This window comes from Muntiacus reevesi, chromosome 3 (genome assembly GCF_963930625.1).
Source record: "Muntiacus reevesi chromosome 3, mMunRee1.1, whole genome shotgun sequence".
Taxonomy (NCBI): Eukaryota; Metazoa; Chordata; class Mammalia; order Artiodactyla; family Cervidae; genus Muntiacus; species Muntiacus reevesi.
Genome location: NC_089251.1, coordinates 4,260,988 through 4,362,626, shown reverse-complemented (window position 1 = coordinate 4,362,626; position 101,639 = coordinate 4,260,988). Strand labels below are relative to the sequence as shown.

Here is a 101,639-nt window from a genome sequence, read left to right as displayed (position 1 = left end):
GTCTGACTTTCCCTGGCCACCTGCTTACTTCCCAGCCGCCTCGGAAGATTCCCAGCCCATGGATCAGGTTCTTGCTGTCCCTACGGCCTCCCCCCTGCCCCGCCCAGCATCTGCAGTTACCCTCTGGCCGCAGCCGATCTTTCCAGACTGGGACGTTTAGCATAAAACTGTGTTCATTCCTCCTGCAAGTCCCCAGAGCAAAGCTCAGACGGAGTCTAACGAAACTTGCCCTTGCAGATGACAAGAGATACAACACGACCACAAGGGATATAAAATGTGTTTAGGGGCTCTCAGGGCCAAACACCAGGCCCTTCTGGCCTCCCGATCTGTCTCAGCTCCCAACCCCGAAGTGCCTTCTGTCAGTTCCCCGCGCCCCCTCGCCCTTACCATCCTCACCTTCTTTCTTAGTGACAAGCTCACTAGCTCAGTGGCTAAAAGAAAACATCCCTGGGGCACCTTGTGGCTGAGCGTGCTCACGTGACCCAGCTCTGGCCAATGGGCTACAAGCAAGGGTGATGGGCGGGGCCTCCGGAAAGAGTCTTCGAAGCCTGTTTGCCTTCCCTCCGCACCAAGCTTCAGTTGGCCAAGTATGGGGCCCTTGCTTGTCTCTCTGGCCCCCTCTCCCTGATGCTCAGTCAGCATGGTTTGGGGAGCCACCCGCTCAGGATGGTGGAGCCCAGAAGGTGGAGGTTGGTTTTCTGAGGACCTAGCAGAGCTGGGTGGCACCAGCCCTGGTTGCTCGCCTCTGCACTTAAAGTGTGAGAAAAAATAAACCTTGATGTGATCAGAAACACTGGTCTTCGGGTTTTCTGTCACAAGCGGACTTACCGGTTCCTAAGTTATTGGCCTTTCCCACTCAGCATCTGGGTCCCTGAGTCCAGAGGCAGAGACACTAAAATGCTCCCAGCCACAGCCCCCAAGTTCTAACACTGCCCACGTGGAAGGCAACAGGCCACAGCGGCTTTAGGCCCAGGAGTTCAGGGCCTCACTGTCTCAAGACCCTCTTTCCAGGACGGGACTCTCCTCCACCTTCAGATGAGCAGGGGGTGGGGGTGGGGGCTTGGGGAGGACGAAGGGGAAGGGGGAGCAGGCTGAGCAAATCCGCCTCTAGGGAAACGCCAGCTGCTGGCTGCAATTTGTAAGCAGTGGCTTGTCTTCCTCCTCCTCCTCCTCATGATGTTAACATAGGAGGGAACCACAATCATCACCCCTAAATACACACACACAGCCTTGGGTCCCTTGACAGAAGCAGAGCTTGAGACACGGGTTCGGAGCGTGGATTCATGGACGGGGTGCTGTTCAGAAGAGGGATGAGAGAATTCGGATGGGGGTGCGGAGGCCCAGTGAGGATGCCTGAGGCTACGCACCGAGAGTCTGAGCAGAAACCCCATCTTGAAGCAAGGGGCAGGCTCATGTCATGGGCTTCATGCTAGATTGGGGGCCCCAGTACAGAAGGTGGGCAGCTGTGTGTTGTATCAGGCATCACAGCATTGCAAGGGTGGTTCCCATAGACGGACTCTGGGCCAGGCATCAGCAGCTTCTACTGTAAACACACACACACACTCACACACACACTTTGGTGTCACCCTGGGCGTTCCTCAGGAATGGTCCTGAGGGGTCGGGGAGGAGGTGGGCAGAGCCCTGCCTGCCCTGACTCCTCTCATCAGGGCCAGTGGCGCTGTGGCAGCTCCCCTGGGACCAGTGTCTACACAAGCCAGGGCCCGGGAGGTGGAGCACGTGGTAAATCAGAGTGGCAGCCCTGGTCCCCCAGGACGCGGCCCAGGCCCTGACCCCGGCTGGAGGCTGGATGGAAAGTTGCCAGCGGCCATTTGGAAAACTCTTGACATCTTCCAGGCCGCGGGGAGAAGGAGAAAACAAGGTGAGCAGAGCCCGGAGTCACAGCCCGCCTCTTCAGCGGTGCTTCCTGGTCCCAGACCTCTTGTGTGGACATCTGGTTCTGAGTGGTCGAGAGGAGAAGGGTCCGCTTTCACAGCGTGCATGGTGAGAGCACGGTCCGCGGGCCCAGCCCGCGCGTCCTTAGGCTGCACCGTCACCAACTTCGCCCTGGGACAGGACTCGCAGCCGCAGCGCCGCCGACGTTGGCAGCAGTGCCGGCTTGGGGGGGGTGGGGGTGGGCAGCTGTGCTGGGCAGGTAGCATGTTTAGCAGCATCCTTGGCCTCGAGTCTCCAGGTGACAGTCGCTTTCCCTCCCACGTGGTGACGACCAAAAGTGCCTCCCGGCGTTGCAAATTGGGGGTGAAACTGTCACAGGTGGAGAAGGTTCTAGGCGGAGGGACTGGTCTACCCAGTTAACAGAGAGGGAAGTGGAGGCTCTGATTTGGGAGGTAACTTGCTAAGAAGCAGGGGCAGGAAGTGATTGAGGATGGCGAGAGTGTGAAGCCCAGGGTGGGGAGTGTCCACCCCGCAGGGCCTGCAGCTCTGGCCCAACCCCCTCCTCCGCCCTTGCAGCAGCTCCAGGGCAGAGCGAGGCGCCCTGGGGAGCCAGGTGTCACCCAAACGGCCTTGCTGTCAGGGGAAATGCCTTGCCGCTGCCACCACGTGCCCCCTCTAAATAAGCAGGCCTGCTGCGTCGGCACTTTTACAGTTATGAGGCGTTTATGGGCAGCTGGGGAGCAGTTGTGGGCATCTCCCTGCAGGCCTGGGCAGGCAGGGCTGAGAGGGGGCTCCCCCCACGCCTGAACCCCTGCCCCAGCCTGGCACCTCCAGTTAGGCCAGTCTCCCTCAGTGCTAAGGGAGCCCTGCACATCTCAGGCCAGATGAGCAAAGGGTAAAAACCCAGGCAGGAGAAGCTTGACTTGTTTTTGTTTTTTTTTATAAAACACAAATCACAACTTCAGGGAAGTTGGAAAAAACAGAAATGCTAGATAATAAGAATTTTTAAATTAAAATCACCCGCAATCTTCCATCCAAAACTAATAACCGTTAATATTTTCTGATGTGCGTGTCCAGTTCCTTTCCGTAAAACACTCCCCCGCCCCCACGCAGTTTGCCCAGCATTTGTTAAGACCGTGCTAAGCCCTGTGCTGAGGCTGAGGCGGACCCGTGAGATGAAGCTGAGAAGTGGACTCCGGGAATTAGAGCCATTTTACAGCTGAGAACACAGGCTCCACAAGTGTCTTGGTTGGAGATCTTGGGCATCAAAAGTCGACTGGGCAATTTAAGTTGAAAAGATGATTTGAAAGATCACAGGACCCACATGGGACTTCCCTGGCAGTCCAGTGGTTAAGACTCTGAGCTCCCAATGCAGGGGGCCCAGGATTCAATCCCTACTCAGGGAACTAGATCCCACATGCTTCAACTAAACATCCTGAATGCCGCAACTAAGACCTGGCTCAGTCAAATAAATTATTTTTTTAAAAAGGATATGCAAAATCCCACCCTGTTACTTTTTGCCCCTGCCAATGGCCCTCTTCCCCACCCACTGGCCCACCCATGGGTCCCCCCCCACACACACAGCAGGGTCTCCCAGGCTGTGCTCCCCAAGACACAGAGGAACCTTGCGGTCTTGCCAGGTTGGGCCAAGGCTGGAGGCCAGGTGGGTGCATCTGCATAGCCGCGCTGCTGACAACTTCCAGTCGGAGGACGCCTCCTTTGCTAATATTGCAGGTGAACCTGGGGACCTGGCCAGGAGCCGCTGAAAATGGGGCCCGAAGTCCCAGGAGATCCCAGAGCTGGGCCTGCAGCCGATACCCAAGGTGACGGGGACTGTCCTGCACTGTACATTTCATGGCTGATGTAGGGCCCACGCTTCCTTCCTTGAGTGGAGGGCAGGGGGCAGGGAGGGGCGTGTTTCCAAAGGCGGAAGGGATGGCACTGATGGGCTCTCAAGTCCCACGATGCTGGTTCAGTGCTGTCCTCTACTACCTGGATAAACTTGGACAAGTTACTCAGTCCCTCTCTGCCTCAGTCTCCTTATCTGTGAAATGGGGATGTGAAAAACAGCACCTGGTGGAGCAGGGGCTCGGACTTTGGGCTTTCTCTGATGAGGGTGTGGGTTCAACCCCTGGTTGGGGAACTAAGATCCCACCAGCTGCACCACAGGGCGAAAACCAAACTGAACGAACGACAAAACCTAGCACCTATATCATAGGGCTCTCATGAGGGTCACAGAAGCGCAGTGCCGGCCCAAATAAGTGACCAGTATGCGCTGTTGTTATCCATCTCTTCCCTCTTTCCCCCTGCCCCGAAAGCCTGCCACGGGGGTGCAGCGTCACATACATACACACACATAGAGCCAAACTGTAACCCTCCCCTTCTCGTGAGATCGCAGACCTCCTCCTTCTGCCAGGATCTATTTCTATCAGAGTCTGTCCTTCTGCCCTAAAGAAGTGCTGTCATTAACCAACCCCTCAGCTGTAAGGCCAAGTCGAGGAGTTACAACGATGCTAGGACGGGTTGGTCTCTAGATCCCGTAACTACCTGAGGGTAGACTGCTAGGTAAGGGGTATTCTAGTCGAGGCATTTCAGTTGCAAAGAATGGAACCCACACAGGCTGGCTCCTGTGATCAGGGGGTCACTGGTGGGATAAGGGGATTTGGGTGCAGGCCAAGGGCAGGACTCCAGCCAGGCCCCACTGGCAGGCTGTCCTCGCCACTCGGTTGCTGGGAAAGGGGGCACCTGACCGTGCTGTTGTTTGGAGCCCTGATATCACAGCCTCAAGCCAGAAGCACCCAGGGCCAGGCGTCCTGGAGGGCCTTCCAGTCCTGTGTCCCCGTGCGACACAGGTCTGGGTCCTGCCCGGGAAAGCTCCTCTGTGTGTGCATCAGAGTGGGATGGACAGACTCTGGTATGTTCCTAAAACAGAATACTATCCTCCACCCCGAAAGAGTAGACAACCGCCATAGCTATTTCAGAAATGTAAGGACGAGGGGAAGAAAACTCAGTCACGAGATAGCCATTGTATATATCACATCAAGTACAAAATTAAGTAAATATAATTTGGGGGTACATGCGCTGGAGCAGCAGCTGCGTGGTGCTGGAGAGACTTTGAGGACATACCCCACTTCCAAGGGCAAAGGAGAAGCCCCAGCCAAGACGGTAGGAGGGGCAAAGTCACATTTAGAATCAAACACCAGAGGCACTCAGAGGGCCCAAACAAACCCTGTGCCCACGAGGACCCAGAGACCCCACAGAGACTGAGACAGAACTGCGTTTGAGTGTCTCCTGAGGAGGTCCGGGTCAGCAGTGGCTGCTGCAGGGCCAGGGGCTCTGGGTGCAGCAGACCTGGGTGTGGCAGAAGCCCTCTTGGAGGAGGCCGCCATTAACCCCACCACAGAGCTGCCAGAACTTACACGGGTCTGGGAAACAGACTCTTGGAGGCACAAACAGAAACTTGTGTGCACCAGGACCCTGGAGAAAGGAGCAGCGACCCCACAAGAGACTGACCCAGACTTGCCCGGGAGCGTCCAGGAGCCTCTGGCGGAGGCGTGGGTCGGCGGTGGGCTGCTGCAGGGTCGGGGGCGCTGAGTGTGGCAGTGCGTGCACGGGACCTTTTGAAGGAGGTCGCCATTATCTTCATTACCTCCACCATAGTTTGGCCCCAGATAAATAACAGGGAGGGAACACAACTTCATCCATCAACAGAAAATTGGACTAAAGATTTACTGAGCATGGCCCCGCCCATCAGAACAAGACCCAGTCTCCCCCTCAGTCAGTCTCTCCCATCAGGAAGCTTCCATAAGCCTCTTATCCTTCTCCATCAGAGGGCAGACAGACTGAAAACCACAATCACAGAAAACTAACCAATCTGATCACATGGACCATAGCCTTGTCTAACTCAATGAAACGATGAGCCATGCCTTGTAGGGCCACCCAAGACGGACGGGTCATGGTGGAGAGTTCTGACAAAACGTGGTCTACTAGAGAAGGGAATGGCAAACCACTTCAGTATTCTTGCCTTGAGAACCCCATGAACTGGATGAAAAGGCAAAAATATAGGACCCTGAAAGATGAACTCCTCAGGTTGGTAGGTGCCCAATATGCTACTGGAGATCAGTGGAGAAATAACTCCAGAAAGAATGAAGAGACGGAGCCAAAGCAAAAACAACACCCAGCTGAGGATGTGACTGGTGACGGAGGTAAAGTCTGATGCTGTAAAGAACAACATTGCTTAGGAACCTGGAATGTTAGGTCCATGAATCAAGATAAATTGGAAATGGTCAAACAGGAGGTGGTAAGAGTGAACATTGACATTTTAGGAATCAGCGAACTAAAATAGACAGGAATGGGTGAATTTAACTCAGATGACCATTATATCTACTACTGTGGGCAAGAATCCCTTAGAAGACATGGAGTAGCTCTCATAGTCAACCAAAGAGTCCATAATGCAGTACTTGGTGCAATCTCAAAAATGAAAGAATTATCTCTGCTCGTTTCCAAGGCAAACCATTCAATATCACAGTAATCCAAGTCTATGCCCCGACCAGTAATGCTGAAGAAGCTGAAGGTGAATGGTTCTATGAAGACCTACAAGACCTTCTAGAACGAACACCCAAAAAAGATGTCCTTTTCATCATAGGGGACTGGAATGCAAAAGTAGGAAGTCAAGAGATACCTGGAGTAACAGACAAATTTGGCCTTGGAGTACAAAATGAAGCAGGGCAAAGGCTAATAGAGTTTTGCCAGGAGAACGCACTGGTCATAGCAAACACCCTCTTCCAACAACACAAGACTCTACACATGGACATCACCAGATTGTCAATATCAAAATCAGATGATATATTCTTTGCAGCCAAAGATGGAGAAGCTCCATACAGTCAGCAAAAACAAGACCAGGAGTTGACTGCGGCTCAGATCATGAACTCCTTATTGCCAAATCCAGACTTGAATTGAAGTAATAGGAAAAACCACTAGACCATGACCTAAACCAAATCCCTTATGATTATACAGTGAAAGTGAGAAATAGATCTGTGATCTATATACAGTGAATACAGTGAAAGTGAGATCAGATCTGACAGAGTGTCTGATGAACTATGGATGGGCATCGTGACATTGTACACGAGACAGGGATCATCCCCAAGGAAAAGAAATGCATAACAGCAAAATGGCTGAGGAGGCCTTACAAATAGCTGTGAAAAGAAGAGAAGCAAAAAGCAAAGGAGAGAAGGAAAGATATACCCATTTGAATGCAGAGTCCCAAAGAATAGCAAGGAGAGATAAGAAAATTTTCCTCAGTGATCAATGCAAAGAAATAAAGGAAAACAACAGAATGGGAAAGACTAGAGATATCTTCAAGAAAATTAGATACCAAAGGAACATTTCATACAAAGATGTGCTCAACAAAGGACAGAAATGGTATGGACCTAACAGAAGCAGACGATATTAAGAAAATGTGGCAACAACACACAGAAGAACTGTACAAAAAAGATCTTCATGACTCAGATAATCATGATAATGGTATGATCACTCACCTAGAGCCAGACATCCTGGAATGTGAAGCCAAGTGGGCCTTATGAAGCATCACTACAAACAAAGCTAGTGGAGGTGATGGAATTCCAGTTGAGCTATTTCAAATCCTGAAAGATGATGCTATGAAAGTGCTGCACTCAATATGTCAGCAAATATGGAAAACTCAGCAGTGACCACAAGATTGGAAAAGCTCAGTTTTCATTCCAATCCCAAAGAAAGGCAATGCCAAAGAATGTTCAAACTATCACACAACTGCACTCATCTCATACATGCTAGCAAAGTAATGCTCAAAATTCTCCAAGCCAGGCTTCAACAGTACGTTAACCACGTGAACTTCCAGATGCCCAAGCTGGTGTTATAAAAGGCTGAGGAACCAGAGATCAAATTGCCAACATCCTTTGGAATATCAAAAAAGAAAGAGAGTTCCAGAAAAACATCTATTTCTACTTTATTGACTATGCCAAAGCCTTTGACTGTGTGAATCACCACAAACTGTGGAATATTCTTCAAGTGATGGGAATACCAGACGGCCTGACCTGCCTCTTGAGAAATCTGTCTGCAGGTCAGTAAGCAACAGAACTGGACATGGAACAACAGACTGGTTCCAAATAGGAAAAGGAGTATGTCAAGGCTGTATATTTTCACCCTGATTATTTAACTTATATGCAGAGTACATCATGAGAAACGCTGGGCTGGAAGAAGCACAAGCTGGAAGCAAGATTGCCAGGAGAAATATCAATAACCTCAGATATGCAGATGACACCACCCTTATGGCAGAAAGTGAAGAAGAACTCAAGAGCCTCTTAATGAAAGTGAAAGAGGAGAGTGAAAAAGTTGGCTTAAAGCTCAATATTCAGAAAACTAAGATCCTGTCCCATCACTTCATGGCAAACAGATGGGGAAACAGTGATAGACTATTTTTTTGGGCTCCAATATCACTGCAGACGGTGACTGCAACCATGAAATTAAAAGACGCTTGCTCCTTGGAAGATAAGTTATGACCAACCTAGACAGCATATTAAAAAGCAGAGACATTACTTTGCCAACAAAGGTCTGTCTAGTCAAGGCTATGGTTTTTCCAGTAGTCATGTATGGATGTGAGAGTTGGACTAGAAAGAAAGCTGAGAGCAGAAGAATTGATGCTTTTCAACTGTGGTGTTGGAGAAGACTCTTGAGAGCCCCTTGGACTGCAAGGAGATCCAACCAGTCCATCCTAAAGGAAATCAATCCTGAATATTCACTGGAAGGACTGATGCTGAAACTGAACTCCAATACTTTGGCCACCTGATGGGAAGAACTGACTCATTTGAAAGATTGAAAGTAGGAGGAGAACGGGATGACAGAGGATGAGATGGTTGGATGGCATCACCGACTCAATGGACATGAGTTTGAGTAAGCTTTGGGAGTTGGTGATGGACAGGGAGGCCTGCTGTGCTGCAGTCCATGGGGTCGCAGAGTTGGACACAACTGAGCGACTGAACTGATAATGACAAAACTTTATGCAAACTACAGAATTCAGGATGATGTTTACAACTAGGTGGAAGGGGAGGCGGGAGGATGTCTGGAAGAAGCATGGAGTGACTTTCCCAGGTGTCAGCCGTGTCCTGCTTCCTGTGATGGGGCGGTACAGAGATGTTGATTTTGTCTTCCATTTTGCATTAGCCTCATATATGCTCTGATGTGTACAATTTATTTCACAAGAGTTTTGAGAGCCAGGTCTGTGCCAATCAGTGGTCTGACAATCACTGTGGACATACACTATCCCCAGGTCACAACTTCAGCTGCTTTGCAGCCCAACTTGCTTGGGATGCCAAACTGAAGTCATTCAGGAAGATAAAAACCATCCCATCTCCGCTGCGATCTAACTTTGGGAAAGCTGAAAACTAAAGGAGACAATGTAGTAAATTGAAACCATATTGCTAATGCTTTGTTTCAAATTATGTTACTTAGAGTGTATTTGATGGCTCAAGGGTTTTTAACATTTAAGAAAGTTTGGCATTTTCATCAGATTAGTTATTTCAAGTTGAAACCTACTGAATCGCTCAGTTTAGGATTAAACGGAAAAGTTTAAGACCGTTTTATTAAATGCACTTTTTAAAAGAACTTTAGACTCAGTGTTTGATTAGATTTACTAGATCGGTTTAAATACTGTTAGAAGAGGTGGCATTTGAAGGTTTAAAAAGAAAATCAGGCAACAGTTCTCAGAGCTTTCTGAGATGCTCTTCCTGGGTGGTTATCCTCAAATTTGCCTTGAATAAAATTTCTCAATTCTTTCTTTAAAAAAATTTAATTAAAAAAAACTAAACAGATTGAATTTGTAAGAGCAGCTTATAAAAATGCCTTTTTATGGCAGTAGCCTATAAAAAAGATCAGAGTCAACTCTTTCAGTTACTCACAGATACCAGGGGCGTGTGGTAAAGCAAGCGCTGGCAATACTTTGTCATTTTCTGGAGGACCAGGAGAGGCCCCAACCTCAGAGAAAACCCATCCCTCCGCCCAGAGGAGCCCGGATAAGATGTCCTGGGGGCCTGAGGAGTGACGTGTGTGGGGAGCCCCTGGTATTGTTTTTGAAATCTCTTTTCTCTTGCTGCTTCCCCGAGAGGGTGAGCTTCCCCCAGAGCAGAACTCTGTTACAGTGCAGGGGTCGACAATGCAGTCTGTATAGGGGACCTAAGAAAGTTAGTTTTAGGTTCATTTGTTGCTTTAATCATCTATTGAGAAGGGGATGACACAGGATGAGATGGCTGATGGCATCACCGACTCAATGGACATGAGTTTGGGCAAGCTCTGGGAGATGGTGCAGGACAGGGAAGCCTGGCGTGCTGCAGTCCATGGGGTCACAGAGAGTCGGACACGACTGACTGACTGAACAACAACGGTGTCATGAAACCCAAGGAACTATAAACCTAGGTAGAATCTTTGAGGACGTTCTCCACCAAGATGTGGGCAAAGGCGGGTGCCAACGGCGGGCTCCCTGCCCAGCTGTGTTGGGGTGATTCTGGGTCAGTGTCCGAGATGGGGGCAGTGGGGGTCTCTGAATGTGGAGCTGCAGCAGCTCAGAATCAGGAGACCCCTTGGCTGCTGGACCACCAGGGAAGTCCGCACTGTGCTCTTTTAGCCTCTTCTTCTCCGGGACACGCCAGGGTTTGGGATTTGGAATTTTAGAACTTATTAGTGAAAAAGAACTAACACCTGGATCATCATTTTCAGGCAAAGAACTTAAAGCCCACAGCAGGTCCTCGGGAGCTGCCCACAGTCAATGGCAGAGCTAAGGCAGACCCCTGCGTCGTTTCCCGTGACCACCTATTGCCTGCTCAGTCCCCTCCGCGGCCAGCTTGCTGGGCACTCCAGCTCAAACCTGACGCAGGCTTGCTCGGCTCTTCTGAGACTCCACAGGCAGCCTTCTAACTCCTCCTCTCTACGGCATCAGGACCCCCAACCCCTGACTGAGCTGTCCCCCACTGCGGTGCCCTTGGGAATCTCAACAAAAGGATGCCTGCCCAGATGGCTTCTGGGGGTGGGCCGCACCTCCTCCAGAGCCCCTGTAGGGGACGAGGTACTGAAGAAGGCAGACTGGACCCCGATGGGCCCCAGGGCTGTTCCCCTTTCCTCCTGACCCGAGGAGCCAGGCCTCAAGGCCTGCCCACTGCAATCACCTTGGAGTGAGTTCAACTTTTAAGGTTTTTTTTTTTAAAAAAAGGCAGCAAGTACTTTCTCCCAGACCCAAGAAATCAGCAATTCTAGGGGACAGCCCGGGAGAGGGAATTTTTAAAGTTCTCTGGGTGACTCCCAGGTGCACCTCCCAGGCTGAAAAGTACCAACAATTTGATTTGCAACATTGCTTGAGAACAAAGGCTACAGCATCCACAAGCAGAGCTGGCCCCAGCTGGAGGGAGGGAACAGAGACAGCTCCCGGCGGGTCAGGGAACCTCCACCTGTGGACGCCGTTTACGCAGTCTGACTCGGCAAACAGCTCCTGTCCAGTGGACAGGGTGACAAGAAGTCAGGGCCTCTGAGAGTTGCCGAGGGATCCTCTGTGTACAGAAACTGCCTTCATGGTACTACACAAACCTGTCAATTCTACTCAAGCTGAAGCTAAACTTTATTTCCTTTTTCATTTATTCCTCAAACAAGAAACGGTGAAACCCAGGAGGTGGCGGTGATGGCGTGTACATTGGTCAGGAGAGATTTTTAAAAAATCCCTGTGGCAGCTGCTGCAGGAACCAACCACATGGACAGAATGGCCAGCATGGAGCGCATGCCTCATCAGGTCTCCTGCAAGTTCACCTCACCCCACGACTCCCCCCGTGGTCGTCCCTCCACGCTCACGGGTGGTGGGTGCCCCCATCCCGGATGAGTGGGAGGCCCAGCGAGGCTGGCGGGGCCCACATCCCGGTGGAACTCAGCATGTCCAACTGTGCTCCCTGAAGCCACCGCTTTTGGAGAACGTGCTCTCCTTTGTAACCACCAGTGCCTACCCCCGGCCTGGCCATCTGCCTCCAGCCCCGCCACTGGGGCTCACGCAGCTCCTTCTGTGGGTCCCTGCTCATCTGCTCCACTCTCCCAAGCTCAGCCTGGAGGTGAGCGTGTGTTTCTGGACCAAATCTCAACATGTAACTGACACCACAGTTGGCCACACGCACCTCACTCACTACCTTATGGATAAGATTCCAAGAAGAGATGAGAAGCTAGGAGCACTGTGGGTGCAGACTAGATGAAAACATCAATCCAATGGCAGACTAAATGGATTATCTGGGAAGTTCCTTGAATCCTCATTCAATAACTCCTGACCCGCGTCAGTTTTCTTATTTCTGCTTTTAATTCTGCCATTTTCTCTTAATATTCAGGTCTTAACAGAGACAACAGGGCTATTGTTTGCCAAATCCTGGCTAGGAATTCAGAGCATAGAAAGAAAACTACAGCAAAGAAAACTATAAATCTGTACAACTGACTTTAGAAAACAGTTTAGTACAATTTTGTTATAAAACTCATTTACAGGAGGTTATTCACATGTACTTATCAAATTTGCTCCTGATAATACATGAAAACAGAACTAAATAAACCGTGCACAGTAATTTGAAGGCAAATCATATACAAAGAAACAAAACAAGATTTTAAGTAGAATATTTTCATGTTGAAAGAATTAAGACTGAAAGAAGACAGGGCACTTTCTTATAAAGCCACGGCAAGGACAAAACTAACAGCTGTTCTTCACTTGCGGATTAACTGCCCACCAACGACACTGCTGTGACAGCTACACCAACAAAGGCCACACGGGACACACCAAGTGCTGCGTGCAAACACGCAAGTACACCACCTGGAACCACAGTGCGTTCCCAGTGCAACGTCTGCTATGCCCGTTTCTGCTGGGAGAGGCTGTCGGGACACACGTGCTCATCAGCTTTTCTGATGTGCTCCTTCTCGCCTTCCCAGACTAGGTGGATGGCCAACCAACAGGGCGACATGACGTACGAGAACAGGCAACAAACCCTTCCTTAAATTCATGTCGTGTGAGCAGGGTGGGGAAAGCTCCTGGCCCAGCTGTGTCCGTCATACCTCTTCTATAAGCTAACACCACCGTCTAGACTCTCTAAACCGTGACCACTACAACTGTCTGCTAAATCAAGCATTCTACCAAGACAGGAGGAAAATAAACACAGTAACAATGAGCTTTCTTGCCAAAGGCCAGGCAGGAAGCTTACAAAGCCCCGGCCCCAAGTAGGGCTCGGCTCGCCTCCGTGACGGGGGAGCAGGGGCCGACTCTGGGGACAGAGCGCGTGCTTCCCAGGTGACAGGGAGTATCCATGCCCATCAGCAGAGGTCTAGACACCAGTGGGAGGGACAAAGGGAACAGAGAAGTAGAGTGTTTAAACCTATGGCAACCAAACACTCTTTAAAAGCTCTTAATAATCCACTTCAGTACAATTTCTGACGAATACAAAGCCCTTTCTGCTTAAAAAGCAGAAGAGCAAAGACACTTCAGAGGGTGCGCGTTCACACTCAGGGATGCGCTCTCTACCCCCAATTAGCGGGGCTGCTGCACCGCTACACGACCAACCAGGGCTTCAAATGCTGGTTGACTGTTAACACACGCTCGTGCCAGTGAGACTTCAGCACCACCGTGTGTGTGCAGGGAAAGCCAGGTTTTGAAATCAGGCAGCCCTGCCCACGTCCAAGTCTCCAGACCTCCGCCCACCACAGCCACTTCCTTTCGCAGAAGCACAAGCCCTCTAACCAGATGCCCCACAAGAGCGCTGCATCTGCATCCGTCACAGTGGTCCCCAGAGACGACACGAACTATGTCAACTCCCTCCTTGGTTCTGCACTCCCAGGTAGCTGCACTGCTCTTCCAGCCTGCTCTTTTTAAAGGATGTCTCTTTCCTGTCTAAAATAGTGTCTCAAGTCCCCAGGAACCCCTTGGGAAGATGCTGAACACCCAGTTTTCTGGGCTCAACCCAAGAAATGCATGCTTTCACACAAGCCACCGCGGCACTGATCTTGCACTTGGCAACCGCTGGATTTCTAACCCACGAGTTGCAGAAAACTCGTAAGATGCTGGGGGCATCTGAATGACATGTCAAGAACTATACTTTCATTTCATATTCTCCTAATTCAAGAAGAATGAGAATTTTAGTTGGAGAACTATGTGCTCACGACTAGAAGATGAAGTCCTCACAGAAATGCACTATGCTGTGTCAGGGTGCCTGGTCTACAAAGGTCATCAGTGAAACTTAACTAACTTAACTTTGTGCCTCCCACGTTTCCCCTAGAAGACTCTAGTTGCTTTTAAAAAACAGAACTAGAGACCTCTGACCCACCAGCACTAAACTCAGCTCCTTGCCAGACTACCTGGGCTGTTAAATATCTATTTTGCCATAACAATGGTTTAAAGGACCTGCCCTCCTCACACTTTTTTTTTTTTTTTTTTAAATATAAGGTTTGTTCTGTTGAAAATGATTAACATTTTAAGCAGGGGAAAGAAAAGCTATCTACCAGATTAAATTTTAAAAGGATTTTGTTATTTGCTATACAAATATACATTCCAACTTCTACAACCTCCTCTCCAGGCTGACCTCCTTTTCTACAAGAACAAGAGATCAACACTGCAAGCCTCCTACTTCAAAGACATAATTACTGATACACAAATGTCCTCTGAAAGCTTCTGCAACTGACAAAAAGGACCAAGAGGCCCACGTGTTGTGATACATTTTGTTTTCCAACAGCAACAAACTCCTTTAAGGAAAAAAACAGTCTTATGTGGACAAGCCTGTTAGCTGGTCATCAGAGGTCTGCAGCAATGGTTGTGGCTGACAGCCTCTGTTGTTCGGCTGTACTATAAAACCCGTCTCTTCTTCGAGCTGCTGTCCTCCTCCAGGCCCCTCTCGTCCCAGTCTGAGTTCCTCTTTGTGTGGGAGCTCGCCCACCACTCCTGATCCCCTTCACTCAAGGCCCTGGTCTCTCTCCTGTGGCCGAGCACCCCCTCTTCCTGGTCACACTTCTTTTTGCTTGTGGAAGTGTCAGTACTAGCAGTTGGAGAGTCGCACTGCATGTGAGGTGTGTGGTTGTTCAGGGTAACTCCCTGCTGCCCGATGGTGCACGGCTCCTGCGGACTCCCAGGGCAGCCTGGCGCTCCCGAAGGAGGCGCTGCTCCGGAATGCTGGGGGCTCAAGGGCTGCGGCTCCCTGAGGTTTATTCCTTGGGCATCAAAGGCCAAGACCATCCTCCGCAGCAGTCTTGGGTCCCGAAGCCAGTCCTGATTGGGTGGCCTTTCAGGATCCTTTGCAGCATCAGTGACTGTGGCTTCTTTGGAATCAGAAGGTGAGTGGTACAGGGAAGAAGCAAAAGATGTCTTACTGAGTTCACCATCTTGCTTGCTGCTGGGTAGGCCACCCTGGGGTCTGGATGCCTCTGGAGCAACAGTAGGAGGGTGAGTAAGGCTCCTTTGAAGCAGAGGTTTGAGCTTCAGGATCTTCATCGCATCGTGTCTGTAGTTCTTGTCGCAAGTCTTAATAATGGCTCCACGCTTCTGTGCATCTTGAATCAGGTGATACCAATGCCGATTTTCCTTCAAACAAAGAGAAACAAGAAAATTACACCCCAAAAAAACACTCATGTGCTTGGGAACAAATAGTAAGTATACCCTCGTCAACAGATTCCCAAGAATCCATTACTGATTATAGACAAAGCAGAAAGAAAAAATAAGATGAAATACAGAACGATAAAACACGCTGCTATAAAACAACACTCAGCACCACCTCTAAGAAAGAACTTCTACCATTTTGCCACTGTTACTCAAGCCATGTGGGTGAATTAGCTGTCATGCAATTCTGTCTGCTGTCAGTAACGTTCTGCAGCTATTTGAATTTCAGTTAATTAGAAGTTCACTTCCTCAGTCACAGCAGCCACACTTCAAGCTCTCTACTACCACACATGACTGGGGTTAGTGTCCTGGATGACGCAGACATAGGAGGGCTCCATCATCCCACTGAGTTTCCTCTGACACTGCCTGCCTCTGGGAAGACAGCAGGAAGGTTCAGTTTCAGAAAGTTCTAACTTTTGAGTGCATGTTGACTGTTCTACAAACAGGTCCATAGCTGTCACCAAATTCCCAAAGGCTTCCCAAACTCCAACAGGCTAAACCATCTTAATCCACTGAGATACTAAAGATATCATGAAACTTTCTGTCTCTTCTAGAAGAGCTTTAAGTTATGAAAAGCACATCTCAAGAAAGTGGAAAGAAAATCCAACTCAAGCATCTCTCCTCTCTTCCTTTTAGAGGAAGAGAGGCAATAAACTGCTTATTTACAATCATCAAAACTTGGGCTTCCTTAGAAGAGAGAGCATAGTGGAGGGAAAAACGATTAAGACTTTTTGACAAAGGAAAGAGAAGAAAAAGGATGGCTACCAAAGAGCCATACGTGACTTAAGTGACTGAGTAACAACCCTCCTGTGGGCTCCTGCACTATAGGTGGCTGGGGGTATCGAGTTAGTTAAAGTCGTTCAGTCGTGTCTGACTCTCTGCAATCCCATGGACTACACATACACAGTCCATGGCATTCTCCAGGACAGAATCCTGGAGTGGGTAGCCGTTTCCCTTCTCCAGGGGATCTTCCCAACCCAGGGATCGAACCCAGGTCTCCCACATTCCAGGAAGAATCTTTACCAGCTGAGTCACCAGGAAGTCAGAGTATTTATTTGCTGTGTGACCATGCTCAAGTTACTTGACCTCTCCGAGTCTGCTCCCTCAACTGGAAAGCATGAATGATTATTTTATTTAAACGACTCTGAAATGCACTCTGTTTTCACATTTTATCACTTCTGACTGTTGGGTGTCTTTGGGCCAGGTAGCACTCTCCATATATGCAATCCTGGAGAAATTCACAAGCTCTTGCCTTTTAGTCAAACCATTTTTAAAAAGAACAAGTCCTGGCTCTTGCCTGAAAATCCACAGACATCTTATATGACACAGTGGCAGCACTACCACTTGGAAAACAGGTGGCCTTGCTGTGATTTTTGCCGAGTCTGATGCACCTAAACATGGTGTTTAATCCAACACACAGAAACAGTTCTGAGAAGCAGCTATTAGTCCTCATTCCACTCCCATAAGGGCAACTGGGCTGAAAAACCAAAAAAAGGTGTCGGGTGAGAAGCCCAAGAAGAAACCTGCAAACTGGACTGGAAAGTCCAAATGACAGACTGGGGAGCTTTTTATCCTTGGTTCTCTCCGTCTCTAGCTTCCCAGAGTGGGACAACAGCGCTCTGCCAATGTGCATGTGGGTGACTCTGGAGGCTCAAAGAGATGCCCTTGGTGGGGGAGGGATGTGGGTCCGTTCTCTGCCAATCTATTTCTAAACCTCAGCTTTCAAACTTCAGTTTCCTACGTCCCCTCCTGGGGTTTTCCTGCCCTTCCACTCCACCCTTCCCAGTCACCATCACAATCCTCACCCATACCCAGGCTGACAACAGAGCCAGCTGGCAGGGGCAGATACAACCACTTGCATGTCACCTCTGGGGGCCCACGAAGGCTTCAGCAACCAGGGCACCTGAGACACACAGCTCTATAAACGTTTACTTTTCAGGCTGGAATATTATAAGAATTCAACTGTATAAAAATAATCACTGTTAGTATGTTCTTCAACTGATAATATATGAATTGTTAAACATTTTGATCCTTATGGTCACAGGAAAAAGAATTAAAAAAAAAAAATTTACATGTGTATGTATGGCTGGGTCCCTTTGTTGTTCACCTGACACTATCACAACATTGCTTGTTAATTGGCTATACTCCAGGACCAAAGAAAAAGTTAAAAAACCACCTTTATTTTGAGGTAACTATAGATTCACTATAGATTTGCTAAAGCCTTTAACTGTGTGGATCACAACAAACTGTGGGAAATAGAGATGGGACTACCAGATCACCTTACCTGTCTCCTGAGAAATCTATAGTAGGGCAAGAAGCAACAGTTAGAACTGGATATAGAACAAGAGACTGGCTCAAAATTCACAAAGGAGTGCGTTAAGGCTGTATACTGTTACCCTGCTTATATAACTTATATGGAGATTATATCACATGAAATGTCGGACTGGATGACTCACAAGCTGGAATCAAGATTGGCAGGAGAAATATCAACAGCCTCAGATATGTAGATGATATTACTCTAATGGCAGAAAGAGCCTCTTGAGGAGGGTGAAAGCGGAGAGTGAAAAGTGAAAGTCACTCAGTCGTGTCAGACTCTGCGACCCCATGGCCTACTGTATAGTCCATGGAATTCTCCAGGCCAGAATACTGGAGTGGGTGGCCTTTCTCTTCTCCAGGGGGTCTTCCCCACCCAGGGATCGAACCCAGTTCTCCCGAATTGCAGGTGGATTGTTTACCACCTGAGCCACAAGGAAAGCCCAAGAATACTGGAGTGGGTAGCCTATCCTTTCTCCAGGGGATCTTTCTGACCCTGGAATCGAACTGGGGTCTCCAGCATTGCAGGTGGATTCTTTACCAACTGAGTGATTAGAGAAGCCCAAAGAGTGAAAAGGCTGGCTTAAAACTTAACATTCAAAAATTAAGATCATGGTATCCAGTCCTACCACTTTATGGCAAACAGATGGGGAAAAAGTAGAAACAGTGACAGATGTTATTTTCTTGGATTCCAAAATCACTGCAGACAGTGACTGGAGTCATGAAATCAGAAGATGCTTGCACCTTGGAAGGAAAGCTATGACAAACCTGGACAGCATATAAAAAAGCAGAGACAACACTTTGCCGACAAAGGTCTGTACAGTCAAAGCTCTGGTTTTTCCAATAGTCATCTACGGATGTGAGAACTGAACCATAAAGAACTGATGCACCGAAGAATTGATGCTTTTGAACTGTGGTGTGGAGAAGACACTCGAGAGTCCCTTGGAATGCAAGGAGATCCAACCAGTCGATCCTAAAGGAAATCAACACTGAATATTCATTGGAAGGACTGATGCTGAGGCTGAAGCTCCAATATTTTGGTCACCTGATGTGAAAAGCCAACTCCTTGGAAAAGATTCGACTCATTAGAAAGACCCTGATGTTGGGAAAGATTGAGGGCAAGAGGAGAAGGGGGCGGCAGACGATGAAATGGGTTAGATAGCATCATTGACTCAATGGACGTGAGTTTGAGCAAACTCCCAGAGACAATGAAGGACAGGGAAGCCTTGGGTGCTGCAGTTCACTGGGTTACAAAGAGTTAGACATGACGGAGTGACTGAACAACAATAGATTTGTAGGCAGTTACCAAAAAAGTACAATCTTCACAGTTTTCCCAAATAGTTATGAAAAACAACTCTTTAAACGTTCAATTTATATTGTAAATTTTTTTGTGACAGAAAAGCCTAATAGTCATATTTACAGAGACTTTTAATTATGAAAATATATTCATTATCCCCACTGAACTGTACCCTAAACAGTACAGATGACAATTTTAAAGAGCAGAAAGAACAACACTGCTCTGTACCCCACTGGATACACTTAAAAGAGTGACATAATAGATTTATTTTCATTAGCCTTATTTTAAAATGTCAGTATTTACAAAATATTATAAACAAAATCTTTATCAATACTTCTGATAAAAGATTCTCAGTATCAACTTAAAATGGAGGATATGCAGCTTTTAAAAATTATTTCAAGGAGGTACCAAACAACGAAAGCTGCAGACCACAGACCTAGGCAAGAGCTGAAGGAGGAAGATTGTATTTGAACGCCCTCTGGTGGAACTAGCCGAAATAGGGGGAAATACTAAGTTGGCTTCCCTTGTGGCTCATCTGGTGAAGAATCCAGCTGCAATGCGGGAGACCTGGGTTCAAGCCCTGGGTTGGGAAAAGCCCCTGGAGAAGGGAACAGCTATCCACTCCAGTAATCTTACCTAGAGAATTCCATGGACTGTACAGTCCACAGAGTCGCAAAGAGTCAGATATGACTGAGTGACTTTCACTTCACTTCACTAAGTTGGCAGGAAAGTTATGACCAACCTAGACAGCATATTAAAAAGCAGAGACATTACTTTGCCAACAGAGGTCCTTCTCGTCAAGGCTATGGTTTTTCCAGTAGTCATGTATGGATGTGAGAGTTGGACTAGAAAGAAAGCTGAGCACTGAAGAATTGATGCTTTTTAACTGTGATGTTGGAGAAGACTCTTGAGAGTCCCTTGGACTGCAAGGAGATCCAAACAGTCCATCCTAAAGGAGATGAGTCCTGCGTGTTCATTGGAAGGGTTGATGTTGAAGCTGAAACTCCAATACTTTGGCTATCTGATGCGAGAGCTGACTCATTTGAAAAGACCCCGATGCTGGAAAAGATTGAGGGGAGGAGGAGAAAGGGACGACAGAGGATGAGATGGTTGGATGGCATCACCAATTCAATGGACATGAGTTTGAATAAGCTCCAAGAGCTGGTGATGGACAGGGAGGCCTGGCGTGATGCAATCCATGGGGTGGCAAAAAGTCGGACACGACTGAGAGACTGAACTGAACTAAGTTAGCACTTCTCCTAAGATAAACCAAAGACTGTTAAAATGAGAGAAACTGAGTTATTACCCCTAAATGAGACAAAGCAGCAAATACACATTTATCCAGCTGTAGCTCACCCAGCTAAGCTACACTGTCTGTGGACCACAAGGGGAACCTGGCCCTTCTGAAGGAGCATCTGCCCTGAGAGGACCCTGATAGCGCTCATCTCTCAAGGGAAGCAGGAAGTGGTGCAGCTCTGAGTGTCAGGACAGAAATGAAGATCCATACACACACCTGTGAACTCCCACTCTCTCTGGCATTAGGTTGAGCCAAGACCACATTAACTCAGAGTTTACTGAGGGCTGACCAAACCCATGATGTAGAAACAATTTCTTAAAGGTCATCTTGAGAGCACACTGTGACTACTGGGTCCTGGGCTAGGATAAGAAGAACGGTCTGGGTGTCTAAAAGCTCCCATGAAGAAGCTGCTGGGGAACTAACAAGGTGGGGGTGAAGGAGTAAGAGGAACACTATTGTTTGTGACCTCGAAATCATTTCCATTTTGATGAAACATAAAAACAAAACCTCAACCCAGTATGAGTAATAAGGAGCAACCCTTTTGAGATCCCTGGTCCTCTAGAATGTACCTACCACTAGGGTTCTCAAGTGTCCCAGGATAAAGAGGCTGTACTTGGCTCGTGTGATGGTGACATTCAATCTCTGCAAACTTGCCAGAAATCTAAGCAACAGAAGAAAAAAAAAACATTACTTCTTTGTACAGAATGACTCGGCAGTGTATCAGTGTACATGAAACAGGTGATATTTCAGACAGCTTTTCTTGGCTCCTTCTGCTTTAAAATCACAATGCTTTTGCACCCCTTCTCCCAACACAGGGGACCTGGCATAGGGCAATTCTCATCAAAAACAATAAACAAACGATATCTGGAGCTTTCCTTCAAAGTGATGCACTTATTTCCTATCATGACTTAGATATTAGAAATTTTAATGCTGTGATTTTTAAGTCTTAAAACATCCAAAAATATGACAGTACATCAATTATGACACATACTGTGGAGAGGAACATGCCCCTGCAAAATATACTGGATTCAATCATCTACTTCACTTTTATCAAGTGAAAAAAAACAGATTCACTAGGTGACATGGGTTAATACACAAGGAACTAAGAAAAGCAGACCTAACAGTGGATCAACTACACAACTTAAAAAAAAAACCTTCATTACATTATGTAATTTTTATATAATTGAGCAAGTGATGGTACTAACAGTGATTAAAAATAGATCTACTTCTGGATTATAAACAAAGCAAGAAATCAAGGATGACAGTTACCCACCCAATTGAGCCTTGTGTGGCACTTGCTCTGACACATGTGACAATGACACAGTCTTTCTGACGACCCTGGAAGGCATCCACGGTATCTACTTCTGCTGCCCTATTAATGAGAGAGAAACATATTTACTGAAAAAGTTATTAAAGTATGTCTATTCCCAGTAGAGAAGCCCTGTGCCCATTAGCCATCAGTCTCTAATCCCCTTCCCACCAGGCCCTGGCAACCACTAATCTACGTTTCATCTTCATGGACATCTCTACCCAGGACACAGCTAGCATGTAAATGAAGTTGTAGACTACATGACCTTCTGTGTCAGGTTTCTTTCACTTAGCACGATATTTTCCAAGGTTCATGTGTGTCACAAAATATACCACTACTTCATTCCTTCTATGAGTATTTGCTTGTACAAATACACAATTTACCCATATATAATTTTTGGAAGTCTGAGTTGTTTCTGCTTTCTGACTTCATGAATAATGTTGCTATGAACATTCCCCTGTACAAGCTTTCCTGTGAATATTTTCCCAACGCAGGTATGGATCTAGGAATGAAATTGCTGGTCATGTGGTACTTCTACATTTTATGAGGAACTGCCAAACTGTTTTCCACAATGATTTACCATTCTACCTTCTCACCAGCAATGTATTGTTTCAATTTCTCCACATCCTTGCCAAAATTTGTTAATGCCTTTTTTTTTTAATGATAGTCATCGTGGTGGCTATGAAATGGTTATCTAATTGTAGTTCTGATTTTCGTTTCCCTAATGATAAATAATGTGGAATACTTTTTAGTGTGCCTGCTGGATTTCTCTCTTTTGAAAAATGCTATCCACATCCTTTGCCCATTTAATAAATAAGACTGTCATTTAATTACCAAGTAGTATGAGTTCTTTATATTCTGGATATAACTCATCAGATAAATAATTTGCAAGTACTTTCTCCCATTCTGTGGGTTGTCTTTTCACTCTTTGATAGTATCATCTGAAACAAAAGCTTTTAATTTTTATGAAGACCAATTTAATTTTCCTCTGGTTACTTGTGCTTGGATATCACACCTAAGACTGTTGCCTAACCTGAGATCATATGAATTTATACTTTTGTTTCCTTATACATTTTATAATTTTGTCTCTGAAGACTCAGGGCTCTAATTTGAGTTAATTACTGTATACAGTGTGACAGGGGTCAAAATTCACTCTTTTGTTAGGAGGATACCTATACTTATTCCAGCACCATTTGTTGAAAAACTACTCTTTCCCCACTGAATGGTCTTGGCATCCTTCTTGAAAATCAACTGGCCACAAACATATGGATTTATCTCTGGAATCTCACTTCTATTAGTCTATATGTCTACCCTGATGACAGTACCACAATGTTGAGTTTTGCAGTAAATTCTGAAAAAGTGTGAGCTCCCCAACACTGTTCTGTCAAGTTGTTTGGAGAGTATCTTACACTTCCACATGAACTTTACAATAAGATTTTCCAAAACCGTAGTTTTAATTTTGATGGATAATGAATCTGTAGATATAGCGTGGGGAAAGGTGCCATCTTAATAAGTCTTCCAATCCATGAACATGGACTGTCTCCACTTGTTTTGGAGTTCTTCAACTTCTTTCAACAACATTTTGTACTCCTCAGTGTAGAAGCTTGTATTTCTTTGGTTATATTTATTCCTAAGTATTCTGTTCTTTATGATGCTACTGTAAATGGAATCTAAAAAAAAAATTTTTCAGATTTCTTGTGGCTGGAGAATACAACCGATTTCTGCATACTGATCTTGTATCCTACAACTCTGCTGAACTTGTTTATAAAGACTAGCAGTTTGCACAAATATTGCATTTCCTTTTCTTACTTAACTGCTCTGCACAGAATTTCTAATACAATGCTGCACAAGAGCAGTGAGAGCAGACACCCTATCCTTCCTGATCATATAGGGAAAGTTTTCATCTTAACATCAAGTATGGTTTTCGGACTATGGGTTTTTCATAGTTGCCTTTTATTAGCCTGAGGAAGTTCCCTTCTATTCCTAAATTTGTTGAGTATTTTTATCATGAAAGGTTGTTGTTGCACTCAAATGCTTTCTCCACATTTATTCAGAAGATCACAACCATGTGAGATTTCCCTTTAATAATGGTACAGAACACTATCATATGTTGAACCAACCTTGCATTTCTGAGATAAATTCCACTTGATCTTGGTCTATAATCCTCTTAATATGCTACTGAGCTCAGCTGCCATTATTTTGTTGAGAATTTTTGCACCCACACTCATAAAGGATATATTGGTCTGTAGTTCTCTTTTCTGGTGATGTCTCCATGGCTCTGGTATCAAGGTAATAGTGGCCCCATAAAATGAGTAGTCTTCCCTTCTATTTTTTGGAAGCATTTGCAAAAAGACTGGTGTTAATTCTTAACGTTTGATAGAATTCACCAGTGAAGCCTGGTCCTGGGTTTGTTCTCTTGTTGGTAAGTGTTTGATTACTAAATCTGTTTACATTTAATAAATCTGTCCAACGTTTCTGGTTTTTTCCTAGAGTCAATTTTGGTAGTTTGTGTATTTCAAGGTGCAGAAACTGTGGAGTTATTGGATTTCCAATATTTAATTTTTAATTTTACTGTTGAGGTAAAAGGAGACAAAGACATGATATCTTCATGATCTTTAGTGAAGGCACTAAAAGGTTTAAATAATTTTTTCTAAGTGAAAATGTGACTATGTATATCTCGGTACAATTAGAATTTAGATTAACAAGTCATCCAACGAAATGGAAAGACCTGGAGAGTTTCTCAGTCAATTTCACTGTCAAGTATAACGGTGAAGACCTTCAAAATGGCAGCAGGCACTCCGTCTACAGGTGCTACAAGCGTCCACACTCCCTTCTCAGCACAAGTCTATGGAGCCAGCGTCCTGGTCTCCTTGTTCTGCGTTACCAGGGTCTATGACCATACCCCAGGGGTTAAGTTTCATTTTCTTCTTTCCTTCCATCCCCTCTTTCTTTTTAATTAAACAGAAAAACTGAAAATAGCCGTAAAAACAGAGATGCCTCACCCTTTTCTATCAAACTCTTTGTCCAAATCCTTCTGAATCATCGTCTTCTGAGCCTTGTAATGGGTTATTATGCCAATGTTTCGGAAATTAATGTCCCTTCTTTTGTCTTTAATAAGTTTAATTAGTTCCATTACCAGTTTTATCTCTTGAACATTTACATATGAGCTAAGTAAGATGAAAAAAAAAATACAACACATCAAAACTAGTAGCAGTCCAACTGTTAAGTTCCACTTTGTTTTCTATTACAGTAAAGGGTAGATTCGTAGGCTTTATCTTTATTCAGTCAGCAGTGATTCAAAGAGGCTGTTATAATGACCATTAACACTGTACATATGAAAAAACAGAATAACAACTGCCCAGTGGAACATGAAGCTGTATGACAGAAAAGAGCTTGGAGTCAAAGGAGTTTAGACACCAGCTTCTTCATTTGTTAAAACAGGGATAGCCACAGTGAGAACAAAGGTATTTATAATAACGAAGACATGATTAATGAAGAGCTCCTATTACAGATTTATTATCTTCCCAACACTGAGAAAAGTGCTTCAGATATACCCCTTTTCTCATTCCCCACCACAGGCCACATAGACCATGCACTAGCATTCACAGACCACCCGATTCACACAATCCAATATGATCAAAGTATTGTCCACCCTCTGCCTCACACCTTAATTCAACTGTGTCTGTATTTCTCCTTCACAATATTTAACCCAACTGGAATAATCAATCACCACAGTAATGGCCTGGTTAATGTCTGCCTCGCATTAGACCACAATAGCCTTTCACTGGGGCCACGTCTATCTTACTCAGAAGTTCAGCACAGATCTACTTAAGTGTTAATCACATGTTAGGTAATATAATCCCCACTAATACAATTAAGAAAGAAAAACAGAAAGACTGAAATACATAAAGATATCAGTATTTTTTTATGATTAAAAAGATGAATTTATCAATCCAACTAAAAGAAAATGATTGTGCCCTGGCACTAGGCAGAGAGATTTGTATGAAAAGTATTTTGAACTTAAATATAAACAAAAACAATATAAAAATTCTGACACCATCAGTGAGGACTGAAATAAAGAACATACTCATTATCCCGTCTTTCCAAGCCATCTCCAACATCAAACACGAGGTAGGGTTGAAATGGCCAGTCAGATGAGCACCGACTAGTCTCTGTCCCTCTATAAAAGAGCAGCACCATTTAGAACACAAGTCAAGTTAGAAACTTTTTTTTAAATTGTTACTACCATTTTTCTGTGTGTATGTGGCAGGAGAGAGCTAGGGAAAGTAAGGGGACAAGAAGGACTCTTCTTTAAAAAATTAAAATTTCAGTACATTAAAATAATGTATTTTAGTGAAAGGTAGAAAGTGAATTTTATTTCTATTCTAGTGCTAGGGAGAATAATCTATGTATTTAAAATATAACAATTATGATTGGAAAATTACTCATACTACAGTACATGAAAAAAGCAAGGTATAAAATACTAGGTAAAGCATGGTATGATTCTTGTTTCCCAAAAAGAGAAAAACGAAAAAAAACAATGTGCATAGTACAAGGACTGAAAGTAGATATATTAAAAGGTTACTAGTGATTATTTCTGGGCAGTATAAATAGGGGGGTTGGTTTTTTTTCCCCCCCTTTTCATTTATCTGCATTTGCTACAATCAACATGACTTTTATAATTTAAATTATTAAGCCTTTATGTTTTTAATAACAAGACTTAAGAGCACTGTGAAACAGCTATTCTTCCTAAGTAGCCAAACCTACAAATAAAACAAGCTAACATGCAATGAAAAGAACCCACCTATTTGTTTTCAAGGTTCCGTCATAAACGTAACTAGAAGGGAAGAGACATATGTCTGGGTGCATCCTGTACTGGATGGTGAGCTGTAAGACGGGCAGCCTGCCAATCATGTTGTGCTCCACACTCTCCTCTAGGAGCTTGTGGAAGCGGGCCATCATCGACTGGTCATAGCCATAGTCCTGTGCCTTCTGAAAGGGGGAAGACAAAGCAATAATCTCTAAATGATTCATCTGTACTTTTTCATTATAAAAAAAATTACTGAGCTCTACAATGTACATAGCAAACGCACATCTAAAACGCACACAGCGTTACCAACAACCAAAGATTCAGAGAAAGAAAGGTGTTTCTGATTTCCATCTTTGAAAAGCCACAGAGCGTGACTACAAAAGCTGAGGCATATTCTCCTTATTCAGAAATCCCACATATTGTTGATGAATGATGTGATCTTGTTAATGATCACAACCATCACTATTTTGGTGCTAACAGAGGTCACCTGAAAGAACTGATGAGAAAAGCAGCAAAGAATTTTAACACAGATTTTAACCATTATTTCTGGGCCGCACTCCCACAAGCTTGAAAAAATGAATGTCACTGTAAACCAGCCTCTTAAAGACCAATTTCTTCATCCATCCATCCAGGCAACATGCACTAAGCGTCTAAAGCTTTGGGGTGCTGGGGGTCTAAGGTGAATAAGATCAAGCGTCATAGAACTTAACATTCTAATGGAGGAGACAGACAACTAAGTTGATTTCATAAATCCTACAAAGGGTTACAACAAACCTGCAACCTGAAACAGAGAGTTAATTGACAAATGAAGGAAAGAGTCTTCATGTAATCACAGTTGTGATATACTTGGGGTTTACTTTTCAATGTTAGTACCATGTCAAAATTTAGAAAGAATAGTGGAATCTTTATGAGTATGTTGCAGATATGAGCACTGAAGATGTATATGCAAAGTTTTAATAAACCTATTTCACAAACTATCAGAGTGGAGAAAGCAGACATTACTTCCTATTTGTATTATTTATGCAAGTGATTATATACCTATGCAATTTTAAATAGGTTTGTTAATTAAATAGAATAAAATATCCTTAGTGGACATTTGGCATTATCATCTATACCTCAAAAGTTTATCTATTCAAGTTAGCAAAAAAACCTCACTTACTTCACTCTAGGGAAGAAAGAAAATGGGATTTATAGGAGGTAACACATTTTTACTTACACACACAAAAAAAACTGAGTCCATTCTACCAAATGACAGAGATTTTCATGTTTTGACATGAATGTACATTCCTGATCTATTTATTGACTGGAAAAAAGGCAGTGTGACACAGACCGATCCTGCCACCGTTAAACAAGGTCAAAGTCGGCACACACAAATGTGTACATTCCCTGTAACTACCCAACCTTCTGAATTTAGTAACTTACTGTCTGTTACCCACCCACTAGAATGTCAGCTTTGTAAGGGCAGAGATTTTTGTCAGTTTTCAACACTGTCATAACCCTAGAACTTAAAACGGTGCCTGAATTAGGCTAGCACTCAATAAACACAGACTGGAAAAAAGGCAACTTTGCACACCCATGACCACAAACTGTTCAAATTACCCACTACACTATTCATAGTAATTATTCCTAGAAATAGGTGGTCAGAAAGGCATGTTGAGAAAATTAACTTTGTAATCATTTTCTGAAAATTTCTCAAAAAGCCTGTATTATTTTTACAACAGTAAGAAAAGCCCAAATAGATTCTTCTCATTTCCGCTGTTCTTAATCAATTACCAAAGCAGGCAGTAACGCTGAGGCCTATCAACAACCCCTTTTCGCTAACTACATGCTAAGGCCCTTCAAGAAGTGGTCAGTCAATTTCTGAAACGCTGTATTATTCACGTAACGGGGTGCAGAGCTGGCTCCTCCTAGCTCCCCATGAACCCCAGTGCAGCAGCTCTTCCCCGTGGACAAGGTTTTCAGTCCAGGTCAGGGGTGCTCCTAGCCTACCCCCTCACATGATCACGTAGGAGTGCTCAGACATCAAAGAACTGCACGATCATGTTGATGATTCCAAAGTCAAAAAACAGTAACAACAAAAAACAGCAACACGCTTTCACTCCATAACTGAACAGAAATGCTGTGAAAATGGTCTGTTCTCTGGGACTGTTCATGCAGCCACTACTCTGCACACATACTCTCTGTATCAGTAAAATGCTCAAATGTTATTAAGTCTCAAAACCTAGGTGGAGGCCTGTGCAAGATTACCGCAAACATCCTGCTCCTGGAAGTGCACGGCACAGTCTGGATCCTGACTGTGAGCAGTTCTAGTGAGTGTTCACACAACAGGGAAGAGTACACAGCTGTGCTGCTCATCTTCCCGCAAGAAGAGCCCAGTCTCTTTCCTTCCACCTTCCCTTTCAGAGCATGTGAGGAACATTATAGGATACAGAATCCTAATACTGTACACATTACTGTAAGAATAATTTATTTTCTTACTGTTTTCCTCAAAATTTGCATATACATAAACATAAATTAGGAGGTCAGGATTCTTTCCCTTGCTTTTAGAGCTTTTATCATGGGTTTGGTGGCTGTGTCATGAAAACAAATCAGCCCTCAGAAGAGCAGCACACTGCCTTTCTCAGAGGGAAAGGCCATTGCGCAAGGGTCACCCTGTGCCTCAGCTTCTGGTCTTCTGACACCCACATGCTCCTGTCACATGCACACAAGCTCATTATGAACAAAGAATATTTCTGGAGACTTTACTATGAAGGCTCTAAACAGTGGCTCTTCTCTTTCTTCAGCCACTCCCTATTTCTCCCTGCATGTAAGAGATGATGATCCAAGAAGGATGCCCACCCCACAAAACAAAACACCAAAAGACCCCTTCCACTTTAAAGCAACACAAATGTGAAAAAACATACCACGGAAATGACTGTGGGAGGGAGCTGCTTAGGGTCTCCTACCAGGACAAGCTTGTTGCAACGATGGATGAGAGGAGTAAGTGTTTCAACTTCACAGGACTGTCCAGCCTTGGTAAGAAAGTATAGAATGGAGACATAGTCATAGGTATCTCTGTTACTTTTTATCCACATACAGTCTAATTCATAATGAAAGTGTTAGCCATTCAGAAATATACACCTTCTCCTTCTGCACCAAATATAAAAAATAAACATTTTCTTTGGTTAGAAAACAATAAAAACATTCTTAACACTTGGAGGGGGGGAAAAAACCCCAAAACAACTCCCTCGCCCCAACACACATACATTTTGGAAGTCAGCCATCTTTCAGGTGCCACTGCCACTTGGGAAACAGCCATAAGCTAAGGGCCAAGTCCTGTCCCAGGTCTGTCTGTCTGTCTGCTCCCGCTGGACACGTGCCTGGCAGGGTTGTGTCTCTGTGTGTCACACGCCCACCCACCCACCTGCTCTCCTCCTCAGTAGGCCACTTCACATTTGCAACCCTCAAGCTTCACTTCAATTTGGCAACATTTCCTTCAATTATTTCATCATCTTTTCTATTCCTTCATTTTGGTGAATACTGCATCTTGGATCTCCTGGACAGGTTCTCTATCCTTCATTTTCCATCTCTTTTTGTCTTCTGGCTCTATATTCTGGCAAATAGTAGGTAAACCAATAAATACTTGCTCAATGAATGAACTAGGAATTAGGATGATATAAGCTGAAAATATGGCGCTCAGAGCTATTGGATTGCATTAAAAATGCTTCAAAAGGTAACCAGAGATATTCTAAGCAGGACCTAGACAATCCTTAGGATGATTTTGTTAAGATCAGGATCCCTAAGACTATAATTCCAATACTAGAAAAGCAGTTTTCATTCATCATGGTGGGTCATTAGCAGCATATTTCAACATACAGGCATACACACGTAAGAGCAGGTCAAAATCAGATACAAAAAGACCCCATGTCAACATCTTGGCAGCCACGCTTCACCGAGGACTCCCTCCTCACAGCACTAGGCAGAGCTGTGTGGCCAGCTGCCCACTGACCTCATCGACGATGACGCAGCTGAAGGGGACGCCCCCCTGCCCGCGGAAGGCCGCCTCGAGCAGCAAGCCGCCGCTGGTGCTCAGTGTGCAGCAGATGACGTGCGACTCCAGGATGATGATGCTCTGGGTCTTCTGTGGGCGTCCTTGAACCTGAGACAACGGAAGTTCATCAGTGCTCACTCGCATCTAATCAAGTCTTGACTACGACAGGGCTCTCTGTACTTCGTAATACCTCTGCCACTTCTGTGACAGGATAATGTTCAGTAAGTGTCAGGTGGGAACGTGCAATCTAGAAAACAGCAGCAACACGCAAGGTACTCAGAAGCCATCAGAGAGAACACTCTGCAGGGGAGTCTAACCTTGGAACATGATTTCAGCACGCTAAGAAAAATTTATTCAGGGTTTAATCTGGTCAAAGTAGATTTACAATTCTTACAGCCTGACATATGTGGGAAGGTATCGGAATAAGCAAAGATTAAATAATTCTACTGAACTGTGAAGCAATTATCTGAGTAAAACCAGGAACAAAACTAAGCCTGAACATACCCTTTTCTGTTAGTTTTAAGCATGCAACCTTATTCTTTCTAAGGGCCAGTACCAACAAAAACACCTGTGAAACTGATGAGCATTCTACTTCCACAGCAGTAACAACCACCTTGGTCCATGTCTACATAATGGAATAAACTGAGATGGAGACTGAGTCTCATCAAAGATTCAGGTAGCCCATTTCTGCTCCTGAAAAGCTGGAGCTGAGCATATGACAGGCTCATGCCTGAACTTGTTGACGCAGGTCTGTGAGAAGGCGACGGCAGCTGTGGCCTTCCTTCCAGTGCTCATGTGGTAACTGCCATATCCCTCTCCTTACAGCCAGCATCATGGTAAAACCACAAGTGCAATTAATTTAACCACCCACAGAACAATGTGATCAGTGGCAAAAACCATTAACACTGGTAAACAAAGACTTCATCTTGAACTATGGGAAGATTAATTTTGGGCTGAGTTTAAACTTTAATAGCTTTCCACATAATTTTTAATTGAAATAAACTGCTAGTGGAAATATGCATTAAATTCAACTATATTCATTTAGCCACACAGAGTTCAATAATATATTCAAGAGAAAAATCTCAGCTCAAAAATACAAATGCCATTACCGGCTGCTAGTACCCTCTCTCCCTTACCCCCAGTTCATTTCATTAGGCTGGCTCATTCTAGCTTCGACTCATCTAAATGTGAGTTGATATTTTTATACCCAAGGAATACTGGGGGGAAAGTTATACATGCTATAAAAGGGTTTTGTAATCAAAAACAAGTAAAACGAGCTTATGCTTTCAGCTAAAAATTGAGGGAAAAAAGGCACTTTTCTTGTGCCACATCCCAGCCACTGTTAGTCTACCTGAATTCAGACATGTAATTTTCTTTATTTTTAATGAAAACCCTACAAATTTAGTTTTATTAATTATTCATATGACAATTACCATAAATTTCTGGGTGGGAGAGTAGAACACTTGAGAGTTTTAGAAAAAACTATAAATGTACAAGCAATTACACCATTTTCTCTATTTTTATATATGCTTGAAATTTTTCATTATAAAAAATTTTTAATTTTATTTATCTACATTTTTGACCACACATGCAGCTTGAGGGATCTGAGTTCCCTGAAAAAGGGAACGGATTCACATCCTCTGCAATGGAAGTGCAGAGTCCTAACCACTGGACCGACAAGAATTCTCAAATTTTAAATGTAACTAAGAAAAGACCATAGGCTGTCTGAACCATTTCATAATTTTAAAAAAGAAGCGCCAGGAAAACGCTACAGATGAACTACTTACCTCTTTAATTTTAGAAGCAAGCTCCTGCCTTTCTTTGGAAACTCTGGCAATTTTTCCATCTAATTCTTGCCTCTGGAAAAAATTAAGACTGCTATCATTAAAGTAAGCATTTTTAAATGCTTTCCAATGAACTGCCTCACATTTCAAAAAGGAGAGCCAGTACTTTACCAATGAGAAACTGACTCACCCAGTGCTTCCCCCGCCAGCCTCTCTACACTCCTGTGCTTGAGTTCGGCTAGGCCACTCCAGGGCACTGCTGCCCTGACACTCACTGTGTTTGGCCAGGCGCCTGCTGCGACTTCAAACTGACACCAGCCCCTCACTCTTGCAAATGTCTTATGTAGCACCCAGAGTCACCAGCAAATGTTTGCTCTTGTGATCAATGGTTTCCATGGCCTTCCAGTACCTATATGCCTTATATGTTCCCTTGAGATAAGACTCTCTATGAAACTTACTAAAACCCTGCTCTTTCCATTCAAACTGCCCAATCCAGCCCTAGTCTGGAAATGTCAAAACATGCCAACCATGGACCCTGACAACAACAGGTGGCCCAGGGCCTGCTTCTGTCTCTGCTCTGCATGGACCTCCTGTGTGACCCCTCAAGGTAAGCTATGCACCTCCTCCAGGACCTCTGAGTAATCAATTTCTCTATTTCAACTTCTCCTGTGGTCTGTTTTTAAACCTCAGCTCATTATTCAGCAACCCAACAACTAGCACTCCACGGTCCATTTAGTAGGTGTTCATTAGATAAATTTTTCTTCTTTTTTTTGACCACACAGTGAAGCATGTGGGATCTCAGTTCCTCAGTCAGGGATTGAACCTGCACCCGCTGCAGAGGAAAGCTCAGATTCTTAACCACTGGATTGCCAGGGAAATCTGATAAATTCTTAATACTGTATTTAAGATGCAGATCTGTCCAAGGTATTGTAGGTTGGCTCTTCCTGTCTGCCTGGCAGGCCAACCCTTGGCACATCATTTACATGTTACCAACTGCTGCTGTCTTCAGGCTACAACAGTGGAGCTGAGTGGCTAAAAGAGATTCCACATAGGCCTGTAAAGTCTAAAATATTTACTATCTGGTCCTTTAAAAAAAAAAGTTCAACTCCTAATGTAAAGATACCATTTTTGTATACATCTTTTACACAAATGACATACTACTTCACAACAAAAGACTAGCATCAAATATTCAACTAGTTTATCTATGAGCTGTTATAAACACTTATCAAGACATGTCTAGATACCTGCGATTCCCTTCCACCTCGGCATAAAGCACGCTGGCGGGAAAGTTCATCAAGTTGACGATCGAGAAATTCCTTTCTTTTGTGCATCTCCTGAACATGAGACGGTAAGTCTTTTTCTTTAAAAAAAAATAAAAAGACAAAAGAATTGCTCATTCTAACAAATATACACATACGCACGCACAATGAGAAGGAAAACTAGCTTTCAAAACCAGACTATTTCTAGGGTCTCCAAATTACTTTTAATGCTCCAGCCAACTATACAACAAGAAAAAGAAATAAATTAGTATATACCTTTATTCCATACTTACTCATTCTGTGGTTAACTTGACTGTCCAAACTGAATCTTAGGACCTCATTATTAATAGACCTTTCTGGACCTAGACGTACTAAGTTTATATCTCCACAGTTTCCTGTTGATAAAAGTCACACAGAGATTAGTAAGAACACTGTCAATCTCTGTACATAATAACTGTTTTTTAGCAAAATATTAACAATCAGAGAAGGGAGCTAACAAGAACTATTAATCAACCAGACATCTGGAACTGTGCTAGAAGCTCCATATACATCCTTTTAGATAAGCTTCATAAAAACCCCTAAAAGGTAAGGACTTATTTCCACCTAATAAAAGCTACTGGGGTTGCACAAATAGTACATAGCAGAAATGAGATTCTGTTACACGAATGTTCCTCAAACTATGTTCTATTCAACAATCCATGGTAAAATTCATTTGGAAAATGGTAAACAGATTTCTTAACCACAGGATATTTCAAAGATGAAGATGTTTATCTTTTAATACATGTCTGAATTCCCCAAATGAAATTTTATGGGACCACCAATCAAATCCTTTTCTGTAGAATACTCAGAACCAAGGTTTTGAAACTCTGCTCCACGTCACAAGGCCACCTCAGGATCTAAGGGACAGAAGATGCTGGAAATTCTGGTAATTTCAAAAACTGTCAGCATCATTTAAATTGGTTTACTAACCACGTTTTTAATTCTAGGTTAGCACACTCAAGTATTATTTAGTCTAAAAATCTCCCACTGCTTCACTGAACTTAAATAACATCAACCAAGCGGTGTTTATTAGCACCTATCCCAACCTAACATGTCATGTACTTGTTTGCTGTCTCCTTCTACTGAATCCCAAGTCTCATAGAATCAGGTTTTGTTTTGGTCACTGCCTAGAATAGCAGCTGGCACACAGTACGTACAATAAACGTGCTGAATGAATAAATTAACAATTATACAGTTGTCTACATGTATCTGTATTCCTAGTTCAGCTCCTTCTTCTAAATATGAACCCATCTTCTCTGGCCAACATTTACTTGAAAGTTTCAAAACTGCTAAGTTGTATATCTGCCAGAAAGGTGATGAGATTTATACCCACTCTAAGCACCTCAAAATGCTCCAGAAATTAAAACAGACATCCCTTAAATTGCAGGGTGAGCTCAGAAGGATGTAAAAGAAATTCCTAGGGGCGAAAAACAGAGAAAGGTGAAAACCAGATATGAAAGTCCCTGAGATGCTGCGGCTTCCCTGGAGGGAGAAGGGTGAGAGCTGGTCGCTGTCCAGGTGCTGAGGTGTGGGTTAATTCACATACAACAAAACCCAAGGATTTAAAAATTAGCAAAACTCACGCAAATGCAGAAAACTTGAATAAATCAACAATTAAAAGACATTCAGCAGACAGAAACTTATCCATCTGTCAAAAAACAGACCAAAAAGAAAAAAAGAGAACAAACACCAAAACAATACTAAAAACAGATTAACTTTCAAGGAACAGATAATCTCTTACACAAAACATTGCAAATAAATGTCTGTATAAAATTCAGCACCCATTCATAAAAAAGCTAATGAAAAAGGAATTTCTTTAACCCAATAAAGGGTATATACCAAATCCCACAAACATATATATCACATGCAATGGAAAAAAAAAAAATATTGAAAAAGAAGGAAAAAAGTTCTCTTTGCTGACAGAAATGTCATTTTCTAGCAAAAAAAGTTAAAAATCCAACCTAGACCCGGCATTTGTCCCACCTTCATCCAGCCTTGTTATACTGTCAATAGACACCTGAAAAAGTGCTTATTACCCTTTCTCAGGAAAAGCAAAGTGAAAATAGCACCCGTGCCCACTGTTTGGGAACTGTTCTCAGTGTAGGATCTGACACAACCACTTTCTAGAAGAATCTGGCACTATCTAGAAGATGCACTAATCCTTCAACCCAGCGTTTTCACTTCTAGGTGTGTACATGCTAGACCAGTGCTGTTTTGAGGTACACTTCACACTGTACTGAAAGCAGCACACTCACATTTCACCAATAAAATAGGTTTCACAAAACACTACTCACCCTCCCTCACTACCTATGCTCTAATCTTTTCTGTTTCCTTCTGTTCTGTTCTATCTTATTTAAGTATGCTGGTTCTGACCTCCCTAAATTGACCTCACAATCCACTGACCGGCCACAAGCCACACTGTGAGAGAAGCACTGTCCTGGAAGGCCGCGTGCATGAAATTCGGGAGATGCACATAAGCCAGAACTGGCTTAGTTTTTGTCATGCAAAGCTCCCCAAACTAAACACTGAAAACAAAACAAATTAAAAGCCCACATAAGTATCATACCCATAGGATTCTTCTTGTCTTTACACTTTTCTTTGAATTCAAGGATAATTTTTTTCATAAGTTCATCAACAGCTGCATTGGAAGGTGCACATACGAGGACACGGTTTTGCTTGATTTTGGCATTGGAGTTTTCATCTGAATGCCCCCTCCTTTGGTTCTGCAATTTGCATCAAACAAAAAATCCTGATGACTTCTATTACACAAAGTTATAGTTCTTTTCTACTTTCACATATATTCAGAAGTTCCTATAATAAAAGTAAAAAGTAACTGCACCTTACACTGATAACTAAAAAATTACTGTGGAACAGGTTCCACCCCAATACAAAATAAAAGGTTTTAAAAAAAATTACTCAGGCATAAAATTTTATCATTAACTTTTCTGAGCCTTACCTTATTATCCACTTATTTTATTCAATACTCAATCCAACCAAAATGCAGCCCAGGGATAGAAATATCCAGGATGGTCTCCTGGTATCGGCTGTGACCACTAACAAAGCCAGAAGACTACCATGCTAGCTAGCCCTTAGGAGTAACTGCACACAAGACAGTGTTTTCTGCCTTTTTATTTCTTATAACCTTCTCCATCTCTGCTACCCCTTTATCTGATATGGTTCCACACAGTATCAAAAGATACTCTAAAGTGAAGGGAAAAAAGGCACTTTAGTACTTATTCACACATTAGTTAAACCTAGTGACGTGAAATGATATATTCAATTAAGAACACTGCTGCCCTCACAAACACTTCACCTCTGTCAGCAGGCGGTACAGGATGCCAACAATGGTTTTTGATTTTCCTGTTCCAGGTGGACCATGAATCAGACAGATCTTGGCAACTGATGAGGAGTGTTTCACCATGGCATATGCAGTTTCTATCGCTTTCTTCTGGTCTTCATTGAAATCTTTTAAGTAGGCAACCTATATGAAAGACATTTTAGTGAGAATGACTTCTTTCTGCGGAGGCTCAGGAAAGCAAGACAGTGGAAAAATCTGTGTGAACTGCTCCTGTGCTTCATCAAACAGAAGCTTCATGATCAGGCAAGACTCCAAAATGACCTTTAATCTAAAAAGCGTGTTCACTACTGGAAAGAGTCACTTGCAAGTGTCTACAGGCTTCAGTCCATCTATAAACAATATTTTATCTGTGATTCTCATAAAGATCACAAACTGTTCTGTACTCTTCTTTTTATTTATTCTCTGATTCTTCCCATTTTAGTCGATTCTCTCCCTAGACAGTAAAACCATTCCAAGACTTTCTTCCCTAACACAAGTGACAGAGGGGAAAGAGCATGGATCCTGGTTCAGCTCCGAGTCTACCCCTCGGTTTCACTCTCAAGCTGTGTCTCCAAACTCACCTCTCTGGACTTCAGCGTCCACCCATTTTTATATGAATCTAGGACCCCTCAGAAGGTGAGAATTGACTAAGAAAACACACATGGAAGCCCGAACACGAGGAAGGGGTTCAAATAACATTTCTTTCTCTTCACCTGCCTCTGTGTTAACTTCCTGGAACTTATACACAATTTTATAATGAGAAATATGAGTTCACACAATACAACAACTTCATCTTCATACTGGCAACAATACCAAAGCTCCACTGGTCATTCAAATGCAAAATTCATTCCATTAAACCTATTCCTACTTACTCCTGCATTTTAACCACCTAAGTTAATTAAGTAGGATGTTCACCCTAACATTTTAATGTTGTTCTTCAAGCATATTTTCAATTTCTTACTGCACTCTACCTTCTTCCTGAGGTAAGCTGACTAACACAAAGACATACTTGACAACATTAAAGAAAACTAGGCACTAAAAATGTCACTGGGCATACATTGTGACTAATAAGTCTTTGCTGGGGACAAAAGGAACATGATGCTTTAACATTGTGACATAAAATGTTCTGACTTTCCCTGTATCAAATGGTCACCACTCACAATTCTCTCAGATGTTGTAGTTAGTAAATCTTTTGTACAGAAGTCCATGGGGTTTGGATTCAGAATGGCTCTGGCCAGTTGGTTCCGACCACTCAGCAAAGACATGGCTTTCAACTTCCTTTGTGTAGTCACCAGAGAGCTGATTACAAAGCATTTCACGAGTTCATTTAAATTGACTGGTAAATTATCTTGAGTCTGGATGGAAACCGAACACTCAGTCTTCCCATTACGCACTGTTACCAAGACAGAGAAAAAGCAATTTTGGTTACCAGTGAATGCAAGGTGTCCAGTTAAAAAGGTTATTCAGAACAAAGAGTTTTGTAACATGTTTTCTACACATCATTCAAATAATTTACTCAGTGAAGGTAAATTACTATTTATCTACTGAATGGCTCCTACAACCAGGCAACATTCCAGTCCTTGAGAGGCTTATTTTTTAGGAGGAGGAGGCAGGTAATCAAACAAACATGCCAGGTGATGGTAAGTAGTATGAAGAATGCAGAGGAGGGGGATGAGGAATTGATGAGGGATGTAAGGGAGTATTATGCAGACAAGAGAGTCAGGGAAGTCCTTCCTGATAAGATGACATTTGGGCAGAGACTTAATACAATGAAGCCATGCTGATAACTGGAAAACTACGTTACAGGCAGAGAATCAGCAACCGCAAAGGCAGCAAGGTGCCTGGATTATTGAGGAACAGAGAGAAGGCTGGTGTGCCGGAAGGAAGAGAGCTCGGAAGCCTGAGAAAGTACTGGTGGTTACTCCTCACAGGGCTCTGCAGTAATGACTCTGAACCTGACTGTGAGTCAGGTCAAGGGCTACAGGACAGCTCTGTGGAGGGAAGGGACCTGCTCTAACGCCTACATTAAAAGAATCACTTATGGTGAATCAAGAATAAACTACAATGGGAAGCGCAAAAAGACCACTTAATCCAGGTGAATCCAGGTCAAAGTGAAAGTCCTGTAGGCCAGGATGCAGTGAGAGAGGAGGGGCCAGGATGGAGGGTACACTGCAAAGGATGGGCCAGTAACAGGACTTCCTGATGAATTGGAAGGAGCCTGTGAGGGAAAGACTCAAGCATGACTCTGAGGTCTGGGGCTGAGCAACTGGGAGAACGGAGGTACTGCATCCTGTGATGGGAAAAACTGAAGCAACAGTAAATCAAGTGTTTTGAAGTAGATTTTAAATATCTAATAATCTCCAAATGGAGATGGCAGAGTATTAGATACATGAAGAGCTCAGGGAAGGAGGCCACCTTTGAAACAGAACTCTGGCAAATGTAGCCACCTGTGGGAGTCAAAAGCACAAAGTTATGTATCCCCACAGCTCCTCTTCTACACGCATGCTACACAAAGAGCTGAGCTGTGCTCACAGGAGTAAACACAGCACACCAGTTACAACGCAACACATTGCTGAACTCCAACAACTTTGTTGCTGTCTATAAGATGTAACACAAAAAGGTGAACGAATAATGAAATCATATTCTCCTCACATAACAGACTTAAAAAAGCAGCAATGTCTAAAGGGCAGCTTGGCATATATAAAGAATGTGGACTTCGCAATCAAATAAAATTAGGTTTCAATTTTGAACCTACCATTTAATACTAAGGGTGACCTTGGGTAAGTTATTCCACATCCCGACCTCTGATTTCCCAATAAGCAGGGAACAATTAATTCTGCTTTGCAGGGCTCTGGGAACAGATAGTAAATGTGCACAGGAGGACAGGGCACACCGTGTGGCATAGTTGGTACTCCTTAAATTCAAGCTAACATTATTTCTGTTCTGCTCCCTTAGGGAGAGAAGCCCCTACAACACAATGGAGGAGTGATAGAAACAGTAAAGCCCTCAAGGTGCCTTACAGTTAAGTTACATCTTTGGTCTGTTCATTAATAATTAGCCAGAAAATCAAAGCCGGAATGTGATTTAACAAACAGATGGCTTGCAAACTGTCTGTTTTATAACAAACACTGACAGATGAAGAATTTACTAGAAGGAGAAGACGACATTACAAAAGAAAGCTTTCAAATCTAAAGTCTAAAGCAAGAAATACTGGGCCTTTTCCACCTGAGTCTAGAAAATCTAAAAGAGGTCTCAGAAAGGTAAATCATCAACCTCACAAACACAAGTCTGATAAATGTACACCAGCTAAATGTAAATACATGGCTGGTAAAGCCTAATCTAGAAGGAAATGAGAAGACAAGTTTCTGACAGACTTCTCTACAGAGTCTCACTAGGTACTCACTGACTGAAGTACGGCGGAATTTATGAACATAGCCACAATAATATTCACAGGCATCCTCCAGATGACTCCACTCTAAATCTTTCTTCTCCTCATTGGGTCTTTCAGGAACCAAAAACACCAAATCATTTTCCTTTGGATGAAGCTGTTTAGCTAGTTCACATTCCTCAAGGTAAACTGTAAAACAGTGAGAAGTCAACATTTATCCTAACAGAATAAATTTACATGAGATTAACTAAAGGGATGTTAAACCCTTGTACTATGAATTCAAGCAAGTAGAGAAAGCTGGTAGACTTTGTATACACTTCAAAAATGATGGTCTAAGCCAGTGGGCATTTTCAAATATTGATCACAAAGTATTATAAAGTTTTTCTTAAAAACTGCTACACCACCAAAATAGATGAAGTCATAATATTCAAAAGGAGCTAATAAATTTTCTTTCCTTGAAACTTACCTTAGTTTTTAATCAAAAAATTCTCATTTTTGTGCCCTACTTTCAAAATCCCCGGAGAAAACCTGGAAACAAATCCAAGTACACAGAAGCATTTTGAGCCTACTAGTGGCATTACAAACAAGGGGAAAGGACAGCAGTAAAATAAATGGGGCTGGGAAAACAGCAAGCTCTAATTAAAAAGTTTAGTACCAACTCTGCCAATTCTCAACAAACGTCAACATTTTTTTCCTCTAAAACTTACACAGGAATGCAAAGGGACAAGAATAGCCAATATACTCATAAGGCAAAACAAGCTAAGAGGACTTGTTTACTAAAACGTATTCTAAAGCTTAACTAATCAAGCAACGTGACATGGGCACTGAGGTAGGCAAATGATCCAATAGAGAAAGGCGTCCAGAAAACATCACTGCATTAAACAGCCACTAGATTTATGGCAAATATGGCACTACAGACCATGAAGAAAGGATGGTCTTTTCAATTAACAGTAGTGGGATAATTACATCTCCATTAGAGAAAAAAAAGAAACATGGCCCCTACATCTTACTTATGCACAAAATCAATTCCAGGTTGACAAAACAGTGAAGCCTCTAGAAAAGGGATTGGTAAACTTTCTGTAAAAATCCAGATTTTTCTTTGCAGGCCACATATGGAGTCTGCTGCATATTCATCATCACCATCTTTTTTTCAAAACCTTTAAAAAATATATAAAAACCTTACTCTAGGGCAATATAAAAACAGGATATGGGTAGATGTGCAAGTTGTTGTTTGCTGGCACCAGATCTAGATGTTAAGATAATATATTTATGACCTGCAGCAGGGAAAGGTTTCTTCAAGAGTCATAGAGCATTCCATAAAAAAATACACAAATGCATTTGTTATGTTAAAAATAAATTCTAAACAAGAATTTTAAAGACATCTCTACGAGTGTCATAATGCAAGCCAAAGTGGGAGAATGGTTTATATCCAAATTATACAAAGAACGCGATACAAATCAGTAAGAAAAAGACAACAGAAAATGAACAAGTCTTCTGGTTTCCCCAAAGAGGTTACTTAAGCATCTACTAAATATATGAAAAAGGTGCTCAAGCTCATTGATAGCAAAATAAAACCACAAATGGCCATCAGTAAGCACACACCGTAAGATACAAATGTGCTAGTATAAACATGAAACAATGTGACTCCCATACACTGGTGGGGGTGCATAATTTCTGTATAAACTGGCTTGGGATTATCTACTTCAATTGAACTCATACAATTCATTTCAGGAGACAAGACTACAAAAATGCCTTCACATGACACTACAGACACATGAATGACCACAGTGGCATTATTCATAAAATGCCATGCGTAAAAGAGTTACTAACATAGTAGGCCTGAGGCTTCTGTCCTTAGAAAGCTTACAAGTTGCCCCCTCCCCATTGGCATCTGAGAACTTGGATTTCCAGACAGTTCTCATTCACTGATGACAATGGTGCGCTGCATCTAACCTGTTTGACAAATTCTTTCTCTGTGGTTTATGTCAAATAACCACTTTGCTTCTGGAAAGTTATGAATCTGGAATAGGCAGAGGGTGTTGCAGGCACTGAGTCCCTCAGTTTCCCTGGTAGGTAATAGGTCCCACGTATTGTCACACCTCACTAGTGGGACAATTAAGTGCCTATTTGTGTGACTCCACTGGGAAAGGACTTTTGAAGGTTGCTCCTGATCTGCTTTAGACTTCACCCACGTGCTTAGTCCCCTTTGCTAATTTTGTTTTGTATCCTTTCACAATAAGAAGTCACAGCCATGAGCATGAATATAATTCCTGTGAGTCATCCTAGTGATCTCTGAACCTGGGTCCTGATACATAGACCAAAACTGATGGAAAAAATGCCCATTAATAGAAGCTCCCTGGTGGTCCAGTGGTTAGGACAAGCCGCATGGCTTGACCAAAAAATAAAATAACAATCTCCATCAATGTAAAACTGTGATGTAGTTATACACTGAAATACCACAGCAATGAAAACAAATACTGAAGATACACACAAAATTGATGAATGACACACATGTTAAATGAAAGAAGTCAGAAACAAGAGAAAAGACTATGTGATTCTATCATATAATCAAGATAAATGGCAGATAAATCAGTTACTTAAACATTAAAAAGAAATATAAAACTACTACAAGAAAATATGAAACTATTTAATTTCTAAAACCAAAATTTGAACAGTAAAGTTTACGAACATAAGAGGATTAAAAACTGCCTCAAAAACCAAATGTGAAACTAAACACAAATAATGAAATAATGAAATAATAAAAGTTATAACAAATGCATACGAATAAGAAGAAAACAAACTCCCTAACAGAAAAATGACAAATGGTATGCAGAGACAACTATGTGCCCCTTTTCTACCCCCAAGAATATAAAAGACCACTAAAGATTTGGGGACAAAATGTGTAACCTCAAATGAGATACAGTTTCCATGTAAAACTGGCGAAGTTGAAACTAGCAAATGAGGAGAGATACATTCTTACGTTCTTATGTTAGACTTAACAATGGAATTCTTTTTGGTAGACAGAGGCAATATGAATCAAAAGTCTTAAAATGCATACACTGTGATCCAGGCAAAAGGATTTATTCAGTTTAATAGTGAAAAACCATAAACAATATACATATCTAGCTAGAAATTGGTTAAACAGAACTATGGAACATGCTAACAATGGAATAATTACAAATACTGAAAAGACATTTACAACAGATTAAGTGAAAATAAGTCAAACGTAAGCTTCATGAAGGCAGAATTTTATGTTTTCATCCAAGCTACATATCTGGCATCTAGAATCACACACTATCAGGCAGTACACAGGCAATGAATATTTGCTGAGGTAAGTAAATGAAAAACAGCACACAACAGGCAAACTAACCCTACCCCTCACCTCCTCCCCACACTTCACACAGAAGCAGCAGCAAGTCTAGCAGTAATACATGCACTACTAATTATCCTCATTAAGTAAGACTTTAAACATATTCTACATAAGATTCAACTTAGGAAACCTATATCCCAGAAAATTCAAACAATTATCCTGTTCCCTCAAAAGAAATCTCTCCAATTATTACATGACACAGCCCAAGTTACTTGAGAAAGAACTTACCCACAAACTCCCAGTATTTTTTATAATCACCAGGAAATTTTCGTAAATGCAACTGATGGAATTTCTGTTTGTTTGGAGAGTTGATCCATTCCTGTGCCACCTTAGCAAAGCAAAAAAAAGCAAATTAAGAAGGCAAAAACATCTGAAAAATTTTACAAAGTAAGCAACAACAAAATCCAGAACCTAGAAATCCCAGGTGACAGAAATAGTAAAAAATTAACTTGGGACTTCTGGTCTCCAGCTTAGTATGTATGGAACTTAAAAATCACCAGTCCATCCTAACAAGTATAAAGAGACAAAAAGGTGGATACAGGCAATCAAGACTTACCAGAGCAGAAACTCTTAAGTAGAAACCTCCATGCCAGGAAGAAACCTGAACTGGATTTGACAAACTGTTGGAGGCTCAGTATAAACAACTCTGAATGCTTAAAAACTCTAGGGCGACCCAGTCATAAGGGATATACCACACTCTGCTGAGTTTCACATCTAGAAGCTCTCACAGGCCCCCACAGCAAATGTAAGAGAAAATTCCCTGTGTCCTTCGGTGGGGGAGGAGGAGTGGATATAGCAGTGTTGACGGTTGGGAATTGAAGAACCATTTAAAAATACATCAGAGTATTCTGACCTTGTAAAAAAACTTTCACTAGAGGATAATTGCTTTACAATGTTGTGATTTCTGCTGTATAACCACCTCAATCATCTATTAAATATATATCCCCTCCTTCTTCAGCCTCACTCCCACCTCCATTCTGACCTTCTTAACACGGCTTTGATCTATACAAAAACTATTTTATGAGAGCCAAACTTGCTGGATGACAACGGGTGAGATGGCTGGATGGCATCGCCAACCCAATGGACATCAGTCTGAGCAAGCTCCAGGAGTTGATGATGGCAGGGGAGCCTGGTGTGCTACAGTCCATGGGGGTCATAGAGTCGGAGACAACTAAGCAACTGAAGTGAACTTAAACTTGCTAGGCTTTTAACAGAGCCTAACCTACTTGGGGGAAGAAAACCTACTCCAGCCCATTCTAGTCATCCTGTCTCACCTGAGGAGGCAGGGAGAAACCAAGATGAATGAGTGTGAAAGCCAGAGGCAAAGGTTCACTAAAAGAGCGACACCTGGGCTTCCCTGGTGGCTTACAGGTAAAACAATCCAGCTGCCAATGCAGGAGACATGGGTTAGATCCTTGATCCCGGAAGATCCCATATGACAGGGAGCAACCAAGTGCTTGAGCCACAACTATTGAACCTGTGCTCTAGAGCTCAGGAATTCCAACACACCCTAGAACTTGTGCTCTGCAATAAGACAAGCCACTGCAATGAGAAGCCCTTGCACCACAACTAGAGAGCAGCGCCCACTTGCCACAACCAGAGAAAAGCCCAAGCAACAACGAAGACTCAGCACAGCCAAAAAATTAAAGACTGACAGCTTATCATAGGACTGTGGCAGGCTCTCCCTTCCCCCATACCTCAGTACTAATTACTAAAGGTCTATTTACTGCTCTTCTTTTTATTTAATAGATCAAATCCACCTTACAACAAAAAATAACTGCATTCTCAAACGCAAAAACACACAGTTTGAAGAGACTGAACAAGCATCAAAACTAGTCAGATATAGCAGGAGTATTGAAATTGTCAGACCAACAATTTTTCAAAAATAAAAAACTATTAATTTATATACTAACTTTAAAGGAAAAAGTAGCCCATAAACTAATAGGTGGATAAAGTAATGAATGAGATGTCAACTCTGAAAAAGATCCCAAAGGAAAAGCTAGAGATTAAAAACACTAACAGAAATGAAGAATGCCTCTGCTGGGCTCATTAGAACAATGGACACTGCTGAGGAAAGAATCTCTGAGATTTAGGATGCAGCAACAGAAACTACCAAAGCTGAAAAACAAAATGAGGAAAAAAGCCACACTCCAGAATATCCAAGAAGTGTGCCACGATGCCAAATGGTGCAGCATACACATAATGGGGATATGGGGGGGGGGGGGGGGGGCGGAAAGAAGCAGCACCTGAGACTATGACGACTCAGGTTTCCAAAATTAATATCAGACCCCAAATCACAGATCCAGGAAGCTCAGAGACCAAGCAGAATAAATGCCAGAAACTATACCTTTAGGAATCATATCATACCATATTCACACTTTAGGAATGTGAAATATTAAAGATAGAAAAAAATCTTGAAAGAAGCTAGTGAGGAAATTAACACCCTATCGCAGAGAATATTAAGAACGACATTCGACTTCTCTTCAGAAAAATGCAAGCGAGTGAAACATTTAAGATGACTTAGAGAAAAAAACCTACCAGCCTAGAATTCTAAATCCTGCAAATTATCCTTTAAAAGTGAAGGAGAAATAAAGATCTTCTCACACAAAATTTGAGGGCATTTGTCACCACTGCACCTATCGTGCAAGAAAAGTTAAAAGATATCCAAAGAGAAGGAAAATTATATAGGTCAGAACTCAAAGCTACATAAACAAAGGAAGACCATCAGAGTATGAATACATGAAGGCAAAATTAAAACCTTTGTTTCTTACTTTTAATTCATGTAACAGATAATGATAGCTTATTCAAAATAATAGCAACAACATATTCAACTATGATTCAACACATATACAACTACGTGTGTGTGTGTGTGTGTGTGTGTGTAACGTAGGCCTATGTGTATGTGAAACAAATGACAGCAATGATACATTGGATGACAAGGAAAAATCAGGACTATTTTGTTATTGTAAGGTAGACACACTATCCATGAAGTGTTATCTGAACACAGACTTAGTTGTAAATATATACTACTAACTCTAAGGCAATCACTAAAAAAAAATTTTTGTTGATATTCTAAGGATAGAGAGAAAATAAAATTATATAAAATGCTCAATTAAAACCACAAGAGCAGGGTCAATAAAAACAGGAATAGACAACAAGGGTAACAAATAGAAAATAGTAGCATGTACAGTTAGCATGCTGAAGCTAAAGCTCCAATACCCTGGCCACCTGATGTGAAGAGCTGACTCACTGGAAAAGACACTGATGCTAGGAAAGACTGAGGGCAAGAGGAGAAGGGGGTGACAGAGGATGAGATGGTTGGATGGCATCACTGATTCAATGCACATGAATCTGAGCAAATTCTGGGAGATAGTGGAGGACAGGGAAGCCTGGCATGGGGTTGCAAAGAGTTGGACATGACTGAGCGACTGAACAACAACAAATCCTTTCATCGTAAACATTTCTATTAATAGCTCTTTTTATGTGAACCGGCAGACAACATTATTGGCCTCTTCGTGGATCACAGCCTTGTCGTGATGAAGGAGCTTATGTAACTAAATGAAGCCACTAACATGCTGTGCAGGGTTACCCAAGAGAGACAGATCTGAGTCAAGAGTTCTGACAAACGGTGGTCCACTGCAGAATGAAATGGCAACATACTCCAGCATTCTTGCCTGGAGAACCCCATGGACAGTTCAGTTCAGTTTAGTCGCTCAGTCGTGTCCGACTCTTCGTGACACCATGCACCGCAGCACACCAGGCCTCCCTGGTCCATCACCAACTCCCAAAATTTACCCAAACTCCTGTCCACTGAGTTGGTGATGCTATCTAACCATCTCATCCTCTGCCGTGCCCTTCTCCTCCTGCCTTCAATCTTTCCCAACATCAGGGTCTTTTCAAACGAGTCAGCTCTTCACATCAGGTGGCCAAAATATTGGAGTTTCAGCTTCAGCATCAGTCCTTCCAATGAACACCCAAAACTGATTTCCGCATGAAAAGACAAAAAAATATGATAAATGAAGATGAGCTTCCCAGGTTGGAAGGTGTCCAATGCACTACTGGGGAAGAGCGAAGGGCAATTACTAACAGCTCCAGAAAGAAAGAAGAGGCTAGGTCAAAGTGGAAACAATGCTCAGCTGTGGATGTGTCTAGTGGTGCAAGTCAAGTCTGATGCTGTAAAGAGCAATAATGCACAGCAACCTGGAATGTTAGGTCCATGAATCAAGATAAATTGGACATGGTCAAGCATGAGATAGCAAGAGTGAACATCAATATCTTAGGAATCAATGAACTAAAATGCATGGGAATGGGAGAATTTAATTCAGATGACCATTTTATCTACTACTGTGGGCAAGAATCCCTAAGAAGAAATGGAATAGCCCTCACAGTCAACAAGAGTCTGAAATGCAATACTTGGGTGCAATCTCAAAAATGACAAATCTCAGTTCATCTCCAAGGCAAACCATTCAACATCACAGTAATTCAAGTCTACAACCCAATCACTGACATCAAAGAAGCTGACCAGTTCTATGAAGACCTTCAACACCTTCTAGAAGTAACAAGAAAGATGTCCTTTTCATTACAGGGGATTGGAATGCAAAAGTAGGAAGTCCAGAGATAGGCACAATAACAGGCAAGTTTGGCCTTGAAGTATAAAATGAAGCAGGACAAGGATAACACACAGTTTTGTCAAGAGAACATACTGGTCACAGCAAACACCCTTTTCCAACAACACAAGAGACGTAGACATTTCACGAGATGAACATTATGAAATCAGACTGATTATGTTCTTTGTAGCCAAAGATAGAGAAGCTCTTTACAGTCAGTAAAAACAAGACCTGAAGCTGACTATGGCTCAGATCATGAGCTTCTTATTGCAAAATTCAAGCTTAAATTGAAGAAAGCAGGAAACCACTAGGCCATTTAGGTATGACCTAAATCAAATCTCTTATGATTACACAGTGGTGACGATGAATAGACTCATGGGATTAGATCTGGTAGACTGAATGCCTGAAAAATTATGGACAAAGATTCATAACACTGTACAGGAGACAATGACCAAAACCATCCCAAAGAAAAAGAAATGCAAAAACGCAAGGTGGTTGTCTGAGAAAAGCTTTAGAAGTAGCTGAGAAAAGAAGAGAAGCAAAAGGCAAGTGAGAAAGCGAAAAATGTACTCAACTGAATTCAGAGTTCCAGAGAATTGCAAGGAGAGATAAGAAGGCCTTCTTAAATAAACAGTGCAAAACAAAACAACAGAATGGGAAAGACTAGGGATCTCGTCAAGAAAATTGGAGATGCCAAGGGAACATTTCATGCAAACATGGGCCCAAGTAAAGGACAGAAACAGCAAGGACCTAACAGAAGCAGAAGAGATTAAGAAGAGGGGGTAAAGGTCAACATCAATCAGCCACAGGTATACCTATGTATATAAAACTCTTGGAGGAAATTATAAAACTCTCGGAGGAACACTCTTTGACATACATCACAGAAAGATACTCTTTGACCCACCTCCAAGAGTAATGAAAATAAAAACAAAAATAAGTGAGACCTAGGTTAAACTTAAAAGTTTTGCATAGCAAAGGAAACTAAACAAAATGAAAAAGCAAGCCCTCAGACTAGGAGAAAATAACTGCAAATGAAACAACTGACAAACGATTAATCTCCAAAATACACAAGCAGCTCATGCAGCTCAACAGCACAAAAACAACCCAATCAAACAGTGGGAGAAAAGACCTAAACAGACATTTCTCCAAAGAAGACATACAGGTGGCTAATAAACACATGAAAATATGCTCAACATTGCTTGTTATTAGAAAAATGAAAACCAAACCTACAATGAGGTATCACCTCACACTGGTCAGAATGGCCATTATCAAAAAATCTACAAATAATAAATGCTGGAGAGGGTGTAGAGAAAAGGGAACCCTCTTGCACTGTTGGTGGGAATGTAAACTGATATAGCCACTACGGAAAACAGTATGGAGATTCCTTAAAAAACTAGGAATAAAACTACCACATGACCCAACAATCCCACTACTGGGCATATAACCCTGAGGAAATCATAACTGAAAAAGACCTATGTACCCCATGGTTCATTGCAGCACTATTTACAATAGCTAGGACATGTAGGCAATCTAGATGTCCATTGACAGATAAATGAATAAAGAAGTTATGGTACATATACAATGGAATATTACTCAGCCATAAAAAGGAATGCATATGAGTCAGTTTTAATCAAGTGGATGAGCCTGGAATATAGAGTGAAGTCAGTCAGAAAAACAAATACTGACTATTAATGCATACATATGGAATCTAGAAAAATGGTACTGATGAACCTATCTGCAAGGCAGTAATGGAGACACAAACATAAAGAGAGTTGTGGACACAATGGGGGAGAGAGAGGGATGGACAAATTGAGCTGAAACATATACATCACCACATGTACAATAGCCAGGGGGAATCTGCCGTACGGTTCAGGGAGCTCGGTCCAGTGCTCTGGGACACCTAGAGGGGGAGGATGGGGTGGGTGGTTCAAGAGGAGGGACATATGCATACTCATGGCAGATTCACGCTGATGTATGGCAGAAACTAACACAATATTGCAAATTATCCTCCAATTAAAACAATTTTTTTAAACATAATTAAATGCAGATGGAGACTATCTCCTCTGAGAAGTCTTCCCTTTCCTTTGCACTGAAAAACATTTCCTCCTTTGCCACTCCTTGACTGTGTCTGTAAGTTCCAGAAGGGCAGAGATTAGGAAAGTACTGCTATTTCCTCTGTATGACCAACATCTAGAACAGTGCCTGGCACAATGTCTGTTCAACATGACATTTACAAGTTACACCTAAATCAAAATGCAGTAAGTTAATTTAGCTGTTCTCTTAGCATGATAAAGAAAGGCAATTTCAAAATCTGGATGTATATGATTAAAACATATACTTACCGTTTCAAAAGTATTCAGTACCACCAAAGGGAAAAACACACTAAAATAATCTCCACAGTCTTGAAACCTGATAGGCACCCGTCTCGTGATGGACTGACACAGACTCAACGGGGGCCCACACTGATCAAAGTTCACAAACATCTCGTATCTCCATTTCAAGACCTCTTTTATGAAAGTATCACAGATGGACTGGGGTGACGTGAGAATGTTTACTGGAGAGGAAGTCAAAAAAGATCTGCTTTCCCCAAATGGAACGCTTGAAACTTGCCTGTTGGAGTTATCTGGAGTCTGAGCAGGGAAAACATTGCACAGACCTTTCACTTCAGCCACTGGCTTCAGAGACACCAGAAGGGGTGGCTGTGGTCCTTTCAGAACAGACTGTGCCCCACTTGACTTATTTTTCAGAGATGATGGGACGGCTGCGGTACTTTCCAAAGACTTGGAGAGACCAGCAATCCGTGAAGTACTGCTTGAACTAAAAACCTTGGTCGTGGAAGGTCTCGAACGTTTTGATACAGACAGAGGCAAGCCAGGTTTACGAAATACATCTTCATCTGTGGCTTTAGTTTTTGAGTGTTTTGAGCAGTACTCACCCGGGTTTTTCAGAGCTTCAACACAATCTTTGTACTTACATTTTGTGTTACTCAAAGATTCCAACTGAGGCCGACTAACACAACCTTCCTCTCCCTGGATTGTATCTTTTCCAGGAATGACTTCAATGAGTTTATCATTCTCTCTCTCGATTTGTGAACATAAATCCATGTCTTCAGGGTCACGCTGTGTTAAGAATATATTATCTTCCTCTATGTCACTGCTGAATTCAGACTCTCCCTCTTTCACAGTCGCCATCTCTAAACGATGAACTGTCAGGTCACCTCTGCCTAATGGGTCCTCTGAGGTAGGAACAATGACTTCATTTGTTGCTATTCTTCCATTTACCATGACAGGGTTACACTGGTTTGCTTTCACAGGTTCTGTTTCAGAAGACTGACAAGTTATTAACTGTTTTCCCTTATTGTTAGCAGTCACCTCGGCTCCTCCATTATGACTATAATCTGACTTATTTGATTCTGGCACAGAACTCTGTGCGGCATGTGGCCCTGCTCGTGTCATATCTGTACTTTGACAATCAAAACGTTCTTGTCTGTTTTGCTGTGATTTGGATCTCATCTGCCTTTGCATCTGAAGGTCTTGACTCGTCAGCAGTTTCTTATTATTTCTGACAGAGAGAGTCTGAGGAGAAATTAACTTCGTCTTTTTCCGGGTATCCACTACTCCAACAGTTTTGCCATGGTCACGCAGCTGAACTATACACTCTAAAGATCGCTGGGACAATTCAAACGCCCTACGAGGAGCCTTTTTCAGGCCAAGTTTCTCAACTGTTGAAGTTGGTTCAGGACACTGGCGAAATTTCTTTGGCGGCACAATAGCAGGAGTTGTTCTACAGCTTATGTAATGGGAGCTTTTACTCTGCCCTTTCTTGGTATCTGAATGGGATTTCTTAGAAGTTTTAACCACTGGAACTTTCCTGACAGGTTTGGAATACGTGCGAGGCTTTGGAGGAGACTTCTTTGGGGAAACCGCAGCGTTTCTCTGAACACTTGAACTGGGAACTGTAGACCTTGTGTCTACACCTTTAAAATCATTTTCACTCAGATTTCCCTTGTTAGTATCAGACTGATCCTCATTTTTGACAGAAGATGAAGAAGGCCTTAGAGGATCTTCAGCTATAGGTTTTTCATATCTTCTTCTCTTGGGTTTTTTTACTTCAATTTCACAAAAGTTCTCAATAGAAGTACTACTACTATGTGCTTTTGTGCGCTCTTCAAAGTTCTCTGCTACTTTTTTAATGACTTCTTCAGATACATAATCTGTCTCATAACCCCAATCATTTGCAGTATCATCCACATAACTCAAGCATGGATTTTTTTCATTCTCTTGAGCTGAATTCTTGTCTGGTTTCTCATCTTGCCAAACTGAAAACACTTCACATGGAGTCTCAAACTCAAAAAACTGAGAATCAGATTCCTCAAACTGCAAAAGGGACACTGGATTTTCTTCCTTTATTACCTTCTGTTCCACATTTGTGTTAGCTATTGAAGTATGTTGCTCTGGACATTCTTTCTCAATGCATGCTTTGATCTCTTTCATGTGTTTCTTCAAACCCAGAATTCTTTCCTCATCATCATCGTCATCAGAATCTGAAATGATAATAACCTGTGCATGGCAGGTTTCCCTGATACTTTGGTTTGCTGTGAAACATCTTTTCTCATCTTTTACTTTCCTTTGTATCTGGGATGAACTTTTTTGAGTTGAATCTGATGGGAACTTAGTAACACTGGCTTGAGCTATTAAAGATAATCTGTGGAGGTCTCTGTCTACCTGAGAATCCGTTAAGGTGTCAGGCTGTGGACTGCTGCTAAGGTTCTGTTCTCTTAAATTAGAAGAAAATGGATCAGTGCTCCTACTAATTTTCCTCTCTCTCAATTCATGACCAGTCAGAGGCTCTTTAAAGGGAGATGCTTTCGTCATGCAAGTGCTGGTCATTTCTGTGTGTGTCACCAAATCTTTGGTATCAACATGAGATTCCTGTATTTGACAACTATCTTTAGGGGTAGAGAAAATATCTAACTTTTCTTTCTTTACTTCTTCCTTTCTCAGCAGTAAACAGCTTTGAGATTTTTGTTCTCCATTTTTATCATCCAGAATACCGTTTGGGACTAAAGAAGGATTGCATATGTTTCCACCTCCTTTCTGACCTCCTGTACCCTTCTTTGAATAGAAACTCTCAATACTAGATACAGTCAGGTTTTCCTCTAAACTGATACTTCTCCTGTGTTGCTTTTTTATTACATGTGACAACTTAGCACAGACTCCATCTTTATGTGTCTTAGATTTTTCTTTTGAGCTCTTGCCAAGACCACCATCCTTTAAAGAGAAGTCCTCATTAGAGGCAGACACTTTTTCCAGAGAGTCTGTGCTAGAAACAGTCAACAAGCGCCTTGATATTATTATTCCTCTGTCAAATACTTTTTCTGAACCATTTCTTAAAGTACCATTCTGTGGGGTATACGAGGAATTCTCTTTTACAGATTTATATTTCCCTGTACTTATTTTAACTTGATTTTGAACTCTTTCACAGGCAAGGTTTTTACTACTCAGCTTAAAACATGACTTAGCTGAGAGGTGGTCTTCTAGTTTCAAATCTTTTGTATAATATGGTTCTTTATTCTCTTCTATGGCATTATTTGCTTTGCTCAAAATACTCTCTTGCACTTGGTAAGTATCAGCTTTCATTGGTTCTTTAGAAAATGTTGGGCTGGAATTTTCCAGACAGTGCCCATCTCTTTCAGACTTCTTCCCTATTTGTTCACTGTCTTCTTTATAAGATGCAGGAGGCGTCTTGCATGCAGGATTCAGATCCACAAAAGGGCTACACTGAGGTACTTTGAATTTTATGTTCCTAATAATTTGCTTCAAACAAGCCTGCAGCTCATGGGTTTCCTGACTAGTCAGCTGCCAGCCTAAAGACAAATTCCCTCGCAGGAACAAGTTGAGCTTGTCCCAGAAGCGCTTACACAGTGTCTGCTGCCCAAGCTGATAGCCTTCCTTCAGGAGGCTTCTGATCAGCTGCACACAAGCCAGCTGCACAGAGTTGGAGGGCATCGAATGCAGCGACAGCGATGATATCATTGCTGTGCCTTTCGAGCAGTTTCCAGACGACTTCTCAGAACTCCGCGCAAACGCTGTGGTCGGGAGCTTGGCACACTTCACCACAGCCTCCACCCACTGCTGGGAACTAACCCACAGCAAATGTAGACATTTTTTATTTCTATGCAGTTCAATCACGGACACCAAAATCAGAAGGAAAAACTCAGTGACTTTGTCGCACACAGCGTCTGTCTGGTTGAGAACATCTTTGACTTCAGAGTATAGATGGTGAATAACCTCCACTATGTAAGCCACACCCAGATCCTTCAGGTCCATGAGGGATTGCACGAAAGGGATGAACCACAGAAATGTGCTGTTATGAACACGCATGTCCTGGCCAATATCTGACTGGAGCACGTTAGCTAATGTTTCCATTTCTTCATACATGTTAGGACAATAATCGGGGCAAATGGCTGATCTCCACCCTGAATCCTAAAATGAAAGAGATACAGACATTCAGATAAACAAGCACCATTCATGGCTGCTTGACACACAAGTTGTAAACAAGAAAACATATTGCTCAATTGTCCTGTTTTGGTACACATATATGGACCCCCAAGAAATTGAAAACAGTTCAATTTTGAAGCTAAAGTTTCATGAAAAGCTTAAATTTACAAAACCTCCATGCACTCTGACATTCTTTCCATCAGCTCGTTCTGATTTCCAGTCATGTGATTTATCTCCCCCATGCCATAAACATTCCACCCTTCCTAACCATACCTAAAAATTTCAAAGTGTGCCCATTTTTTCCCAATTACCACTGTTCAATCAGAAAAATTTTATGCAACAGTTGATTCAGAATAGCTATATACCATAAAATCAGCACTGTAAGTGATCACTGCACTGTCTACACTATATAAAGGCAATATAGTATCATCTGAACTCTAAAAATGCTTTATACCTTTTTGGTCTTTTCAGGATTGTAATTGTACACAATCTGGCTGCAAGTCACCATATCATCCAAATACGACTCCGGCTCTAACTTGGTCCTTAAAAATATTAAGAATAAATAGAAATTACTGAACTAAAGGGGGAAAAAATCCTGTCAATTAATAGACTTCCTTATGCAGACTGTTTGATATCCTGACACGGGAACTGAACAAACCTCATAGAGCTGTTCCGTATATTCTGGATCTCTCTATTGTAGCTCACGTTGTTAATAATGGTTTGAAATGCTTCAATAGGATCAATAAGTTGACCCCAGACCTTAGATCCAAGGCGATCCAGAATCACCATGAAACAGTGTAACGCTGGCCAGAAAGGATCCACACTATCATCTGAAACACAATGGAGTAATTGCCAAATTAAAAAACAATTTTAAAAAGTACTAAAATACACTGAGAATTAAGCACCCTTTACCTGGGTAGCAACAAAACTGAAAGCAAAGCAGGAAGTAATTTAAGCACTGCCAACTACAGGTTTTAGAAAGCTGGCAAACATTTAAGTAGTGTTTGCATTTTTTTAAAAGCAATACACCTTGGTTAAGAAATTTTTTCATGTGGAACAAACTGAGATAGTCTAGATAGATAAACTCAACTTTCTCACCCTGTTTGCCACACCTTGAAGAATCTTTCCTACTCTGCTTCTTCCAGACCTTTATATTCCCATCCTTCAATAAATAGCAGAAGTGAGGAAGAGAGAAGTAAGAAAAGCTTGGTATCTCCAGATCTAAACAAAGTTCATGATACAAGAAATCCTGAATTGTCTCATCTGGCTGGTGTACGAGATTGAATCCCAGTGGCACTGGACAAGCAGAAATACACTCTTTTCATCCACGTCTGTCTCAATGTGGCCTTGTTATTTCCATTCCATCCAACTGGCAGGAATACCCACTACTCCCATACTCTTGGCACCCAGTCGCTTCCCTCTTCACTATGTGCAGTGGCAAAACACTGACCCACTTACAGACCTTAAACTGCTCCTCACTGTTTCCTAAGGAAATGTAAATTTCTCAGTCAAGCACTTATAAGATCTTACTCTGTTCTTCTCAGATTTATTTTTCCATACTAAAGATAAACCATCTATAGCAAAAAAAAGGATCGCTGGCTTTTCCCAAGTAAGAACTAGAACAGCTTCACTATTAGTACCACCAATCAAAAAAAAAAAAACCAAACAAAAAACTTCCTATCCTTCCTTCCTTACAGTTCAGCTCAATTATCTCCCCCTGCAGCAAACACTCCCAGTCATTTGACCTTCCACAGGGTTCTTAGACTCTACTTTAAAAAAAAAAAAAATCATAGTCATTTGTGCAGAACTTCTCATATACTTTTTTTATCCTACACTGCAGCTATCTTTTGTCTAGCAAGCTCTCAAATATGAAGTCATCAGTAAGATAAAGACAATTACAGAAAGTTTCCTAAAGAGGTGACTCATTCTGAAGCACGTTAGGGGAGCTGGATTAACAGAGAGAACAGAAACGCATGTGCAAAGCACTGGGAAAGAAATGAACAAATTACTTAGTAAATTCTGGTAAGTGAATTAGTAATAACCTTGATCAGAAATAATCTCACAAGAAAATACACGTGATCAAAGAAATAGTAACAGTTACACATTTCTTTTAAAATTCTCCACAAAAGAATTTGTATCTATATCGAACTTGCCTAAAGAGAAGTGAAAGTGAGTAAAAAATTGTATTTTCACAGGATTTAGTCTTTGCTGATTCATTCCTTCATAAAGAAGGTTAAGATTAGAAACACTAGTACAGACTCACTGATAAGCCTGATAAAACCAAGCTGGCCTCCACTAACAAACACAATTTTAGACCCTATTTATTAGGCTATCTGAGTAGCATTGTCCAAGGGAACTTTCTGTGATGATGGAAATGGCTCACTCTCTGCACAGTTTAATATAGTAGCAGCCAGGCACACGTGGCCACTGAGCTCTTGAAGTTATAGCTAAAGGGACTGAAAACCTGAGTTTTTAAGTTTCATTAGTATAAATTTAAATAATCACATTTGACTGGCAATCACTGTGTCAGACAGTGTAACCATAGAAAACCGAAGTGAAATGAAAAACCAAGCAAAAGTGAGATGGTGGGACAGCAGAAGCTTTCTGCATAAATTTACTACCACATTATTAGTAATTCACCTCCTTTAGGTCCTAGTCTAGTCTTCATTCTACTACTAATTGGGTATTACAACTTGAGAAAGTAAGTTAACATCTCTGGGCTTCAGTTTCTTATGAAAATAAGGTGCTGAACTCTAAAGGTCCTTTCCAATTTAACATTCTGAATCTGTGACAAAAACCATGAAGTGTTCATTCTTTCCTCTCTATCATACATCCAAATTCTCACAGTGACTCTATTAATTTTAAAGTGCACCACCATCACAAAATTCAGCAAGTTTATTACCATTTGATTGCCTCTCCATGGTGTGAAGTATTGACTGCATAAAATCATTCTGTTTATCTGAGCCCAACAACAGTGAATCCATGGCTTGCTCCTCAAGAATGGTCAGCAGCATGCAAATACCTGTAAGACCACATATAGCTTGCTTGAACTGATTACATTAACACTGTTCTAAAGTCTTCTCTGGTTCAGCTGGCAGAATAACAACATGGCAGTAAGATGAAGCAAAACATAATCCAGTGCCCCAGACACTGAAGTCTGAGACATTCACATACAACTGCTCCCAGGAAGAGAACTTTAGACTGAATAAAAGGGAAAATGTTATGAACTTTGTTAAAAAGCAATTTCCAAAATGACTACACACAATTTAATCTCATAAAATCGAAGATCCCTTAAGTTTTGAGATCATTATATTTCAAGTATCAATCACTGCCAATTATACGCATGACTAAGACTCTGAATCAATGAATAGGACAGAACTATTTTAAGTTCAATATAGAATTTGTTGAAAACCAAAGTTAATATCTCTTTCTGCCAGGAAATGTTTTACAGATAGGAAAAGAGGTATTAAATCTCCTTTATTCAATAGATCAAATTCTATTAAAGTCAACTGCTATGCTAATATTTTGGTACATCTAATACTGCCTTAAATAAAAGATCTACTTGCCATACTTCAAAGATACTTGTTACACAGATGATTTCTAGGATAAAAAGTGTTTAAAAAGAGATGTTATACTAGTCAATTTAATGACAGAACAAGAATTGGAAACTATGAAATCTTTTATTTAGCAATTCTGATCAGATTACCAAATGAGATGACTTCTGCTGGATAATCATAAGAACTACTGGATCATGTCAATGTACGGCATAAACTAACACAATATAAAGCAATTATCTATCAATTAAAAAAATAAATAAAAGTGCCAAATTATCATAGGCTTAAAAAAAAAACACTATTGGAAAATACTAATTGTTGTTCGCATAGCAACAATACTCACCTAACCAATAGTTTTTGTAGTTGGCAGTATCATACATGTGTGAAGGCAGAAGAACCAGTTTACCCTTCTCAAGGACAGAAGAAGTATAAATGTCTGGGTTTTCTAAAAGTCCCAATTCAATAACTTTAAAAAGGCAAGTCAAAACCTCCTGTAAGTCATAGTAATCATCTCTATCCACTTTCCCCAAGTTTCTTGCAGTCAGGATAGCCCAACGCCGAACCTAAAAGCATAACACATTCATTACTTCATTCAGTGAACAACTGTCTACATACAGCAAGAATCTATTTAAAATAGGATTCTCTACAGGTTTTAAAAGGCACAAGATATATCAATTATATGTCAAAATCTTAAAAAATCACCATGCTGTACACCTTAAAATTGTACAGTGCTGTATGTCCATTATATCTCAATAAAACTGGAGAAAGAAAAAACCATCATACAGAATAAAGTACTTCAGTAAAAATATATGATTTTCAAAGACATTTTAAAACCAAAAGGAGGTGACCACTGAGAAAAAAACCAAAACACAAGACACTAATTATAATCAAATTCTGAACAACACACAGGGGTTAGGAGCACCGACTTTCTGCATAGTTGAATATACCAATATAACTTAGTCACCAGCCTTTCCATATCCAAGATTCTGCATCATGGATTCAACTAACCTTGAACTATATATTACTAAACTGTTGTTTCTGAGTCACTCAGTCATGTTCAACTCTTTTGTGACCCTATGGAATGTAGCCTGCCAGGCTGCTCTGTCCATGGGATTTCCTAGGCAAGAAAACTGAAGTGGGTTGCCGTTTCCTCCTCCAGGGATCTTCCAGTCCCAAGAATCAAACACACGTCTCCTGCTTGGCAGGTCTTTACCAATGAGCCACCTGGGAAGTCCATGCATTAAAAACAATCTGCATATAAATGAACTTGAAGTTCAAACTTATGTTGTTCAAACGTCAAATTGTAAAGCGATGTGTGAACTGTATTCGATCCTGATTTGAACTAACTCCAGTAAAGCATTTAGAATAACCATTTCCATTCAGCTAAACACTAACTAGAAACATGATATTAAGTAACTATTATTGGTATGTTGATATATTTTTTAAAACCCTTACCTTTTAGAGACACATACTAACATTTTATGGATTAAATGCTCTGATTGTCTACTTCTGTATGTTTGTAATGTTCCATATTAGAAAGTTTAAAAAAGGAAAGAAACAATGAAAAGAGAAGAAATCAAAGGTCACCTCTACATGGCAATATAGCATAGGAAAGTGATTTTAAATTTCTTCTGCGATACAAATTTAATTTACTGACCATAACCAACCTTAAAAGCTAAATAAAACAGTATGCATCCTTCACAGTAAAATTACTTTGTGAAATGCTGATATATGCATATGCATATATCAAAAGCTACATATGCATATACATGCATTAACTCAGTGAAAAACATTTTTATCAATACTTATCGAGTATGGGCACAAAAGTTTGAAAAACATAGAACTAATGGACAAAAGAATGAGCTCTATGTCAACATACTTTTAAGCTACAAAAACAAATACAAAGGCATCACTGACTCTATACTAATAATAAAATAGATGAATGAATGGGAGAAGGGAAATGGCTCTTGATCACAGTATAATCCATGTCAAGTGCTGACTGGTAATTGTGTAAACTGCTGGGGTTGAAATTATTTTGCAATCTTAGAAAAATTGGCTGAAGGAAGAACCATTAGGTAATGCTAAATTTAGGAGAAAATTATGGAGTAAGGTAGCTATGTGTTCTAAAAGTAAGAAATGTAATTGCACAGTGAAGAAACTGTGCAACACCTCAACTGGATGATTAAATTAGCATCAGCATGAGAGGCCAAATCACATGGCATGCCTGTACTTCTGACACCCTGAGGACATAACATCACTTATATAGTACATTCCAGCTGGAACATACAACCTGAGTCTAACAAGGAGCAACATCAGGCAAACCCAAAATGGAAAGCATTCTATTTTTTGAAAATGAAAGGGAAGCAGAAGTTAACTATTCTTCAGGAATGTAAGACAAAGAGGACTTTCCCGCTGGTCCAGTGGTTAAGAATATACTTGTCAATCCAGGGGACACAGATTTGATCCATGGTCGGCGAAGATCTCACAATGCCACACAACTACTAAGCCTGTGAGCCACAACTACTGAGCCCATGCACCCTGGAGTCCACACATTGCAACTAGAGAGTAATTCCCAACCAAAACTAGAGAAAGCCAGCATGCAACATGAAGACCCAGAGCAGCCAAAACAACAAAAGCAAAAAAAAAAAAGGCCGAGGAAATGTTCCAAATCAAGAGACTGATGCACCATGCTGCTGTTCAGTCACTAAGTAATGTCTGACTCTGCAACACCATGGACTGCAGCAAGTCAGGCGCCCCTGTCCTTCACTATCTCAGAGTTTGCACAAACTCATGTCTACTGACTCAGTGATGCTATCCAACCATCTCATTCTCTGTTGCCCTCTTCTCCTGCCCTCAATCTTTCCCAGCATCAGCGTCTTTTCCAATGAGGCAGTTGGCTCTTCGCATCAGGAGGCCAAAGTATTGAAGCTTCAGTTTCAGCATCACTCCTTCCAATGAATATTTAGGGCTGATTTCCTGTAGGACTGACTGGTTTGATCTCTTTGCTGTCCAAGGGACTCTCAAGAGTCTTCTCCAGCACAATTCGAAAGCAGCAACTCTTCCGCGTTCAGCCTTCTTTATGGTCCAACTCTCACATTTGTATCTGACACTGGAAAAATTATAGCTCTGGTTGTACGGACTTTTGTCGGCAAAATGATGTCTCTGCTTCTTAAAATGTTATCTAGGATTGTTATAGCTTTTCTTCCAAGAGGCAAGTGTTTTTTGACGGCTGCAGTCACCATCCACAGTGACTTTAAAGTCCAAGAAAATGAAATCTGTCACTGTTTCCACATTTTCCTCCACCTAATTGCCATGAAGTGATAAGACCAGGTGCCATGATCTTAGCTTTCTGAATGCTGAGTTTTGAGCCAACTTTGTCACTCACCTCTTTCATCACGAGGCTCTTAGTTTCTCTTTGCTTTCTGCCATTAGATCGGTATCAACTGCTGTTGATATTTCTTCAGGAAACCTTAATTTCAGTTTTTGATTCATCCAGTTCAGCATTTTGCATGATGTACTCTGAATATAAGTTAGATAAGCAGAGTGATAACATCAGCCTTGACGTACTCCTTTCCCAGTTTTGAACCAGTCTGTTGTTTCATGTCCAGTTCTGTTGCTTCCTGACTTGCATACAGGTTTCTCACAAGACAAGTAAGGTGGTCTGGTATTCCCATCCAATTTAAAGAATTTTCCAGTTTGCTGTGATCCACACAAAGGCTTTAGCATAGTCAATGAAGCAGTAGATGTTTTGATCTAATAAATGTTGCCAATTTGACCTCTGGTTTCTGCCTTTTCTAAACCAGCTTGTTCAACTATCTGGAAGTTCTCAGCTTCATGTACTGCTGAAGCCTAACTTGAAGCATTTTGAGCTTTACCTTGCTAACATATGAAATGAGCTCAATTGTACGGTAGTTTGAATATTCTTTGGCATTGCCCTTCTTTGGCACTGCAATGAAAAGGTGACCTTTCCCAGTTCTGTAGCTACTGCTCAGTTTTCCAAATCTGCTGACATATTCAGTACAGCACTTTTATAGCTTCATCTTTTATGATTTTAAATAGTTTAGCTAGAATTTCATCACCTTCACTATAGTGATGCCTCCAATGATTTCATACTCAAGGATGTCTAGCTCTAAGTGACTGATCACACCATCATGGTTATCTGGGTCATTAAGACCTTTTTTGTCTAGTTCTGTGTATTCTTGCCACCTCTTCTTAATCTCTTCTGCTTCTGTTAAGTCCTTGCTGTTTTTGTCCTTTATTGTGCCCATCCTTGCATGAAATTTTCCCTTGGTATCTCCAATTTTCTTGAAGATCTCTAGTCTTTCCCAATCTATTGTTTTTCTCTATTTCCTTGCACTTTTCACTTAAAACTGTCTTATCTCCTGAATGTTCTCTGGAACTCTGCATTCTGCTGGGTTTATCTTTCCTTTTCTCCTTTGCCTTTCAGTTCTTTTCTCAACTGTTTGTAAAGGCCACCCCCAACAAACACATTGCCTTCTTGCATTTTTCTTTGGGGTGGTTTTAGTCACTACTTCCTACACAAGTTACAAACCTCCTTCCATAGTTTTTCAGTCTACCAGATCTAATCCCTGGAATCTATTCATCACCTCTACTGTATCATCATAACCACAATATTTGAATGGCCAAGTGGTTTCCCCTACTTTCTTCAATTTAAGCCAGAGTTTTGGAATAAGGAGTCATGGTCTGAGCCACAGTAAACTCCAGGTCTTGTTTTTGCTGATTGTATAGAGCTTCTCCAACTTTGGCAGCAAGGAATATATATCAGTTCAGTCGCTCAGTCGTGTCCGACTCTTTGCGACCCCATGAACTGCAGCACACTAGGCCTCCCTGTCCATCACCAACTCCCAGAGTCCACTCAAACCCATGTCCATTGTGTCAGTAATGTCATCCAACCATCTAGTCCTCTGTCAACCCCTTCTCCTCCTGCCCTCAATCTTTCCCAGCATCAGGGGCTTTTCAAATGAATCAGCTCTCCACATCAGGTGGCCAAAGTACTGGAGTTTCAGCTTCAACATCAGTCCTTCCAATGAACACCCAGGACTGATCTCCTTTAGGATGAACTGGTGGATCTTCCTACAGTCCAGGGGACTTTCAAGAATCTTCTCCAACACCACAGTTCAAAAGCATCAATTCTTCTGAGTTCAGCTTTCTTTATAGTCCAACTCTCACATCCATACATGACCACTGGAAAAACCATAGCCTTGACGAAACAAACCTCTGTTGGCCAAGTAATGTCTCTGCTTTTTAATATGCTGTCTAGGTTGGTCATAACTTTCCTTCCAAGGAGGAAGCGTCTTTTAATTTCATGGCTGCAGTCACCATCTGCTGTGATTTTGGAGCCCAGAAAAATAAAGTCAGCCACTGTTTCTACTGTTTCCCCATCTATTGCCCATGAAGTGATGGGACAGGATGCCATGATCTTAGCTTTCTGAATGTTGAGCTTTAAGCCAACTTTTTCACTCTTCTTTCACTTTCATCAAGAGGCTCTTTAGTTCTTCTTCACTTTCTGCCATAAGGGTGGTGTCATCTGCATATCTGAGGTTATTGATATTTCTCCCGGCAATCTTGATTCCCACTTGCGCTTCCTACAGCCCGGTGTGTCTCATGATGTACTCTGCATGTAAGTTAAATAAGCAGGGTGACAATATACAGCCTTGACGTACTCCTTTCCCTATTTGGAACCAGTTTGTTGTTCCATGTCCAGTTCTAACTGTTGCTTCCTGACCTGCATACAGGTTTCTCAAGAGGCAGGTCAGGTGATCTGGTATGCCCATCTCTTTCAGAATTTTCCACAGTTTATTGTGATCCACACAGTCAAAGGCTTTGGCATAGTCAAGAAAGCAGAAATAGATGTTTTTCTGGAACTTTCTTGCTTTTTCCATGATCCAGAGGATGTTGGCAATTTGATCTCTGGTTCCTCTGTCTTTTCTAAAACCAGCTTGAACATCTGGAAGTTCACAGTTCACATATTGCTAAAGCCTGGCTTGGAGAATTTTGAGCATTACTTTACTAGCCTGTGAGATGAGTGCAATTGTGTGGCAGTGTGAGCATTGTTTGGCATTAACTTTCTTTGGGATTGGGATGAAAACTGACCTTTTCCAGTCCTGTGGCCACTGCTGCATTTTCCAAATTTGCTGACATTATTTATAATCGATATGATTTTGGTATTGACCATCTGATGATGTCTATGTGTAGAGCAGTTTCTTGTGGTGTTAGAAGAGGGTGCTTGCTATGACCAGTGTGTTCTCTTGGCCAAACTCTGTTAGCCTTTGCCCTGCTTCATTTTGTACTCCAAGATCAAACTTGCCTGTTACTCCAGGTTCTTCTTGATTTCCTACTTTTGCATTCCAGTCCCCTATGATGAAAAGGACATCCTTTTTGGGTGTTAGTTCTAGAAGGTCTTGTAGAAACTCTAGGACAAAGGAGAAGCTCCAAGGATATGGTAGGAGGGCTGCAAACACATTAAAATCAAATCCCAATCTCACCAAGTGGCAACCCACAAACTGGAGAACAATTAATACCAAAGAAGTTCTCTCACTGTTGCAAAGGTTCTAGGCCCCACATCAGACTTCCCAACCTTGGCATTCGGCAAGGACCTGGAGGAAACAGAATTCTTGAAGAGCACAAAAAAAACACTGTGTGTACCAGAACCCAGGGGAAAGAAGCAATGACCCCCACAAGAGATTGAGCCAGACATGCCTTGCATGTTTGAGGGTCTCCAGTGAAGGCATGGGTCAGCAGAGGCAGGGGCACTGGGAGCAGCAGACCTGGGAGGCACATCTTGGCATAAATCCTCTTGGGGGTAGGCTGCCAATAGCCAGACGGTAAAGCATCTGCCTATGATGCAGGAGACCCAGGTTCGATCCCTGGGTTGGGAAGATCCTCTGGAGAAGGAAATAGCAACCCACTCCAGTCCTCTTGCCTGGACGGAGGAGTCCAGTAGGCTACAGTCCATGGGCTCACAAAGAGTAAGACACGACTGAGGACTGACTGACTTCACTGACTTCACTTCAGAGCCCACAGCCCCATTACAGAGTCTATAGACTCCATGATTGGGTTGCCTCAGGGCACAGCCCCACCCATCAGCAGACAAGTGAATTAAAGATTTACTGGGCATGGTCCCACCCCTCAGAGCAGTTTTCCTCATAGCCAGTTCAGCCAATCAGGAAGCTTGCACAAGCCTCTTATCCTCATTCATCAGAGGGCAGACAGAAGAAGCAAGAATTACAATCCCTCAGATTCCAGAATGAAAATCCACAATCACAGAAAGCTAACCAAAATAATCTCGAGAGTATGGGGGAAAATGCTACTAAGTACAATGGATCATATGACACAACTGGAAAACAGGCCTTACTCTATCAACATTAAATTCACTCACTGTTCACTGAAGTTCATATTATGATAATATACTTATTCTTATGGAATATACACTAAAGTCTTAAAAGGTAAATGGTCATGATATATACAACCTACTCTCAAATAGTTCAGAGAACAAAAAAGCTTTGTAGTCAACTGAAAGCAAGAGAGAGCAAAGAGAGTGAAATGTTAACACCTGGTGAATATGGATAAAGAGTATACAAAATGTTTGCTACTTTTTTTACTCCTGAGAATTTTGCTTTAAATTATTTCCAAAAAAAATTTTTAAAAAAAGCATAAGGACGCTGGAGTCAGGTTGAGTGTTAGTCGCTCAGTCGTGTCCAACTCTGTGTCCCCATGGACAGTAGCCCACCAGACTCCTCTGTCCCTGGAATTCTCCAGGCAAGAATACCGGAGTGGGTTGCCATTCCCTTCTCCAGGGGGCTCTTCCCCAACCAGGGATCAAACTCAAGTCTCCTGCATTGCAGGCAGATTCTTTACCAGCTGAGTCACCAGGGAATCCCAGTAGGGGAGGGGCTTGCCCTAAGTCCCACAGTTGGCAAATGATCCACCCAGAATGCACACCTGGGTCTATGACCGCCCAACCTGAGGCCTCTCCCACAGGCTACTTTATGGAGTCAGGTTGCCTGTACACAAATCCCAGTCACCACAAACTAGACTGTGTAACTGTGGATAAGTCTCCTGACTGAGTTTCCTCACCTGCAAAATAAGCCTACAATGAAGAATCCAGTCACTCCTGGCTCTGAAGACTCAGTCCCGAAGCCTGCAATGGCAGGACCAGGTCCTGGTTGCTCAGCTGGACCAGCTTCCTGTACTGGTTTGCAGCTTTAAGAAAGCCAGTCCTAGACAGCCGCTGGTGGTGCTTTCTGTCAATCTTTCACAGGAAGGAAGGCCCCATATCATTTAAGCAGAAGCCTTGACACTGGGTCTACCCAAGCATCGAGTATACTTGTAATTCCTGTTATCCTGCACAAACTCAATCCCCTGCTACCTGCGCCAGCCAGGCCTACAACTTTCCACTGCTTATCACTTTGTGCTTGTGCTCCCTTATTGGTTCAAAGGAACATTTACTTCTTGAATTGTGTGATTATAGCTTTTCAAATTCCTCTGTTTTGAATTTTTTCCATCATTGTTAGGGTTTAGCACAGAAGAGACTGAAATTCATCACCATTTTTCTTGAAACACCATTACCATGTTCTTTCTTTGCCACTTAAAAGGCTCTTTACTGGCCCTCCATCAGCAGAGCTGCCCTGCAAAGCTTTTGTCTTAACATTGTAACTCAAGAGGCCAAAGTGCACAGACCCACAGCACATGCTGCCTCACCACATGAGATAAATCTGCAAACCCCAGTCATCAGCTCAACATCAGGTTCCAAAACTCTAGAGTTGCTCTTTGCTTCTGTTCTACCTACTGCTCTGATTCTTACGTTCCTCCTGTCCAGCACCTAGGAACTAATTTTCTTGTCCTCCCCATACCCCATCACCTTTTAAAAACCTCATTCACTAACAAAATAATTTCAAATGTTTTAAGCAGTATTTCCATGTGCTTGGAGTGGGGCAGGCTGGCAAGAAAAGCAACAGAGAACAGTCCTTCATTAGCTCAGGTCAGCACATTAAAAGAAGTCTGGCTTTTAAACTGAAGCATCACCTGTCGGAAGGATTCCCTACTCTCTTAAATCTCTCCTTTTTTGACCCCCCCCCCACCCCCACTAAAGCATTCTCTCCTTAATTGCAGTAATTTTACAACAAGAGAATAATTTTGGCAAATATTTTACACAAAGTACACTCCAAAACTTCTATTATAGTTAGTCATCTACTGGTACAAAAGAAGGTATCCTCTTCTACTGCCTGTCACTGACACTCACCATTTCATTGGGATGAACCAAAAATAAATAGATCCCTGGATGTTTGTCAAAAACTTGAAAGGAGCAATTAGCTTGTTCCATCCGGCAAAGTGCTTCAACACATAATTCATCTAAATAGAAAAAATAAAGCAGTAAATGTTAAGATAAAACTTATCAACTTAATGAGATTTCCTAAATCTGGCTCCTTTGGTTACTCTGTAAGTAAATGAAAAGTTTCTCTTTTTTTTTTTTTTTTTAAACTGAGGCAAAAAATGGTGTAAATGTAGGAACAATATTCACTCTTCTGAAAGACTGACTGGTATATGTGTGGTAGTCACGAAAGACTGTGGTACACATATATATGGTAGTCATCGTGTAATTTATAATATATTCCTATGAATGACTGACTTTACTGGTACAAACATCTTCTTTCACATGGGGCATAATTATCTCCAGAGGGCATCTTCTTAGAAGTAGGGTTAGAGTCCAATTCCATTAACATTTTACATGTTGACCCCATGTGAACTTCATTTTGTATCAGAGTGGTAACAACTTTGTCCACAAATGGCTATCTTGTCCTACTCTCAGTTATCGAGGACCCCATTTCCTCCTCTGGTTGAAATACTATCATCATCAAACACTAAATTCCGCAAATACACTTGGTTTCCTTCTCAACTCTCTACACTGTCCCATCAGTCTATCTGTGCCAGCACTATCCTAATCCCACTGCTTTATGGCAATTTGTTACCTTCAGAAGTGTACTGAACAGACAGACTGACACATGCATTCTATCAGATGAGCCAACTCTATTTTATCAAGCCTCAAAAGAATATCACAGTGACAGTGGTTAGCTTTGGGGAAGAGGAATAATGAATGACTGGAAAAGTAAATGAGCTCCTGGGCTGTTGATGTTTTGTTTCTTGACCTGGATGCCAGCTACACAATTGTGTTTAATTTATGAAAAATTAAGCTTATATACTTTTCTGGATATGGTACTGTTTAATAAATGCTTGAAAAATGACTTTAAAAATCTATTTTGAATTTATTTAGGAAGAACTGATTTCTCTAGTAAATCTTTAGATCTACTTTTCAGTATACTGAAATAGAATAGAGAAATAAGTTAAATAACATAGTGATAACATAAGTTAAATAAGATAGCGATCAAAAAAATCTAGGAAGTGCATTATTCTACAGGGCAACCACTTGATCTCAGCAAGTTAAAAGTTACAGCAAAAGAAAAAAAAAAGTTACAGCAAAAGAAAAAAAAATGTGTGTGCATGGATGTAAGAGTAAATGATTCTGGATTAAAAGAGACATAAGAAACACGAACTAAATGGAACCAATGCAAAGTCCTTGACTGCACTCTAATTTAAATAAACCTGCCAAAAAAAAATTCTGCAACTACTGGAAAAATCTGAACATGGCCTAGATACAGTAGTAGGTACCTAAAGGTACTCTTGTTCTGTTAGATTTGACAGATCATAAAAATGTCTTCAAGAGATTTGTATTAAGAAATGCAAATACAAAGGACCAAAATCTAGGCAGTTATAATATGCTATGTCATAGTAATTACTGAAAACTACTACAGACCAGTGGTTCTGAACCTGGCAATTGTGCCTCTCTCTGGCCCCACCCCACAACTCCCAAGGGACATCTGACATTATCTAGATACATTTTTGGTGGTCACAACCAGGGCAGAAGGAAGAGAAAGTCACTACTGACATCTAGTGGAGAGAAGTCAGGGATGTTCCTATAACATCCTACAGGTCCACCCACCAAGAATTATCCAGTTCAAAATGTCACCAGTGCCAGGTCTGAGAAACCCTGCTATAGACAGATTCCAAGAATGAAAATTAACTGAATCAACAGATGAATAAATGGACAGATAAAGTAAGCAGAGTTAGATGTTAGCAACTGCAGAATCATCTATGTGGTATATATATGATATTCACTGTGTAATTCACTTTACTATGTTTGGAAAAAATACTAAGTACCCTAATTATACATTCAAGGAACAGAGTTTTCAATATACATAACCAAAATTCTTACAATTCTTAAAATAAAACTGATACAACTGTGAAAACCCATGATACTCACTGACATGCTCATGTAAAAGCAGATATGGATATTTCAGTATTTCAAGAAGAGGAACTCGAAGCTTATTTTCAAAGTCTTGGCCAGTGAAGTCAAATAGCTGTGCCTCTCCGTTGTTGTCTACTATATATAACTCATCATCATCTCCAATTTCTGCCTTCATGGATCTTTCAAAGTGATTTATGAGACGTAAGGTTTCTAATTCCCATAAAACCTACAGGAAAAGAAAAATGAACCATGTGCTCTGTATCTTATGATCAACAAAATATACTGCATGCAGTGATCCTTCTAGAAAGCCTTTTCCTAAGTAAAAAAATTCATAAGTTTAAAGAAGTACTAACACCACATATTAGATTTATTTGAAGAAAACAGTCACTAAATGTGGCTTAGTGGACTTTTATGATACAGCAACATGAGCACAGAGTATGAGACGTTTAAAACACTGCTTTTGTGGAGTTCTTCTATATGCTATAAATACATCAATATCTCTGTCAACTACACTCTGTTGAAAAGGAGAAGGTGGAGTTTCTTTGTTGAAGCATAAGATGGGCCTTCTGTGACTCCCCTTTTATGTTCCAGCCATAGGTAACTACCTTGAAACATCAGTTTTAGCATAAAGACACTAGTTAGGTTTGTAGCCTAGAATTCTGTACATGTCAAAGTTCATGAGTAATCATTCCCTCTCCTCTTTGTGGTATTACATGTATCTTTATGGTCTATGCTCCATTTTCCATCAGATACATGTAATAAACTAAATATTCAAAGCCACACATTTAAAACTGTATGTTTCACTTTGGTTAATATGACTAAAAAACATGCTTGTCCTGATTTTTGGGGCTTCCCTGGTAGCTCAGTGTAAAGAATCCACCTGCAATGAGGAGGCTGAGGTTCAGTCCCTGGGTCAGGAAGATTCCCTGGAGAAAGGAAGGGCTACCCACTCCAGTATTCCTGCCTGGAGAATTCCACAGACAGAGGAGCTGCTATGTGTTCACAGGATCGTGAAGAGTCACAAGATGACTGAGCAACTAACACTTTCACTTCACTGACTTATACCACCTACCCATTAAAAAAATGAAGAGAGGAGAAGGAAATGGCAACCCACGCCAGTATTTCTGCCTGGAAAATTCCATGCACAGAGGAGCCTGGTGGGCTACAGTCCATGGGGTTGCAGAGTCAGACACGACTGAACACACACACACCATGCCCCCATCCCCATCTACTTTTATTCCTGATCAGACTCTTAGCCTCTGCAGGGACTACTTTTGGAACCTCATCCTCAGGGTCCTCAGGTCTGCCTTGGAGGTGTTGCTGGTGCCCAGGAAACCTGGATGCCTCTGCTTCGCAGCACTCTCGTGGCAGGGCACAGGGAAGCAGCAGGTGGCCATGCACTCCGTTTGCTCCTGGACTGGCTCCCATGTGATCACTACGTCTTCTCCATGTCACCTTCAGGTGGAAGCCTCCTCAGCCCTTCCTCTAAGCTGAGGTTCACCTCTCTGAAAGAGGAGCGTGGGCATTGCTGAACTATGTTGATCTCTGCAAAAGCAAGATGCATTTTCTCCCGAGGTCTGTGGCAGTCAGCTCCCAAATGAAGCTTTAAAATTTAATAAAGGAATCAGTTCTAATTGAAAAAAAAAAAAATGGAGAGAGAAGCAATCTCAAGAAGGCAGAGGAAAAGGACAGGGAGACCACTTTCTCCCCCACAAATTTATCAAAAGACCATCTGAATGTTAAGCAACTTCCGCAAAACAACTTCTGAACACTGGCGGAGGACACCAGGCATCCAGAAAGGCAGACCAATCTCTATGAGAGGAAGTAGGACAAAATGTAAAAGACAAATCAGAGACAAAAGGTTTAGGGATGGAGACCATCCTGGGGAGGGAGTCGTGAAGGAGGAGAAGTTTCCACGCAGAAGGAAACCCTCTCACATGCCTGTCTGTGGGGAGTTTTGGAATCTCAGAGGGCAACCTAACGAAGGGCGAAAAAAAAAAAACCCACAGAATACGTGCCTAACGGCAACTATATGTGGAAATGGAGAAGTGGCACAGACACTCGCGTCTGCCACTAGTGAGTGGGGACTGTGCAGGGAGGCACAGGCTGCATCATTGGTCCTTAGGGTAAGGACTGGGCCTGAATGTCCTGAAGACAATATGAGGAGCTCATATGAGATAGCTATCCAAACCATGGGATGGCCAGAGAGACAAAAAAATAAAAAAGCACCTTTCCCGCGAAAGGCTCTAACACTGCGTGGTGACCCCTGGCATGCTCACACAACAAAGGATTGCGCGAATACCAGAAGAGAGCAAGCCGAACACCAAAGGAGAGCAAGCCAGCTGCCATACAGGGCCCTCCATCTCCAGAGGCAGAGAGGGAGGCATGCAACAGCCAGAGCCAGAAGGCAAGGGGCTGTTTCAATCTCGGCCCGAGTCCACATCTTCCACCAAACTGTGAGCAGGCTCCCAGTTGCTAACCACATCTTCTTGGGATCCTGGATGGCTGACATCTGCCAGGAGTGCCGCAGCCTGATCAGCTCCCAGGGGAGGCACACAGCACACCTGGACTCTGCTCTTGAAGCACTCCCAGGAAACCGAGCTGCCAGGACCTGGGAGGTGAGCAAGATGCAGAGCCCACCTGAGACCGCGAGCTCGCCGAGCACCGGTCACCCGAACAAAACACACAGCCCGTCTGGGTCTGTGCCCCTGTGGAGCCCCCAAGAACCTGAGCACCTCAGACATGGGACGTGCACAAAATGCAGGGCCCACTAGAGACAGCGCCCTTGCAGAGCATCCTGGAGCTTGAGCAGTGTGGACACAGGAAGTACACGCTGTCTTGGGCTGTGGCAAACGCAGTGTGGTCCATCCACTGCGAGCACTCCCTGCACAGGCCAGCAGTATTTGCTGCAGTATCCCTCCCTCCCACAACACATCTGCACAAATGAGCCTACAGGTGGCCACCTTCGCCCCCTTGTGTCAGGGCAGAAATTAGACACTGAAGAGACCTGAGAACAGAGGAAGCCAAAATAAACAAAGAAGGGGGAACCACTCTGGAAGTGACAGGTGCAACCAACTAAAACCCTGCAGTTAATACTGAGGCAGTGCATTTGAGGGGTACCTGTAGACCTTGGGAACAAGTACAAGCTGGAACAAAGGACTAGCTGACACTGAACTGACCCCACAGTGCCCACAACAGCACCAGAGAAATTCCTATTTTTACTATTACCACTTTTTAAATTTTTTAAAACTTTTACTTCTTTATTACTCCTTTAACTTTCATTTTTATAGCCTACTATTACCACCCCCCAAAAAAATTTTCAGAAATTTAGAATATTAGGGCATTTTTTAGAAATCAAATTCCATATATTTTTTGTGTGTGTGATTTTATATTTTTTTATATTGCATTTTTGAGAGTCTATACTAGGTTTTTAATCTTTGCTTCTTTGTATTTGTTATGAATTTTGTACCTTTAAGAATCTCATCTACAATATCCATTTTCACAAAGGGATTTGATTACCGGCTAGAATGCTCTCTCTCCTTTTGACTCCCCCTTTTCTCCTCCTGGTCACCTCTAACTCCCTCCTCCCTATTCTCTTCTCTATATAAATCTGTGTATCTCTCTGGGTGTTCCTGGCCATGGAGAATTGTTTCAGCATTAACCTACAGGTTTAATCTTCTGTGCTGTAGGGTTGGAGAAGTCTTGAGGTTACTGTAAGAAAAGGACCAAAAGCCAGAGTCAGTAGGCTTAACTCCAAAACTTTAAATAAAACATCAGAGAACCCCTGACTCCAGGGAACTTTAACAGACAAGAGCTCATGCAAAATTCTCCATACCTACACTAAAACCAAGCTCTACCCAAAAGCCAAAATAGTTTCAGTGCAAGACAAACCACACTAATTCTCCAGCAAAACAAGAACACAACCCTGAACATTAAAACATGGGCTTCCCAAAACCATGCTGAACCCATAGGCAACCCAAAACTCACCTACTGGACACTTCCAATGCACTCCAGAGAGAAGACCTCCAGCTGCACCCACCAGAAGACAGACACAAGCTCCCCCACCAGGAAACCTTGACAAGCCACTAGTCCAAACCCACCCACAGGGAGCAAACTCCACAATTAAGAGGAACCATGAACTTCCAGCTGGCAGAAAGGGCACCCCGAACACAGCAATCTAAACAAAATGAAAAGGTAGAGAAATATTCAGCAGATAAAGGAACATGATAAAAACCCATTAAATCAAACAAAAGGTCGAGACCGTCTACCTGAAAAAGAATTCAGAATAATGATAGCAAAGATGATCCAAAATCTTCAAAGCAAAATGGGAGCTACAGATAAATAAGACTAGAGGCAAAGATTGAAAAGACGCAAGAAATGTTTAACAAGAACCTAGAAGAAATAAAGAAGAGTCAACAATGAAGAACGCAGTAACTGAGATTAAAAGCACTCTAGAGGGAACCAACAGGAGAATAACAGTGACAGAAGACAGGATAAGTGAGGTAGAAGATAGAATGGTGGAAATAAATGAAGCAGAGAAGAAAAAAGAATTAAAAGAAATGAGGACAATCACAGAGACCTCTCAGACAAAGCTAAATGCCCCAATATTCAAATCATAGGTGTCCCAAAAGAGGCCCATGTCCCAAACGGAAAGGCCATGAGAAAAAACTTAATAGTCAAAAACCTCCCTAAAATAGGGAAGGAAATAGCCACCCAGTCCAAGAAATCCAGAGTCCCAAACAGGATAAACCCAAGGCAAAACAACCCAAGACACATATTAATCAAACTAACAAAGATCAAACACAAAGAGAAATATTAAAAGCAGCCAAGGGAAAAGCAACAAATAACACACAAGGGGATTCCCATAAGGAATCTTTCAAGAGAAACTCTTCAGGCCAGAAGAGAATGGCAGGACATACTTAAAGTGATCAAAGAGAAAAACCTACAACCAAGATTACTCTACCTAGCAAAGATCTCATTCAGCTATGAAGGAAAAATCAAAAACTTGACAAACAAAAGTTGAGAGAATTCTGCACCACCAAACCAGTTCTTCAACAAATGCAAAAGCATCTTCTCTAGACAGGAAACACAGAAAAGGTTTATTTAAAAAAAACTAAAAACAACAAAGTAAATGGTAACAGAATCATACTTATTAATAGTTTTTCAGCCGTGTCCGACTCTTTACGACCCAATGGACTGCAGCACGCAAGGCCTCCCTGTCCATCACCAACTCCCAGAGTTTGCTCAAACTCATATCCATCGAGTCAGTGATGCCATCCAAACATCTCATCCTCTGTCATCACCTTCTCCGCCTGCCGTCAATCGTTCCTAGCATCAGGGTCTTTTCTAATGAGTCTGTTCTTCGCATCAGGTGGCCAAAGTACTACAACTTCAGCATCAGTTCGTCCAGTGAGTATTCAGGACGGATTTCCTTTAGGATGGACTGGTTGGATCTCCTTGAAGTCCAAGGGACTCTCAAGAGTCTTTTCCAACACACAGTTCAAAAGCATCAATTCTTTGGTGCTCAGCTTTCTTTATGGTCTCACATTCATACATGACTACTGGAAAATCCATAGCTTTGACTAGATGGACCTTTGTTGGCAAAGTGATGTTTCTGCTTTCTAATATGCTGTCTAGGTTGGTCACAGCTTTTCTTCCAAGGAGCAAGCGTCTTTTAATTTCATTGTTGCAGTCACCATCTGCAGTGATTCTGGAACCCAAGAAAACAACTCTCCAATTGTTTCCATTGTTTCCCCATCTATTTGCCATGGAGTGATGGAATTGGATGACATGATCTTAGTTTTCTGAATGTTGACTTTTAAGCCAGCTTTTTCACTCTCCTCTTTCAATTTCATCAAGAGGCTCTTTAGTTCTCTGCTTTCTGCAATAAGGGTGGTGTCATCTGCATATCTGAGGTTATTGAGATTTTTCCCAACAATCTTGATTCCAGCTTGTGCTTCATCCAGCCTGGCATTTCACAGAACGTACTCAGAGAGTTAAGAAAGAAAGGACAAAATATACAGCCTTGACGTACTCCTTTCCCGATCTGTAACCAGCTTGTGGTTCCATGTCCAGTTCTGTTGCTTTCTGACTTGCACACATATTTCTCAGGAGGCAGGTCAGGTGGTCTGGTATTTCCATCTCTTGGATTTTCCAGTTTGTTGTGATCCACAGTCAAAGGCTTTGGCATAGCCAATAAAGACATTTTTTCTGGAACTCTCTTGCTTTTTTGATGATCCAACAGATGTTGGCAATTTGATCTCTGGTTCCTCTGCCTTTTCTAAAACCAGTTTGAACAGCTGGAAATTCACAGTTCATGTACTGCTGAAGCCTGGCTTGGAGAATTTTGAGCACTGCTTTGCTAGCATGTGAGATGAGTGCAACTGTGCGGTAGTTTGAACATTTTTTGGCATTTTCTTTGGGGTTGGAATGAAAACTGACCTTTGCCAGTTCTGTGGCCACTGCTGCGCTTTCCAAATTTGCTGGCATATTGAGTGCAGCACTTTCACAGCATCATCTTTTAGGAATTGAAATAGCTCAACTGGAATTCCATCACCTCCACTAGCTTTGTTTGTAGTGAGGCTTCCTAAGGCCCACTTGACTTCGCATTCCAGGATGTCTGGCTCTAGGTGAGTGATCACACCATCGTGGTTATCGGGGTCATGAAAATCTTTTTTGTATAGTTTTTCTGTGTATTGTTGCCACCTCTTCTTAATATGTTCTGCTTCTGTTAGGTCCATACCATTTCTGTCCTTGATTGTGCCCATCTTTGCATGAAATATTCCCTTGGTACCTCTAATTTTCTTGAAGAGATCTCTAGTCTTTCCCATTCTATTGTTTTCCTCTATTTCTTTACATTGATCACTGAGGAAGGCTCTCTTGTTCTTCTTTGAACTCTGCATTCAAATGGGTATATCTTTCCTTTCTCCTTTGCCTTTAGCTTCTCTTCTTTTCCTAGCTATTTGTAAGGCCTTCTCAGACAACCGTTTTGCCTTTTTGCCTTTTTTTCTTGGAGATGGTCTTGATCACTGCCTCCTATACAATGTTACGAACCTCCATCCATATTTTTTCAGGCACTCTATCAGATCTAATCCCTTGAATCTATTTGTCACTTCCACTGTACAGTCACAAGGGATTTGATTTAGGTCATACATGAATGGTCCAGTGGTTTTCCCTACTTTCTTCAATCTAAAATTTGCAATAATTTTCCAAAATCTATGGGGTTCAGTAATAGCAGTGCTAAGAGGGAGGTTCATAGCAATATAAGCCTACCTCAAGAAACAAGAGAAATATCAAATAAACAAGAGAAACGTCAAATAAACAACCTAACTTTACACCTAAAGCAACTAGAAAAAGTGAAAAGAATCCTGAAGTTAGGAGAAGGAAAGAAATCATGAAAATCAGAGCAGAAATAAGTGAAAAAGAAACAAAGGAGACTATAGCAAAAATCAACAAAAGTAAAAGCTTGTTTTTTGAGAAGATAAATAAAATAGACAAACCTTTAGCCAGACTCATCAAGGAAAAAAAGAATCAAATCAATAAAGTTAGAAATGAAAATGGAGAAATCACAAGAGACAACACAGAAATACAGAAGATCATAAGAGACTACTATGAGCAATTATGTACCAGTAAAATGGACAACTTGGAAAAAATGGACAAATTATTAGAGAAGTGTAACCTCCCAAAACTGAACCAGGAAGAAACAGAAAAGCTTAACAGACCCATCACAGGCTCACATATCAAAACTGTAATAAAAAATCTTCCAACAAACCAAAGCGCAGAACCTGGCTTCACAGGTAAATTTTAGCAAAAATTTAGAGAAGTGCTAACACCCATCCCACTCAAACTCTTCCAGAAAATTGCAGAGGAAGGTAAACTCCCAAATTCATTCTATCCCATCACCCAAATATCAAAATCAGACAAAGACGCCACAAAAAAAGAATACTACAGCCCAGTATCACTGATGAACATAGATGCAAATGTCCTCAACAAAATTCTAGCAAACAGAATCCAACAACATATTAAAATGACATACATCATGACCAAGTGGGCTTTATCCTGGGAATGCAAGGATTCTTCAATATTTGCAAATCAATCAATGTGATATTGATTAACAAACTGAAAGATAAAAACCATATGATCATCGCAATAGATGCAGAGAAAGCCTTTGACAAAATTAAACACCCATTAATGATAAAAACTCTCCAGAAAGCAGGCATAGAAGGAACATACCTTAACATAAAAGCCATATATGACAAACCCACAGCAAACATTTTCCTCAATGGTGAAAAACTGAAATCATTTCCTCTAAAATCAGGAACAAGACAAGAACGCCCACTCTCACCACTACTATTCAACATAGTTTTGGAAGTCCTAGCCACACCAATCAGAGAAGAAAGAGAAATAAAGGGAATCCAGATTGGAGAAGAAGTAAAACTCTCACTGTTTGCAGATGACATGATCCTCTACATAGAAAACCCTAAAGATACAACCAGAAAATTACTAGAGCTAATCAATGAATATAGTAAAGGTGCAGGATATAAAATTAATACACAAGAATCCCTTGCATTCCTATACACTAACAATCAGAAAACAAAAAGAGAAATTAAGGAAACAATCCCATTCACCATTGCAACAAAAAGAATAAAATACTTAGGAATAAATTTACCTAAAGAAACAGAAGACTTACATATAGAAAACTATAAAACATTGATGAAAGAAATCAAAGATGATACAAATAGATGGAGAAATGTACCATGTTCATGAACTGGAAGAATCAATATAATGAAAATGAGTATACTACCCAAAACAATCTATAGAATCAATGTAATCCCTATCAAGCTACCAACAGTATTTTTCACAGAACTAGAACAAATAATTTCAAAATTTGTATGGAAACACAAAAAACCTTGAAAAGCCAAAGCAATCTTGAGAAAGAAAAATGGAACTGGAGGAATCAACCCACCTGACTTCAGACTATACTACAAAGCTAGTCATCAAGACAGTATGGTACGGACACAAACAGAAATAGAGATCAATGGAACAAAATAGAAAGCCCAAAGAGAAACCCACACACCTATGGACACCTTATCTTCAACAAAGGAGGCAAAAATATACAATGGAGAAAAGAATCTCTTTAACAAGTAGTACTGGGAAAACTGATCAACTATCTGTAAAAGATTGAAACTAGTACGTTCTCTAACACCATACACAAAAACAAACTCAAAATGGATTAAAGATATAAATACAAGACCAAAAACTATAAAACTCTCAGAGGAAAACACAGGTAGAACACTGTCTGACATAAATCACAGCAAGATCCTCTATGACCCCACCTCCCAGAGTAATGGGAATAACAAAAATTAAAAAATGCGACCTAATTAAACCTAAAAACTTTGCACAATGAAGGAAACTATAAGCAAAGTGAAAAGGCAGTGTTCGGAATAGGAGAAAGTAACAGCTAACAAAACAACTGACAAAGAATTAATCTCCAAAATATATAAGCAGCTCATGTAGCTCAATACCAGAAAACTAAACGACCCAATCAAAAAGTGGGCCAAAAAACTAAACAGACATTTCTCCAAAGAAGATATACAGATGGCTAACAAACACATGAAAAGATGCTCAACATGACTCATTATCAGAGAAATTCAAATCAAAACCACAATAAGGTACCATCTCAAGCCAGTCAGAATGGCTGCCATCAAAATGTCTATGAACAATGTTGGCGAGTGTGTGGAGAAAAGGGAACCCTCTTACACTGTTGGTGGGAATGCAAATTAGCACAGTCACTATGGAGAACAATGTGGCGATTCCTTAAAAAAAATGGAATTAAAATTGCCATACGACCCAGCAATCCCACTGCTGGGGATACACACTGAGGAAACCAGAACTGAAAGAGAGCATGTATCCCAACATTCACTGCAATATTGCAGTGACAACAGCTTCAACATGGAACCCAGATTGTCTATCACAGACAAACGGATAAAGAAGTTTTGGTACATATACACAATGGAATATTACTCAGCTATAAAAAAGAACGCACTTGAGTCAGTTCTAATGAGGTGGATATAACTGGAGCCTACTATACAGAGTAAAGTAAGTAAAAAAGAGAAACACCAATACAGTATATTAATGCATATATATGGAATTTAGAAAGACAGTAACAATGACCCTATATGAAAGATAGTAAAAGAGACACAGATATAAAGAACAGACTCTTGAACTACGTGGAAGAAGGCAAGGGTGGGATGATTTGAGAGAATAGCATTGAAACATGTGTATTACCATATGTAAAACAGATGACCATGGAGAAGGAAATGGCAACCCACTCCAGTAATCTTGCCTGGAAAACCCCATGGACAGAGGAGCCTGGCAGGCTACAGGCCATGTGATCACAAGAGTCAGACACGACTTAGCAACTAAACCATCCACCACTACAAAGTGAATATATGCCTAAAGATAATGCGTGAAAAGGATATTTGCCATATACTAGTTAGTTTTTTGGAGGGAGGGTGGGAGTCAAGGGAGACTTGGGGTTATTTTTTCATCAACTTCCATTTTATACTTATTTATAATGACCATTATTTTTACTAATACTGTAAAACTATGAAAATGAATAAAATACTAAAAGTTTCATATAGCCAAAAAAAAAACCCCCCAAAAAAACAGATGACCAGCATACGGGCACTCAAAGCCAGTGCTCTGGGACAACCCAGAAGGTTGGCGTGGCAAGGAAGATGGGAGGGGGGTTCAGGATGGGGGGACACATGTATACCCATGGCTGACTCATGTCATGTATGGCAAAAGCCACAACAGTGTAAAGTAATTAGCCTTCAATTAAAAGAAATTTAAACTTTTTTTAAAAATGAAAAGAGGAAAAAAAAAAAGCTATTGGCCATTCAAACACCTGCCTGTAACACCGTCAAACACAATGACATAAAAACATGGAACTGAAAAAAAACCCATACATCATTTCATAAAACTGCTTTACATAAAATGACTATAAAAGGAGGATTATAAAATTCTGCTTTAGGTGTCAATTCAATTCCATTAGTCAATAAGCAATTACTCAGCACCCACTCCCTACAGGTAATGAGTTAGGTACTGCTGCTGCTACTGCTAAGTCACTTCAGTCGTGTCCAACTCTGTGCGACCCCATCCCTGGGATTCTCCAGGCAAGAACACTGGAGTGGGTTGCCATTTCCTTCTCCAAGGCATAAAAGTGAAAAGTGAAAGTGAAGTCGCTCAGTCATGTCCAACTCTTCGCGACCTTATGGACTGCAGCCTACCAGGCTCCTCCTTCATGGGATTTTCCAGGCAAGAGTACTGGAGTGGGGTGCCATTGCCTTCTCCAGAGTTAGTTACTAGCAGTATTTTAACCTTCACAGTTTAAATCATACTGTCAAGCTCCTTGAATGCTTCCAATACAGTTCAAATGTATCCCCTTCCTAGTTATCAAACTCAGGTAAAAACCACCCATTTCATACACGCTACCTCATGTAAGAATGGCAATTCGTCCCTTGCTTTGTGGTACTCAGCCACACACTCCAAGCAGTAGCAGAGGTCTTCATCAGCTGTCTGAAATTCACTGGAGCGGGTCTTGGATGCATAGCGTTGCAGGAAGTCAGTGGTGGAAGTACCACCTGGGGTACACCAACAACATGTACTCATTCTGCACCTGTACCCAGAAAAGACGACATTGAAAGATTAAAGGAAGATATCACATAACACTTCAGGACTATTCTGGTGAAGAATGGGTACACTTCCTACTAATGATCCTGTCTTCAACTTAAAATGTGCCTCCATCACATCCAGAACATTCTGCTGGCCAGCTTACCAATCCCTGGTTAAACTCAATCTGAGACTACTTGTAAAAACTGTATCTGTGACACATGAAAAATAGTGCAATGAAAGCAGTTAGCAACAAATAACAAACATCATAAGGTGACATACAGTTGTGCTATAAAGAAGGCTCAAAACTACTCAGTATGAATGAAAAATATACAGAAACAGAATTATCAATGTTCTCAAAATATAGACTTTGGAGGGCTTCCCTGGTGGTTCAATGGTAAAGAATCCACCTGCCAATGCAGAAGACACAGGTTTGATCCCTGGTCCAGGAAGATTCCACATGCCTTGGAGCAACTAAGCCTGTGTACAACTACTGAGCCTGTGCTCTAGAACCTGGGAGCCACAACTACTGTGCCCAAGTGCCCTACAGCCCGTACACTGCAACAAGAGAAGACATCATGATGAGAAGCTTGAGCACTGCAACGAAGAATAGCCCCTACTCACCACAACTAGAGAAAAGCCCAAGCAGCAACTGAGACCCAGCACAGCCAAAAATAAAGAAAGTACAGACTTTGGAGTGTTCTAAATCATATACTGGAGTCAAGTGAAAAGTTCAGGAAACCTTTCACATTCCCTGAGGCCATCTTCCAGAAATTCCTGGAAACCTAAAAAATCCATAAATATTAGTCCACACCAATAACAAAACTTCAGAGAAGAATTTTTTCTATTGGTTATAAAGTACATATATGAATTTGCACATGCGTGTATAAATTGCTGCCCATAACTCACTGCTCACCAATTTAGTATAAACTATAATGGCTACAAATACAACAGCTACAAACCTATTACTACTGAGTTTCATACTTTCAGTTTTTGATAGTTTCCAGTTTTGGATTGTATATCATCAGAGTCTCCACCATCCAAACTCAAGTAAAAAGAGTTAAGATAAAATTAATTTCCCAAATCCTAGCAGTCTCAAAGAGAACAAAGTAGCAAGATAGTGCCTGGAAATGAGAGGAAATCCCAAGAACCAAATATGTCAAAGGCTTGAAGGAAAACAGAGTCAAGTTTATCAGAACTACAGATGGCATGAAGCAGAGGATTAGCAAACAGGGTGGAAGCCAAATCCAAAGAGATCTCCAATTCTAATGAGATGTAATAAAAGCAAGCTAAGATGCCACTAAATGCATATAAAAACAAAGAGAAAGTTCACTGTCAGTAAGCAGTATACTACGGCTGAACAGAAAGCACATGTTTTGCACTGAAACAAAAGGCTGGGGCAGGAAAATATAAGTGAGTCTAGGGTATCTTGCAGCAACAGAAATAAAGTGCTCAAAACACAGATGGATGCGGGCATGTCAAAGGGACATATTAGCCACCAACTTGAAAGAGGTCCTGTGGCCAAAGCTGAAAGAATTTTGAGTAACAAAATAACATACTATTGGATTATAAGCCAGTACAAATATATATGAATCCATACTGATACAAATTAATGAATAAACAAATGTGGAGAAAGAGACAAACTTTCCTTATAAAAGAACTGCAAATAATATATATACGTATTCCCTATTCCAGGAAGTGGAGCTTAATCTTATCTTGAGTCAAGGCTGGACTTGGTGAAACACCTTCAATGAAAAGTGAAAATCATGGGGGAGGGTGAAAAAAAAAAAAAAGAAGTGAAAATCACACATACACTGGAGACACCTGGCAAACAAAACCTTAACCAAGTCATCAAGGTTAATATCACTGGTGCTAAGCCATGTTGGTAACCCCTGACATAGTGTGATGAGGCAGGAACTTCAACTCTGCATTATGCTGCCCCAAAACCACAGCCCCAGTCTATCCCCAAGAAAACATCAAACAAAGCATTATCACAACAGCTATGAGCTGTCTTTGACAACAAAAAAGAAAACCACACCCAAGGGAAATCAAACCAAGTGTTTTATGCTTTGAAAATATTTTATGTTTTATTGGGAACTGGGCCAGGAAATTACCCAACAAACTTGATCTTGAAACCTTGATTTTAACTATCTAATGAATGTAAGTATCAGCCTAATGGGGGAAAGGTTACAAACCCATCTGTAAACCCAATGAAATTCATTTCCTCACTGGATGAACTTAACCCATTCATTCTCATCAGGAGGGACAACATCCTCAAGGAGATGAAAACTAGTGGGACACAAAAAAAGTCTCACTTTTTATGTATACAACACAGATATACATAAAGAGTATAATATGTATGTATATAATATGTAATATACTGGTGATATTAAAATCTATGAGAAATTCATAGGAAAGAAATGCCTAAAAAGTTTCCTTTCAGAGAGGGAGAACGGACAACAAAAGGTTAATATGATCCAAGGCACTGCATATTTGGGGACAGAAACTTGAATGTGTGAAATTTTTAAATCCATATCACCCTAAAATTCAGAATGAATAAACTCTGCTAATGGGAGATTGATCACATCTTGACAAATCTTATAATTTCTGTATCATCAAAAACATGCATGCCTTGTGAACTGAATTTTTAAATTAATATTAACTGCATATTTTTTTCATGCTTCTGAAAAGAATTCAGGGCAGCTTTCAACATTAAAGTACATATAGAAAAGGACATTTTAAAAGGAGATTTAGAGAGAGAAATCAAAGCTTATTCAGAAAAAATTGCACTAAGTCCTAATTTAGGAGCTTCCTGAAAAGCAGAGCAAAAAGATAACATGAGCTACACAGGCCTCATCTGAAAGACCAAAAATATGTGAGTTAGACTTAAGAGTCTTGCCCTTTCTTGACACTACTTCTAACTCAATAACAATTTTTAAGGGTGCTGCAAACAAGGGAATACTGAGTAATATGATGGACACTATGTCACTATGTCTCTGCAAAATATAAATTTCAAAAACCTTCTTATACCTGAAAAAACAGTACTATAACACCAGGAAGTCTGCACAAGCTGGGTTTTTTCTGTTGATGTAATCTAATTTATTAAGTTTCATTTTCTACAGAGTGTGGAAACAGAAAACAAAACTGAGCGGAGATTTCTCAAACATCAATTGCTTCAAGCTTGACTGGAGCAGGTAATGGACTGCAGTCAACTGAAACTTTGAAAAAATGAACGTACTGAAATACAAGGAAGATGTCCTTTTCATTATAGGGGACTGGAATGCAAAAGTAGGAAGTCAATTAACACCTGGAGTAACAGGCAAACTTGGCCTTGGAGTACAGAATGAAGCAGGGCAAAGGCTAATAGAGTTCTGCCAAGAGAACACACTAGTCATAGCAAACACCCTCTTCCAACAACACAAGACTCTACACATGGACATCACCAGATGGTCTACACCGAAATCAGACTGATCATATTCTTTGCAGCCAAAGATGGAGAAGCTCTACACTATCAGCAAAAACAAGACTGGGAGCTGACTGTGGCTCGGATCATGAACTCCTTATTGCCAAATTCAGACTGAAATTGAAAAGTGGAGAAAACCACTAGACCATTCAGGTATGACCTAAATCAAATCCCTTAGGACTATACAGTGGAAGTGAGAAATAGATTTAAGAGACTAGATCTGATAGACAGAGTGCCTGATGAACTATGGATGGAGGTTCATGACATTGTACAGGAGACAGGAATCAAGACCATACCCAAGAAAAAGAAATGCAAAAAAGCAAAATGGCTGTCTGAGGAGACCTTACATTTAGTTGTGAAAAGACAGGAAGCGAAAAACAGAGGAAAAAGCAAAGATATACCCAATCGAATGCAGAGTTCCAAAGAATAGCAAGGAAAGATAAGGAAGCCTTCCTCAGCGATCAATGCAAACAAATAGAGGAAAACAACAGAATGGGAAAGACTAGAGATCTCTTCAAGAAAATTAGATACCAAAGGAACATTTCATACAAAGATGGGCTCAACAAAGGACAGAAATGGTAGGGACCTAACAGAAGCAGAGATATTAAGAAGAGGTGGCAAGAATACACAGAAGAACCATACAAAAAAGATCTTCACGACCCAGATAATCACGATGGTGTGATCACTCACCTAGAGCCAGACATCCTGGAATGTGAAGTCAACTAGGCCTTAGGAAGCTCCACCACGAACAAAGCTAGTAAAGGTGATGGAGCTATTTCAAATTCTGGAAGATGACACTATGAAAGTGCTACACTCAATATGTCAGCAAATATGGAAAACTCAGCAATGGCCACAGGACTGGAAAAGGCCAGTTTTCATCCCAATCCCAAAGAAAGGCAATGCCAAAGAATGCTCAAACTATTGTACAATTGCACTCATCTCACACGCTAGTAAAGTAATGCTTAAAATTCGCCAAGCCAGGCTTCAGCATTACGTCAACCGTGAACTTCCAGCTGTTCAAGCTGGTTTTAGAAAAGGCAGAAGAACCAGAGATCAAATTGCCAACATCCGCTGGATCATGGAAAAAGCAAGAAAGTTCCAGAAAAACATCTATTTCTGCTTTTTTGACTATGCCAAAGCTTTTGACTGTGTGGATCACAATAAACTGTGGAAAATTCTGAAAGAGATGGGCATACCAGACCACCTGACCTGCCTCTTGAGAAACCTGTATGCAGGTCAGGAAGCAACAGTTAGAACTGGACATGGAACAACAGACTGGTTCCAAATAGGAAAAGGAGTATGTCAAGGCTGTATATTGTCACCCTGCTTATTAAACTTATATGCAGAGTACATCACGAGAAACGCTGGGCTGGAGGAGAAACGCTGGGCTGGAGGAAGTACAAGCTGGAATCAAGATTGCCAGGAGAAATATCAATAACCTCAGAATGCAGATGACACCACCCTTATGGCAGAAGGTGACGCAGCAGCAGCCTCTTAATGAAAGTGAAAGAGGAGAGTGAAAAAGTTGGCTTAAAGCTCAACATTCAGAAAACTAAGATCATGGCATCTTGTCCCATCACTTCACGGCAAATAGATGGGGAAACAGTGGAAACAGTGGCCGACTTTATTTTTCTGGGTTCCAAAATCACTGCAGATGGTGATTGCAAGCCATGAAATTAGAAGACGCTTACTCCTTGGAAGGAAAGTTATGACCAACCTAGATAGCATATTGAAAAGCAGAGACACTACTTTGCCAGCAAAGGTCCGTCTTGTCAAGGCTATTGTTTTTCCAGTGGTCACGTATGGATGTGAGAGTTGGACTATAAAGAAAGCTGAGCTCAGAAGAATTGATGCTTTTGAACTGTGGTGTTGGAGAAGACTCTTGAGAGTCCCTTGGACTGCAAGGAGATCCAACCAGTCCATCCTGAAGGAGATCAGTCCTGGGTGTTCATTGGAAGGACTGATGCTGAACCTGAAACTCCAATCCTTTGGCCACCTGATGCGATGAGCTGACTCATTGGAAAAGACCCTGATGCTGAGAAAGACTGAGGGCAGGAGAAGGGGATGACAGAGGATGAGATGGTTGGATGGCATCACCAACTCGATGGACATGGGTTTGGGTGGACTCTGGGAGTTCTGTTGTGCTGCGGTTCATGGGGTCGCAAAGTGTCAGACACACACACACACACACACACACACACACACACAGAGTCAGACCCGATGGAGCGACTGAACTGAAATACAAATAAAATGCTGTATACTTTAATAACTATTAATAGTTGTTCAGTTGCTCCGTCATGTCCAACACCTTGCAACCCCCCAGAATGCAGCATGCCAGTCTTCCCTGTCCCTCACTATTAGCAGAAGAAACTTTTTCTTAAGAAAATTATGGAGGGACCTCCCTTGAAGTCCAGTGATTAAGACTCCACACTTCCAAGGCAAGGGGTACATGTAAGATCCCACATGTGCTGCCAAAGGATAAAAAAAATTATGGAGTTTGATTTTTATTCAACTCATTCAAAGAGTTAGCCTACTCCCAGATTCCAGAAAGCAAAACTATAAATTTTCTCAAAGTAGATGAAAGTTACTACCATACAACAGGTAAGAATGGAATTCAGAACACAGAACAATGCTAGAGGCCATCAATAACAGAAACATCCATTTCCACAGCTCCTCTCAAAAGGTCATAAATGGGTGTTGTTATGTCCTTAAAACAAAATCATCATTGGCCTGATAGTTAAGCCCAAAAAATGTGAACAAGGTATAATAAGTAAATTTTGATTTTTCTTTAAAGGGAAAACTATTGGTAGATAGCTATGAACCTTGCAAGTTTTTGCACAACTCACTTCTTCTGGAAGGCAGTTTTGTTAATTTCATCAGCGTTTTTACTGCTGGGAACCATTACTGAACCACAAATGAGAGTGTCCAGGGAGAATCCTCAAGCTGCAGAAATCAGAGCTGCTCCTGTGCATTAAAGAGAGAGCTGATTTGATGATCACAGAGGATGCTTCACCAGAGATGTAACTGTTACTTTTCACTGACTTAGCCAGGGCTACCATTTCTCAGTAATAGTTGGCCAGAAACTTCATATAACAATCACTTTCTTCTACCATTCCTAGCTAAAACTTCTTGGAATTTTTTAATTTACTTATTGGCTGCACCACACAGCATGTGGGAACCTAGCTCCCCCACCAGGTATCAAATCAGTGCCCCCTGCATTAGAAGGCAGAGTCCTAACCACTGGACCACCAGGGAAGTTCCACTTCTTGGAAATTATCAAAAACTTCTTTGCAATTGCTTTCATTTATTTTTCACCCCTCAGCCGGGCCAAGTGGCTTGTGGGATCTTAGTTCCCCAAAACTGAACTAAGGGACTGAACCTAGGCTGCAGCAGTGAAAGCACTGAGTCCACTGAGAAACTAACCCTTGAAAAAATAATTTAGTTCCTTTGCACTCTGGGTTGTATCTTACGTTTCACTGAATGTTTTCACAAAAGTCCCTAATAATCTCTGTAATATCAAATCCAGTTGGTTCTTTACTGGACTCCAAAATGTGAAAGTGCTAACATTTAATCCATAGCTAATATACAATTCTCCTTTCATTTCCTCTACCCAATCTCCAGAACCATCTGCTTCCTTTTCCCCCTCCTAACATCAAAATGTCCAAAGGTTTGTCTTCAGGGCTCTATCCTCCTCTTCATTCAGTATCCTCTTTCTAAGTGACTTAATTCAACCCATAACTACTACTTATACTGAAGCTTCCCAAAGACTAAGAATGTATGTAAACTCAGTGCAATGCTTACCTATGTTTCAGTTACTCAATAATGATAGCCTAGCCTAGAATTCCAGAAAGATATACAGCTGTCCCTCAGTACTTGCAATTGGTTCCAGAAGATAAAACCCCACCACGGATACCAAAATCTGCAGATGCTCAACTCCCCACATAAAACAGTGTAGCACAATGAACACAGCTGGCTCTCTGTATTCACATATGTGAAACCTGAAGATACTGAAGGCCGACTTTACTCAATATCCAACTATATAAAATATCTCTACTCACCTGACTGGTGCGTCAGAGTAAATAGGACCGGAACAGAACAAAGTCCTTCCCTTAAATCTGTGATCTGTCCTGTATTCTCTATATCCATGGTATTACCATGCCTTCAGTTTTCAAACCAGTAACCTGTTAATTGTATTCTCTCTTCCCTTAGACCCATCTCTACAAGTTCCACAGTGTCTACCACCTTGATTACATCTGTACTTAACTGTCAGTGAGACTGCCACTGTCTTAATACATTTTCACTATTTGCCTAGATTCCATAAGAAAACATAAATGATCTGCCTCTTGTTTGATCCACCATCAATTCTTCCCAAAAATGCTGCCAAAGGCCAAACCAAAAACTGGACTTTGAAAACACAGATGACTTCTCTACATCTGGGCAATAACTTCTGAGCTCACCACACCAGTCCCTGCAAGAGCTGGCTTCAATATCATCTCTTGCCATTTCCCCCTCACTTGCTCTTCCTAAAATGCCTCCTGGTATCTGGCATTACCTGCATTTATGGGAGCTCTTCTGCCTTTAACACCTACCCTTCAGACCTTTGCCTGGATCTTAAACCTGAATATGCATGACTCACCAAATGAACTTCGTAGAAAAAAGCAGATGGTGAGATACCACTGATAAAGTTCAGGTTCAATCTAAAACAATTCCAGCAGTGATAAAAAGCCAGATTTGAGATCTACCTATATGCAATTCATCTCTGAGCATCATCATGCCTGGGGGCTAGGAGTCTAACTCAGCCCCTCCCTTTCCAGTTTGACTTTCTTCTCAGTCCTCTCAGGACTCTATACAGTTTCTATCACTACATTCACCTTGTCAGGCTAAGGTGTTTACTATCAGATGTTTCCCACATACATGCACCATCCTCAAAAATTTTGAGTCTTTTAGGGGGCAAGGATCTGCTTTGTATATACTTTACTTCAGTGCTGGGCACATATTAAGTGACTGAAAAAAAAAATGTCTTAAATGTTAATTTAACAATTACCTGGGGTCGTTCCTGGTGGTCCAGTGGTCAAGAAATCACCTGCCAATGCAGGAGCCATAGGTTCCATCCCTGGTCTAGGAAAATCCCACATGCCCTAGGGCAACTACTGAACTCTGCTCTAGAAACCATACTCCACAAGAGAAGCCACCTCAGTGAGAAGGCCACACACCGCAACTAGAGAATGCCCACAGCAACTAAGACCCAGCACAGTCAAAAATACATAAATCTTAAAAAAACAAATTACCTGAGGTGATGGCCTACCGGAGAAGTGATCCTCTCAGTTGAGATGCCTGGATTTATTTGGGAATGGGTGAGGATCTGCATTCATATACACCCAGACTCTGGCTCCGCAAAGAACATTTCTGAAAAGGCAAAACAAAACTGAGGAAGTGGTTTATATACTCTCATCTGAGTTTCACATCAATATTTACAGAGCGGAATGTAACCATTTGATGAAAAAGCTCGGGGCTCAGAGATTAGACAACTTGCCTGTGGGTCTACTGCCATTCTGACTCCACAGGGGGGAGTCGTTTCACGGGAGACCTCGTCCCCACTAAGGGGACAGACAGTGAGCCACTGTCGAAAAACCCCAATTAGCAAATGTAAGTGAGTTCAGTCCTAGGACCGTCAGTAAGTAACTCATCTCTGTAGCTTTAAATAGCAAACCGATCCTTGGAGACTCGTGACGGTTCCTTCAGGGTCTGTACATTGTCGCTCCTGGGAAGTGGGGAAGGCGGCAAAGCCCCTTGTGGCTGGCTGTCAGCGATACATCGCCTTCAGGTGGGGCAGGAGGACTCAGGTGGCCACTCGGGAGTGGCACTCTCTCCAAAGTCACGGACCCCATCAGGAGAAAGGAGGTGGCGTCGAAAGGACAGAAACTTTCCACAGTGAGACGACCCCCCAATCAATTCCACCGAGATTACGCAGTGCCCAGACCCAGAACCGCTCACACGGGACCGCAATGTAGACGACGTGAAAGCAGAGGACGAGAGTCCCAACGCCCGGGGCCCCGGGGCGCGAGCAGCACAGGAGGGTGGTCCAGCGGACGCGGCGGGGATGCTCCCCGCTTCGCGCGCCTCAACTCTGCTGAAGAACGCGGCCAAGCTCGCGCCGCCCCTCCCCCACCCGCGCCTCACGCGCCGCGAAGGTTACTCCACGCGGCCCGGCACTCACCAGCCGCGCGCGCACTCGGGCCCGCCGGGCCTGCAGCCTCGGGCCCGCCGTTCTCCTCACCCCCCGCTCGGCCTCACGCCGGTCGCTAACCCGCCTCCATGCCTCGGCTCAACAGTCGGCCGAGGGCGGAAGCGCGGCCGCGCAACCCTAAGCGCCTCAGCCCGCACCCCATCAGCCAACCAGCGGGCGCCGCGAGCACAGGCCCCGCCCCCTGCGCGGCGTCGACCGTCCGCAGGCCCCGCCCCAGCCGCCGCTCTCTTGTTTTGATGCCCCCCGAGGGGCGGGGCGTGAGGAAGAGCACCCGGGCTCAGCCAAGAGGCCGGGAAGCCCGGCGTGGCGCCACTTCCGGGCTAGGGTCTGGCCAATCAGGAGTGTCTTGCAGGGGGCGCGGGGGGGGAGGGGAAGGAGGGAGGCGGAGGCAGGGGCAGGAGGGGGAGGGAGGGGCAGAGGAGGGAGGGGCAGAGGCCCCTGGGGCCCTTGAGGCAAGTTTGCGGCCTAGCGTTGACCGCGGCCTGGCCAAGGATTTCTGCCGGTAGCAGCCGCGCCTGACGGGCCCACCCTGGGCCCCCTGTACGCCTACCCTCCTGCCTTTTCCGTTCGGTTCTGTTTCTTCTCTCTTCGACGCCTCACGAGTTTCAATAGAGCCTGTTATGAGTTGCGAAGCAATTTTTTTTTTCTCTTTAGATTTAAGACCTAAAATAGAATAGTGTGTAAACAACACGTAATTCGTGGGAAATATATACTTTGTAAAAAAAAAAAAAATACTGCAAAGAGAAGAAATAATACAGAGGAAAACAGTACAACCACCTGGAAAGCCTACCCTTTTCTTGACGCTACTACTGACTGACTTTGACGATGACGACGACGACGACGAGGCGCCACCACTAGCTGAGAAGGTGACACAAAAAAATAATTACTAGTTCTGACCAAGGCTCTAAAGGAAATCAGAGGCCAAGACACGCCCAGTCCGGAGAAGCAAAGCAGAGGCCGAGGCGGGCCTAGTCCGGAGAAGCGGGCCAGCGATGACCTTACCTCGGAGAACTCAACCCGCAGAATGAGAAGGGGAAGTGGGTGAAGCGGGGATAGGGTCCTGGTGAACATTCCAGAAGGGGTGTGGCTTATCGGAAAGCTCGGTGCCCGTTATGTAAATTTTAACCGTCCCAGCACAAGGTATTGACCGTTAATTCTTCCTTTCTCGGTTTTCTTCTGTCTCTTGGACGGTGTTGGCCAAAGTAAAATCTAGTAGTTAAATAGGAAAGTCACGAATTATATATTGTGCTATAAGTTGTGCGTGTGTATCCTTTAAAAAATAATATTAATACTTCTGAAAAATAGGGATCCTGCTGGCTATTGAAAAAACAAACTGATTTTTGAAAGAGAGACAAGATAGTAAAAAATCACCTGAATTTCTATGTACCTGAGATAACCATTTTCATTTGTATCCTTGCACGATGCATTACATACGTTTCTATTAAACTAGACATGGAAGGATGGTTGTATAAAATGCTAAAACTGCTCACCATGGTGTAAGAAACGGGAGTATTACAATGAACACTGAGGGGAGGGGCTTCTCCATTACACATTGTAAGCTTGGGCTAGGGACACAGGAGAAAGTGTTTTAACTTCTTGTAGAATCAGAAAACAAGTGAAATTTTAGGTTGAGGAAAACCTATTACTAGTTACCATCTGTCTTTATACCAACACAGTCCTAAAATGCGATTTTCGGTATTTTTAAGGAGAAAAGTGCCCATGAAGGCAAAAAGTGCCTACTGCCCCTTCTAAAGTCACAAAGTCATCCTGCCTCTGAGCCCACTGTGGGCATTTCCTTATCGTTTTATCATAGTTGTCTTTAATCTGTAACTGTATTAAGTTTTGAATGTTTTTAAACTTTATAAAATTAGACTGAAGGCAGTCTCCCTCAAATTTGCTTTTTACACTCAGAGACCCATTGATCCAAGGTATGTTCAGGAGTTGTAAAGCCCAAAGTCTACACAACTTGAAGGATGTGTCTTTAATATTTATGTGAAATGAATGCCACAAACTCCAAATTTTTAAATGGACAAAACCCACAGATACTAAAATTTTTGAGAGACAAACATGTAAGCTGCAAAAAATTTACTAAAAGTTGTGTATTTGGACTTCATACCCTATAACCTCAGTAATAAGGTTCATGAGGTTAATGAGGATTACTTATTACATAGAGAACACAAAATAATTTGGTCTTTTTTCTAGTAAGGTTGATAAAATGTTATTGAGTTTATAAAAGTTTCAAGTTAATATTTCATTTGATAATGTGCAAATTTTTAGGATTATCAAGTTTAAAAAATTTTCTATCAAGCCTTGTTTCATATACAATCTTTAAAAATTCAGAGCACATAAAAGTTTCTGCTGTAATGATTGACACTAAATACTTAGAACAGATAACACATTACTACTACTAGGTTGTTACAGATTTTCTCATTTTTAGATATGTATTGTGAATTTTATATGTCAGTATTTTATGTCAAGATTTCAGTATTTTTTCCAGTTTGATCATTTGACTCATAACTCATCATTTGGATTAACAGCAATCCAGTTACAACATGTTACTCATTATTTCTGTTTGAAATTGATCTGTTCTTAATGAATTACTAAACTGTCATAATAATTTCTATTGATTTCATCATTATTTACCTTCAATTTTGCCTCATATTCCATGATTTTTTGTCTTTATATACAATTATACACAATAAATACACATTTTAGGTGTATGATTGAGGAATTTTAGCAACTCTGTAATATCCTGTAACCATCTCTAATCAAAATATAAAACAGTTTCTTCCTGCCAGAAAATTGCCCTTGGGATACTTGGCAGTAAATCTTCCCATTTACCCAATGATTGATCTAATTTCTATTAACATATCTGTCACCATAGATTCATTTTAGACTATTCTAGAGCTCTGTTGATGAAATAATGTACTCTTTTAACCATCTGTTTTTGTTCAAAATGAAGTGTGTGCTGTTCCCAAATGTTATTGCATGTATCAGGAATTCATTTTTATTGCAAAGAAGGATGTCATTCAATGAATACACCACAATTTGGTTGTTTTTAGTCATCTAATGATGGATATTGGATAGTTTCATGTTTTCTGCTATTATTAATAAAGCTGTTATGAACATTACTGTAGAAGTCTTTAAATTGACATATGTTTTCATTTCTGTGGTTGTTTTTTAATTACTAAGTTGTATCCAGCTGCTTTGTGACCCCATGGACTGTAACCCACCAGCTTCCTCTGTCCATGGGGTTTCCCAGGCAAGAATACTGAAGTGGGTTGCCATTTCCTTTTCCAGGGGATCTCCCTGACCCAGGGGTCAAACCTATGTCTCATGCCTTGGCAGGTGGATACTTTACCACTGAACCATCTGGGAAGCCCATGTTTTCATTTAACCTGGATAAATATGCAGGGGAGAAATTGCTGAAGTACAGAGTAGGTGTGTCTTTAACACTGAGAAATTACAATCCATTTTCCAAGGTGATTTTACCACCTTAAATTACTATAAGCAAAGTATAAGATTTCCATTTGCTCCAAAATCTTGTCAATACTATTCCTATTGTGAATCTTTAACATTTCAGTCATACCAGTGGGTTAAAGGGTGTGCCTCATTTGTATTTCCCTAAAAACTAATGATGCAGAATGTCTTTTCACCTAAATATTGAGAATTAGTGTATCTTCTTTTGAATTGACTGCATGAGCCCTTTGACCATAAGGTTAAAAGGGACTTTATTTTTTCAGCAGTTTTAGGTTCACAGCAAAATTCAGAGGAAGGTACAGAAATTTCTGAAAATTTCACTTGTTGCCCTACCCACCATGGGCTTCTCAGGTGGCTAATGGTAAAGAATCCACCTGCCAGTGCAGAAGATGCAGAAGACACAGGTTCAATCCCTGGGTCAGGAAGATTCCTTGGAGGTGGAAATGGCAATCCACTACTCCAGTATTCTTGCCTGGAAAATCCCATGGACAGAGGAGCCTGGTGGGCTATAGTCCATGAGGTCGCAAAGCGTCAGACATGAGTTAGTGACTAAGGACCCACGCATACCCTCCCTCCTAAGTATAGCACCCCCCATTATTAACATCCCCCCTCAGTGTATGTAGTACATTTGTTACAAGTGATGAGCCTACATTGACATGTCATGACACCCAGAGTCCATTGTTTACATTAGGATTTACTCCTGATATGTGCATTCTGTGGATTTAGACAAATGTATAGTGACATGTATCAGTCCTTACCATGTCAAGAGTGCTTTCACTGCCCTGAGAATCCTCTGTGCGCTGCCTGCTCATCCCTGCCTGGTCTCACCCCTGGCAGCCACTCATCCTTCTACTGTCTCCGTAGTTTTGCCTTCAGCGTTGGAGTCACACAGTATGCAGCCCTTTGTGATTGGCTTCTTTCACTTCATAACATGCATTTCAGGTTCCTTTGCACCGTTTCATGGCTTCATAGCTCATTTCTTTTTTGAGGGCTTCTCTTGTGGCTCAGCTGGTAAAGAATCCGCCTGCGATGTGGAGACCTTGGTTCGATTCCTGGGTTCGGAAGCTCCCCTGGAGAAAGGAAAGGCTACCCACTCCAGTATTCTGGCCTGGAGAATTCCATGGACTGCATAGTCCATAGGGTTCCAAAGAGTCAGACACGACTCAGCAGTTTTCACTTTCATTTCTTTTTAGCACTGATTAATATTCTGTTGTCTGCATCTTCCACAGTTAAGTTATCCATTCACCCACTGAAGGGCATTTTGGTTGCTTCCAAGTTTAGGCAATTATGAATAAAGCTGCTGTAGACATCCATGTGCAGGTTTTTATGTAAATATAAGTTTTCAGTTCATTTGGATAAATATCTAGGGCACCGTTGCTGGATCCGACTGTAAAAGTATATTTAATTTTATGAGAAACCACCAAATGGTTTTCCAGAGTAGCACTACCATTTGGTGCTGTCAGTGTTCCAGATTTTGGCCACTCTTATAGGTGTATAAGAGTATCTCATTATTGTTTTAATTTGTATTTTTTTGACGACATGATATGGGGCATTTCTTCATGTACTAACTTACAGGCCATATATCTATTTAGGTGAAATGTAGTTCGTTTTCTTAATGTTAAGTTTTAAGTGTTCTTTGTATGTCTTGGGTTGTTGGGTTGTTTGTTTTCTTAATGTTGAGTGTCATGAGTTCTTTGTATGTTTTGGATAACAGTCCTTTGTAAGGTATCTATTTTGCAAATATTTGTTCTAAGTCTGTAGCTTCTCCTCTGATTATCTTGAAATTATCTTTCACAAAACACAAGTTTCTAATTTTAATAAAATCTAGCTTATCAATTATTTTCTTCATGGATCCTGACTTTGGTGTTGTATCTACAAAGTATAGGCACACCCAAGGTCATCTAGGTTTTCTCCTATGTTATCACCAGGAGTCTCATAGTTCTGGCATTTTACATTTATATCTCTGATCCATTTTTAGTTCATTTTTGTTAAGGGTATAAGGTGTGTCTATCTTCATTGTTTCTTTAATGGATGTGGTTGTCCAATTGTTCCAGCATCATTTGCAGAAGAAATTATTTTGACTTTATCAGTGATCAGTAGACTGGGGTCATATCATCTATGGGGATCTGCAACTGGACTCTATATTCTGTTCCATAGATCTACTTGTCTGTTCTTTCACCAATACCACACTGTCTTGAATAGCTTTATAAGTCTTGAAGTTGGGTAACATCAGTCTTCTGATTTTGTTCTTCTCCTTCAATATTGAGTTGACTACTCTGGGTCTTTTCGTTCTCCATATAAACTTTACAGTCAGTTTGTCAATAGCCAGAAAATTATTTTGTGGCTTGATTCCATAGCTTAAGGTGAGAAGAACAGACACCTTGATACTATGAGTCTTCCTGTCCATGAAAATGGAATGTCTCTCCGTTTATTTTGTTCTTCCTTGGTATCTCTTGTCAAAGTTTTGTAATTGTCTTTGTATTAATCTTGTACATGTTTTGTTAGATTTGTATGTGAGCATTTCATTTGGGGGGTGCTTATGTAAATGCTGAGCTTCCCTGGTGACTCAGTGGTAAAGAATCTGCCTGCAATGCAGGTGACACAGGTTCGATCCCTGGGTCGGGGTGACCCCCTGGAGAAAGAAATAGCAACCCACTCCAGTATTCTTGCCTGGATAATCCCATGGACAGAGGAATCTGGTGGGCTACAGTCCACAGGGTCGCAAAAGAGTTGGACATGACTTAGTGACTAAACATGAACAATGTAAATGCTGTTGTATTTATAATTCAAATTCCATGTTTTCATTGGTGGTGTATAGGAAAGCGGTTGACTTTTGTATATTAACAGATTTTTGACCAGAAATGTATTAATACATCTTTTTTTACCTTGAACATTATTTATCAGAGATGTTTCAGTATTCACTTACATAACAAATCACAGGCCATAGGCATTGGTTTCTGCAAAAATACCTCAGTCAATGATGTCAATAATTAATTAACCTACATGCTGTTACCTTGCTAAAATCACTTATTCTGTTTTTTTTTTTTTTTCAATTACTTTGGATTTTCTACACAGATTATAATTTCACCTGTCTAAAAAAGTTAACCAGTCCATTCTAAAGGAAATCAGACCTGAACATTCATTGTAAGGGCTAATGTTGAAGCTGAAACTCCAATACTTTGGCCACCTGATGTGAAGAGCTGACTCATTTGAAAAGACCCTGATGCTGGGAAAGATTGAGGGTGGGAGGAGAAGGGGACGACAGAGGATGAGATGGTTGGTTGGCATCACTGACTCAATGGACATGGGTTTGGGTGGACCTTGGGAGTTGGTGATGGACAGGGAGGCCTGGGGTGCTGCAGTTTGTAGGGTCGCAAGGAGTAGGACACAACTGAGCTACTGAATTGAACTTAACAAGTCAGTTTTATTTCTCCCTTCACAATCTATTCACATTTTATTTTCCTTTCTGTCCTTAATGCATTAGCAAGGACTTCGAGAATGATGCTGAAAAGAAGTGGTGACAGTGGACATCCTTGCCTTGTACCTTATCTGAATGGGAGAGCTTTGAGTTTCTCACTTTAAGTAGGACACAGCGAATTAAGTGTTTCATTTGTCTCCTTTCAGGAGTTTATCTTTGTTTTTCTGCACTTTGAACATGCTCTGCCTAGTTGTAGGGCTTCCCAGTTGTAGTTGTAGCTGTAGTTGTGGGGCCTCCCTTACCTAGTTGTAGTGGTAAGGAATTCGCCTGCCAACGCAGGAGATGCAGGAGACTCAGGTTCAATCCCTGGGTTGGGAAGAGTCCCTTGGAGGAGGAAATGGCAACCCAGTCCAGAATTCTTGCCTGAAAAATCCCATGGAAGAGGAACCTGGTGGGCTACAGTCTGTGGGGTCCCAAAGAGTCAGACACGACTGAGCACATGCACACGCACATGCACATGCCTAGTTGTAGTTTGGGGACATTTACCCTCCTTGGTGGTCTCTGAGCTGCCTGGGCCTGCAATTTGGTGCCCGACATTAATTTGGGGAAATTTCTGTTATTTCTGTTTCAAATATTTCTTCCATCCTTTTCTTTCTTCTTGGACCCCTAGTATGCCAATGCTACAGCTTTTGTGGTTGTCCCTCAGTCCTTGGACTCACTGTTTTGTTTTTCAGTCTTTGTCCCTTTTGCTTTTAGCCCTGGTAGTTTGTCCTGAGATATCCTCAAGCTCAGATTCTTTCCTCAGTCATGTCTAGCCTGCTAGTAAGCCCATTGCCTGCGTGCTTAGTTGCTCAGTCATGTCCGATTCTTTGGAACCCCATGGACTGTAGCCCATCAGCCTCCTCTGTCCATGGGATTTTTCAGGCAAGAATACTGGAGCAGGTGCCATTTCCTTTTCCAGGGAATCCTCCCAACCCAGGGATCAAACTCGCGTTTCCTGTGTCTTTTGCATTGCAGGCAAATTCTTCACCTGCTGAGCCATCAGGGAAATCCAGTAAGCCCATTAGAGGCATTTATGTCTGTTACAATGTATTTTATCTGTAGCTTCTTCCTTGTGGTCTTCTTTTTTTTTTTTTTTTTTTTTGGTTTTCTCTTAGGATTTCCAAGTCTCTGCTTACTTGTGTATCTTTTTTGCATGCTGTCTGCTTTATCCATTAGAGCGCTCAGCATAGTAATTATAGTGCTTACCTTCCTGGTCTGAAAACCCTCCCATGTCTAGGTCTAATGCTTGCTCTGTCTCTTCAAATTGTGGTTTCACCTCATGGTATGCCTTGGGGTGTTGTTGTTGTTGTTTGTTGGTTTTGTTATTTTTTTGGCTGCAGAGGGGGACATGGGCGATCTTAGCTCCCCAACCAGAATTGAATTCGTGCCCATTGCAGTGGAAGAGCAGAGTTCTCACAACTGGACCAGGGACCTCCCTGTAAATTGTTCTTGATAGTGGGACAGAATGTACTATGCTAAAAGAACTGTTGTAAATAGGTTTTTAGTAAATGGTGGTGAGGTGTGGCAGGAGGCATTGTTGTATACTCCTGGGGTTAGGTCCAAATCTTTTACTGATCTGCCACTGAACTGTGAACTTCACAAGTGTTTTCCTTTTTTTTTCCACAAGTTTTTTTTTTTTCCCCCTCCCTGTTTAGGTTGGAGTGGGTGGCTAGAACTGCAGGAGTTGGGTCTTTCCCTTCCCCCAAGGTCAGTTAGGCTCTGACAATACTCTGCCTGCTAGGTTGGTTTTGTTGAGAACAGAATGCTCTAAGTGTATTTCTTCTTCTCTTCCTGCTGGAAGAACAAGCGGAATTTTCTTCAGTACTGTGGGAACCTCATCAAACTCCTGGAGGTAAAACTCATAAAATTGGCGGGGGGTGGGGGGGGCTCTCTGTGAGTCAGCGCTCCTAGAGTTTTTAACCCTCCGAGTTGTCCACACTAACCTGGATCTCCTGCACTGCAGGCAGATTTTTTTACCCTCTGAGCCACCAGTGGAAGTGGAAATCGCTCAGTCGTGTCCTACTCTGCGGCCCCATGCATAGTCCATGGAATTCTCCAGGCCAGAACACTGGAGTGGGTAGACGTTTTTCTCCAGGGGATCTTCCCAACTGAGGGATCGAACCCAGGCCTCCCCCATTGCAGGCGGATTCTTCACCAGCTGAGCCACCAGGATACTGGAGTGGGTAGCCTATCCCTTCTCTACCGGATCTTCCTGACCTAGGGACTGAACAAGGGTCTCCTGCATTGCAGGCGGAATCTTTACCAACTGGGTTACTAGGAAAGTCCCTGAGCCACCAGGGAAGCCTCAATTGTAGTTCAGATTTTCTTAAGTAGCACTGGTTCCCATGGCAGTTTTCATTTGTGGGTTTCTGCTCAGGTAAATTGTTGTTCTTTGTATTTGCCTCTGTCTCTCTAGTCTTTCAGGTGGCATATTGCCCTTATTTCCCTCTCTCTTATAGATCTTAGAAGGGTTGATTTTTCAGTTGTGTGTGCATGCTGAGTCACTTCAGTCTTGTCCAACTCTTTTCAACTTCATGAACTGTAGCCCTCCAGGCTCCTCTATCCATGGAATTCTCCAGGCAAGAATACTGGAGTGGGTTGCCATTACCTACTCCAGGGGATCTTCCCAGCCCAGGGATCAAACCCGAATCTGCTGCATTGGCAGACTGATTTTTTACCATCTGAGCCACCAGAGTTTGTAGTGGTTGATAATTATCTGATACAAAACATGTAACAAAATATATTTGCTAGATTGTTTTCCAGATTGCACCTGCCCTTTGGCATCCAATATAAAGATTTCCCATAAATATAAACTGTGGTGAAATTCACTTAATAATTACTTTATATTAATCATTTTTCTCCCCACCCCTCTTCTCACAGTGGCACCATGTTACTAAAAGCTATAGGTACCTGGGATTTGTGCCTCAAATCAAGACATCATTTGGGTAATTTCAAATAATGTGCAGTTCTTCACGTAAAAAAGGTCTTTTATGGTCACAAGTCTAAAAATAATTATATTCCAACAGCCTGATATACCATGTGTTAGAAATCAGAAAAGCATGGTTTTGACAAATACAATTTTTTAAGCTAAGAAAATGTGAGATGCTGAAAGATGAGAACAGCCATCCTTCGGTGTAAGTTTGCAGTGCCACAAAACCCAGGTAATGACTTTGCTTGTTCAGCTAACTTATCCAGCCCCCAGTGGTGGTGTGGTGGCTAAGTCACTAGGTTGTGTCTGACTCTTGTGACCCCAGGAACTGCAGCCCCCCAGGCTCCCCTGTTCATGGGACTTCCCAGGACTTCCCAGCCACCAGGAGTGGCTCATAGGGATGGGCTCATATGAGCCCATCCAGCTCATAGGGACAATGTACTAAATAAGGACTTTTGTTAGTACAAATAAAGTTACAAAATTTTGCCAAGTCAAGTTAGTGGCCTGTAATACAATAAAAATCATACTTTTGTTGAAGTCACATGTTACTCTCTTGATAGTATTCATTCTAAAAATATAATTTTAAGTATCGAATCAGAACA

General features: G+C 41.8%; 1 protein-coding gene across 3 annotated transcripts; it reads right to left on the bottom strand.

Annotated features, from left to right (window-relative positions):
* Nucleotides 1-14,425: 14,425 nt before the first annotated feature.
* On the bottom strand, nt 14,426-91,274 carry SETX (senataxin). Of its 3 annotated transcripts, none has more exons than XM_065928192.1 (26): nt 91,139-91,274; nt 90,210-90,327; nt 81,282-81,465; nt 69,801-70,011; nt 67,725-67,834; nt 58,806-59,025; nt 57,811-57,930; nt 55,567-55,738; nt 55,363-55,450; nt 50,751-54,893; nt 44,030-44,129; nt 40,447-40,620; nt 38,204-38,436; nt 37,020-37,187; nt 36,273-36,429; nt 33,961-34,062; nt 33,653-33,768; nt 32,412-32,483; nt 30,583-30,732; nt 29,498-29,605; nt 26,589-26,776; nt 25,872-25,964; nt 24,787-24,951; nt 21,749-21,847; nt 21,049-21,136; nt 14,426-15,493 (listed from the first exon to the last, which is right to left on the bottom strand). In XM_065928192.1, exons 2-26 carry the CDS (start codon nt 90,287-90,289, stop codon nt 14,762-14,764), a joined length of 8,073 nt encoding a protein of 2,690 aa, XP_065784264.1. In that variant the 5' UTR covers nt 90,290-90,327; nt 91,139-91,274; the 3' UTR covers nt 14,426-14,761. The 3 variants fall into 3 exon arrangements, with proteins under 3 accessions (XP_065784264.1, XP_065784265.1, XP_065784266.1); XM_065928193.1 differs by lacking the exon at nt 91,139-91,274 and adding an exon at nt 87,768-87,885; XM_065928194.1 differs by lacking the exons at nt 14,426-15,493; nt 21,049-21,136; nt 21,749-21,847; ... (3 more) ...; nt 29,498-29,605; nt 30,583-30,732 and adding an exon at nt 30,740-30,871.
* Nucleotides 91,275-101,639: the final 10,365 nt, after the last annotated feature.

Coding starts and splice junctions, on each gene's coding strand:
- SETX (XM_065928192.1), bottom strand. CDS start 90,289: ATGCAGATCCTCACCCATTCCCAAATAAATCCAGGCATCTCAACTGAG. Junction 38,437..40,446: donor ATTCCGCCGTACTTCAGTCA/GTGAGTACCTAG, acceptor TCTTGGTAACAG/TGCGTAATGGGAAGACTGAG. Junction 36,430..37,019: donor TGTACCGCCTGCTGACAGAG/GTGAAGTGTTTG, acceptor TGCAAATTGCAG/AACCAAAGGAGGGGGCATTC.